The 144179-nt window shown below is 41.3% G+C and overlaps 2 protein-coding genes across 7 annotated transcripts; one reads left to right on the top strand and one right to left on the bottom strand.

Moving 5' to 3' along the window:
- Nucleotides 1-93629: 93629 nt before the first annotated feature.
- Nucleotides 93630-120066, bottom strand: LOC122687293. The gene is made up of 6 exons (XM_043892652.1): nucleotides 119714-120066; nucleotides 118134-118178; nucleotides 112816-112899; nucleotides 109765-109971; nucleotides 97503-97553; nucleotides 93630-94013 (listed from the first exon to the last, which is right to left on the bottom strand). The coding sequence occupies exons 1-6, from the start codon at nucleotides 120064-120066 to the stop codon at nucleotides 93941-93943; spliced, it is 813 nt and encodes a 270-aa protein (XP_043748587.1). The 3' UTR covers nucleotides 93630-93940.
- N6AMT1 (N-6 adenine-specific DNA methyltransferase 1) lies at nucleotides 119737-143445 on the top strand. Of its 6 annotated transcripts, none has more exons than XM_043893021.1 (7): nucleotides 119737-119892; nucleotides 122442-122528; nucleotides 123495-123585; nucleotides 127209-127292; nucleotides 130932-131073; nucleotides 132158-132270; nucleotides 142817-143445. In XM_043893021.1, exons 1-6 carry the CDS (start codon nucleotides 119759-119761, stop codon nucleotides 132262-132264), a joined length of 645 nt encoding a protein of 214 aa, XP_043748956.1. In that variant the 5' UTR covers nucleotides 119737-119758; the 3' UTR covers nucleotides 132265-132270; nucleotides 142817-143445. The 6 variants fall into 6 exon arrangements, with proteins under 6 accessions (XP_043748956.1, XP_043748955.1, XP_043748954.1 ...); XM_043893020.1 differs by lacking the exon at nucleotides 142817-143445 and adding an exon at nucleotides 142206-142354; XM_043893019.1 differs by lacking the exon at nucleotides 142817-143445 and adding an exon at nucleotides 139405-139969.
- Nucleotides 143446-144179: the final 734 nt, after the last annotated feature.

The following is a 144179-nucleotide window of genomic DNA, read 5'->3' as shown; positions in this document are numbered from 1 at the left end:
CTGAGTTTTTACTTTTGATGCTTCCCGGGTGGCACAGTGGTAAAGAATCCTCCTGCCAATGCAGGAGATGCAAGAGATGTGGGTTTGATCCCTGGGTTAGGATGATCCCCTGGAGTAGGAAGTGGTAACCCACTCCAGTATTCTTGCCTGGAAAATTCCACGGACAGAGGAGCCTGGTGGGCTACAGTCCGTGGGGTCTCATGGAGTCAGTCGCAAAGAGTTGGACACTACTGAGCATGCATGCAACCCAATCTACAACATCAACCCTCACCTGAAATTTATTTCCCATTCCCTGTCTTTGTTTGTGTGCAGGTTCTATCTAGTTCACTATACAAAGCAAGTCCTCTGTCACCTGCCTCTCTTCGTTGGGGTTCAAAGCATCCCTGAAACTCACTGAGTGAGAAAAATAAGCTCTCACAAAGATATGCACTTGTTCTAAGGTTTCAGGACTAATTAGAATGAATAGCATGGCAAAGATTCAGGAGAATGATTAAGCCATCTGTGCAATTAGGGAGAGATCTAGGGGACCAGTACCAGCTTAGGGGAGATAGGAAGTTCAGAAACAGGAAGCCCAGAGAGAAATGCCACAGAGGATGTGACCCCTGTTCTCTTAGATTAGGTCATTGACTTTCTCAGAGTCAGAGCTTCTGCAGGCAAAGCTGTTTCAGCCCCTTTGTAGACCCCCTGCTTTGAAGAATAGTGGAAGGGTCCATCACCAACCAGTGACCTTAGGCAAGTCGCTTGAATGTTCTGAGCCTTAGCGCCCTCAAGGAAATGTGAAGATAATCCCGTCAACTCAAGCCTCAGTGACCAAGGCATAGTGATGCTTGACAGACAGAGGCATTCAGAGGGGGAGCTATGCTAGGATTTCCCTGGAAGTCCAGTGGGTTAAGACTCAGCACTCCCAATGCAAGGGACCCAAGTTCAATCCCTGGTCAGAGAACTAGATTCCATATACCTCAACGTAAGAGTTCTCATTTCATAACGAAGATGGAAGATCCCATGTGCTGCAACCAAGACCCAGCACAGCCAAAGAAATAAATATAAATATATATATTTTTTGAACAAAGAGGGGGAACTGTGTTGACATAGAAAGAAAAGAGGTGATGAGAATGACCGTGTTCTTCTCAGGGGACAAATTGAGAAACAGACAAGCTTCCAAACCAATGACTTTCAACACAAGCTCCAACCTCCCTTTCCCTGAGATAATCACTGACCATTGTAGCCCCTTTATTTAGACCACTGAATTTTGGAACATGCCAAAAATGAGAGGGAGTCGACACACCTCAAAGGCAGCCCCCAACCAATGATGAAGAGCCCCAGCTCTCTCGCCCTGGGAGTGAGAGCAAGGGCAACAACTCTGGAAGCAAGTTCTAGAGCATCTCCCAGCAGGACTGAAGCGCTGCTACACACAGAGTAACCTGCTTGATGTCACACCCTTTGATACTGACAGCTTCCCCTCCTTTTCTGTCTCACCTCCCCCACTCCCTGCTGCTGTTGCCTTGAACCGGCTCCCAAATAAACTATTTACACTCAAATCCTTGTCTTAGAATCTGCTACCGAAAGGTGCCCAAGACAACCTTTCAGATACACCCGGCACGTGGTGCAAGATGCAAGCCTGGGAGATGTGTCAGAAGAACACGCTGTATTTGCAAGTTGTCATGTATGCATGCGTACCATGTGGAAAGAGCGCTTAGAGTGAGCTGTAGTTTATTTTTTTGTCTCTCAAATGTGGTCTATTAGTTAATTTTATTGCAGTATAGTTGTTCTACAATATTGGGCTAGCTTCTACTGTACACCAAAATGAATCAGCCACACATATACATACATCCCCTCCCTTTTGGATCTCTCTCCCATCAGGTCATGCACTCGCTGCGTGGTGCATTAAGCAGAGTGCCCTGCACTGCACACTGTGTCCCCTCAGTGATCTATTTTATACACAGAAGCAGTAGTGCACAGATGTCCACCCCAATCTACCAATTCCTCGAATTCCACTTGCTTCCCCATTGGTATTTACACATTTGGTTTACTATGTCTATGTCTCTATTTCTGTTTTTCAAATAAGGCCACCTAAACCACTTTTCCTAAATTTCACATATATGCACTAATAGATCTGTTTTTCTCTTTCCGACTTATTGCACTCTGTACAACCATCTTCAGGTCCATTCATGTCTCTACAAATAATTCAATTTTGTTCCTTTCTATGGCTGGAATTAATATTCCATTGTAAATATGTTCTATATCATCTTTATCCATTCATCTGTTGATGGACATTTTATAGTGAGTTAACTTTAAATGAGTTGGCTTAAAACTCAACATTCAGAAAACTAATCATGGCATATGGTTCCATCACTTCATGGCAAATAGATGGGGGAAACAGTGGAAACAGTGACAGACTTTAATTTGGGGGGCTCCAAAATCACTGCAGATGGTGAGTATAGCCATGAAATTAAAAGATGTTTGCTGCACATGGAAGCAACCTAGATGCCCATCAGCAGACAAATGGATAAGGAAGCTATGGTACATATACACTATGGAATATTACTCAGCCATTAAAAAGAATTCATTTGAATCATTTCTAATGAGATGGATGAAACTGGAGCCCAGAGTGAAGTAAGCCAGAAAGATAAAAACCAATACAATATACTAATGCATATATATGGAATTTAAAAAGATGGTAATGATAACCTTATATGCAAAACAGAAAAAGAGAGACAGATGTACAGAACAGACTTTTGGACTCTGTGGGAGAAGGCAAGGGTGGGATGTTCTGAGAGAATAGCATTGAAACAAGTATACTATCAAGGGTAAAACAGATCACCAGCCCAGGTTGGATGCATGAGACAAGTGCTCAGGGCTGGTGCACTGGGAAGACCCAGAGGGATGGGATGGGGAGGGAGGCGGGAGGGGGGATCGGGATGGGGAACACATGTAAATCCATGGCTGATTCATGTCAGTGTATGGCAAAAACCACTACAATATTGTAAAGTAATTAGCCTCCAACTAATAAAAATAAATGAAAATAAAATAAAATAAAAATAAATAAAATTAAATAAATAAATAAAAGATGTTTGCTCCTTGGAAGAAAAGCTATGATCAACCTAGACAGCTTATTAAAAAGCAAAGACATTACTTTGCCAACAAAGTTCCGTCTAGTCAAAGCTATGGTTTTTCCAGTAGTCATATATGCATGTAAGAGTTGGACTATAAAGAAAGCTGAGTGCCAAATAATTGATGCTTTTGAACTGTGGTGTTGGAGAAGACTCTTGAGAGTCCCTTGGACTGCAAGGAGATCCAATCAGTCAATCCTAAAGAAAATCAGTCCTGAATATTCATTGGAAGGACTGATGCTGAAGCTAAAACTCCAATACTTTGGCCACCTGATGCAAAGAACTGACTTATTTGAAAAGATCCTGATGCTGGGAAAGTTTGAAGGCAGGAGGAGAAGGGGACGACAGAGGATGAGATGGCTGGATGGCATCACCGACTCAATGGACATGAGTTTGAGTAAACTCCAGGAGTTGGTGATGGACAGGGAGGCCTGGCATGCTGCAGTCCATGGGGTCGCAAAGAGTTGGACATGACTGAGTGACTGAACTGACTGAACTTTAAATAGAAAACTTTTAAAATGAGGCTGAAGCTGCTAAGAGCAAAAGATAATCTGAACAGGAAATATTTCTGCAGAGACCTAATAGGCAGCAAAAGAAGATCGTAATGGAAAGCCTCTTGTAGTAAATAAGGAATGTAGGGGACAGAAGGAAAAGTTACAACGGAACCTATTTTAACCTTTAACACTCCTTTTGTCTATGAGGACATGCACAAATAACACACAAGAACTTGAAAAGATAAAGAAATGTGTCCCATTGGCAGTCTGCCAGTTGCGCTCTGTATTTATCTGCTTGACTTCCTGTGTTGGGCAGTGGTGAAGAACCTGCCTGCCAACGCAGGAGACTCAAGAGATGTGGGCTCACTCTCTGGGTCAGCAAGCTTCCCTGGAGGAGGGAATGGCAACACATTCCAGGATTCTTGCCTGGAAAATTCCGTGGACAGAGGAGCCTGGTGGGCTACAGTCCCCGGGGTTGCAAAGAGTCAGACAGGTCTGAGCAACTGAGCATGCACGCACACACACAACACATTTACCTGCTGGGAAATAATAGCTCCCCTGCTCCATATTGCCCTTCCTAGAAGGACTTGCAGATGAAAATAGATAGAAGCCGCCTCTTGTAGGCTGTGGCCATCAGAGAATGGAGGAGACAGGCCCACCATTCCAAGTGGGCCATTCCTGAGTAGCTGGGGTTCAGGTGACATGATCATTCCCCTTGTCTCCACCATGTGCTTCAGCCAAGTGGGAGTGTGCAACAAGCACTACACTTGCTTTTCCTTCTGGCCACGAGTACTCGTCATGTTCACCGGCAGAGAGCCTCTAAGTTGGTCTCCATGGGCCAGTTGACAATCACAGCATCCTCGTGGGATTCAATGCATAGTGCAGTCACCTCCCTTTGAGTGTGGGTGGGACCCGAACCTTGTCTGTCTAACATGATAAAGATGGTGGGATGTATCTGATCACATTACAGAAGATTATAACACCTGTCTTTCAGGGAAACTCTTTCCCCAGGCTGCTTTTGGGGAAGTAAGTGTTTATGTTGGGGAGATCCATGTAGCAAAGAACTGGAGGGAGCCTCCAGCCAACAGCCAGCAAGAAACTGAGAGCCTCAATACAACATGTCACACAGAACTGAGCTCTATCAACAACCACGTGAGTTTGGAAGTGCATCCTTGCCCAAACAAGCCTCAGATGAGACTGCAGCCCCAGTTGACATTTTTATGGCAGCCTTGAAGCAGAGGACTAGTGTGTGCGTTCGTGCTAAGTCGCTCAGGCATGTCCAACTCTGTGCGACCCTATGGACCGGACCCGCCAGGTTCCTCTGTCCATGGGATTCTCCAGGCAAGAATACTGGAGTGGGTGGCCATACCCTCCTCCAGGGGGTCTTGACGACTCAGGGATTGAACCCGGGTCTCTGTGTCTCCTGCGTTGGCAGGCAGGCTCTTTACCACTTGGTAAGCTTACGAAGGACTGGAGGACCCAGCTAAGCCATGCCATCCCCCGATCCATGGAAACTGTAAAACAATAAGTCTATGCTGTTTTAAGTTCTTAAGTTCATGGTAATATTATAAGCCAGTAATAGATAATGTGCTAACTATAATCTTGTGTTGACTTATTATTGGTTCTTAGTCTTAAGAACTGTGCTGTTTATCTTTAATAAGTTCTAATCAATAAACCTTGAGCATTGAAAATTGTTGAATTTGTCATTGCCATTCAGAAACCTGTTACAGTGAATAAGGGGGTTACCAAATTGGGCAAAAAGATTTCCACCATAATTGCTTGGGTGAGCGATAAAAAGAATCCTGACACTGGTCAGATCTGAAGAACTAGAAAAGTCTCCCTGTGCCCAATGAGGGTCTGAAACAAACTCCAAACAGAAAAAATATCAGTGCTTTGGGTTTTATTTTTCTCACACTTGAGGAATTTTTTCAGGAATTTTTTTTCAGGAAAAATTGGAGAAAGTCAGAAATGTGAATGATGACTAGCTAAAGAGCCATGATTTGAAACAAAGGCTGTGTGTATGTGCTCAGTCAAGTCTGACTCTTTGTGACCCCTTGCTCTGGAGACTGCCATGGAATTTTCTAGGCAAGAATATAGGAGTGAATTGCCGTCTCCTCCTCTAGGGATCTTCCCAACCCAGGGATCGAACCTGTGTCTCTTGAATCTCCTGCATAGGCAGGTGGATTCTTCACCACTAGTGCTACTTGGGAAGCCCTGAAACAAAGGCATTAGATTAAAAAAGAACCATGTGGGACTTCTCTGATGGTCCAGTGGTTAAGACCACATTGCAATGAAGGAAGTCAGGGTTCAATCCCTGGTGAGGAAGCTAAAATCCCACATGCCTTTTGGGCAAAAAGACAAAACATAAAGCAGAAGCAATATTATAACAAATTCAATAAAGACATTAAAAATTTTCCTCATCAAAAAAAATTAAAAACATTATGTCCTTGAAAAGTTGGTAAGATTAGCATGCAGTAAGCATAACTCAGGAGGATGCAGGACTTCAGCCCACAGGTAAATCTATCTGATCAAGGGCAGTTGTCAAAGAATAGGGGCTTTCCTGGTGGTTCAGATGGTAAAGAATCTGCCTGCAATATGCGAGACTTGGGTTAGATCCTTGAATTGGGAAGATCCCCTGAGAAGACAATGGCAACCCACTCCAGTATTCTTGACAAAGGTGACAATATATAGGGCTAATTGTTGTCATGCTTTCAATAATGAAAGAGCTGTAAAACTCATCATAAAGGGACTTTACTGTAATGTGTGATTAACACAGAGAGAGCCTAGAAAAGCAAATACAACAGGCATTGCTGTGTATTCAGGTTTTATCTTCAGTTGCACAAATGCCAGTATATTTGTGGATGGGCAATAGTTTGGGGGCTCCTCCTCTTTCTTGAATTTATCCTTCCCAGCTCCTTGACACATGCGGGTCTTATTATTAGTTCACGAGACTTCCCCTCATGGTCACCCGTCTCAGAGCTGGTGGAGATGCTCTCGCTCAGGATTCCTGTCCCTTCTGCTCCTCTGTGTCCTGCCCAGAGTCCTCCCCCTGATCCTCCCCCTGATCCTCCCTCTGATCCTCCCTGTGATCCACCCCAGCCTCCAAAACGCTTGTCTGGTATCTGTTCTGTAAGCTTCCTCTGTGCATAAGGAGTAAGCAGTCAGGGCGTCCGCAAGGCATGGAAAGAGGGAAGAAGAGACTCTGTCTTTCATCGTATCTCCAAGCGACAGAGTCCTTTCACAGCTAGAGGTGACCTCCCCTTAGATGACATTTCCCATGTGGCTTTCCCCTGCTGAGATAGCAGGCACTTTTCTTACCCTGGGTTTATTTCTGTTACCCATGCACCGAGCTTTGATGGGTGTGTGGGGAGCTTTGGAGACTGATGGAAGCCAAAGGCCATCCAACCTCACCCACTTCCTAGCTCAAAGGACTTGGGTTTTCTCTCCCTTGTTCCATTCAAGAAGTACCCTTCTCATATGACATCCCTTATATGTGACATTACAGACTCAATGGACATGAATTTGAGCAAACTCTGGGATATAGTGAAGGACAGGGAAGCCTGGCATGCTATAGTCCATGAGGTCACAAAGAGTTTGACAAGACTTAGCAATGGAGCATAACACATAAGTGGAATCTAAAAAGAAATGATACAAATCAACTTAGTTACAAAACAGAAGGAGAGTCACAGAATTAGAGAACAAACTTATGGTTGCCGGGGGGAAGGATGGGGAGAAGGGATAGTTAGGGAGTTTGGGATGGACATGTGCACACTACTATACCTAAATGGATAACCAACAAGGTCTACTGTACAGCACATGGAACTCTGCTCAGGGTTATGTGGCAGCCTGGATGGGAGGGGAGTTTGCTGGAGAATGGAACATGTATACATATGGCTGAGTCCCTTTGCTGTTCATCTGAAACTATTACAACATTGCTTGTTAAGTGACTATGTCCTTGTTCATTGTTCAGTCGCCAAGTCATATCCAACTCTTTGCAACCCTGTGGACTGCAGCACACCGGGTTTCCCTGCCCCTCACCACCTCCTGGAATTTGCTCAAGTTCAGGTTCATTGAATTGGTGAAGCTATCCAACCATCTCATCCTCTGCCACCCTCTTCTCCTTTTGCCTAATTGACTATGCGTGCATGTGTGCTAAGTCAAGTCAGTTGTGACTAACTCTGTGCAATCCTAGATTTGTAGCCAGCTAGGCTCCTCTGTCCATGGGATTCTCCAGACAAGAATCCTGGAGTGGATTGCCATGCCCTTCTCCAGGAGATCTTCCCAACCCAGGGCTAACTGACCATATCCCAATATAAAATTTTAAATTTTATATATAAAAAAGTACCCTTCTCATGTTCAGTCCACCATCCACTCCTAGATGGGGGTTGGGGGGAAGGGAAGATGCAGGCCCTCTTCAGCCTCATCTAGAGCACAACTGATGTACATCGGTGCATCTCACGGGTACGGAGGCCGGTGGACCAGTTTCCTTCCCCTCCTAATTTCTTGATGGATTGAGCACCATTGCTGTAGGATCCAGTTGCATTTTATTCACTGGCAATGATCCTGACCGGTTCACTAGCAGATAAGAGATGCCTCCAGAGGTCAATTATCTAAAGCCCATCTGGGGTTCCCAAGTTCCAAAACAAGATCCAATCCCTGAAGTGAATCTTCTGGCATTGCCCCCTGGGTGATGGGAAAGTATTTAGGAAAAATTGAAGAGTTGCAAATGTTTTATTCTGGGCTGTGAGTTAGCTAATATGATATTTGGATTTATATTTTACCTCAGTAACAAATCAAAGTTCTCCTGGTTGTCTTCTACAAAATGAACGTAGGATCTACTAGAATGTTTAACAAAGCAGAACGAAGAGAGATTTGGCTCCAAATAGCACCATATGTGGCCACTAGGACATCCATATTTGGTCTCCATTGTGTTTTCTTTTGCAGATGGAAATTTCCTAGCATATCATTAAAGTGAGGTTGTGAATTCACTTGGAGATGATACAAAATAAGTGTAGATATTTTTAATCCCTTCCTAATTGAAATATTTCCCATTGGAACAAATTTTCATTCTCTCCTATTTGTTTCTAATGATTCAAACAAGCGATCAAGTGAACTGAAGCTTTCTCCACAAAACCCATGAAGTAAAGGCCCCTTGTCCTACATGGAAAAATTCTGTAAGTTCTAAAATTATCCTGCTCAAGTTTTAGCTGCCCAGTACCAAGGGCAAAAATTCGGAGCTTTATGGCTGTAAAGGTTTCCGATTGTGAATCATTTCTAAATAGACTTCCTGTGTGAGCAATGGTTGTCACTGAATGAATTGCAAACAAGGGTCACATTTGGACTAAACATCCTCTGCCTTTGAGCTAATGGGTTGAATCATAATTAAATTGGGATGAAGTGAAGTCATCAGCCAGCCTGCTGGGCTCCATGGAGCAGTACTTCTAAGGCAAGAGTCATTACTGTCTGAGCACTGAATTTGTCTTTAGAGTATACTCTAAATGATTGATTTTTTCTTTTTTTTTGGGGCCAGGCCTGCAATAAGGCTTTCTGTTATTGAAGACGATTTGTCCAGAGACTTCCCTGGTGACCCAGTGGTTAAGACTCCAAGCTCCCAATGCAGGGGGCCTGGGTTCAATCCCTGGTCCGGAAACTAGAAACCACATGTCCAACCAAGAGTCTGCACGCTGCAACTAAAGATCCCACATGCTGTAATGAAGACTGAAGATCCCATGTGCTGTAACTGAGACTGTGCTGTGCGGTGCTTAGTCGCTCGGTCATGCCCGACTCTTTGCAACCCCATGGACTGTAGCCCACCAAGCTCCTCTGTCCATGGGATTCTCCAGGCAGGAATACTGGAGTGGGTTGCCATGCCCTTCTCCAGGGGATCTTCTCAACCCAGGGATTGAACCCAGGTCTCCCACATTGTAGGTGGATTCTTTACCATCTGGGCCACCAGGGAAGCCCGCAACTAAGGCAAGGTGCAGCCAAAAAAATAAATAAATATTTTTAAAAAGAAAAAGAAGGCTTGTGCATCTCACAAAAGATTCTACGAGAAGCAGAGTCTGGGGATGGTTCCTCCACTCTTGTGCGTTCCACAAACCTCCTCCATGTCCTACTCCTCAGCGGGCCCCTGGGCTCACAGCTGATAGGAAGCAAAGCCTTTGAGACTTCCCCTTTCCCTCCATCCTACGGTCACTCAGGCTCCTTAAGTGCTGTATGCAGTCACTTCAGCTCTTCTTCAGTTTTCCTTACCTGCTCTGTTTTCCTGTTCCTAGGTGATGGGAAGAGGATAGGGGATGAAGAGTCCCAAGAATGAGACCCTGAGGTGTGCAGGACACTGAGACCTTCCCAAACCCTTTTCTTGGAATATCTCCTGAGTATCATTATGCACTCTGAGTCAGTGCCAAACGCTGTGTCTCTTTTATAACCCTAGCCATGATACAAGGAGAATGATGGTTTAAAAAAAAAAAAAAGACCCAACCCTAATCTAAAAAAGGATACAAAAGAATGTATTTACAAAGTAGAAACAGACTCTTAGAGAACAAGTTAATGGTTACCAAAGGGGAAGGTGAGGAGGGATAAATTAGAAGTTTGAGATTAACAGATACACACTACTTTACACAGAATAGCCAACCAAGGTCCTACTGAATAGCACAGGGAACTGAATTCAGTATCTTGTAATAACCTATCATGGAAAAGAATCTGAGAAATTCTTTTCAGATTTGTACATGCATATAAAACTGAATCACTTTGCTATACCTGAGTCTAACACAACATCGTAAACCAATGATGCTTCACTTTAAAGAGACCCACACTCTACTCACTAGAATTTATAGAGCACGTACCACGTGCCAGACCCTGCGGTAAGCACTTTAGAAATAGTTCAATTCATGCTTACGGCTTTCCCTGTGTTTCCCCCTTCATAGGTAGGGTTCTGAGACACAGTGAGCATATGACTAGTGAGCCAAGTTTCAGACCTCGGCCTGTGGTCACCACTCTGCCCCATGAACAAGTATCCTAACAGCCAAATGCCATCTTACAACACTGGACGTGTGTTGACTGGAGCTATAATTCGGAGGTAGGTGAATCGCAAGCATAAAGTCAGATGTTGTCCTGCTAGTCTTGGCTGGATGTTCTCAATCAGAGCCGATCTGCACCCTGATTTGGCAATGTCTGGAGTCACTTTTGGTTTTCACAGCTGGCTGCTACTGCTGGCTTCTAGCGGGTAGAGGCCAGCGCTGTTGCTGCTGTTGGTTATCACTGAGCTATGTCTGACTTTTTGTGACCCCTTGGACTGTAGCCTGCCAGGGTCTTTTGTCCATGGAATTGCCCAAGCAAGAATCCTGGAGTGAGCTGCCATTTCCTACACCGGAGGGTCTTCCTGACTCAGGGATCAAACCCACGTCTCCTGCATTACAGGCAGATTCTTTACCCCTGACCACCAGGGGTTTGGTCTAATTGTCTTCTGTCCCACGCCCCACTCCATTCTTGGCCCTGGATGTTTATTCTCTATGTCCATTTTAATAATGTTCTATTAATCTTTTACTGTGAGGCACCCCAAAGTCCTTTAGGAAGCAGGAAGAGTGTGAATAAAGACAGACAAACTGACTTTCAAAGAAATCTCCAAGCAAGGGCACAGCCCCTTACTTGGAACAAAACCCTCTGAGGGCACTATTTTGGGAAAGGTGATCCAGTGGCCCAGCTCTTTATCTCCCGTCACTTCCAGGACTGGTACTTCCGGGCAGGTAATCCCAGGAAAGTGTTTGAGGGCGGGGAGAGAGGTTGCCCTAGAACATGCTGTTGCAATGAGAAATGTTGAAAGAGGGAAAAACCTGTAACCTGATGCCAGTCATAAATAGTCTCCGCTAACCGAAAATCAAGAGGAAAAGAATTTCCATCACAGTCAGACATGTTCTCTGGGATTTGCAAGAACAGAAAAGACAATATGGAGAAAATGCATTGCTCTGGGTGGTTCTGAAGTCAAAGCCCAATTAGTCAGGCAAATTCAAGAAAGTTCAGTAATAAAATATTTGTCTCAACCATGACTATTTTAAGCAAGCCTCAAACATCAAAAAAACTTCCCTGGCGGCTCCGAGGTAAAGAATCCACTTGCCAATACAGGAGATGCAGGTTTGATCAGTGGGTCAGGAAAATCCCCTGGAGAAGGAAATGGCAACCAGTTCCAGTATTCTTGTCTGGAAAATTCCATCAGCAGGGGAGCCTGGCAGCTACAGTCTATGGGATCACAAAGTTGGACACGACTGAGCAACTGAGCACCCCAACATCAAAAATGGATAGATCATAAGGCTACTTTGAGCTTCCCTGCTGGCTCAGTGGTAAAGAATCTACCTGCCAAGTGGGAGACATGAGTTCAAACCCTGGGTCAGGAAGATCCCCTGGAAGAGGAAATGGCAATCCACTCTACTATTCTTGCCTTGAGAATCCCATGGACAGAGGAGCCTGGTGTGCTACAGTCTACAGGGTCACAAAGAGTCAGATACGACTGAGCCACTGAACAATAACAACATGAGGCTGCTTTAGTCTTTGTTTATGATACAGGATTTACAGGCAAACTTTGAAAGGATTCTGTTGACTGTACAAAATATTTTAATTGGTCTTTAAAATATTCTTATGAGGTAAATTCAACTTGATTAAAATGTTTCCTGACTGGTCTCTGCTTATGAAAGCTCGTTACTCTGTCTTAACGCCATAAGAACTATTGATCATAATGTCAGTTTTTTAAAAATCCTTCCAGATTTTATCCAATTCTGAGTAGAGGTTATTTATACCTTAGAATGTTCTTAACAGCTTCATGTCAAAGGAAAAAGTCTGGAATGAGTTATAATTATGACCTCATTCAATATCATTTTAAATTATAATGTCTTGGGAAGTTTTGCTCACAGAATTCTTTAAGCCTCTAGGATATCCTTTTATTCTTTTCCCAAAATTCTCCTTATCATTCAAGACCTAATTCAGATACATTCTCCTCCATGAAACTGTTCCTAATTCTTCATCAGCCTTAACCAAACGTTCTTCTTTGCTTCCAAGACACTGCAGTGTTTTTATTTAGCATTTGTAATGGTCACTTTGCTTTGTATGTTACAGTCACTTGCCTGCATCTGTCTTCCTGAGTTAAAATGCCTTCAGTGGAACAGACAGGATCTTATACATTTTGCATCCCAGGGAACTGATCAGGTACGTGGAATCAGTAAGCATCCAACAGAATTAAGTTACATGAAACTGTACAGGTTTGATCTGATAGGCATTGCTTTTCAGCTTGTTCTCTGGGTTTGTTTGCAGTGGTTTGCTCATTTCAGTAATTATGAAATGCAAACCTCAATCAGTTAGGACAAATAGTTCTAGAGCCTTCTCTTCCATAGTCTTAATTTCAAGTTCCGGTAAATGCCAGGAGATAAGCAAAGCATTTTCTGATGCACACTGTCTCAGATTGGGCTCACACCCGACACAAGAGTCCAAGTGGGTGAATAATGCCCTGCATATTTGGCCTGACTTGAGGTGCTTCCAGACAAGCTGGCTAATAATTAATTAAGGAAGACGGTTCTATAAACGCTTTGTTCCCAACTCCCCCACTTGTTCCCTCACTCAGTTACTCCCTCTTTATTATCAACAAATGACGCTTGAACCCATAGTACATACTGGGCATCTCTAGCAACTTGAAATACAGAGCTCAATAAGGACCTAGAACGGAACTCCTGTCAAGAAATGTAGGAGCATATCAACAGAAGAGTCTAACTTTTAATATTCAAAAATCTAAAAGATTGTTTTAACAGAAAATATTCACCCAGAACAAGCCCTGGGTGAGCAAGAAGAGTTTGTTTTTCAGCAAAGATGGAGACTATTTTAGTACTTGCATTTCAGATGTACACAACATGCCTTTGAGATCCTGTGAACAATTCAGACTAAGGTGTCCAGCCACGAAAGACAAGAGTAATTGCAGAGGCAGGGACCATCTCTGGGGAATCCCAGCTGCGATGCTATACTGTGTCCCACACCAGCTTCTGCACTGATTCCACAAGAGCCAAGGCCTCACCAATCTGGTTAGATGTTGTTTTGCCGTGACCTGAAACCTGATGTTCTAGAGAAAGAACACAACTCCCAGGCTGCAATTTGTGGCTGAGATTCTGCTCACAAGTATCAAGAGTGCCACAAATCTTTCAGATGCAATGAGATTATTTTGATAGAAAAAGAAATCAGAGTAAATTTACAAATGTTCCTTGTTGTTTAGTCACCAAGTCATGTCCAACTCTCTGCCACCCCATGAACTACAGCTCACCAGGCTTCCCTGTCCTTCACCATCTCCCAGAGCTTGCTCAAACTCATGTCCATTGAGTCAGTGATGCCATCCAACCTTCTCATCCTCTGTCACCCCTTCTCTTGCCCTCAGTCTTTCCCATCATCAGGGTCTTTTCCAACAAGTTGACTTTTCACATCAGGTGGCCAAGTATTGGTACTTCAACTTCAGCATCAGTCCTTCCAATCAATATTCAGGGTTGATTTCCTTTAGGATGGACTGGTTTGATTCCTTGCTGTCCAGAAAATGAGTCTTCTCCAGCATTTTCATTTTTAATTTTGCTACATTGTATTTATATGTTTCTTATTGAAGTATAGTTGATGTGGGCTTCTCACGTGGATCAGTGGGTAAAGAATCCGCCTGCAAAGCAGGAGACACAGGAGACCTAGGTTCCACCCCTGGGTTGGGAAGATCCCCAGGAGCAGGGCATGGCCACCGACTCCAGTAATTCTGCCTGGAGTATCTATGGACAGAGGACCCTGGCGGGCTACAGTCCATAAGGTTGTTGTCTGACTGTTGTCTGACGCCAACAGTCAGACGTGACTGAAGCGACTGAGCACATAGTTATGTACAATATTAGCATAACGCCCTCCAAGTCCAAACGTTGCTGCAAATGGCAAAATTTCATGCTTCTTATGGCCTCAGAGTATTCCCTTGTACATATATACCACATCTTCTTTATACATTTGCATTCTCAACCCTGCACCTCTGGCCAGAGCCAGGGGCTTATCTGCCAAGACAATGTTCAGCTGTATCAGCCCTCTTCACAGCAGGGACAGAAAGAATTATTCAAAGAATCATTGCCCTGTTATACACAAGGCTGCTCTGTATAATCCTCTTCCAGGAGAAACTCACAGAAGTGTGGGAAGAATATGAGATACCTAGAATAGTCAAATTCATAGAGTAGGAAAGTACACTGGCAGAGGCTAGGAGCCTGCGGTAGGAGCTGGGAAGGCGGGATCTGGTGTTTAATGAGGACAGAGTCTCAACTCAGGAAAGTGAAAAATTCAGGATATGGATGATGGTGAGAGTTACAAGGCAATGTGAATGTACTTATGCCACTGAAATGTACAGTTAAATATAGTTAAAATAGTATGTCTTTTATTAAGAGACTTTTACCACTCTAAAAAAAAATTTTAAAAGATAGTAAAAAAAAAAGTGTGAGAAGTGTAGGTGAAGGACTCTGGACTGTGGTTATTCTACTCATTATTGAACATGTGTTTCGCTAAAATGTACTTTTTTGGTTTTCTGTAAGCGTTAGGTGTGTCTGTGAGAATGTTTCTGAGGCAAGTTATAGACTATTCAATGTGAAACAGCTCAAACAATAGGAAACCTTAGGATAGGGCAAGGCAGGTTCTTTAACTCAGTGGATAAACAATATCACAACACCTGGTGCCTTCTATATTTCAGTTTTGTCATCTTCAGGATGTCACATGACTGCTTTTATAGTCAAAATATGGCTGCAGCAGCCTCAGATGGTAATTCTAAACAGGCAATATTTATTGAGAGGACAGGGACTTCCCCCTGCCTTCCCTTGTGGCTCAGCTGGTAAAGAATCCGCCTGCAATTCGGGAGACCTGGGTTCCATCCCTGGGTTGGGAAGATCTCCTGGAGAAGGGGAAGGCTACCCATTCCAGCATTATGGCCTGGAGTATTCCATGGACAGTCCATGGGGTCACAAAGAGTCAGACACGATTGAGCGACTTTCACTTTCAGTTAATTATTTTAACAAGGAAATTTCCAGAAGCTCCCCAATTGACTTCTCATCAGTCTCTATTGGCTAGATTTAGCCACACACCCATCCCTAAATCAACACCTGTAAAAGGAATGAATTAATTATGATTGTTTTAAACCAGTCACACTTTGGTCCTTGGGGTCCGTAGAGAGGACACCTATCCTGCACTCATGGGAAGAGGGCACCAGGACAAAATCAGGCCTCCAGGGAAAGGGAACAGGATGCTTATGGTAGGCAAACAACTGTCACCACTGGATTAAAGAACATATTTGCCGGGGGAGGGAGGCTGGACACAAACAAAGGACTTTTGCTTTTACAGTATAAACCAGTCTTGACCTCCCAGTGATAAAAGCTAAGGTCACCAAACAGTCTTCGATTTCAAAGAGGTTTTCCAAAGCCTTGCTAGTCAGTTCATTTATTTACTCACCAAAGATAAAGAGGATTTTTCATTTTAAAAAACACCTATTAAAAATTCCAAAGCAAATTTTCAAATTCTAAATAGCATCTTTACTTGTGGACAAGAGAAGCAGAAAAGGGTCCCATAGGATGAGACAGATTGTGGGAGATATTTTATGAAATAATCTCCTTCAGACAATGATGTGATAAGTGAATCTTCAAATCTTCTATGTATAGATAAGCCATCTTTCAGAAACAGCACGTTCAAAATCATCATGTTGTCTAGACATAAAATCAATTAGTAGAATAAAATAGAATACCTAGGAACAGGCACACATGCATAGGAAAACCAATGCATTAAAAAATTGGAATCTCAAATTAGTGGGAATAAAGAACTTTTTTAATTGAAAATTTTATTGAGATAATTGTAAATGTACATGGTTATAAAAAATAATAGAGAGATCCTTTGTACACTTTGCCCATTTTTCCTCAATGATAACATTTTGCAAAATTACAATAAAATATCACAACCAGGTATTCACCGAGCAAGCGTACCTCGTTTTACACACCTCCCTTTGTTTCACTTCCTTGATACTGCATTTTTTACAAAATTAAAGTTTGTGGCAACTCTGTGTCAAGTAAATCTATCAGAACCATTTTTCCAACATTTCTCACTTCATGTCTCTGTGTCACATTTTAGTAATTCTCACAGCATGTCAAACCTTCTCATTATTGTTGTTGTTCAGCCACTCAGTCGTGTCCGACTCTTTGCGACCCCATGGACTGCAGCACCCCAGGCCTCCCTGTCCCTCACTGTCTCCCGGAGCTTGCTCAGACTCGTGTCCATTGAGTTGGTGATGCCATCCAGCCATCTGGTCCTCTGCCGTCCCCTTCTCCTCCCAAATTCAATCTTTTCCAGCCTCAGGGTCTTTTCCAATGAGTCAGTTTTTTGCATCAGGTGGACAAAATATTGGAGCTTCAGCTTCAGCATCAGTCCTTCCAAAGTATATTCAGGGTTGATTTCCTTTAGGATTGACTGGTTTGATCTCCTTGCAGTCCAAGGGACTCTCAAGAGTCCTCCAACACCACAGTTCAAAAGCATCAATTCTCATATTTATTATCTTTGATGTTATTACCATGAACTGAGAGTTTAGATGATTATTAACATTTTTTAGTAATAAAGCATTCCCTGCTGGCTCAGTGGTAAAGAATCTGCCTGCCAATGCAGGAGACTCCAATTCATTTGAATTGGGAAGATCTCCTGGAGAAGGAAATGGCAACCCACCCCGGTGTTCTTGCCTGGGAAATTCCATGGACGGAGGAGCCTGGCAGGCTACAGCCGGTGGCATCTCAAAGAGTCAGACAGGACTTGGGGGCTGAAGAACAACAGCAACAAACATAGCTTTTTGAAACTTCATGTGACTCATTTTATTGAGATATTCACTTTGCTGCTGTGGTTCAGAACCAAAGCCACAATATCTCTGAGATCTGCCTGAGTAAGTGGAATCATTCAGTATGTAACTTTTGGGGACTGGCTTTATTTATTTAACTCAGTGCAATTCCCTGAGGATTTGTCCAAATTGTTATGTGTATTGATAGTCTGTTCCTTTTTGTTACTGAATAGTATCCTTCGGTATGAATGGACCACAGTTTGTTTAATCATTTGCCTGTTAAGATTTACTGAATAAATAGGCCTATTCCAGTTTTAGCTTATTACAAACTAAATTTCTATAAACACTTGTGTATAGGCTTTCATGTGAATATAAGGTTTCATTTCTCTGCAGAAAATGCCCAAAAGTGTATCTGCTAAGTCATGTGGTAATTACAGGTTTTCTTTTATAAGAAACTACCAAACTTCTCCGAAGTGGTTGTACAGTTTGACATTCCCACCAGCAACATATGAATGGTTCAGTTTCTCTGCATCCTCACCAGGATTGTTGTTCTGCTGAGTATGTACTGGTGTTTCATTGTGGTTTTACTTTGCACTACGGCTGGCAAATGATGTCAAATCTTTTAATGTGCTTACTTGCCATCGTATGTCTTCTTCACTCATGTTTGTTCATGTCTTTTGCCATTTTCTAACTGGATCTTTTTTTACTTGAATTTAATTGAGTTTTGAGAACTTTTTTCAAAAATAAATATGTTGGAGTTTAGGTGATTGCATTGACAGATGGATTCTTTACCACTGAGCCACCAGGGAATGCTATATTACTAAAGAAAAAATTGCTAATAATCATCTAAACTTTGAGACTTCCCTGATAGCTCAGTTGGTAAAGAATCTGCCTACAGTGCCCTTGAAAATTAAGCAGTTAACATACCCATCAACTCACTTCTTCTTGGGCTGGAAGAAAGTGAAAGTTGCTCAGTTGTGTCAGACTCTTTGCAACTCCATGGACTACAGTCCATGGAATTCTCCAGGCCCGAATACTGGAATGGGTAGCCTTTCCCTTCTCCAGGGGATCTTCCCAACTCAGGTATCTCCTAGGTCTCCTGCATTGCAGGCAGATTCTTTACCAGTTGAGCCACAAGGGAAACCCAAGAAAGTGGGCTTCCTGATAGCTCATTTGGTAAAAGCAGCTTCCCTGATTGCTCAGTTGTTAAAAAAAAGAAAATCCGCCTGCAATGTAGGAGACCCTGGTTCAATTCTTGGGAAGATCTGCTGGAGGAGGGATAGGCTACCCACTCCAGTTTTCTTGGGCTTCCCTTGTGTCTCAGCTGGTAAAGAATCTGCCTGCAAATGCAGAACACCTGAGTTCAATCCCTGGGTTGGGAAAGCGACTTTCACTTTGAGAACTTTTAATATACCCTAGGTACAATCCTTCATTGGATATATGGTTTTAAAATGTTTTCTCCTCGTGGATATCCTCTTTCCATCCTCTTCAGGCGGGCTTGACTGAAACTTGACAAAGTAATATGTGGCTAAACTTTAGTTGACAAGCTCGGGGCCCTCACTGGGTTCTGCTTGGCTAACTTTGGAAGACTGACTAGATAATATTTTTCTAATTAATTTTTATTGGCATTTAGATGCCTTATGGGCTTCCCCCATAGCTCAGTTGGTAAAGAATCTGCCTGCAATGCAGGAGATCCCTGTTGGGATTCCTGGGTCAGGAAGACCCTCTGGAGAAGGGATAGGCTACCCACTCCAGCGTTCTTGGACTTCCCTGGCGGCTCAGCTGGTAAATAATCCACCTGCAATATGAGAGACCTGGGTTCCATCCCTTGGTTGGGAAGATCCACTGGAGAAGGAAAGGCTACCCCCTCCAGTATTCTGGCCTGGAGAATTCCATGGACCGTATATAGTCCGCGAGGTCGCAAAGACTCAGACACCACTGAATGACTTTCATTTTCACTTGCCTTACAATGCTGTGTCCATTTCTACACTACAGCAAAATGAATCAGCTGTACGTATACATAATCCCCCTCCCTTTTGCATTTCTTTCAAAAAATCTACAAACAAGAAATGCTGGAGAAGGTGTGGAGAAAAGGGAACACTTCTATACTGTTGGTGAGTATAAATTGACCAGGCAACTTGTAAAGTTCCTTTCCAACCTTGAGGCTCAAAGAAATAACAGTAATACTTACTGAACTAAGATTTCACTCACTAAAGTAGCAAGTACTGAGTCAAGTTCTCTATGTCTATGCAACAAAGAAGTTAGTTGCTCAGATTCCTAGAAGTCCCAGGGACTTCCTCTAAGTTGCCATTACTGTTCTTCCGTCTGTGTTTGATAGCACTCTCCCCTCTTGGTGGTCTTTATCTGTCCCTGTTGCTCTGGCTCTTAATTCACCCTGGATACTGTCCTGAGCTGTGACTGTGACATCACTGCTTGATGATGTCACTCATCCATCACCGGGGACTCCAAATAAGCTACACTTATCTGCAGTCCAGGCTTTTCACTGAGACTGCAGGAACTTTCTCATCATATTTATGGATCTTCAGAGTTTCCCCAAAGTGTGGTCCTTGCATGCCCTGGCTCCTAAATAACTTCTACTAATGTGTTGCATGTGCTAGTTCACTTCAGTCATGTCCAGCTCTTTGCGACCCTATGGACTGTACTCCTCTAGGCACCTCTGTCCATGGGATTCTCCGGGCAAGAACACTGGAGTGGGTTGCCATGCCCTCTTCCAGGGGATCTTCCCAACCCAGGGATCAAACCCACATCTCTTATGTCTCCTGGATTGGCAGACAGGTTCTTTACCTCTAGCACCATCTGGGAAGCCCCCTTCTACTAATACAGATTTATTATTCTCACTCTTTAGGGTTTTTCCCCAAGATCTTACCTCAAGGAACATGGCCTATATTCACTTAGGGCCAGTCCAGCGGATATTAAAGAAGCGTATCATGATGTCTAATTTAAAGCCACCTTGCACTGCCTGACCCCTTTCTAGAGGTGAATTCCCTATCAATTCCAGAAACTTCTGGTAGATCAGAATGCAGTTTTGTATGCCTCTTGTTCTAATTTTTTTAACTTTAACTTGCAACCTATTTATCCATCTCTAAGATTAATGTCATCTTTTAAATGGGACGTGTAGCCACTTGTGAAGCCAACCTAGAGTTTTCAAGGTTTGTTCTTCTGTTCAGAGGTCCTCAACAATGTCCTCAGTCATTCCTCACTAGAATGACTCAACTCAGAAAAACTGTTATTCTCACAATTATGGTTTATTATATAGCAAGAAAATTCAGATTAAAGTCAGGAATAAAGAAAGGGAACTCCAGGAGAAACTAGGTGTAGCATCCTGTGGTCCTCTAGTAGGTTCATGTGGACAGTTTAATTCTCCCAGAAGCAAAGTATAACAGCAAGCACAGAGTGTTACCAACCAGAGGAGCTCACCTGACCCTTGGCGTCCAGTCTGCCCACTGGGCTGAACTTCAGTCTCTAGTCCCTCTAGAGGCTGAGCTGATACTGCATCCTGGGGAGCAAGGATGCTCTTAAGAAGTAAGATACTCCAAGGGCTTAGAGATTACCTCCGAGAAGCAAAAAGGTCAACCTTTCTTTGGAATGTTCAGAGTGTGGACAGCCTCCTAAGTTAAAGTTGGTCCTTTACTGTACATTTCCATGAGGGCCACCGAAGACTTTTGGTACAAAAACTACTTCACTCAACATGCAAAGAGTGCTCAGACATCTATATCAGTGTTGGTTGTTGTTATTGTTTAGTCGCTAAGTCGTGTCCAACTCTTTATGACCCCATGGACTGCAGCACACCAGGCTCCTCTATCCTTCACCATCTCCCAGAGTTTACTCAAATTCCTGTCCATTGAATCGATGATACCATCCAACCATCTTGTCCTCTGCCGCCCCTTCATCCTAATCATTCTTCTTTCTCATTTTTCAAAGTTGAATAGTCCTAATCTTTGCAATGTATTCTCAACTGAGAGTGACTTTATTCCTTTGGTGATTTTTCTTCTTTATTTCAATTCTTTATCTGACACATAGAGAACCGAGCTGCATCTAATAATCAAGGAGTATGTGTATCATAATTTATCATATAAACATTAGGAAAATATCTGTTTCCAAAATATTTGTGCTTGATGCTCAACATTTACAGGCATTTTAGGCCAAAGAAATGAACCTTGTGATGGCTAATTTTGTGTATCAACTTGACTAGAGCAAGAAATACATAGATAATTCATTAAACACTTTTTCTAGATGTGTCTATGAAGGTGTTAACCAGAAGAGATTACATTCAAGTTAGCAAATTGAGCAAAGCAAGCGACCCTCCTTGCTCAATGTGGATGGGCATCACCCCTGCGAGGACAGCCTGCAGTGGATCCCACAGGAGGCGCAGAGTCCACTCAAAACTTAGCCCGCTCCCTGCAGGGAGAGCCTGCCCCTGCTGTTACGGGAGACCAGCGCTCTCTCAGGAGTCACCGTCCCTGTAGGCAGAGCCAAATCTGCCGCCACCCTGCTGTCAGCTCCCAGCCATGCTTCCCAGGTGGCGCTATCGTAAATAATCCACCTTCCAATGCAGGAGACATAGGAGATGCAGGTTCAACCCCTGGGTCGGGAAGATTCCCTGGAGGAGGGACAGAGGAGCCTGGCAGGCTACAGTCCACAGAATCGCAGAGCCAGACGTGACTGAGAGACTAACCACAGCACATACTCTTCTAGATTTCACATTTCTGCATTAACATTCACATTGAATCACGAGGCTGTATTCCTGAAACTAATAAAATATTATAAATAATTATACATCAATAAAGAAATAATTAATAAAACAAAAAAGATAAAATCGATCTAATACCCCATTGTGCTGTACATAGTCACTCAGTCATGTCAGACTCTTTGCCACCCCATGGACTGTAGCCCACCAGATTCCTCTGTCCATGGGGATTCTCCAGGCAAGAATACTGGAGTGGGTTGCCATGCCCTCGTCCAGAGGATCTTCCCAAGCCAGGGAGCAAACCCAGGTCTCCCACATTGTAAGTGGATTCTTGACTGTCTGAGCCACCAGAGAAACCCAATACTCTATTATATAACTACAATTTTCCAGAAATACTGATGTTCTTTGTTGCCAGTTACATTTTGCTTCAATGTAAGAAAAACTGATGATATTAAAATCAATTTGCAAAATGTTTTTATGAAGATAATAGTTATTTTCCAAAAAAAAAAAGCAGCATTATTCACAAAAGCTATGGTATAGAAACAAGCTAAGTCTGTCAGTGAATGAATAAATAAAGAAAATCTGGTATAAGTACATCATACATTTATATGTATATATAATGAAACATTATCAGCCTTAAAAAAGAAAGAAATCTTGTCATTTATGACAGCATTATTAGAACTTGAGGGCTTTATGCTAAGTGAAATATGCTAGATAGAGAAAGAAAAATATTTCATGGTATCACATATACATAGAATCTTTAAAAAAAAAAAAAGGAGGGGGGAAAACTCATAGAAACAAAGAGAAGAAAAGTGATTGCTAAAGCAAAACAAAAAAGCAGAAAAGGGGCTGAGGGGTTAAGGAAATACATTGGTAAAAGGGCACAAACTTTCAACTGTAAGATGATAAGTCCTGAAGATCTATTATATAACATGATGACCTGGTTGATAGCACTGTGTTGTATGTTTGAAATTTGCTAAGAGAATAGAACTGAAATGTTATCACCCCCCTCCAAAAAAGAAATTTTTAAGGTAATAAATATGTTAATTAACTCAATGGAGGAAATCTCTTCACACTATATACATGTTAAATTATCACATTGTACACTTTAGCTGTCTTGCAATAATATTTGTCAATTATAACTCAAAAAACTGAAAAAAGGACATCTCCTAAGACTTCCAATTGTTGATAGAGGCTTGAATTACATAAAGAAAAACATATAAAGTGAAAATGCAGATATTTGTTTTGTTTAGACTTCTTTTGATGCTGCATCCATTGATTTTAAGATGGGGAACGATATCATTTTAGAAAGAAAATCTTTCCCAGATGGAATTTGAAAAAAACAGTGACCTAATCTTTTAAAAATTATTGTCATGAGGCAGTTGAGAAGAACAGAACTTGACAAGAGAGCAGGGATGTCTACAGATTTACAAAAGCAAAGAAGAAGAGAAAAACCACTCAGAGAGCTGTCAACTGCAAACTTCCTGCAAGAAGACAAGATTTCTTTCTCTTTGCAGCAGGAAGCTGCTGAGTGAAGGGAGCACAGTGTCAGAATCACAGAATGAATCCATATGGGACCACAGTCAATCTTAGTGGAATTCCTGGAGGCCAGAGTCATGACCCTAAACGTCTTTAGAGAGAGGAATGAACACAACAACAAATGTGGGAGAAGGGAAGGAATGACTATAACTTTCTCTACTTGGTTTTTCAAATTTTTTGCTTGGCCGCATTGCGCAGCATATGGGATCTCAGATCTTAGTTCCCAGACCAGGGACAGAGCCATGCCCCCCGCACAGAGTCCTAACCTTGAGAGCACCAGAGTATTCCTTATAGCTTTCTTTTAGAAAATAAAAACTCAAATCCTATAAAAAGTGAAAACAAATTCTCTCTTGGAAAATACGGTATAAATTGGCAATGGCTTTTGGTAATGAAACCTACTGATGGAAACTGATCAGGAGAAAGAACGTTCAATCAAAATGAATATACCTGAATACATTAAAAAAAAAAAAAAACTTGCAAGTAACATCTTTGCTGTCACATAGATATAGATAATATCAGTGCTAGTCCTATATAAAAAGACCCATGAAAGTAAAAGAAGGTTTATAGTATAAAAGTTCTTCATTTTTCAATTAATGAAACCTAATGAGGTGGTTGACCTGGAATTTCTTTACGGGGCCCAGAATTCAAATTTATTCTATTTCAAATGGGGTCAGATTAACAACCAAATGAATTGCCAGTGTCATTTTTTTATTAAAACAATCAAAGAAATTTCCAAATGTAACATGTTGAAAAACTGAGGCATACCCACCTAACTAGATGATAGAAGAGACAGGCAAGTCTCATAGATGAGACTCACAAATAAAACAACTCAGAATCACTCAAGACCAAAGCCACTGCAGGGAATACCCCAGAGTGGAAAGGATGAAGAAATGGGGTAAAATCATAGGGTATGGGTTACAGGCTGGTCCTTAAAACATCAGTGCAATAATGATCACTTACCAGTTTTGATGGAAGGAAAAGAAGTAATTTTAAAAAGAACAAAATGTGTTGTGTTCTTGGAACTGTCTAATCAAGAAGGAGGCCCATTCTTGTTTCCAGGAAAATGTATCATTGTCTGAGGTGGAAGTGGTCTGAGAAGGAAAGAAAACTTACTTTTATTGGAAGGTACGTGGGCAGACGTGAAGCTTAGCATCTACACGTTCTTTCTTATCTGATCCCCACAACAACCCCCGTAGAAGGCACCACTGATCCCATTTTACAAATATGGGCAACATTTAATGAGTGCTTCCTATGTGAAGGAGCTGTGCTAAAGATTCTGCATAGATTATTTACCTCATCTAAGTCTCACAACTGCTGCTGAGTGTTGGCATTATCCCATTTTACAGAAGTGGAAACTGAGGCTCAGATGTTGAGGTCATTTGTCTGTGGAGCACTAACAGGGGAGCTGGCATTTCAAGAATCCTGGACTCCTTCACAGTGCATGCTCTTCCCTCTATACTAAATGAAAAATTTTAAATGAGAATGAACTGTGGAAAGCAGGTCAAAGAGGAAACTGACCCAGACAAAACAAGGCCATCAGGAACAGAACCCGCCTGGTTTCAAATCCCAGTCCAGAGCTACTTCCAGCTTCCAATGAGGCTAGAATGAAGTCTGTGAGATCAGCTTTGTCATATTCCATCCTCAAACCTTCTGACATTAACCTGATTTAAAAAAAAAACAAAACTCTCATCCTAGAAAGAAGAGTCACTATAAGAAAATTATTTTAAAATGAAGGCATTAAAGGGAAGTCTTTGAAAGCATACCCTAAGAATTATTTTTCCTAATTACACGGCCAGCATCACTAATCATCATGGACTGTAGCCCGCCACAATGCCATGGACTGTAACCACCAGGCTCCTCTGTCCATGGGATTCCCCAAGCAAGAATACTGGAGTGGGTTGCCATTTCCTTCTCCAGGAATCTTCCTGACCCAGGGATCGAATCCAGGTCTTCTGCACTGCAGGCAGATTCTTTACCATCTGAGCCACCAAATGAACTCCCAATCATGAGGAAAATGAAAATCAAAACCACAATGAGATATCACTCCACATCTGTCATAATGTCCATCATCAAAAATGTCTAAAAATAACAAATTGTTGTCAAGGATATGGAGCAAAGAGAGCCGTTGCACACTGCTGGTGGGAATATAAATAGGTACAGCCACTGTGAGAAACTGTATGGAGGTTCCTCAAAAAGCTAAAAATAGAACTACCACATTATCCAGCAACTTCACTCCTGGGTATATAACTAAAAAAACAAATAAACCAAAATGCTAATTTGAAAAGATTTTTGCACCCCAATGTTCAGAGCAGCAGTATTTATAATTGTCAAGATATGGAAGCAAACCAGGTGTCCATCAGCAGATGAATAAATTAAGAAGATGTAGTATGTACAATGGAATATTACTCAGCCATAAAAAAGAATGGAATTTTTGCCATTTGCCAGCAACGTGGATGGACTCAGAAGGCATTCTGCCTAGTGAAAGAAGTCAGATAGAGAAAGACAAATACTGTATGACATCACTTATATGTGGAATATTAAAAATAAAACAAAGCAACTGAATATAGCAGAAAAAGAAGAAGCAGATTCACAGATACAGAGAATAAACTACTGGTTGCCAGTGGGGAGAGGAGACGGAGGAGGTAGGGAAGTAAGGGATTACTTTACTTGCAAACTATTAGATATAAAATAAGCTACAGGGACATATTGTACAAGACTAGGAATACAGCCAATATTTTGTAGTAAATGAAAATAGAGTGTAACCTTTACATTGCATTAAAAAATAAAATTTTAAATGTTTTAAATAAAAACTTTTTTAAAAATTACATGGCCAATTGGTTCACGGTGTAACAATGCCCAGTCACACTAGCTGGCTTCATGTATCATGTACTCAGACCAGAGCCAGCCCAGGACAGGCATTTGCCCCCAGATTCTGTAACTGGGGGTGATAATCACAAACCTAAGTCACAGTGCTACTTCCTCTCTGGACACTGGCAAAAATGTCTGATTGAGCACATATGAAGGACAAGAAACAAAATGTTGACCTCTCTTGAGAATCACTGAGAGAGATGCCCGCTGATGACCAGCACAATCATTTGACAGAAGTGAGATCTGAGCTCCCAAACCCACCGAGGGGCGTGGACTGCACCGCAAGGAATTCCATAGTCACCGTGCCTTCATCGCTGTTAGATCCCGTCTGCCCACGAGGACGTCACAACCCAGCAGGGGAGGTAGACACTGAATAAACAATTATAAGGAGGAGAAACGCCACATATGAGACAGTCATGGAGCTTGAGGACCAGGAGGGTGTGTGTGTGTGTGTGTGTAAGAGAGACACATAGAGAGAGATGGGGGTGTTTAAAGCAAAGATCAACATCCTTGGAAGAGGAAACCACGCACAAAGAAACTGCTAGGAAATAAAGAGCATAGAACATTCGGGAAGCAAAAGAAAACTCCTATCCCTGGAGCAGGAGGAAGAATGTGGGAGAGGACTGGAGATGCAGCTGGAGAGGTAGGCAGAGACATCCTGACTTTATCCCTCTAACTTGTGAGCTTATTTATTAATAACAAGCCTGCTCATGAGAGATGGATCTGCTCCCTCCGTTCTGCCAAAATCCAGTTTAAGAGCCTCTAAGACAGAAGGCCAGACCAAACGTGACACCCACCAAGGCAATAATGCCATCCCACAGCCTTTTGCGAAACAGCCCACCAGCCTTTTACCCAGAGACCAAGTGAAGTTTCTGCCACGTGGCTGTGACAGCATGTTTTGATTTTCTTTTGTGATTAATCGCAGCTTGCGTGCATGAGCTCAGTCACTCAGTTGTGTCCAACTCTCTGGGGCCCCATGGACTGTAGCTCACCTGGCTCCTCTGCCCATGAAATTTCCCAGGCAAGAACACTGGTGTGCATTGCCATTTCCTTCTCCAGGGCATCTTCCCCCCGCCACCTCCCACCCCAGGGATCAAACTCATGTCTCCTGCATTGGCAGGTGGCTTCCTTACCACTAGCACCACATGGGAAGCCCTAAAATATCTGCTGGCTGCTCAGCCAAATATCCACCACCTTTAATTAAAATTCACTTTCTAATTGATCAGCTTAAAATTTTTGCTTCCAAAACCCAATCAGGAAGATCCTTGCAGAAATTCAGAGCATGCATAGATTGCAATTTCTGTGCCTCTTATATCCATATCTTAAAAATAATAACTGAAGAACTTCCCTAGGGGGTCAGTGATTAATAATCCACCTTTTAATGCAGGGGACTCAGATAATAATAATTGATAACATAATTTAACTTAGTAATTCTATATAAGTTTCTGTCAAACCCTTGTAAGAATTTTACAGAGCATCAGTTAATGAGATCTGAACCAAAAGCTCTCTTTTACAAGACAGTTTTATGAAAACTTACACTCATTTCCCTGCTGCCCTGCCAAATGTCTGAACAAAAGTCTGAAAAACAAGTTGTCATGCCCAATGATTACAATTTCCAGTTCCACAGACAATTCTGGAAGAAGATGCCACTCACATCACATTAAAAAATTTTTTCTACATTCAACCAAATACCCAATTCTAAACACCAAAAAAAAAAAAAAGAGTTCAAAATTGATACGTAATATCCAGCTCCTGGATGTCTAGTGATGAAACATTCAGAGTTATCTAACTAAATTCAACAATTTACAGTTTGTTAGCATTGAAAGTATGTGAAAGTGTTAGTCACTCAGTCATGTCTGACTCTTTGCGACTCCATGGACAGTAGCCCACTAGGCTCCTCTGTCCATGGAATTCTCCAGCAAGAATACTAGAGAGGGTTGTCATTTCCTTCCCCAGGGGATCCTCCCAACCCAGGGATCAAACCTAAATCTCGTGCACTGCAAGCAGATTCTTTACCATATGCGCCACCAGGGAAGTCCTTGGGTGTGTTCAAACACATGCAGAAAATAAGAAAGATGTGGTCAAGCAGAGCAGGAAGTTGGGTCCAAATGACAAGAGCGGCTTAGCAGAGACAGGCCTCAGTATGCATCAGCTCAGTTCAGTTCAGTCGCTCAGTCATGTCCAACTCTTTGCAACCCCATGGATTGCAGCATGCCAGGCCTCCCCGTCCATCACCAACTCCTGGAGTTTACTCAAACTCATGTCCATTGAGTCGGTGATGCCATCCAGCCATCTCATCCTCTGTCATCCCCTGCTTCTCCTGCCTTCAATCTTTCCCAACATCAGGGTCTTTTCAAATGAGTCAGTTTTTCCCATCAGGTAGCCAAAGTATTGGAGTTTCAGCTTCAACATCAGTCCTTCCAATGAATATTCAGGACTGATTTCCTTCAGGATGGACAGGTTGGATCTCCTCGCAGTCCAAGGGGCTTTCAACAGTCTTCTCCAACACCACAGTTCAAAAGCATCAATTCTTCAGTGCTCAGCTTTCTTTATAGTCTAATTCTCGCATCCCTACATGACCACTGGAAAAACCATAGCCTTGACTAGACAGCCCTTTGTTGGCAAAGTAGTGTCTTTGCTTTTTAACATGCTGTCTAGGTTGGTCATAACTTTTCTTCCAAGGAGTAAGTGTCTTTTAATTTCATGGCTGCAGTATGAATACAGGGGAATATTCTTTGCTGCAAGTTCTCATTTTTAAAAAGAACCAGGTCAGGGACTTTCCTGGTAGTCCAGTGGTTAAGAATCTGCCTTGAAATGCGGGGAACATGGGTTCAACCCCTTCCTGGTTGAGGAACTAAGATCCCACAGGCCGTGGGACACCTAAGCCCACACACTGCAACTGCAGAGCCCACACGCCACAGCTAGAGAGTGTGTGCCCTGCCATGGAAACTCCCCCATGATGCAATGAAGATCCTGCATGGGCAACTAAGACCCAATGCAGCCAAATAAATGAAAAGTGAAAGGATTAGTTGCTCAGTCGTGTCCAATTTTTTGTGACTCCATGGACTGTAGTCCACCAGGCTCCTCTGTCCACAGAAGTCTCCAGGCAAGCCTACTGGAATGGGCTGCCATTTCCTACTTGAGGGGACCTTCCCAACCCAGGGATCAAACCTAGGCCTCCCACATTGTGGTCAGACTCTTTACAGTCTAAGCCACCAGGGAAGCTAAATAAATAATGAAATTTTAAAAAAGAAGAAGCAGCAGCAGAAGATGAACCAGGTCAGGATGGACACTGACGATTTTCACCAGAGTTTGACAAGGGGCAAAAAACATATAAAGTTTCAACTCCTTTATACTAAACTTGAAATTATCAAAAGAGAAAAACTGTAGTTCTGGGCAAATTTTTATGACAATCATTGTTGTTTTTTTTTTAAATTTTATTCTAGTAGAGTTTATTTACAATGTTCCATTAGTTTCAGATGTACAGCATACTGATTCTGTGATACATATACACACATTCATTATTTTTCAGGTCCTTTTCCCATATATTTTACAGAATACTGAACAGAGTTCTCTGTGCTATATAGGAGGTCTTTGCTGGTTATCTATCTTATATTCAGTAGTGTGTATGTTAATCCCAATCTTCCAATTTCATCAGCTTTCAACTCCAGAAGAATATTCAGTGGTGGCAGATCAGAAAGGCTTCTGAAGGTGATGGGCAGGTCAGGTAAAACAAAACATCCAGTTGAACCTGAACTTCAGACAAGTATCAAATAGGTTTTTTGGTGTATGTCCCATGCAGCATTGACAGTATTTTTTATTTGCTAAGCCTGGCAAGTCTGGTAACTGCTGCTGTTGTTTGGCCACTGAGTCGTGTCTGACTCTTTGCAACTCTGTGGACTTCAGCACGCCAGGCCTCCCTGTCCTTGCCTATCTCCTGGAGTTTGCTAAAACTCACATCCAAGTCAACAATGCCATCCAACCATCTCATCCTCAGTCACCCCCTTCTCCTGCCCTCAATCCTTCTCAGCATAAAGTCCTTTCTAATGAGATTGCTCTTCGCATCGTGCGGCCAAAGTATTGGAGCTTCATCTTCAGTTCAGTCCTTCCAATAAGTATTCAGAGTTCATTTCCTTTAGAATTGACCGGTTTGATCTCCTTGCAGTCCAAGGGACTCTGAAGAGTCTTCTTTGCAATTTGAAGACATAAATTCTTTGGCGCTCAGTCTTCTTCATGGTTCAACTCTCACATCCATCCATGACTACTGGAAAAACCAAAGGACTCTACGGACATTAGTCAGCAAAGTAATGTCTCCATTTTTTCATATGCTGTCTACGTTGGTCGTAACTTTTCTTCCAAGGAGCAAGCGTGTTTTAATTTCATGGCTGCAGTCACCATCTGCGTGATTTTGGAGCCCAAGAAAATAAAGTGTGTCACTGTTTCCATTGTTTCCCCATCTATTTGCCATGAAGTGATGGGTCCAGATGTCATGATGCTGGAAAGGATAAGCACCAACCCAGCTAGTGCAACGCCTTGTGAGTTCAGTTTGACTTAGCTAACCAAGGTTTTAACTTGGTGTTTCCTTTTTCAATGGCTTAATGAGCTTGGACATTTTACAAACACTTTGTGGCTTATCACTTTATCACATAATATGTTTACAGAAATGAAATGAATTTTGGTAACATGAAGCAATGAACAACACCAGAAAACATCTCTGAAATCTTGCTGAATACCAGCTTTCAAAACAAAAACTTGGAAATGTGATTCTGTTTTGATGATAAACACCTGCAATAAACTTAGGACATTTTTCCTAACCACACTCCCAGTGCCATGGAACAGCAAAGTGCTATTTGGTTAGGTTTGGGGGTGTTCATTGTTGTTTAAAATGTGTTTTATTTTTCAGAGAGAACTTAACTCAGTGAATCCACACTTGTCAAGCAGCCTGAGGACCACCACAGGTGTTTTACTGATTCTTTGTTTTGGACTTTGTGTAATAGTTCTGAGTCCAGCAGCTTCCATCTGTCATTAACCATGGAAAACATGAGATTACGCCATGGGTGGTATGAAAACATGCAGCATGCGCAGCTGATACAACAGTGCTGGGCACAAAGTGGGTGATAGACAAATACTCATTAAATCAATCAATATTTCTCCATCTTCCCTCTAACTTTAGGAAGAAATATTAATGGAGGAAAAAATAAACTCTAAGTATATTTTAGAAATAATCTAAGGGATACTATGTATGTGTACATTCTAAATGCATCTTCGTCTTTTCTAAAGGATATTTTGGAAACAAGGTAAAAGAAATATTTCTATCTAAATAGCGTTCCTATCTGTGAACATTAGTTGGACACAGAAAATGATAGCTGTACTGTTACAACAGCCAAGTCGTGGAGGCAACTTCAGTGTCCAAAGAGAGAGGAATGCACAAAGATGAGATACACGTATACAATGGAATATTACTCAGCCATAAAAAAGAATGGAATAACGTCATTTACAGCAACACGGATGGACCTGGAAAAAGAACGCTGAGCACCAAAGAGTTGATGCTTTTGAACTGTGGTGTTGGAGAAGACTCTTGAGAGTCCCTTGGACTGCAAGGAGATCCAACCAGTCAATCCAAAAGGAAATGAGTCCTGAATATTATTGGAAGGACAGATGCTGAAGCTGAAGCTCCAATACTTTGGCCACCTGATCGGAAGAACTGACTCATTGGGAAAGACCCTGATGCTGGGAAAGATTGAAGGTGGGAGGAGAAGGGGACGACAGAGGATGAGATGGTTGGATGGCCTCATTGACTCAATGGACGTGAGTTTGAGTAAACTCCGGGGGTTGATGATGGACAGGGAGGCATGGTGTGCTGCAGTCCATGGGATCACAAAGAGTCGGACACGACTGAGAGCCCAAACCGAACTGGAGGGACCTGGAGATAATCACACTAAGTGAAGTAAATCCGACAGAGAAAGACAAATATTATATAATATCATTTATATGTGGGATCTAAAATATGATACAAATGAATGTATTCACAAAGTAGTAACAGTCTCACAGACATTAAAAATAAACTTACAGTTATCAAAGGAGAAAGGCGGCAGGGAGGAATAAATTAGGAATTTGGGATTAGCAGATGCAAACTATTGAATATAAAATAGATAAACTACAAGGTCCTACTGTACAGCGCAGGGAACCATATTCAGTATTTTTGTTGTTCAGCCGTCCAGTCATGTCCTACTCTTTGTGACCCCATGGACTGCAGCACACCAGGCCTCCCTGTCCCTCACCATTTCCAGAAGTTTGCCCAAGTTCATGTCCATTGCATTGGTTACTATATTCAATATCTAGTAACCATAATGGAGAAGAATATGAGAAAGAATATATATATTAATATATATGTGTAACTGAATCACTTGGCTGTATACCATAAACCAACACAGCATTATAATTCAACTATACTTCAATTTAAAATTTTTTTAAAGAAACTGATAGCTACAATTGTGTGGATTACAAGGAATGTGTATGCCAAACGTTCTCCGTCCTAGCTGCACATTAGCATAACCTCAGGTGCTTTTTAAAAAAATTCCCAGGCCACACCCCACACCCATTAAGTCAAAATTTGTGTCACTAGAGTCAGGCGTCAGTACATTTAAAATGGGATCTCATTAGGTACTTAAGGCTGAGAATGACTGGCATAACTCTGATTCTTTTCTTCTCATATATTAACTTGTTCTAGATGAAGAATTGCTAAAATCCCAGACTCGTCCCTTCTTGGCTGAAAACCATTCATCTCCTTCTGCACAGTGTTCCCAACTGGTGGTCCCAAAAATAATTCCTCAAAAAGGGTGGGGGCAGTAAGGGAAGCTGAGTGATCCATGCTTCGTCTTCCCATGAGATTCCTCTTATGACGCACCATTTGACATAAGTTTATAAAACTTAATGTTTAAAAGAAACAAACAGGTACTTTCAGGAAACCTCAGTTTGGGATCGGGCAGGGTCAGAGTTGCGAACCACTGGCCTAGCGGTTCTGGGTCTCCTGATGTCTGAGTTCACCATGAATCGGTCACCTTGCAGCTTTAAGCAACAGGAGGAAGATGAGTTGAATCCACTGTGCTGAAGTCCCCTGAGCCCTCACAGGCCCAAGGGAAGGGATAAAACTGGGAGAAGCTCAAGGTGTCCACATCGTATCCAGTGGAAGGTGCTCTGTGCTGCTTTTGTGGTCACAAGAAACAAAGGCTCACAGGCTGTCTCAAGTCATGAAGACTCACTAGACGGACACCTGGGACAATACGAGAAATGTGACTTCCAAGTCAGGAAATGGTCCCACTCAACAACAGCTGGACCTCGGTCACTAGGGTGACATGGTCACTCCTCCTGTGTCGGCTTCTACCTTCTCAGCCCTCTTCCCCTCATCGCTGCCTCTTTTCTGTACCTCACTATGTCTGTTTATTCCAAAGCAGTTTCCTATGCCTTCCTAAGCACCTTGCTACTTTTCATCTCTCTCTAGACCTTCAGTCTTTGCTCCCCAAGCCCTGAGAAATCAGCATCTCTCATGTAGCACCCAGGCTTGCGTACCTTTTCAAACTCCCCAGAGGATTCCAGTGTGCGGCCAAGGTGGAGAATCAAGGCACCAAAGAAAAGAGGATATAGATAAGGCAAAATAGATTTCTTTTTTATTATAGCTTGAGCCCAAAATAAAGAAAACTTGAAGATTTCTCAAAATGCCTGAGTCTCTCAAAAAGTTTTTCTCAAAAATGCCTTGCATTTTTGTTTTAATTCAGTGTCTCACTTCTCTTCCTATGGAGTATCAATTTATTCACATGTATGTTAGTATTTTAACCGTGCTGTATCTAAAGGGAAGCAAAAGGAAGTGGAGTCTCAGTGTAATCACTTCCTGGAGAAACTACATTAGACAAGATTGATGCTCTCTAATGAGCCAAGCCTGCCATCTAGTGGTGACTTCCGCTGAATTGCAGATAAAAGGTTTCTCAACTTTTAACAAAGCTCTTGGGAAAGGGACTTGTCTATTCCAGCAACTCATCTGCCTGAAAAAAAAAAAAAAAACGCACCTATTGGAAAAAAGTAGCTTTGCCATTTTCTAGATGTGTGTGCAATTATTGTTATTGAACTGAACCAGCTTCTTGATTCTGTTGAGTAAGAGCTTTCTTAAGTGAATTGAGAGGTTATGTGACTGATAGGATAGATACCCTGGTGGCTCAAATGGTAAAGAATCCACCTGCAATGCAGGAGACTCAGCTTTGATCCCTGAGCCAGGAAGATCCCCTGGAGAAGGGAATGGCTACCTGCTCCAATATTCTTGCCTGGAGAATTCCACAAACAGAGAAGCCTGGTGGGCTGCAGTCCGTGGGGGTTGCCAAGAGTCAGACAGAGCTGGGCGACCAACACCACCAGGACGAACGAAATGGGTTGTATACATCCAAAGTGAGATGACAAGCCATACCTTGGCTTAGAGTGTGGGTTAAACGGTGGGCCCTGGAAAGACAATGCTTACCTCCTAGCCTCCAGAACCTGTGGATGTGATCTTATTTTGAAAACAGGTCCCTGTAGATATAGTTAAGTCAGGACCCTCAGATGAGATCTGAATTATCCAGATGGGTCCACAATACAGTGACCTTATAAGATGCATAAGGAAAAGAGACAATACAGGAAGAAGGAGGCAGCGACAGTCATGTGACAACAGAGGCAGAGACCGGAGTTAACACAACAACAACCCTGGGAACACTTGAAGCCACCAGAAGCTGGAAGAGACAAGGACGGAGTCTCCACCAGAGCCTTTTTGTTTTTGGTTGCATCTGTTTTGGTATGATTTGGTTTGGTTTTTTCACCACCAAACAGTATGCAAGATCTTAGTCCTCTGACCAGGGATCGAACCTGTGCCCCTTGGAGTAAAAGCATGGAGCCTCTGCACTGCCAGCGACGTCCCCACTAAAGCCTTTAGAGGGGGTATGGCTGACGCTGTGACCAGACGTCTAGCCTCCAGAACTGCGAGAGAGAACAATTTTCTGCTCTGTTAAGACACCCAGTTTGCAGTCATTTGTTCCAGCAACTGGAAACTAATGCAGCTCCTTTTCCCCCCACTTCAGTATACTTTTTCAGGAAACAAAACTAGCAAAAAGAACTGTCTGTAAATGGCCTAGGTACCTAAAGCTCTTTTTGTTATTTGTTTGCTTGCTGTTTACAAAGGGACAGTGTGGGTGTGACCTGGAGATGCCACTCCAAGTAAAGCACTTACTCTTTGTTCTTGTTCTTGTTGTTTAGCTGCTAAGTCATGTCCAACTCTCTGTGACTCCATCCATGGACCATAACTTGCCAGGCTCCTCTGTCCAAGGGATTCTCCTGGCAAGAACACTGGAGTGGGTTGCCATTTCCTCCTCCAGGGGATCTTCTTGACCCAGGGATCAAACTCATGTCTCCTGCATTGACAGGCAGATTCTTTACCACTGAGCCACCTGAAATTGCTGGTCAGGGAACTAAATCTCACTTACCTTCTGGCCAACGACAAATAGAATTAGGAGGGTCTTAATGATATGCCCCAGTAGAAGTCAAAAGGCAGCAGAAGGCAGAAAGGGTAAAACAGAGAATAACCTTTTTGTGAACATTTGCCCAATTGGATTGGGGAGCGCTCACCTAAACCTGAGACTGGCAGCCAGAAAGGGCATTCTGAAGCTTTTTTTTTTTTTAATACAATACATGTAAATTCATTAGCCTACCATATTATAGGATGCTATCCAATCAATAGCAGAAATACTTCACTGCCTAGTTATTATTTCCAAAACTATTTTGGATATCGAAATTTCCATTTCAGAAGTTTTCCGCTAAAAATACTGAAGCTGAAAGATTCGTCAACTAAAATTCTCTTTTCTAAGACAGAAAGTGAAGCAACAAGACTTTTGCCTAAATATGGAGATGTGTAATCAGAATAACTCACGTGTCAGATCCAGTTGGGACAAAGTTGTAAATCCAACAAGAATGTTCTTGAGCTGCCCATCCTGTGAGGTATTTGGAAGATAAGTGAACACAGAAGACAACAATGTCAACACAATTGGATGGGGACATTAATAAAACTGTCATTTAGATCAGCGGATAATCTTGTAACTGGATATTTGAGAATCTGGGGGAAGGAAATGTACAAGTAATCAAAGGCAGCGAATTCCCCTCAGGAAATGTGGTATCCACACATTGTATTCCAGGTTTGGTTTTACTGAATAATGCATGAAGATGTCTGTTTTAAATTAGGCGCTGACTACAGAGTTGACAAGTAACCATTGAAGAACCGTAGGATTAGTCACTAAGAGCCTCTGTTTGATGCCTGACTCCATGAAGGCTGTTTTTACTCTTGGGCAATGAGAGGTTCTATGTAATATAAGACTCAAATAAGAAGCGCAGTCTGTGATCGGCTCACAGGATGGGTCTGTGAAAATGTACTGATAGAACTCTGGAGCCCAAGAGTCACGATAACTGCCACAGCGCACCACACCTGCTTCTGGAGCACTTTGATGTGTTACAGTTCTGCCACTTTTCTTAATAAGCATATCCAAACCTCACACTACATAAAATACGGAATCATCCTATGGGGTCCTTTGAGCATTTTGGCAAAGAACAAACACTGCCCCAAGGAGACAACAGTTCTTTGTTTAATTCATTCCATTATTCTTCAACTATTTTGTTTTTAAAAATTTTAGACACACTAAGATAGACTGATGGACATCCCTTGTAGCTTAGTCAGTAAAGAATCTGCCTGCAGTGCAGGAGACCCGGGTTTGATCCCTAGGATGGGAAGATCCCCTGGAGAAGGGAATGGCAACCCACTCCAGTATCCTTGCCTGGAAAATCTCATGGACAGAGGAGCCTGGAGGGCTGCAGTCTATGGGGTCGCAAAGAGTAGGGCATGATTGAGTGACTAACACTTACTTACTTACTTAAGATAGACTGAAGAGGATGGGGAATACATGTAAATCCATGGCTGATTCATGTCAATGTATGACAAAAACCACTACAATATTGTAAAGTAATTAGCCTCCAACTAATAAAAATAAATGAAAAAAATTAAAAAATTTTTAAAAAGATAGACTGAAGAGAGCAAGAGGGTTATTGAGATAACTATGGCTCTCATTTATAAATCCATGATAATTATTAATGCAATCGATGAGAAATCTAAAACTCAGAGCAGCTGAGGGGCACCCCTGCCCCGTGCCATATAATAAGTAATAGTAAGTAAGGTCTTTCTCTCCCAGAGCCTGGTTCATGGCGAAACACTGCCTAATATAAGCCTCAAATAAAAGTTTTTCTTGTCAACTGACCTTTGGCCTTCAGCCAGTTCCCAGTGAGTCTTCTAGATGTTTGTAAAAGAAAGGGAACACGTCTCTTCATCTTTACATCTGCAGCACCTAGCACAAGGATCATGCCCTGATAAAGCACTCAGTAAGTGTCCAGTAGTCATGTATGGATGTGAGAGTTGGACTATAAAGAAGGCTGAGCGCCAAAGAACTGATGCTTTTGAACTGTGGTGTTGGAGAAGACTCTTGAGAGTCCTTTGGACTGCAAGAAGATCCAACCAGTCAATCCTAAAGGAGATCAGTCCTGAATATTCAATGGAAGGACTGATTTGAAGCTGAAACTTCAATACTTTGGCCACCTGATGCAAAGAACAGGGCCATTTGAAAAGACCCTGATGCTGGGAAAGATTGAAGGTGGGAGGAGAAGGGGATGATAGAGGATGAGATGGTTGGATGGCATCACCGACTCGATGGACATGAGTTTGAGTAAACTCTGGGAGTTGGTGATGGACAGGGAGGCCTGGTGTGCTGCGATTCATGGGGTCGCAAAGAGTCGGACATGACTGAGCAACTGAACGGAACTGAACTGACTTGTTCACTGAATAAACAGGCAAAAGGTACAGAAAAAAGAGAAGGATTTGGGGGAAAACAATACAGAGCATTTCAGGTGTATTTGCCATTTTCTTATGGAACTAACAATCACTTATAAATATCCTTTGATTCGTAAAATATATTAAAAATAGCCCAATGTTCAGTAAATACAAATTGAATTTAGAACTTACTTTTGGGAACTTAGAGTCTGATCAAGAAGGAAATTTGATTCAGGATTTTTTAATGTTCAGGTATGTGACCAAAATAAATTACCCTCTAGTGATGCTGAAAGTTTGATTGAAATGTGATTTTTAAAAATATAACAAACTTGAATGAGGAAATGATCAGTGGTTTGTTTAAAGGTTTGTCAGTGGTTCCCTTTATGTGAAAGCTAATATTAAGGGCTCTTCCACAACTGTTGACAAAGCTTTGGGGTTTTTTAACCAATTTTTCTTTTATTAACGTCTAGTTAATTTACAATGTGGTGTCAGTCTCAGGTGTGCAGCAAAGTGATTCAGCTGCACATACACACACACACACACACACACACACATCACAAATCTTTTTCAAATTCTTTTCCATTATGGGTTATTAGACAAAGCTTAGGCTTCCCTAGTAGCTCAGCTGGTAAAGAATCTACCTGCAAGGAAGGAGACCCTGGTTTGATTCCTGGGTCAGGAAGAACCCCTGGAGAAAAGGTAGGCTACCCACACCAGAATTCTTTGGATTACCTGATCGCTCAGATGATAAAGAATCCATCTGCAATAAGGGAGACCTGGGTTTGATCCCTGGGTTGGGAAGATCCCCTGGAGGAGGGCACGGCAATCCACTCCAGTATTCTTGCCTGGAGAAGACCCATGGAAAGAGGAGCCTGGTGGGCTACTATCCATGGGATAGCAAAGAGTCAGACGTGACTGAGCAAGTAAACACAGCACAGCAGGCAAAGCTTTGTTTTAAATGATTTAAGTTTATTCCTCAGTTCAGTTCAGTCGCTCAGTCGTGTCCGACTCTTTGCAACCCCTTGGACTGCAACACGCCAGGCTTCCCTGTCCATCACCAACTCCCAGAGCTTACTGAAATTCATGCCCATCAAGTTGGTGACGCCATCGAACCATCTCATCCTCTGTCATCCCCTTCTCCTCCTGCCTTCAATCTTTCCCAATATCAGGATCTTTTCAAATGAGTCAGTTCTTTGCATCAGGTGGCCAAAGTATTAGAGTTTCAGCTTCAGCATCAGTCCTTCCAATGAATATTCAGGACTGATTTACCTTAGGATGGACTGGTTGGATCTCCTTGCAGTCCAAAGGACTCTCAAGAGTCTTCTCCAACACCACAGTTCAAAAGCATCAATTATTTGGCACTCAGCTTTCTTTATAGTCCAACTCTCACATCCATAAATGACTACTGGAAAAACCATGATTTTGACTAGACAGACCTTGGTTGGCAAAGTAATGTCTCTGCGTTTTAGTATGCTCTCTAGATTGGTCTTCCTACTTTTACATTCCAGTCCCCTATAATGAAAAGGACATCTTTTTTTGGATGTTAATTCTAGAAGGTCTTGTAGGTCTTCATAGAACCATTCAACTTCAGCTTCTTCAGCATTACTGGTTGGGGCAGAGACTTGGATTACTGTGATATTGAATGGTTTGCTTTGGAAATGAACAAAGGTCATTTGGTCATTTTTGAGATTGCATCCAAGTACTGCATTTCATACTCTTTTGTTGACTATGGTGGCTACTCCATTTCTTCTAAGGGATTTTGGCCCACAGTAGTAGATATAATGGTCATTTGAGTTACATTCACCCATTCCGGTCCACTTTAGTTCACTGATTCCTAAAATGTCGATGTTCACTCTTGCCATGTCCGGTTTGGCCACTTCCAATTTGCCTTGATTCATGGATATAACATTCCAGGTTCCTATGCAATACTGCTCCTTACAGCATCGGACTTTAATCCCATCACCAGTCACATCCACAACTGGGCATTGTTTTTGCTTTGGCTACATCTCTTCATTCTTTCTGGAGTTATTGCTCCACTGATCTCCAGGAACATTTTTGGCACACACCGACCTGGGGAGTTCATCTTTCAGTGTCCTATCTTTTTGTCTTTGCATACTGTTCATGGGGTTTTCAAGGCAAGAATACTGAAGTGGTTTGCCGCTGTTTTCCAGTGGACCACGTTTTGTCAGAAATCTTGTCTTGGTAAAGGGGCTTGTGTAAATCAATGAAGCTAAGAACCATGCCATGCAGGGCCACTGAAGATGGACAGGTCATAGTGGAGAGTTCTGACAAAACATGGCCCACTGGAGGAGGGAACGGCCCAGTACTCTTGCTGTGGTGGCCCTACACAGCATGGCTCATAGTTCCTTTGAGTTAGACAAGGCTGTGGTCCATGTGATCAGTTTGACTAGTTTTCTGTGATTGTGGTTTTCTTTCTGTCTGCCCTTTGATGGATAAGGATAAGAGGCTTATGGAAGCTTCCTGAGGGGAGAGACTGACTGAGGGGGAAACTGGGTCTTGTTCTGATGGGCGGGGCCATGCTCAGTAAACCTTTAATCCAATTTTCTGTTGATGGGCAGGGCTGTGTTCCCTCCCTGTTGTTTGACCTGAAACCAAACTATGGTGAAGGTAGTGAAGATAATGGCGACCTCCTTCAAAATGTCCCATGTACGCCCTGCTGCATTCAGTGCCCCCGACCCTGCAGCAGGCCACCAACGACCCATGCCTCCACCAGAGACTCCTGGACTCTCATGGGCGAGTCTGGGTCAGTGTCTTGTGAGGTCACTGCTCCTTTCTCCTGGGTCCTGTTCCACACAAGGTTTTGTCTGTGCCCCGCAAGTGCCTGTTTCCCCAGTCCTGTGTAAGTTCTGGTGTCTCTATGGTGAGGTTAATAACGACCTCCTCCAAGAGGGCTTATGCCACACCCAGGCCTGCTGCACCCAGATCCCCTGCCCTTAAGGCAGGCCACTCCTGACCTGTACCTCCATAGGTGACGCTCAAACACTCAAAGGCAAGTCTGGCTCAGTCTGTGGGGTCTCCTGGTGCACACAAGGTTTTGTTTGAGCGCCCCGAGTATCTCTGGCAGGTATGGGGTTTGATCATAAATGCGACTTTGCCCCTCATACCATCTTGCACTGGTCATAGCAAACACCCTCTTCCAACAACACAACAGAAGACTCTACACATGGACTTCACCTAATGGTCAACACCGAAATCAGATTGATTACATTCTTTGCAGCCAAAGATGGAGAAGCTCTATACAGACAGCAAAAACAAGACCGGGAGCTGACTGTGGCTCAGATCATGAACTCTTTATTGCCTGATTCAGACTTAAATTGAAGAAAGTAGGGGAAACCACTAGACCATTCAGATATGACCCAAATCAAATCCCTTATGATTATACAGTGGAAGTGAGAAATAGATTTAAGGGACTAGATCTGATAGACAGAATGCCTGATGAATTATGGACAGAGGTTAGTGACACTGTACAGGAGACAAGGATCAAGACCCTGAAAAAGAAATGCAAAAAAGCAAAATGGCTGCCTGACAAATAGCTGTGAAAAGAAGAGAAGCAAAAAGCAAAGGAGAAAAGGAAAGATATTCCCATTTGAATGCAGAGTTCCAAGGAATAGCAAAGAGAAATAAGAAAGCCTTCCTCAATGATAAGTGCAAAGAAATAAAGTAAAACAATAGAATGAGAAAGACTAGAGATCTCTTCAAGAAAATTAGATATACCAAGGGAACATTTCATGCAAAGATGGGCTCAATAAAGGACAGAAATGGTAGGGACCTAACAGAAGCAGAAGATATTACAAAGAGGTGGCAAGAATACACGGAACAACTATACAGAAGAACTATACAAAAAAGATCTTCACGACCCAGATAACCATGATGGTGTGATCATTCACCTAGAGCCAGACATCCTGGAATGTGAAGTCAAGTGGGCCTTAGGAAGCACCACTATGAACAAAGCTCATGGAGGTGATGGAATTCCAGCTGAGGTATTTCAAATCCTAAAAGATGATGCTGTGAAAGTGCTGCACTCAATATGTCAAGAAACTTGGAAAACTCAGCAGTGGCCACAGGACTGGAAAAGGTCAGTTTTCATTCCAATCCCAAATAAAGGCAATGCCAAAGAATGCTCAAACTACCACAAATATTGCATTCATCTCACATGCTAGGAAAGTAATGCTCAAAATTCTCCAAGCCAGGCTTCAACAGAACATGAACCGTGAACTTCCAGATGTTCAAGCTGAATTTCGAAAAGGCAGAGAGCCAGGGATCAAATTGTCAACATCCACTGGATCATCAGGAAAGCAAGAGAGTTCCAGAAAAACATCTAATTCTGCTTTATTGACTATGCCAAAGCCTTTGACTGTGTGGATCCGAACAAACTGTGGAAAATTCTTCAAGAGATGGGAATAGCAGACCACCTTACCTGCCTCCTGAGAAATCTGCATGCTAGTTAAGAAGCAACAGTTAGAACTGGGCATGGAACAACAGAATGGTTCCAAATAGGAAAAGGAGTATGTCAAGGCTATATAGTGTCACCCTGCTTATTTAACTTATATGCAGAGTGTGAGTGAAGTGAAGTCACTCAGTCGTGTTTGACTTTTTGCGACCCCATGGACTGTAGCCTACCAGGTTCCACCCTCCATGGGATTCTCCAGGCAAGAATACTAGAGTGGATTGCCATTTCCTTCTCCAGGGGATCTTCCTGACCCAGGGATCGAACCCGGGTCTCCCACATTGGGGGCAAACGCTTTAACCTCTGAGCCACCAGAGTACATGATGTGAAATGCTGGGCTGGATGAAGCACAAACTGGAATCAACACTGCCAGGAGAAATATCAATAACCTCCGATACACAGATGACACCACCCTTATGGCAGAAAGCAAAGAGGAACTAAACAGCCTCTTGATGGAAGTGAAAGAGGAGAGTGAAAAAGCTGGCTAAAACTCAACACTCAGAAAACTAAGATCATGGCATCTGGTCCCATCACTTCATGGAAAATAGGTGGGGAAACAATGGAAACAATGAGAGAATTTTGGGGGGCAGCAGGAGATCCAAAATCACAGCAGATGGTGACTGCAGCCATGAAATCAAAGAAAAACTATGACCAAACTAGTTCAGTACAGTTCAGTCACTAAGTCATGTCCGACTCTTTGTGACCCCATAGACTGCAGCATACCAGGCTTCCCTGTCCATCACCAACTACTGGAGCTTACTCAAACTCATGTCCATCAAATCGGTAATGCCATCCAAGCAACTCATTCTCTGACATCCCCTTCTCCTCCCTCCTTTAATCTTTCCCAGCATCAGGGTCTTTTCAAACAAGTAAATTCTTCACATCAGGTGGCCAAAGTATTGGCACTTCAGCTTCAGCATCCATCCTTCCAATGAATATTCAAGACTGATTTCCTTTAGGATTGACTGGTTGGATCTCTTTGCAGTCCAAGGGACTCTAAAAAGTCTTCTCCAACACCACAGTTCAAAAGCGTCAATTCTTGTGCACACCAGGACCCAGGAGAAAGGAGCAATAACCCCACAAAAGACTGACCCAGACTTGCCCATGAGAGTCCAGGAATCTTTGGCAGAGGCATGGGTCGTTGGTGGCCTGCTGCAGGGTCGGGGGCACTGAATGCAGCAGGGCGTACATGGGACATTTTGAAGGAGGTCGCCATTATCTTCACTACCTTCACCATAGTTTGGTTTCAGGTCAAACAACAGGGAGGGAACACAGCCCTGCCCATCAACAGAAAATTGGATTAAAGGTTTACTGAGCATGGCCCCGCCCATCAGAACAAGACCCAGTTTCCCCCTCAGTCAGTCTCTCCCCTCAGGAAGCTTCCATAAGCCTCTTATCCTTATCCATCAAAGGGCAGACAGAAAGAAAACCACAATCACAGAAAACTAGTCAAACTGATCACATGGACCACAGCCTTGTCTAACTCAAAGGAACTATGAGCCATGCTGTGTAGGGCCACCACAGCAAGAGTACTGGGCCGTTCCCTCCTCCAGTGGGCCATGTTTTGTCAGAACTCTCCACTATGACCTGTCCATCTTCAGTGGCCCTGCATGGCATGGTTCTTAGCTTCATTGATTTACACAAGCCCCTTTACCAAGACAAGATTTCTGACAAAACGTGGTCCACTGGAAAACAGCGGCAAACCACTTCAGTATTCTTGCCTTGAAAACCCCATGAACAGTATGCAAAGACAAAAAGATAGGACACTGAAAGATGAACTCCCCAGGTCGGTGTGTGCCAAAAATGTTCCTGGAGATCAGTGGAGCAATAACTCCAGAAAGAATGAAGAGATGTAGCCAAAGCAAAAACAATGCCCAGTTGTGGATGTGACTGGTGATGGGATTAAAGTCCGATGCTGTAAGGAGCAGTATTGCATAGGAACCTGGAATGTTATATCCATGAATCAAGGCAAATTGGAAGTGGCCAAACCGGACATGGCAAGAGTGAACATCGACATTTTAGGAATCAGTGAACTAAAGTGGACCGGAATGGGTGAATGTAACTCAAATGACCATTATATCTACTACTGTGGGCCAAAATCCCTTAGAAGAAATGGAGTAGCCACCATAGTCAACAAAAGAGTATGAAATGCAGTACTTGGATGCAATCTCAAAAATGACCAAATGACCTTTGTTCATTTCCAAAGCAAACCATTCAATATCACAGTAATCCAAGTCTCTGCCCCAACCAGTAATGCTGAAGAAGCTGAAGTTGAATGGTTCTATGAAGACCTACAAGACCTTCTAGAATTAACATCCAAAAAAGATGTCTTTTTCATTATAGAGGACTGGTATGCAAAAGTAGGAAGTCAAGAAACACTTGGAGTAACAGGCAAATTTGGCCTTGGAGTACAGAATGAAGCAGGGCAAAGGCTAATAGAGTTTTGCCAAGAGAATGCACTGGTCATAGCAAACACCCTCTTCCAACAACACAAGAGAAGGCTCTACACATGGACATCACCTAATGGTCAACACCGAAATCAGATTGATTACATTCTTTGCAGCCAAAGATGGAGAAGCTCTATACAGTCAGCAAAAGCAAGACTGGGAGCTAACTGTGGCTCAGATCATGAACTCTTTATTGCCAGATTCAGACTTAAATTGAAGAAAGTAGGGAAAACCACTAGACCATTCAGGTATGACCTAAATCTAATCCCTTATGACTATACAGTAGAAGTGACAAGTAGATTTAAGGGATTAGATCTGATAGACACAGTGCCTGAAGAACTATGGATGTAGGTTCATAACACTGTACAGGAGGCAGTGAAAAAGACCATCCCCAGGAAAAAGAAATGCAAAAAGGCAGAATGGTTGTTTGAGGAGGCCTAACAAATGGCTGAGAAAAGAAGAGAAGCTAAAGGCAAAGGAGAAAAGGAAAGATATACCCATTTGAATGCAGAGTTCCGAAGAATAGCAAGGAGAGATAAGAAAGCCTTCCTCAGTGATCAATGCAAAGAAATAGAGGAAAACAATAGAATGGGAAAGACTAGAGATCTCTTCAAGAAAATTAGAGATACCAAGGGAACATTTCATGGAAAGATGGGCTCAATAAAAGACAGAAATGGTATGAACCTAACAAGTTTATTCCTGGGTCACTATTTATTTATTTATATTTTTTGGCTTACCATGAGTTTTGTGGGTGGCCTGTAAGAACTCCCTAGGCCATTGGTTGGTCCCTCTGAAATTTCTAGGATGATAAAAAGTATCTTTTTCCTATTAGAACTGAGGATTTGTGAACTGCTTTCGAAGTCAAGATAGTCTTGTTTTTATGCACTCCTTGCAAAAATCATCAACAATCTGTCGGCGCTAACTTTCCACCAAGGCCAAGGCCATCCCCATTGTTGCATGCACGTGGTGCCGCCGTCCTGAAGGGACACAGGAAGGACAGGAGGTGAGCGATGGTGTTAGGCAAGGGAGTCATGTAAGAAGAGGCTTTCATGATAAGTTTTAAAAAGAAAAAGAGGGGGGCTTCCCTGTGGATCCAGTGGTTAAGAATCTGCCTTGCAGAGAAGGAGTTGCAGGTTCCATTTCTGGTCAGGGAACTAAGATCCCACGTGCTGCAGGGCAACTAAGCCCATGCTCCACACCTAGAGAATCCCTTGTTGTTCACTAAGTTGTGTCTGACTCTTTGTGACTGCATAGACTGCAGCATGCCAGCACGCCTTCACTATTTCCCAGAGTTTGTTCGGATTCATGTCTATTGAGTTGGTGATGCTGTCTACCCATCTCATCTCCTTCATGGATCATGACCTTGTCTTGGCAAAAGGGCTTGCGTAAATCAATGAAGCTAAGAACCATGCCGTGCAGGGCCACTGAAGATGGACGGGTCATAGTAGAGAGTTCTGACAAAACATGGCCCACTGGAGGAGGGAACGGCCCAGTATTCTTGCCCTGAGAACCCCATGAACAGTATAAGGCAAAAAAGAGAATCCCTGAACTGAAACAGAAGGTCTGCATGACGAAACAAGATCCCCAGTGCTGCAACTATTAGTCAGACCCAACACAGCCGAAAACAAAAACAAACAAAAAACAAACACAGTCTCAATGCTTCTTGACCCTTTCTGAATGGAGTCCCAGAAGAGTCATATTAATAGTCTAAACAGAATACTTAGACCTACTTTTTTAACTTGGTATCTCTGTTACCATGGGCAATCTGATTGACCCCTCTGGGACTCTGTTTCTTCATTCTTAAAATGGGGATAATGAAAGCACTTGCCTCCGAGAGATGCTGTGAGAATAAAGTGACATGCTCAGTTACTTTATAAATAGACATGATGCCAATAACTGGATAGATACAACCATCCCTATTCATTGATTTTTATTACTCCATCAGCAATAAATGTTGGAAATTTGGAGTGTAAATGGAAGCTGAAACAAGGGGTCTGTGCTCATTTTTCCTTTCGATCACCACACTTTGCTTTTGGGGGGTCTGGGCAGGAAAACAATGGCAGTGGCCATGCTCACATGCTAAGTCACTTCAGTCGTGTCCGACTCTTTCCCACCCAGTGGACTGTAGCCCACCAGGCTCCTCTGTCCATGGGATTCTCCAGGCAAGGATACTGGAGTGGATTACCATTTCCTGTTCCAGGGGATCTTCCCAACCCAGGGATCAAGCCCTCGTCTCTGATGTCTCCTTGATTGGCGTTGGCAGGCAGGTTCCTTACCACTAGCGCCACCTGGACAGTGGCGGAGCAGCAGAGACTAGTAGCAGTGGTAGTGGCGGTTATAGCGGGGACCATGCCCAGAGCAGCAGGAGCTGTCGTCATAGTAATAACTGTGAGTGGCTTTTTGCCAGGGACTGTGCTAAGGACAAAAATCTCCATTTCATCTCTCATTGCCCCTACTCTTGTAGCTAGAGGTGCAACTGGTCCTGAATCTATCATCCTTTCCAGCAAAAAAACTACCTTGTCTCTCACCCAATGAGTTGAGATGCCTGTCCTTTTCTCCAGAGCATCTTGTAAGATGCTCTTCCTAACTGCTGGATCCCTGGCTTGAGTGCTGCCCTAAAGACTGTAAACAAACACTGAACTGGTGCTTTGCAGACTACATTATGCACAGCCCTCAGGGTTCCAAATTCCATGGCACCTCCCGAGAAATGGAAGAGCAGGCGGCATGGTCAAGAACCTGGGTTCCAAGACCCAGATCCCTTCATTCAGAGTAAGTCTGTTTTGATCTGATTTCTACATTGACCTCCCCCACCGCTGACCTCTTTCATAAAACTTAGACAAAAGGCTCACAGTTCTCAGAAAAACTGTGAAAGCCATGGCACTAAATTTGGTCTCCTTATGTAAAACAACATTTCTAAACTCTCCACAGGATTTTGATAACCAACGCACTGTTAAATTCTTGAAAATTTGAAGAGCCTTATGAGGTTTCCAAAGATGTTTTTAATGTGAGTGGAAGGCATCACTTTTTAAATTTATCTTCTCATTTCTAGGTGAGTAACTTTATTTATACAGCTTTATTTTAATCAGATATAAAGTTGAACCTGAAATATTCTTTTCAAATATTCTATTTTGAGTCTCCTTTGTTTTTTTTGTTTTTTTTTTTTTTTTGGTTCAATGATGAGAAGACACAGTTTCAATCAAATAACCAGGCACTCATTTCTCATTTCTCCAAGTTTTAGTATTTTCCAAGAACACTTGAGTTTTAGCAGTATACATCATAGTCACACCATAGCTTTGTCCATATGGTTTAATGTATAAGATGCTGTGGTTATGTAGAAGGAAATGGCAACCCACTCGAGTATTCTTCCCTGGATAAAGGAGCCTGGTGGGCTGCTGTCCATAGGGTCACACAGAGTCGGACACAACTGAAGCGACTTAGCATGCATGCATGCTTTGGAGAAGGAAATGGCAACCCACTCCAGTGTTCTTGCCTTGAGAATCCCAGGGACAGAGGAGCCTGGTGGGCTGCCGTCTATGGGGTCGCACAGATCCGGACACGACTGAAGCGACTTAGCAGCAGCAGCAGCAGCTGTGGTTATCTACACTAGTATTATCATCCAGGACAGGGAAGCCCTTCATTGTTATATTCACTGGTCTAGACCTAGAAGTGTCTGGGAAATCAAAACACTGTCACTGTGTATGAGTTATCTGCCTCTTGCTTTCAAGCAGGCCCCTTTGTTTTAAAGCAGTGGCACTTACATATACACCAAACTTACTCATGAAGTTTCCGTACATGTTAAATTCTCAAACCACTATCTCGGATCGCTCAGTGTTGTGACAGACAAAGCAATCCAACTACTAGGAGGTCCAGGTGAAACAAAGCCGTAGCGGGATGAGCTGAGACAGCAGCATTGACGTGCACACACTCCCATGTGCAGAATCGATGACTAGTGGGGAGCTGCCGCACAGCCCAGGGAGCTCAGCTCAGGGCTCCGTGACGATGGAGGGGTGGGGTGAGGGGGGTTGGGGGAGACTCGAGAGGGAGGGGACATGTGTTTACTTATGGCTGATTCACACTGCTACACAGCAGAAACCAACACAACGTCGTAAAGCCGTTATCCTCCACTTAAAAACAAATGTGTGTGCTGTCACTTCAGCCGTGTCCAACTCTTGGCCACCCCATGGACTGTAGCCCTCAGGCTCCTCTGCCCATGGGATTCTCCAGGCAAGAATACTGGAGGGGGTTGCCTTGCTCTCCTCCAGGGGATCTTTCTGACCCAAGGATTGAATCCAAGTCTATTAAGTCTCCTGCAGTAGCAGCAGGTTCTTTACCACCACCTGGGAAGCCCAAAAATAAATTAGAAAAATTAAAAATAACAAAACCATAATAGAATCCTTTTCTTTGAAATTTGGTAGAGGCTGGGAGAAGATATGGAAGCTCTGGGTTCGGGACCCAGACAGACCTCACCTTATGTGTCTCTTCAATTGGCTGTACCTTTCATAGGAAAACAGTAATCACATAGTAAGACTGACCACAGTGTTCTGAGTACACAGGTTACCTTCTAAACATACATTAACCAACTATACAGATGGGACATGGTACTAGTAGAAAATATTAGGTTTCTTCAAAGAAATCTGATCACAGTTTTCACTTACCCTCCATGTAGCAGTCAGAAACTTCCAGAGAAGCCAAATAAATAAGATATAGCAAGAGACAGATTTATTTTCAGAAATTGACTCATGCAATTATGGGAGTTGGAAAGTCTGAAATATATAAGGCAAGCCAGCAGCCTGGAAATTCAGGTAAGAGCTGATATTGTAGTCTTGGGTCCAAAATAGGGCAGGCCAGAAAGTCTGGAAACGTAGATAGAATTTCTATGTTGCAATCTTGGGTTAAAATTTCTTCTTCTCAGGAACTGCCTGGCGGTCCAGTGTTTAGGACTCCATACTTTCACTGCAGGAGACATGGGTTTGATCCCTGGTTGGGGAACTAATATCCTGCATGCCACATGGTGAGGCCAAAATAAATAAAATAAAAGTCCTTCTTCTCCAGCAAACTTCAGTCTTTGTTCTTAAGGCCTTCAACTGATTGAAGATCCATCCACATTATGCAGAGTAATCTCTTTACTCAAAGTCTACTGACTATATATGTTAATCATATCTCAAAACTACTTTCACAGCAATGTCTAGACTGGTGTTTGACCAGACAACTGGGGACCAGAGCCCAACCAAGTTGACACATAGGATTAACAGTCACACTCATTTTTCTCTGTTCTACTTGCTACTGCTATGAGTCAGCTTCTAGTAGAAAAAAGTTTTTTACACAAAACTGCTCACACAGTACTTTTTATGTCCTTAACAGAAGCTATGAGAACACTGACCAGAAAAACTTGTCCTTATTGGTATGGATTTTTCTTTCTTGCTAGCTGTAGCTCTGGGTCATGGGGCTGATCTTAATAATTGAAGTAGTAAGGTATGAGAGTTCAGTTCAGATCAGTTCAGTCACTCAGTCATGTCCGACTCTTTGCGACCCCATGAACCGCAGCACACCAGGCCTCCCTGTCCATCACCAACTCCTGGAGTCCACCCAAACCCATGTCCACTGTGTCGGTGATGCCATCCAACCATCTCATCCTCTGTTGTCCCCTTCTCCTCCTGCCTTCTATCCTTCCCAGCAGCAGGGTCTTTTCCAATGAGTCAGCTCTTCCCATCAGGTGGCCAAAGGATTTGAGATTCAGCTTCAACATCAGTCCTTCCAATGAACACCCAGGACTCATCTCCTTTAGGATGGACTGGTTGGATCTCCTTGAAGTCCAAGGGACTCTCAAGAGTCTTCTCCAACACCCCAGTCCAAAAGTGTCAATTCTTCGGCACTCAGCTTTCTTTATAGTCCAACTCTCACATCCATACATGACCACTGAAAACACCAGAGCCTTGACTAGATGAACCTTTGTTGACAAAGTAATGTCTCTGCTTTTTAATATGCTGTCTAGGTTGGTCATAAATTTCTTTCCAAGGAGTAAGCGTCTTTTAATTTCATGGCTGCAATCACCACCTGCAGTGATTTTGGAGCCCAGAAAAATAAAGTCAGCCACTGTTTCCACAGTTTCCCCATCTATTTCCCATGAAGTGATGGGACCTGATGCCATGATCTTAGTTTTCTGAATGTTAAGCTTTAAGCCAACTTTTCCACTCTCCTCTTTCATTTTCACCAAGAGGCTTTTTAGTTCCTCTTCACTCTGTGCCATAAGGGTGGTGTCATCTGCATATCTGAGGTTACTGATATTTCTCCTGGCAATCTTGATTCCAGCTTGTGCTTCGTTCAACCCAGTGTTTCTCACGATGTACTCTGCATATAAGTTAAACAAGCAGGGTGACAATATATAGCTTTGACATACTCCTTTTTCTATTGGAACCAGTCTGTTGTTCCATGTCCAGTTCTAACTGTTGCTTCCTGACCTGCATAGAGGTTTCTCAAGAAGCAGGTCAGGCTGTCTGGTATTCTCATCTCTTCCAGAATTTTCCACAGTTTATTGTGATCCACACAGTCAAAGGCTTTGGCATACTCAATAAAGTGTAAATAGATGTTTCTCTGGAACTCTCTTGCTTTTTAGATGATCCAGCAGATGTTGGCAATTTGATCTCTGGTTCCTCTGCCTTTTCTAAAACCAGCTTGAACATTTGGAAGTTCATGGTTCACCTATTGCTGAAGCCTGGCTTGGAGAATTTTGAGCATTACTTTCCTAGCATGTGAGATGAGTGCAATTGTGTGGTAGTTCGAGCATTCTTTGGGATTGCCTTTCTTTGGGATTGGAATGAAAACTGACCATTTCCAGGCCTGTGGCCACTGCTGAATTTTCCAAATTTGCTGGCATATTGAGTGCAGCACTTTCACAGTATCATCTTTCAGGATTTGAAATAGTTCAACTGGAATTCCATCACCTCCACTAGCTTTGTTCATAGTGATGCTTCCTAAGGCCCACTTGACTTCACATTCCAGGATGTCTGGCTCTAGGTGAGTGATCACTCCATTGTGATTATCTGGGTTGTGAAGTTCTTTTTTGTACAGTTCTTCTGTGTATTCTTGCCACCTCTTCTTAATATCTTCTGCTTCTGTTAGGTCCATACCATTTCTGTCCTTTATTGTGCCCATCTTTGCATGAAATGTTCCCTTGATATCTCTAATTTTCTTGAAGAGATCTCTAGTCTTTCCCATTCTGTTGTTTTCCTCTATTTCTTTGCATTGATCGCTGAGGAAGGCTTTCTTATCTCTCCTTACTATTCTTTGGAACTCTGCATTCAAATGGGTATGTTTTTCCTTTTCTCCTTTGCTTTTCACTTCTCTTCTTTTCACAGCTATTTGTAAGGCCTCCTCAGACAGCCATTTTGCTTTTTTGCATTTCTTTTTCTTGGGGATGGTCTTGATCCCTGTCTCCTGCACAATGTCACGAACATCCATCCATAGTTCTTCAGGCTCTCTGTCTATCAGATCTAGTCCCTTAAATCTATTTCTCACTTTCACTGTATAGTCATAAGGGATTTCATTTAGGTCATATCTGAATGGTCTAGTGGTTTTCCGCACTTTCTTCAATTTAAGTCTGAATTTGGCAATAAGTCCATGATCTGAGCCACAGTCAGCTCCCAGTCTTGTTTTTGCTGACTGTATAGAGCTTCTCCATCTTTCACTGCAAAGAATATAATCAATCTGATTTCAGTGTTGATCATCTGGTGATGTCCACGTGTAGAGTCTTCTCTTGTGTTGTTGGAAGAGGGTGTTTGCTATGACCAGTGCATTCTCTTGGCAGAACTCTATTAGCCTTTGCCCTGCTTCATTTTGTACCCCAAGGCCAAATTTGCCTATTACTCCAGGTATGAGAACAAGGAGACCCCCGATTTAAGAGATGAGAAAAATAAACTTCAGTTAACCTCCAAAAATATTTTAATTTTAGTCTGTGCTGAGGGCTTCCCTGGTGGCTCAGTGGTAAAGAACCTGCCTGCCAATGTAGGAGATGAGAGTTCGGTTCTCTGGGTCAGGAAAATCCCCTAGAGAAGGAAATGGCAATCCACTCCAGTGTCCTTGCCTGGGAAATCCCATAGACAGAGGAGCCTCGCAGGCTACAGTCCATCAGGTGGTAAAGAGTCAGACACAGCTTAGCAACTGAGGACACATGCACTCTGTGCTGAAGAGGTCATAGCACTTGACTGACTGATAGGTGATAAATCAATAATCCCATCCAAAGATGTTATCACCCAGAGCACTTGATAATCAAGAGTTAGAGAGATGCTGAAAGAATGATTCCATTAATCTTGCTCAACCGTGACCACATTTCTTTCTCCAGGGCTTCTTCCCGAACCAGGGATCGAACCCGTGTCTCCTGCGGCTCCTGCATTGGCAGGTGGATTTTTTACTGCACTGCACCACCTGGGAAGCCCATTTCCTTCATCTCTACATACTCAATAAGGGAAGAGGTGAAAAAATAACCAACGTTCACTGAATGCCTGTTAGTCACATGCCCTGTTCTAAGTACTTTACATACTGTATGTAATTCATATTTCTCAAAGTACTCTTTGTGTTTAATGACAACCATGGTTGGGGCCCAGGAATCTGTTTTTAGTTAAATTTATCCTTGGTTCCAGTGCTGTAAAATGTTTGTCATTGTTCTCATCTTGCAAAAACAAGGACATTTAAGCACCAAGAAATTAAGCAATTTGGCAGGACACCCAGCAGACTCAAGGTAGAGCTATGTGTTCAGTCTCCAGGAATTTAGCTTCTATGCCAATTTCATCACTGGGCGATGCCAGGGGCCACTGAAGCTCCACTTGCACTCTGTGCCTGCAGCGGCAGTTTCATTGGCACATCCATAGCAGCACCAGCTCCCCAATGCCCTTCTTCCTTTCCATCTCCTGTCTCTAGGACCCAGCATCACAGAGCCTCTTGAGTTATAATATTCGTTATATGATAAAATCTTGTTCAGTAGCTTGAGCAAAAAAAACCAAAGGAGTATGTTCCACATCATATTTCCTAATTATATCCGCCCATACTTCTATAAAGGAAAAAAAAAAAAAGTTGGGGAATTGCAACTAGCCATTTCTAATCAACAAAACTTCTCAGGAATCTGGAGGTTTCCATCGACTGAGTTGTTTCTCAGATAAAGCCTGGAATCTTTCTGCTGGGTAATGCTTCCATGGACACGTCTACGTGACTTGACATTGTTTTATTTAAAAGTTCTGCGTCCTTACCTCTAAACAGTGTATTCAGAGGTGTGACATGCTTTAAAAGTGTACAGCTGTGGAAAATGACATGAGCCTGAAGGAAGCCAAACTTTTGACAGAAACTTGAACTTGAGGTTATCTAAGAATTCAGCCAGTACATAGTGTTTCTGGCTACTCTAAATCTTCCTCAGTTCTGCAAGCTCTTTTTCTTTTTCTTTTTTTTTTTTTTTTTTTTTTTTGAGTACACACATCAGTATGTACTGTGGCATAGTGTTTGTTTTCCAAAAATCCAGAAACATGAGTCAGCTGTTTGACTATTATCTACAAATTTGGTCAAGTACTGTATTCATGGAATTTGAGAGTATTTTCCAGGAATTGCATCTCTGTGCCTCCACGCTGATCAGTGTGTGATGTTCTGAAGTGTTCTGCATTTACTTTCTAAGGGCAATGTTGTTGGGATAGATTATTGGTCAGAAGGTGTATAACACAATGGTTTAATACATTTAATATTCTGGTTAATGTAAAAGGTCACATATCATCAGATATAATATAGTCTCAACTTAAGTATATCCTTTTAATTCTGCAACGTCGGTAGATGTCCTTGTAGAAGCCTGTTATGAGTTCAATTGAGTACTCTCAAGAAAAACAGGTTGATGTCCTAACTCCCAGAAATTCAGAATAAACATGACTTTATTTAGAAATAGAGTCAGGGAATTCCCTGGTGGCCCAGTGGTTAGGATTCTGCTCTTCCACTGCAGGAGGCACAGGTGTGATGACTGGTCAGGGAACTAAGATCCTGCATGCCGTGTGACACAGCCAAAATATATATATATATATACACACACACAGTCACTGAAGAACTGAAGAAGTAATTAGTTAAGATCACACCGGAGAATGGTGAAACTCTTCTCCAATATGAATGGTGTCCTTACGAAAAGGAGAAACTGCACATAGATGCAGACATACACAGAGATTATATGAACAGACACATGGGGAGAAGACAGCCATGTGAAAGTGGAAGCGAAAATTCAAATTACACTGCCACCAGCCAAAGAATTATGCTGCCACCTCAAAGAAGCCTGAGGGCATGGGAGGTAGGAAGGGACAAGGAGGGATCTTTCCCCAGATACTACAGAAGGGACACAGCCCTGTCATCACCTGGATTTGGGGTTTCTAACCTCCAGAATTGTGACACAATAAACTTCTGTTGTTCTAAACCACCAAGGTTGTGGTACTCCATTACGGAAGCCCTAGGAAACTAATACAAAGCCCTTATTGGTATTTGCAGTTGTCACTGCTAGAAAATGTGAGAGGAAGCCAGAACCAAACCAAAGACCCTGCTTAAGTAAACTTATCCAGCTCAGGGTTCCAGAGGTCATTTGTATCAGAAGACTTCCAAAGGTAATAGCTATATCTATGACCTCTCTCTGAGCTCCAGAATCAAATCTCCAGCTGCTCTCTGGAGAGATGTCTAATGGCATCTCAAAACTAGCATGACCAAAGCAGGACATTGAATTCAATGCCTACCTGAACTTCCCCTAGTCTAAGTGAATGACATCACCATCTACTAAGTTAGAGCTTAGTAGAGCATCTTCAAGCTCAAACCAACCAAGAGTCTTCTTTTTTCTTCCCTACCACCATACAAAATCTATCTGGAAGTCTTCTAAGTTCTACCTGTAGAATAAGGTCCAGATCAGCACCCCAAGAGAGTTTCTTTAAGACATAAACTTAGAATAAAAGAATAAAAATATTTTTTTTTAAAAAGAGTGCCATTGGGAATTTGATAGGGATTGCATTGAAAGTAGACTGCTTTGGAAAGTATGGACATCTTAACAACATTAGATCTTCCAATCAATGAACACAGAATGTCTTTTCATTATTTGTGGCTTTTTAAATTTCTTTCAGCAACATTTTGTAGTTTTCAGTGTACAAGTTTTTACCTCTTTAGTTAAATTTATTTCTTCATATTTTATTATTGCAATGCTGTTATAAGTGGTATTGTTTTGCTAATTTCCTTTTGGGATTGTTCATTGTTAGTGTATAAAAATACAACCAATTTTTTTATGTTGATTTTGTATCCAATTAAGTTCAGTTCAGTTCAGTTCAGTCGCTCAGTCATGTCCAACTCTTTGCAACCCCATGGACCGCAGCATGCCAGGACTCCCTGTCCATCACCAACTCCCGGAGCCTATCCAAATGCATGTCCATCGAGTCGGTCATGCCATCCAACCACCTCATCCTCTGTTGTCCCCTTCTCCTCCTGCTCTCAATCATTCCCAGCATCAGGGTCTTTTCCAATGAGTCAGCTCTCTGCATCAGGTGACCGAAGTATTGGAGTTTCAGCTTCAACATCAGTCCTTCCAATGAACACCCAGGACTGATCTCCTTTAGGATGGACTGGTTGGATCTCCTTGAAGTCCAAGGGACTCTCAAGAGTCTTCTCCAACACCACAGTTCAAAGGCATCAATTCTTCGGTGCTCAGCTTTCTTTATAGTCCAACTCTCACATCCATACATGACCACTGGAAAAACCATAGCCTTGACTAGATGGACCTTTGTTGACAAAGTAATGTCTCTGCTTTTTAATATGCTATCTGCTGCTACTGCTAAGTCACTTTCAGTCGTGTCCAACTCTGTGCGAATATGCTATCTAGGTTGGTCATAACTTTACTTCCAAGGAGTAAGCGTCTTTTAATTTCATGGCTGCAATCACCATCTGCAGTGATTTTGGAGCCCAAAAAAATAAAGTCTGACACTGTTTCCACTGTTTCCCCATCTATTTGCCATGCAGTGATGGGACTGGATGCCATGATCTTAGTTTTCTGAATGTTGAGTTTTAAACTAACTTCTTCACTCTCCTCTTTCAGTTTCATCAAGAGGCTCTTTAGTTCTTCTTCACTTTCTGCCATAAGAGTGGTGTTTTATTATGTAAAAACAAAATAATAAGACCCAATGAAGCCAAAAATAAATAAATTTTTTAAATAAAAAATTTTTAATTTTTTATAATGCCTCAGCAATGTCAATATGGTTTTCCATTTTTTCTAAGTGATATGAATTCAGGGATAGAATATGCAAAGTTAGGCTAAGAGTAGGCTTACCACACACAGGAGAGGGCACATTGATACTTGTCAAAATTCACAAAAAATTTGTGTTAGCAACTTAGAACCTTTTCATAACAAGTTGTGTACAAAATTTACAGATTTCATCATAATGTCTAAATTCTATAAAGCATTTAGCTTCATTTAACGTCTCTGGTACTAACTTTTTCATTGTTTACAATAGTGGGGCACCTAAAATGCAAGGAATCCAAAAGCAGTCCTGTATACTTTTGTTTGCCCTCTACACAAATTACCCAAATAAAGTGGCTTCTCTTCAGACACCTATGTGCTAGGTCGCTTCAGCTGCATCCGACTCTGTGCAACCTATGGACTGTAGCCCTCCAGGCTCCTCTGTCCATGGCATTCTCCAGCAAGAATACTGGAGTGCATTGCCATGCCCTCCTCCAGGGTATCTTTCGGACCCAGGGATTGAACCCGCGTCTTTTACGTCTCTTACATCTCCTGTGTTGGCAGGCAAGTTCTTTACCACTAATGTCACCTAGGAAGCCGGACACCTATATTAGAGGCTAAATTTCACGTGTAGCCCAGTTGTGTCAACACTCCCAACTCCCAACAAGTTTGTTCCCTCTTTGCAGGTTTCCACAAGTCAAATGCTTTCATTCCTTACATGTATTTTTTTAATTAGAGTATAATTGTTTTATAATGTTGTGTTGGTTTCCTCTGTACAACAAAGTGAATCAGCTCTCTGTATACACATATCCCTGGGGCTGCAAGGAGATCCAACTAGTCATCCCTAAAGGAAGTCAGTCCTGAATATTCATTGGAAGGACTGATGCTGAAGCTGAAACTCCAATACTTTGGCCACGTCATGCGAAGAACTAACTCATTGGAAAAGATCCTGATGCTGGGAAAGATTGAAGGTGGGAGGAGAAGGGGACAACAGAGGATGAGATGGTGGGATGGCATCACCAACATGATGGACATGAGTTTGAGTAGGCTCCGGGAGTTGGTGAGGGACAGGGAAGCCCGGCATGCTGCAATCCATGGGGTCACAAAGAGTCAGACACGACTGAGTGACTGAACTGAACTGAACTGTATCTCCTCCCTTTTGAGCCTCCCTCTCACCCAGAAACCCCATACCACCCCTGCAGGTCATCACAGATCGCCAGGCTGGACCCCTGTGTTACACAGCAGCTTTCCACTAACTGTTTCACACATGTAGTGCAGACATGTCAGTGTTATTTCCCAATTCGATCCACCCTCCCTCCCCGACCTGTGCCCACACGTCCATTCTCTACATCTGTGTCTATTTCTGCCCTGGAAATAGGTTCATCGGTACCATGTTTCTAGATTTCACATATATGCATTAATAAATGATAGGTGTTTTTCTCTTTCTGACTTCACTCTGTGTGACAGACTCCAGGTTCCTCTACATCTCTGCCAATGACCCAATTTCATTCCTTTCAGAGCAAAAGATCTTCTTTGGCCCAACTTCTAGAGGAATGAAAATGAAAACAAAAATAAACAAATGGGACCTAATTAAAAGCTCCTGCACAGCAAAGAAAACCATAAACAAGATGAAAAGACAACCCTCAGGATAGGAGAAAGTATTTGCAAACGAAGCAGCTGACAAAGGATTAATCTCCAAAATATACAAACAGTTCATGCAGCTCAATATCAAAACAACAAAAAACTCAGTAAAAAAAAATGGGCAAATGACCTAAATAGACATTTCTCCAAAGAAGACATACAGATGGCCAGGAGGCACATGAAAAGAGGCTCAATATTACTAATCGGAGAAAAGAAAATGTTGGTTGCTCAGTCATGTCTGACCCTTTGTGACCCCATGAACTGTAGCTTACCAGATTCCTCTCTCCATGCGATCTCCCCACAGGAATACTGGAGTGGGTTGCCATTTCCTTTTCCAGGAGATCTTCCTTACCCAGGGATTGAACTGGGGTCTCCTGCATTGCAGGCAGATTCTTGACCGTCTGAGCCACCAAGGAATGCAAATCAAAATCACAATGAGATATCACCTCACACCAGTCAGAATGGTCATCATGCAAAAAAAACATACAAACAATAAACGCTAGAGAGGGTGTGGAGAAAAGGGAACCCTCTAGCACTGTTGGTGGGAATGTGAATTGACACAGCCACTATAGAGAACAATATGGAGATTACTTAAAAAACTAAAAGTTATTCCTTATATTTAAAAGGCTATAATTCTTAAAGAAAATATGGGCAGGGTAAAGTATAGACAATGAAATGCCTGAGAAGTAACTTTGATATGACTTGGGACTTGTTCCATTGTTCCCTTTTCCTTGAGGTTCCCCACATCATCTCCATCCATTTGTTCCACTGCTGCTGCTGCTGCTAAGTCGCTTCAGTCGTGTCCAACTCTGTGTGACTCCATAGACGGCAGCCCACCAGGCTCCCCCGTCCCTGGGATTCTCCAGGCAAGAATACTGGAGTGGGTTGCCATTTCCTTCTCCAATGCATGAAAGTGAAAAGTGAAAGTGAAGTCACTCAGTTGAGTCTGACTCTTAGCGACCCCATGGACCACAGCCTACCAGGCTCCTCCATCCATGGGATTTTCTAGGCAAGAGTACTGGAGTTGGGTGCCATTGCCTTCTCCTATTTGGTTCACTGACACCACCCAAAACCTATTCTAACAACTCAGGACACTACAGAGGAAGGAAGGAAGGGTTCTAGAATCAGCAACCTCAGCTGGGATCTCCCTGCCCCACTAAGTAATACTGTGATATTATGCAAGAGTCTTACATTCTCTGAGCCTCCGTTTTCTCATCTGTGGAAGTGAAGATAATAGCACAAAGTGAGTAATCTTGAAATGATTCAATGAGTTGACTTATATGAAAGAAACTGGTCTATACTAGACGCTTGGTATTAGTTTCTCTTCTTTGGTTGAAGGAATTTGGAAGGAAAAACAATGTTTGTGGACCACCACAGGCCTTTATCTTAACAATCTAAATGAAAATTCAAAGGCAGAGTACAAAAGAAAAGAGGCTAAAATGTTTGTCAGAGAAAAATCACTAACATCTTCTGCCAACTTTCCAGCCTTAGAAGACCCAGAAAACGCTTACCACTGCCCCTCTTCCAATTGATGATAAGAACCGACCTGACATTTATTTGCTGTTAAAATATAGTATATAGCTCAATCATCAATAAAAATTGAGTGTAATCAAGGGTATAAATTAGAACATAATTTAGTGTTTTGTTTACAAGTCAGAAGGTATTTTAAGACCTTGTCCTGTCTCCTTTTGCAAATGGGAACTTCCATTAGCAATTTATTCTGATTATTTTCACTATCTCTTTGGAGGTAAATTTTGGGAGTTGCCTCTAAAGGGACATAAACACAAACACTGGGTGACTGCATAAGGGAATTTGGACAAACAACTGCAAAGAGGAGGGTTACTCTACCTTGTAGAATATCACATTCTCAGAGAGGGTGAGAAGAATTGAGAGAGGAGCATTGACATATATACACTACCACGTGTAAGTAGCTAGCTCGTGGGAATCTGCTATATAACACAGGGAGCCCAGCTCAGTGCTCTGTGATGACCAAGAGAGATCGGGTCGGGGGCGGGGGTGGGAGGAAGGTCAAGCGGGAGGGGATATATGTAGACTCATAGCTTATCCATGTTGTTGTACAATGGAAGCTAACACACTGTAAAGCAATATCCTCCAGTTAAATTTTTTTTTTTAAATACCACATTCTCTGTTCCCTTTTTATGGGCATTTTACTCCAGTCACTCTAAGAAGTTATTATTTCCTGCTTGACATTACAGAGGAGCCAATGAGTGGAGAAGAACTTGGGGAAATATCTTAGATATCCTTTAGGATAAAGAAAATAGGATCTTTTTTCTCTTCCTTGGCAGTTATTAATACACATTTACCTAATAGTATCAGTCCAAAGAAAGCAGAAAGTAAGATAAAGTTATTTTAAACTTTTAGCAATTTGTGTTTCAAATCCGACTGACCAGATTAAGATACTCGCAATTTAAATCACAAATCACATCATTTTCTTTTAAATGATGGATTTCTTGCCTTATAAAAAAGCTATTATAAGGGATCGTTTGTGACAGGAATTTTAGAAAACATTTGTGGAGTAAAATATGTGAAGAATTTCTCTAGTTTATTTCCTTCAAATAAGCCACATCAGAAAAGAGGTTAGCACACACTTTTATATATATTTAACTGTCCCTGAGCCCTCTTAATTGTTGGATTGTTAGACTCATTTTGCTATGAAAGAACTGAAGAACTCCAGCTGGAGTCATTCCTCGGTCATTACTGAAGGTTTGATTGAATTATCCGGCTGGGCTGCTGTAATTACCATCAGCAGAGCTTTGTTCTGTAATGTCTTGACCCAGAGTTTAGGCGAGATGGTTAGCATTCGGATGCGACCTCTGAAATACAGCATTCCACCTGGGCAGCTAACCCCAGAAAATGATGTCCTTTCAGTTTCCATTCCCTCCTCCTGTTTGCCTACTGCTCAGTGACAAGTGTAACGTGTTTGAAGTACAAGCAGTACTTTGAACGCGGGGTTAAATCTCTTCGGGCTTTCTCATGTGACTGGAATGTTGGCCTGGCTCAGAAAACAAAAGTCAGCTTAAAAAAAAAAAAAGAACTTAGTCCCTCCAGGAAGAGAGAGATGGCTATCAAGCTTGACAAACGCAGTGTAACGTGAACGGGGCGGCGGGCCTAATTCTCTTAAGTGATCGCCACAGGTCTTGGCTTCTCTTGGACTTTCAGCCTTTCGCTGTGTACAGGGTGGGCCTTGTTAAACTGCCAAGTCGACAATTTTATATCCAAAGGCTTCTGACCATTTTATATCTGAAGGCTCTGCTTCTCTGTTGTGATTTTTCAACAGCGAAGTTCAAAGGGCTCTGGGGCCTTTCATTTCGGAGGACGTGATCACACTTAGCAAACTCATTGGTTGGTTGCTCAGTCAATGCAGGCTTAGAAACTGGGTTCTAAGAGGAAAAGGTAATGGAATAAAATCCTTGATTTGGATGTGACAGTGAAGTGAAGTGTGAGTCGCTCAGTTGTGCCCTTATCTTTATGATCTCCTGGTCTATGCATAGAATTCTCCAGGGAAGAATACTGGACAGGTTACCCTTCTCCAGGGGATCTTCCCGGCCCAGGAATTGAACCTGGGTCTCCCGCATTGCAGGCAGAATCTTTACCATCTGAGCTGCCAGGGAAGCGTGGATTTAACAGTGGGCTTTGCTAATTTCTGTTGGCTGGTACTTTTTAAAGTCTGCATCAGATCTGCTCCCACTGAACCATTTCAAAAGCCAGAACACAAGCTTGAGTTACAAACTGATGAGCAGTGTGGAGTTATCTTTCCAGTGTCAGGACATTCTTCAACTCGGCAAGCTTCTCAACACTGTGGAGATGTGTGCTGAGTGCTTACATTACCTTATCTGTGTCTAGCTTAACTGAAGCACAGATCATTTAAAAAATAGCCCCGAGTCCTGAGGCCTGGTGCCCTATAATCTAAGAACTCAATTCACTGCCATTTGATGGACACAAATTGGCAAACCTCATTCAGCACATGTTTATGAAATACCTGCAATATATTAGACAGCCTACTAACCATTTGCTACTTACCTTGCAGAAAAATAAACATCCAATTGAAGTTTTCTAAAAGTGACCAAATCTCCAACCAGCTCCATCAGAACCCTCAGGCAAGCTTATATCCTAAGCAGATTCCTGGATCCTATCCTAGGTCTACTTAACCAGACTGAAGGCGAAGCTAATTTCATATTTCTAACATGTTCCCCAGTGATTCTTATGACTAATGTTTGAACCTATCCCAGGCCCATGACTCATCTCATATTTGAATCACCTGGTGAATTTAAAACCACCAAAGACTATGAACAGAGGAGTCTGATGGGCTACAGTCCATGGGGTCACAAAGAGTCGGACCTGACTGAGCAACAAAGCGCAATGCAGTGCAAGGACCTAGTCCCACACCAGGCTGCCTGTCAGGCCCTCTGGAGGGAGGGCTGTCCCTGGCATTGGCTTGTTTCTGTTTTCATCTTTTAAGAGATCCCTGGGTGGGAGAAAACTATAATTCTAAAAGATACATGCACCCCAATATTCACTGCAGCACTATTTACAATAGCCAGAACATGGAAGCAACCTTAACGTCCATCAACAGAGGAATGGATAAAGAAGATGTGGTATGGATATGCAATGAAATATTACTCAGCCATAAAAAAGGAATGAAAATGTAATTTGCAGCAACACGGATATGCCTAGAAACTGCCATACTGCATGAAGCAAGTCAGATGCAGAAAGTTAAATATATCTCTTATATGTGGAACTAAGGGGGGGAAAGGGTACAAATGCACTTATTTACAAAGCAGACAGATATAGAAAGCAAACTAATGGTTACCAGGCAATGGGGGGGACATAAACTGGGAGACAGGACTGACATGTACACACCGCTATATATAAAATAGATAACTAAAAACGACCTACTTATAGCACAGGGGACTCAACTCAGTACTCAGTAATAACCTGTGTGCTAAAAAAATGGATATATGTACATGTATCGTTGATTCACTTTTCTCTACACCTGAAACCAACACAACATTGTAAGTCAACCATACTCCAATAAAAAGGGGGAAAAAAGAGAGAGAGAGAGAGATCCCTGGGTGATTCCCGTAGGCAGTCAAGGCTAAGAACCCAGCTAGACAGTAAGTTCCACAGGAATTCACAAGAAAGAGAGATGACTCCCATCTGGGGAGGACAAATGCTACCTTTCGTTTCTCCTCATATTGTGGAAAAGACATTATGTTCTCTTTAGAAAGTGACTCTGTATGGGTTTATTATTGTTAACAAAATGACATATTTATACAGCATCCATCCAAGAAATAGAGCATTTTTATAGACACCACTTAATCTCGTTTATCCTCAATCCAACCCATGTAATGTAATTAGAAGAAAAATTTATTACAAATACAGATAAAGCAGATCGGTACGTTGCCTGAATTTACACAGAAAGTTTATTCTGAAAATCTGACTCCACTGAATTTGCTTCCCAGAAAAGTTTAAAAAAGAAAAATCTTTAAACAGTCCTGGCTAAAATGACCCTGTTCAATTCTGAAATTTATCCAAATATGCAATTAGCACACGAATACCCCATAATATTCATTGGATATTCATTGGAAGGACTGACTATTCATTGGAAGGACTGATGCTGAAGTTGACACTCCAATGCTTTGTCCACCTGATGTGAAGAACTGACTCATTGGAAAAGACCTTGATACTGGGAAAGATTGAGGGCAGGATGAGAAGTGGGTGACAGAGGATGAGATGGTTGGATGGCGTCACTGACTCAATGGACATGAGTTTGAGAAATGAGGTGATATCCTGAAGTTTCAATAATCTTCCTATTTTCCTCTTTTACTGTTCCCATAAGTCAACAACATTGAATACATTAATGGGTTTACTCAGTTAAGGTTGTCACCTGTCCAATTTGCCCAGAACTTTCCCACTTTTAGTACTAGAAGTCCAGTGCCCAGTAAACATCTGAGTCCTGGGCAAACCTGGACAGTCTCTATTGAAAGTAGAAGTGACCATCCTTGGAGCCTGAGAACCTGCATTCCTAACAAGTCTCCATGTGATACGGATGCCCTTAGATGCAGAATCACACTCTGAGAATCAGTACTGGATGTACAGGGCTTCCCTGAGAGCTCAGTAGGTAAAGAATCCACCTGCAATGCAGGAGACCCCGGTCCAGTTCCTTGGTCAGGAAGATTCCCTGGAGAAGGGATAGGCTACCCACTCCAGTTTTCTTGGGCTTCCCTTGTGGCTCAGCTGGTAAAGAATCCGCCAGCAAAGTGGGAGAACTGGGTTCGATCCCTGGGTTGGGAATATCCCCTGGAGGAGGGCATGGCAACCCACTCCAGGGTTCTTGCCTAGAGAATCCCATGGAGTGAGGAGCCTGGAGGGCTACAGTCCATAGGCTCACAAAGAGTCAGCCAAGACTGAGGCGACTAACATACACTGGAGGTACCAGGTAGACTTCAAGTTGAGCAAAGGTAACAGATGGTACAGCTGGTGTCTTGGCACCAAGGAGCTAGAAGCAGACCATGTTAGGTAGACATATATCCTGGGGACGAAGACTAATGTGGCAGGACTCAGGCTATGAGGAACTGGAGTACTAGTCAGATGATCACAAGAGAATCTCCATCATAAAGAAGCATGACCAACACTTCCCTGGAAGTCCTGCCCTTCAAATGCAGGGGGTGCAGGTTTGATCCCTTGTCAGGGAAAAAAGATTCACATGCCTTGAGATGTGGCCAAAAATTAATTAATAAATAAAATGTAAATTAACAAAAAAGAAAAAATGAGAAAATTCCAAACAGAAAAAATATTTTTTAAAAAAGAAATATGGCCAAGACCTTTCTACTAAATGTAGGTGCAAGGTGGGTTCTCAACCTCAGATGAAGGCAAAATTCAGTTCTAGGGCAACAATGCAAGGCTTAGTAGCTCAGTCGTGTCTGACTCTTTGCGACCCCATGGACTGTAACCTGCCAGGCTCCTCTGTCCATGGAATTCTCCAGGAAAGAATACTGGAGTGGGTTGCCATGCCCTCCTCCAGGAGATCTTCCCAACCCAGGGATCGAATCCAGGTCTCCCACATTGCAGGTGGATTCTTCTCCATCTGAGCTACCAGAGAAGCCCACAACAATGCAAGGTCCCAGACTTAATGTCTAGTCACTGGAGCCCCTGAATTAGGAATTCTTAAAGATCTCCTGACAAGAATAAAAGTGTGAGGACCCACCATCCTTGTTTTCCTAGGACTTTTCCTGATTTTAGCACTGAAATGCCAAGGCCTGGGTAATTCCTCGGTCCTAGGACAGTTGGTCACTCTAAAAGTGGTCTCAGGAGACTGGAACCCAGACCCACCTGCATCTCCTGGTCAGGTGGCTGCAACCATAAAAGATAAAGGCAAAGGAAAGACAAAGATGGGCCAGCTGGAGATGTGGGCAGCGAATCAGGATGGTCATATCCGCCTATGGTCTTCAAGAGGGGGAAAAAGGGCAGTCAGAAAAAGTAGTCCATAAATGTTGAAGTGCACTTGCTTTAAATGGTCAAAAAACGTTCAATGACTCCACAGGCCTGCAGTTTTTCTAAACTCATGAAAGTGGAAAAGTTCAGCACAAACAGAGTAATCCAGACACCCCGTAGATGGAAGTCATCCTCACTGCCTTTTGACAATCATCACACACACTTAAGATCCCATTGTAAGTATAACCTTAAAGAGCCCTGATATGTACACACACATCCCAATAGGGAAAAAAATTTTGTAAACACTGGCAGAGTATGCTGTGTTATTTTGGATCCCCCCTCCCACAAAAAAGAAAAAATCAGCCAAGTAGAGTAAACACAGTTCAAGATGATAGAAATGAGAAAGAATATTTATTTAAATCTAGGAAAACATTCTCTCTGGTTGAAACATAATTTCACCTAAGATCCTTAATGCCATTAGCTAGCATAGTTATCAACATTCCACTAGTAATTAACATTCCACCAGAATGGGAAGCGTGAGGCCACTGTGGACAATAGCACATACTATGAGTAATAATAGATTTTTAAGTTGTTCTTCATGAAGGTCATCCACATACTATATAAAAACGTATTGCAGGGCTTCTCTGTTGGTCCACTGGTTAAAACTTCACTTTCTATTGCAGAGGGTGCAGATCTGATCCATGGTCAGGGAGTTAAGATCCCACATGCCTCCTGGCCAAAAAGCCAAAACATAAAACAGAAGCAATGTTGTAACAAAGACTTTAAAAATGGTCCATATCAAAAAATCTTTTTAAAAACTATATTTAAGAATTGGAAACAAAACATTTTCCTACCATAACAAGGGTCATCTTTAAGGACAGTACCTAAACCAGCATAAAGAATCCACCAGCTAATGCTGAACTAACCCAACTCCCCAGGGACCAAGCATACCTTGCTCAATGCTGATTACATGGAAATAATCTCCTGGGTCACACTTAAATAGTCTCTATGGTGATGAACTTCAGTCTAAGTGGATAAGGAAAAAGAATGTCCCAGCTTGTTGAGTCTTCATGGGTTGAGAAGAAATAGATGCAACCAGCGTCTTCAAAATGCAAGTATAGGGACGTCCCTGGTGGTCCAGAGGTTAAGAATCCACCTTACAATGCAGGACATGCATTCGACCCCTGATTGGGGAACTGAGATCCTGTATGCTGAGGGGCAACTAAATCTGCATTCCACAGCTGCTGAGTCTTTGCAACACAGCTAAAGAGTCCATGCACCTTAATGAAGACCCCAAGTGCTACAGCTAAGACCCAACACAGCCAAAGAAAGAAGGAGAGAAATATACACATATATATATTGGGGCTTCCCTGATGGCTCAGATTGTAAAGAATCTGCCTGCAATGCAGGAGACCCATTGCCTGGAGAATTCCATGGACAGAAGAGCCTGGTGGGCTATAATCCATGGGGTCACAAAAGAGTCGGACAGGACTGAGCAGCTAACACATACATAAGTATTTTAAATGCAAGTATATTTCTCTTGAATGAGCCAATTGTCCAATAAAATGAAACAGAAGGACCCAAGGAGGACCCCCCTCATAGAGCCTGAGTGAGAGTTCAGAAAAGGAAGTGGCAACCGACTCCAGTGTTCCTGCCTAGAGAATCCCGTGGACAGAGGAGCCTGGTGGGCGGCTGTCCATAAGGTCGCACAGAGTTGGACACTACTGAAGCGCCTTAGCATGCATGCACGCCTTGGAGGAGGAAATGGCAACCCACTCCAGTGTTCTTGCCTGGAGAATCCCAGGGACGGAGGAGCCTGGTGGGCTGACGTCTATGGGGTCCCACAGAGTCGGACATGACTGAAGCGACTTAGCAGCAGCAGCAGCAGACAGTTCAGAGTACACTGAAAAAGACTGAAAATCTCCTGGATAATCTTGGAGAGAGTGCCAAAGAAACACGAGAGGACTCACTCATGCAATCACTCATAACAAATAGTTTTTGAGTGACATCTGCATGACGCCAGATTCAAGGTGCTAGGGACATTCGTGTTTGTGTATCCCCCAAATTCCTAAGTGGAATCTTAATACCCTAACATGATGGTATTGGGAGATGAAATCTTTAGGAGGTGGTTAGGTCATGAAGGTGAAGCCCACATGATAGGTTTGGTGCCTTTATAAGAAGAAACACAAGCAAACTTGCTCTTCCTCTCTCTGCCATGTAAGAATACTGTGAGAAGGTGACCATCGATAAACCAGAAAGCGGACCCTCACCAGACACTGAATCTACTGCTTTCCCACTTAATGTGTCACTGAGACGTAATGGGTTTTTAAGGTTTTGTTTTGTTTTCCAAACTGAGAAGCTACTGCACACTGTAGTGAAATGTTCTGCTCATTTGGAATAAATCCCTAGAGAGGTGGCTGGCGGAGGTCCCACCTCCCAATATGGAAAAACCCAAGAGGCAGAAGACCTGCCTGCTCTAAGTCAGAACACGGGTCTTTCCTCCGCCCAGGTCTAAGCCAGGCTTTGCCTCCCTGCATTCTCGCCAGAGCCTGGTCCTCCTTGTATTTCTATTAATTAAAAAAAAAAAAAACTAAGTTAGCCAGAGTCAAATCCTGTATTTGAAACCAAGAATCCTGGGCATGATACATCCACACAATTATAAGAGAAAATACCTTCGAAATATTTTGTTAGTGACTGGGTAGAAGATAGAAAGGGGTAAGAGAAGAAGACAGAAAGGGAAGGGAAAATGAATGTTCCATCCATCAGCAGGAAAAAAGTTTTTAAAATGTGTACTGTCTTCTGATTTCTTTGGGACTCAACTTATGGATCCATGAGCCAGTGACCACTGGTAGTCAGTATATTAGTAGAAATCAATTTGTGGGGCCAGAAGGAATACACATGATGTCATGCCTACACAAATAGCAGCAGGTTGATAATTGAAAGTTACCCCCCCAAAAAAGATCAGTACCCTTCCAAACAGTAATTGGTCCCTGACATCTACAGGCCAAGTATTGTCAGACTCATGTCCATGGCTGTCAGTATTCTATGTCATTTTCACTATCTGTGCACAAGTTAGTGGAAAACAAAACAAAACAAAACACTGTTCAGATTTTTTTTTAAATCTAATCTGCGTTGTATAATTGTTTACTAATTTTTTTTTCTTTGCAGAGGGAACAGGGCTTAATTTATGAGCAAATTGCTAGGGGGAATTTTTATTAACCACACAATTTCTTTTTAAGAGGGTTCATATATTAGAAGAGAACCCCTTCCCTCCTCCTCACCCCTTCTCCCTGGCATGATTGTCTAGAAGCCATTTCTGTCAGCAGGGGGAAGAAAGGGCTTCCTTTGGGAACAGGAGCCACTCTAATTCCTAGGTAACAGAATCCTGACTCTGTTGTGAAAATGTGGAAGAGGTGTCAATAACCTTTCCCTGTTTGGGGATTATTCTTTTAGTCGGGTATTCTTTGAAAGTGAAAAGTGAAAGTCACTCAGTCGTGTCCAACTCTTTGTGACCCCATGGACTATGGCCCACCAGGCTCCTCTGTCCATGGTATTCTCCAGGCAAGCATACTGGAGTGGGTTGCCATTCCCTTCTCCAGGGGATCTTCCCAACCCAGGGATCGAGCCCAGGTCTCCCACCGTCTCAGCCACCAGGAAAGTCCCAGGTATTCTTTAGGGGCAACTAATTTACTGACTTTTTTAGTATGCAATCTATTTATTCAAAATAATTATTAATATTTTCTGTTTTCTGAAGTTCATGGCCATGACTCTTGAAAACGGGCTTCCCTGGGGGGCTCAAGGGTAAAGAACCTGCCTGTCTCTGCAGAAGGCGCGTGTTCAATCCCTGGGTCAGGAAGATCTCCTCAAGAAGGAAATGACAACCCACTCCAGTATTCTCGTTTGGGAAATTCAATGGACAGAGGAACCTGACGGGCTACCGTCCATGGGGTCACAAAAGGGTCAGACATGACTTAATGACTAAGCAACAACAAATATTTCATGTGGCACTTCCAGACCTTAAAAGCAAAAAGGATGGTACTTAAGGCTCCGGATTTTCAGTTCTGCAGCATAAACCCAGCAGAGCAAGGCGCAGACACTGGACATTTCTCCCTGGAGTCACTGTGCCTCATTATCAGGCTGGACTTAAATATCCTTCCCTGGAAGGGGCACAAAACCTCGCATTGTAAGACAAGCGCTCTGGAGCCAGTACAAAGAGGTGCAGTCCTGTTTCAGGATGTGGTTTCAGCCAAAGGTGATAGGATCACAAGACTAGGTTGAGAGAGGAAGAGACAATCAGGAGTTGTCTTGAGTGTGTTCCCTATACCTGGAGTCTTCCTGTTCTTTCCCTCTCACTCTCTAAGAATCTCAGTTACTGCTAATGGGAGTAATTAGTCATAAGAGCCAGAAGCAAAAACTTTGGGACACTTGAGCTCTTTGGAACACAATGTGATAATAGTAGTGAACTCACAAGCTAATCACTGAATCGAGGGTGGATTCTATTACACCTGAGAACCTGTGTTATGATATTAATTGAAAAGATTGTTCTGAACTATATATGAGTTAAAACGCTCTCAAAACATTCTGTTCCACCTAAGAACTATTAACTCTTCAAGAGTCACACCCAGGTGACAAATATTTACACTCTGGATCTTTGGTCTGGTTCACTTTTCCATCATTAGAAGATTCAACATAGGGGTGTCATATTATAAACAGATAACTGTGTTAATGATAATCAGTCATTCATTGATTCATACATTCAAACATGGAAAAAATATAAACATACATATGCATGATACATATTCATTCACAAATACCACAAAACCTATACCTTCCAAAATGATTGATTTGGCATGCTTCAATTGTCTAAGTTTCTCAGTGGGAATTTAATTCATGGTCAGTAATATGCAACTCAGAATAACCTCAACCGCGGCTGGTATTCATCCTTTGTAAATGGAAAAGAGAGTTTTCTTTAGCTACTTTCTCTTCACTTCTCACATTAACCGAACTTTCCATATAAGCCCTGGCCATGTAATTCTATACAGAAATTTACATATAAATATATCTACATATATGAGTATTGTTGGTTATTTCACAGAAGTAGATATGATACAAATGAACCTACCTATGAAACAGAATCAGAGACATGAAGAGTAGACTGGCGGTTGCCAAGGGGAGTGTGGGGAGAAGATTGGACTGGTAGTTTGGGATTAATAGATGCAAACTGGCATTTAAAGAATGAATAAACAGCAAGGTCCTACTGTATAGCACAGGGAACTACATTCAATATCCTGTGGTAAATCAGAATGAAAAAGAATGTATACATATATATGTATATGTCTACATAATTGAGTCACTTCACTCTACAACAGTAATTAACACAACTTTGTAATTCAATTATACTTCAATATAAAATCAATTTTAAAAAGGGAGGGAACCCTACAATTTGTATATCTGGCTCTCCTAACTCAAAAATACCTTGTGGAAGTCACTACAGTTCAAGAGATTAGCACTAATTCATTATTTCTAATAACTTTTTTGCCTCCATAAACACAAAGCCTTATATATTGATGCCCTCTTTTCTATGGAACAGAGTCCATGAACTGAAATTGCTGAGCCAAAAAGTATACATATTTTTAAAATTTAATATATGTTGGCAGATGGATTTCCTAAAACCTGTAACACTTCATTTTTCTACCAGCCATGAGAGTAATCCATTCCCTAAGTCACCACCAGTAATAGTACCATAGTTCTTTTCCAATTTTGTCAGTCTGGTTTAAAATGACATTTTATTTTTACTTTTATTTGAATTTTGCTTGCTAATAATGAATTTGAGAATCTTTCTATTAATTTATTGACCAGTTTGGATTGCCCATTTTTCAGTCATTTCTCTTTTTGTTAAATGTATAGCTGTTTTGACTAATCAATTATATTTTATTCTAAATTGAATGCTTGTCTATTGTTTTTATAGTATCTTTTGTCTTATCAAGGTTCTTAGCTTCTATAACTTTAAACATGCCATCTTTTATAGCTTCTGGATTTCTATAGCTTCTGGGGAAAAAAATGGTCCTCAGTGCATGGATTTTATATACTTAGTTTTTAGATCATCTTATACAACTTCGGTGATTTTATTAATATTTTGACCATGTAAGCTTTTTAGCCATCTGGAATTTATATTTAAATGTAGAATAAGAAGCAGGGCCTTAGACAGCTCACTTGGTAGAGCAGAAGACTATAGTGAGTGAGCTGTGGCAATCCTTAAGTTGCTGGTTCAGTTCCCGCTGGAAGGACTTCCCAAGACCTTTAGGGGTTTCCCTGGTGGCTCAGTTGGTAAAGAATCTGCATGCAATGCAGGGATGCAGGTTCAATCCCGGGGTCAGGAAGATCTGCTGGAGAAGGGAATGGCAACCCACTCCAGTATACTTGCCTGGGAAATCCCATGGATAGAGGAAACTGGTGGGCTATAATCCCTGGGGCCACAAAGAGTCAGACATGACTTAGCGACTAAATGACCACCAAGCTTTTTAGCCATCTGGAATGTATATTTAAATGTAGAATAAGCTAGAGACCTACTTTCTTCCAAATAGGTAGGCTATTTTCCAAACACTATTTATTAAATGATTGATTTGATTTCTCACTAAAATGATCTACCACTTTAGAAATACATATAACTATCATCCACATTGGACTGTTTCTTCACTGTTTATTCTATTCCTTTATCAATACAATATGACTAAGATGCAGTAGCTTAATTAAACGCCCAGGATCTCTCACTATTCTCCCTTTGCATATTTTCTTAGCTATTCTGGGGCATCTGTTCTTCAACATGGATTTTAACCTTCTCTGACCAATCATCTTCCCAGAAAGTACCAATTCTAATTTTAGTGCATTATGCTTACACATTATTAGGTGTATGTACTTAAAGTTTGTGTTATTAACTACTCTTGTCCAACAGGTATGCTTTTCATTTGTTCAAATCTTCCTTAATTTCTTTCAGTAAGATTTTATCATTTCCCTTATAGAGAAAATGTGTCTATCTTACCCAATTAATTCTTAAGCATTTAATATTTTTCAATGATTATAAATAGGAAAATTTTCCCATTTCTCTAAGTATTTTGTTAAAGTATATAAAAACCATTGCCTTTTAAAAAAATTTACCTTGTATCCATGCCATCACCAACTTGTCCTTTTCAAATCTAGTGATATTTAGTACAGCATCTTAAATTTTCTAGGTATACAAAATCATCATCAAAAAGAGATCATTTTATCAATTTTTTTCAAAATAAGTTCATATCCTTTTCTTTTTTTTTTTTTTTTTTTTTTTCACTTGGCTGCACTGGGCAACTTGGAGGATCTTAGTTCCCTGACCAGGGATTGAACCTGGGCCCCGTGCAGTGAAAACACCAGGTCCTCACCACTGAACTACCAGGGAACTCACAATATATCATTTATTTTATTTTCTTACCTTCTATATCCATCAGCACCTCCAAGATAATGTTAAGCATAATGGTGGTAGTGCTATCCCTATCTAGCTGATTTAATTAAAACAGTTTTTGTGTTTTAAAATTTAAAACATTTGCTGAGTGGCTTTATATTTTCTTATTTCATAATCTATCTTCCTTGATAATTTTACAAGCTATAGCTAATGATTTCTATCAAATGCCTTTTAAGCATCTAGTGGTAGAATTACTTTTTTCCTTCAGCGTATTCATAGAATAGATTATGATGATAGATTTCCTGCTACTCAAAAACTCTTAAAAATCTTGAATGGGGTGACTGCTCTGTAAAATGCATTGCAGATACTGTTTCATAAAATTTATTAAGAATTACCCTCTCCTGAGACTTCCCTGGTGGTCCAGTGGCTAAGGCTCCTTGCTCCCAGCACAGGGGGCCAGGTTCCATCCCTGGTCAGGGAACTAGATCCCACATGCTGCAAATAAGAGTTGACATGCCACAGCTAAGACTTCATGAGGCCAAATAAATAAACACTTTTTTAAAAATTACCTTCTACATTCCTTAGCAATCTATGGTTTTATTTATTGGCCATCTTTAGTGGGTTTGTTTGAAAGTTATTTCAGCTTGATAGAATGGATTTGAAAGCTTTCCTTCAACAGTTCAAATAATACTGCAGTAATCTACTTTTTAAAGATTTAATAACTCTTGGGCTCAAGATGTAAAGAACCTTGATGGCTCAAGTGGTAAAGAATCCACCTTCAATGCAGGAGATGTTAGAGATGCAGGTTCGATCCCCGGGTCAGGAAAATCCCCTGGAGGAGGAAATAGCAACCAGTCTAGTATGCTAGCATGGACAGTCCAATCGACAGAGGAACCTGGTGGGCTACAGTCCAAGGGGTCGCAGAGTGAGACACCGCTGAGCACCCACGCATGAGCATGATGAATCTGAAAACACCTGACCATGGCGTCTTTCTTATTACCTCTAAAATTTAATCTAATCTTAGGTCAGCTTTGTTAACTTCTATATTGTTAGGAAATCCTCTATTTTTTTCCAGGTATTTCCAATTTATTACTCTACTAGTGTTACTTACATTTTTATATCATAGTTATTTTATTTTCTATCTGTATTTATTTTTTTTTCTTGTCCTTAATATTTACTCCTTTTCTAACCCTTAGAGCAGGGTTATAAGGGGCTCATTTATTCTATGGGTATTTTAAATTTTTTTCTTTTGGATTTGTTTATTCTTTTTTCTGATTTTTATTTGTTCATTAATTTCAGATTTCATTTCTTATAATACATCTCTTGCTTTATTTTGGTTTTCTCTTTCTAATTACTTAAATGGTTTATTATTTCATCTATTTGGGCTTCTCCTTTAATAACGATGGCATTAAAAGCTAAAAATCTTGCCTAGTACAGATTTTGATAGCTTCCAAAGGTTTAGATATGAAGTGTTCTCCTTAACACTTTTTCAACATAGTTGGTAATTTCATTTTTAATATTATACTTGAGCCAAAGATTATCTAGTATGCTTTTCAATTTCCAAAGAAGCTGACATTTCAGGCCAATTTTTTTCTTATGTTTCTCAATTTTGTTGAATTTGATCAGGAATTTTGAACTACAACATTTCTACTTTAAAATTGTTGAAGTTTAGGGACTTTCCTGGTGACCCCGTGGGTAAGACTCCATGCTGCCACTGCAGGAGGTGCAGGTTCAATTCCTGTTCAGGGAACTAAGATCCCAAATGCTTCGAGGTGTAGCCAAAAAATAAATAAATAAAACTGTTGAAGTTTAAAAAATTCTGAGCACTCCCCACAGCAGATCCTACTGAAATAACAAGAGAAGTCACCCTGAGACCCCTTAATGGGACACATTAAAATCTCCATGACCCCAGCTAGGTAGGGTCTATAAGCTCCATGACAGCCTGAAACAGCTATAAAAGACAGACCTTCACCCTTCATCTTCCCAATGAAGATTTCTTGGGGTCTCCATCTCTCCAGGGGGATTTGAGGCAGGAGATGGAGGGACCCCAGGCTGAGCAGCTGGAGTCTGTCCCCTGTGGACAGATACTCTGAGACAAAGACAGTAGCAGGAAGGAGAAGACCCTGAGCCCTGAGCAGATTAGAGATAATAAGACCCCACAGTCCTCACTCTTGAGGTCAAAGAGACCATCCAGACTGCACACGCACAGAAAGGCTCCTCGGAGGTCAAAAGGGAGGGAGCACCACCCCGCAGTAAGTGATGCCAACCTACCCATAATCCTCTTCGCTAGACTCCATCTTGACTAGGAGATGCACATATGTGAGAGAATCATGTGTGTTAGCGGCTCAGTCGCGTCCAGCTCTAGGCAACCCTGAGATAAACCAAAGATGGACTCAGAACCAGGTAAAGCAAGGTGACTGGGCAGAGGAAACCTGGAAGAAATGCCCCACGAGTGCGCGACTCTCTCTGGGTGTATGACTCGGAGTTCACCAGCATGTGTTTATTCACGTGTACTCTTTTTTTCTCTTAATAAACACTTCACTTGTTTCACAACCCAAAAAATATTTTTAACTAAAAAACTTTGAGTTAAAATAATAATAATAATAATAAAATGATTGAAGTTTTCAGAGACCAAATCCAATATAGGAATAAGATCTATTTTGTAAATGTTCTGTAAATATGTGAAAAATATTTATTCTCCCTTAGAAGGATGTATGGTTTAATACACATCTATTAAATAAAGCTTATTGATGGCACTGTTCTTTTTTGTATGTCCTTCTTTTGTTTTGGGAGGGCTTCCCTGGTAGCTCAGATGGTAAAGCGTCTGCCTACAATGCTGGAGACCCAGGTTTGATCCCTGGGTCGGGAAGATCCCCTGGAGAAGGAAATGGCAACCCACTCCAGTATTCTTGCCTGGAAAATCCCATGGACTGAAGATCCTGGCAGGCTATAGCCCATGGGGTCGCAAAGAGTCGGACACGACTGAGCGACTTCACTTTTCTTTTGTCTTTAACTAGAGTTGTCCAATTGTGGATGATAAATATTTTGTCTCCCACAAAAATGCTATTTTTTCACATTTTTCCTTTATTCAAAAAATATTTTGCTTTGTATAGTTAGCTGTTATTTGGTGCAAACAGATTTATAAATGTAATATACTCTTCATAGACTGTCCTTTTATTATTACATAATGTACTTCTTCAGTGCATTTAACTTTAAATTTGACCTTATCTCTCATTAATAATGCCATTTGTTGCATAAAATAAATTGTACTTGTGTCAGAAACATAGATGTTCTGAGTCTTGTAAAAAATGGCCAAAGAATGTAGTCCTTTTGTCAAAAGGATTCTGTGAACTGCCATCCACATAAGTCTTTATACTGTTTAACTAGCCAGCATTCATGTCACAAAGGCTTCCCTGATAGCTCAGTTGGTAAAGAATCCGCCTGCAACGTAGGAGACCCCGGTTCAATCCCAGGTTTGAGAAGATCCCCTGGAGAAGAGAAAGGCTACCCGCTCCAGTATTCTGGCCTGGAGAATCACAAAGAGTCGGACACAACTGAGTAACTTTCCCTTTCATTCATATAGCAAAGCTATAAAAATTCTAGAATAGTGGTCTTGAGTGGTCAGAGGCTCATTAAAAAGAGTCCAGGTTGCCTCCGGTATTGTGGTTTGTTTTGACTTTTAGACAGTAATAGACTCTTGTTTTGTGGGTCACCCTGACCCAACTCAGCCTGTAATCACACTATTAAGACCTTCTATCCTTGCTCTTATCTTGCTGTGACTAGACCACAAAACAGCTGCAAAGTTCCACCAGACACTCCTTTTTATTTGAATTTGTCTCATATCTCTTTGTTCAGTCTTTAATTTCAGCCATTAACACTGCCTATTTTCTTGTAAATAGCTTGTAGCTACGTGTTGTTTCGATCCCAGTCTACACTCTGTCAACTATGTTCCTTACTATTCTTTTCTTCCACCAAGATGTTCTATCTTATCCTACTTCTTTCTCAACGTGGATAAGATGAAAGATGAGGCCCATAGAATATCTTCATCACCATTACTCCTTGCCTTCTCACCCTCTGCCTCCAGTGAGAACCTTGGAGTGCTTCTACTTCCCACTACTCTCCACAATCATCAGTTCTTAGGTCTTCTGAGTTAGTGTAGTACATATTAGAAATGTCAAACGAAAAACCTTCTACACAGTAAAGGAAATAATCCACAAAGTGAAAAGGCAGTCTATGCTAACTTGCTTCAGTCATGTCGGACTCTTTGCCAGCCCGTGGACAGTAGCCCGCCACGCTCCTCTGTCCATGGTATTCTCCAGGCGAGGATAATGGAGTGGGTTGCCATGACCTCCTCCAGGGGATCTTCTCAAACCATGGACTGATCTCACTTCTCTTACATCTCCTCTATTGGCAGACAATATCTTTATCACCGGTGCCACCAGGGAAGCCCTTAAGAAATAATCCACAAAGGGAAAAGGCAACCTATAGATAGAAGGAAATATTTGCAAACCATATAGATAAAGGTTAATATCCAAAATGTATAACATAAGGAACTCAAAGCACAAAATAGCAAAAAGCAAAACCTTCCCAAAAAATCCAATTTAAATATAAGCAAAGGACCTGAATAGACATTTCCCCAAAGAAGACATACAAATGGCCACTGGGTATATGAAAATGTTCTCGACGTCACTGATCATCAAAAAAATAAAAATCAAGCCACTATGAGATACCACCTCACACCTGTTAGGATGGCTATTATCAATAAAGCAAATGATAACAATTATTGGTGAGGATATAGAGAAAAGGAAATTTTTATATGCTGTTTGTGGGAATTTAAATCAATGTAGCCACTGTGGAAAAATATTATGGCAGTTCCTCGAAAAGTTAAAACTAGAATAGATTTACTCCAGTAATTTCATGTCTGGGCATATATCCAAAGGAACCAAAACCAGATATATCTGTAGTTACATGTTTACTGCAGCATTATTCACAAATGCCAAGACATGGAAAAAACTTGCATGTCCGTCAATAGAGGAATAGATAAAGACAGGTATATACATCCAATGGAATGTTTTTTCACCTAAAAAACGAAGGAAATCCTGTTATATGCAACACTGTGATGAACCTGGAGGATGTTATGCGAGGTGAAATAAGCCAGACAGGGAAGAACAAATATCACATGATCCTGCTAATATGTGGAATTTCAAACAGTCTAACTCACAAAAGCTGAGTGCAGAGGGTAGTTACCGGGTGCTCGGTGAGGGGGCAGGGGGACAAAAAGGTATTGGTCAAAGAATACAAAGTTATGCAAGATTAATAAATCCTAGAAATCTTCTGTACATCATTGTGTCCATAGTTAACAATACTAAATTCTCTACTTGAAACTTTACTCAGAGGCTAAATGTCCTTTTCACAAAAAGGACTGAAGTTTATATATAACTTCAGTTCAGAGTCAATGAACTGAACTTTAGGGGTAAACAAGAAGGAAGAAAGGGAGGGAAGGAGGAGAAAGACATTTACTTCTGCTCACCACTCTTACCTTGCGGATTTATTTTCTCCATCTTCAGATTTCTGTTGTGGTTCATTTGTTGTTCCGTTAGAGTACTGATGATTTTTGCAAGTACTGATGGTGAAGGACAGGCAAGCCTGGTGTGCTGCAGTCTGTGACTGAGCAACTGAACAACAACCACAACTTTTTATAAAGAGGTACATAGTTGATACCTCATGCTCAGCATCTTTCACACTAACAGGCCCTTGATCTCTTACTTGAGAATACTTTGGGTTGCAGCTCTTTTTTGATTGTTGCTACTCCACTATCAGCTTTCAGTGAATCACTTTGAAAAATAAACACATGTCTTTGTCCAATGTTTCTTGGGTATTTGCTTTGGTTGTTTGTTCCTCTTGCCTAGAGCTTTATAACGTTCTCTTCATTATTATAGTTTGAGGACTTGATCAATATATGTGTCTCTGTCAGTATTTGGGCCTTTTCTTATCAGGAAAGCCTATAATCTGGGCAGCCCTTAAAACTTACAATCTTAGGACTTTAATTACTTCAGATAAATGTTTTACTAGTATTTGTGCAGTTATGTTTCTCTTCTGGTTTTTTTTTTTTTTTCTTTAGAAATGCTGATTGTTCCCACAATAGTGATCCTCAAATTATATATTCAAATTGTCTGCATTTTCAATCAGGGTTTCCAGCTGTGTTTTTGTTGTACCCAGATCGCGGAATCCCACCAAACACCACAGGAGCCGCGGATCGATGCAAAAGCAGTGAGGAACTTCATTACAAGCTCGAGCAGGAACTCCCTCCACACAACCTAATGGCCATGCGGAGAGAGCCCCGAGTGATGGCGGCGATCTATTTTTATACCTATAGTGGGGGAAACGGGAAGCTTAAGGGGATTGGTTAATTCTTTAACTAAGGATGTCTTGTTAGCTACTGATTGGTGGGTTAGAGTAAGGGGGTGAGGGACTTCCTGTCCTCCCCTGATTGGCTCGTTGAGTTTTTTTGTCATAAAGTTTTGTTTTCTCTTCTGGGGAAGGGGTTTTACTCAAAATGGTGGTGCTATGTTAAAATGGAGTCGTTTGGGTTTCACATTTCACATTTTGAGATAGTCCTTTCAGCTGATCATCAGCAGACCAATTCAAACATCTACAACAATCATCCTTATCTTCAGTTCATCTACTAAGCTGTTTATTTCAGAAATAATATTGTCAAAGAAGCATTTTATCCACTGCTCTTAAGCACAGTTGTTGTTTTTTTTTTTTTAACTCAATCATTCTTCTGCTCTTCTAACAATTCTTTACCACTGAATTTGTGCTCTAGGTTTTCTGTCTGATATTTTTTTTTCCCTCTCACTCTTGAGGCCCTTGGATTTGTTGTTCTTTATTTTTAGCAGCTCACTGGGACCCCAGTCACCATGTGGAGAATTCTGAACAGTTGGACTCTCATCAGTATTGGAATAAGAAGCATCCTCAGGTCCCCTAGACCTGAGTGGAGAAACCTCAGGCTGTCACCCTCCATAGGGTCCCCCTGTAGAAAGAAAAGGAACCAGATTCATGTCACCATGTCCCCCAAAGCTCTATTGCTATCTAATCTTTTGTTCAATGTTTGTTTTTAATGTATTAATAAATGAACTGTTTGAGCTTTATCTTTTGAAACAAGGCCTACTGACATTCCACTTTATTCTGTTACCAGGTTTTAGGGAAATAATTGGTTCTTAACTTCTGGAGGATAACAGACATTGGTGAGAAATTGAACAAAGCTGAACACTCTTTCTGTAGAAGAATATGCCTCTGGCACATTCAGATGGCCACTGTATCTCAAGAAACCCATGACCCTCAGGTCAAATGACCTTTTATAAGGGACCTCATCTCCTCATGAGGACCCTACCTTAATGAGTTAATTACCTTCCAAAGGCCCTACCTCCTGATACTTTCACCTTGTGAGTCTAAATCTCAGTATATGGATTAAAAACTCAATTCTTAACCATAATTCAGTTCAGTTCAGTCGCTCAGTTGTGTCCGACTCTTTGCAACCCCATGAACTGCAGCACACCAGGCCTCCCTATCCATCACCAACTCCCAGAGTTCACCCAAACCCATGTCCATTGAGTCGGTGATGCCATCCAACCATCTCATCCTCTATCGTCCCTGTTGGTCCTTTAATGGACCAGAACCTGGTGGTCCAGAGTCAACGATAAGAAAGTAAGAGAGAGAAAGAGGCTGATAGTGCTTGTTGGTCCTTTAATGGACGGGAACCTGGTGGTCCAGAGAGTAAGAGAGAGAAAGAGGCTGATATCCCCTGGTTTATGCGGAAAGCCAATAGAGTCCTGTTCTTAGGGCTTGCGCTGCTGCATGTAGGCACCAGGCACCCTCTCGAGTGGGTGAAGGCGCAGTGAGCCTTCTCAAGAGGGTCTTAGAAGCCCGGGCAAGAAAGTGAGCTTAGGGGGGCCTCTGCGCTCCAAGGAATTAGCCAGAAATAGAGAGACAGAAAGAATAGAAAGAAAGAAAAAAAAGAAAGAAAGAAAGACATGGGGACCAAAGCTCTGATGGAGCAAAGGTGTTTTAATCAACATGGCGTGGGCATATATTTTGTCTTACAAAGTGGTTATTCTCAGCAAAGATAAAGATTAAAATTCCAGACTTACAAAAGATGATCCCTATCAAAAAGAGAGATGCAAACAATCACCTTTTACCATTTGGCTCTTAAAAAAGAAGAGGGTACTTACCACTGTAATGAGAAATGCCTGGATTCCTCAGCCCCTAGAAAGGCGTGCCTCTCCTCTTAATTCCTGAATATTCAGGAATCAGTAAGGGCCATAGGGTTCCTGACAGATCCAAAACAGCACACAGGAAGCCTCTTGTTAAATGCTTCCTGACAGTCCCCTTATCCTCCTCCCTTCAATCTATCCCAGCATCAGGGTCTTTTCAAATGAGTCAGCTCTTTGCATCAGGTGGCCAAAGGATTGGAGTTTCAGCTTCAACATCAGTCCTTCCAATGAACACCCAGGATTGATCTCCTTTAGGATGGACTGGTTGGATCTCCTTACAGTTCAAGGGACTCTCAAGAGTCTTCTCCAACACCACAGTTCAAAACCATCAATTCTTCGGCGCTCAGCTTTCTCTATAGTCCAACTCAAATCCATACATGACCACTGGGAAAACCATAGCCTTGACTAGATGAACCTTTGTTGACAAAGTAATGTCTCTGCTTTTTAATATACTGTTTAGGTTGGTCATAACTTTCCTTCCAAGGACTAAGCATCTTTTAATTCCATGGCTGCAATCACCATCTGCAGTGATTTTGGAGCCCAGAAAAATAAAGTCAGTCACTGTTTCCACTGTTTCCCCATCTATTTGCCATGAAGTGATGGGACCAGATGCCATGATCCTAGTTTTCTGAATGTTGAGCTTTAAACCAACTTTTTCACTCTCCTCTTTCAGTTTCATCAAGAGGCTCTTTAGTTCTTCTTCACTTTCTGCCATAAGGGTGGCGTCATCTGCTTATCTGAGGTTATTGATATTTCTCCAAGCAATCTTGAATTTAATAGATGACCATTATATCTACTACTTGGGCAGGAATCCCTTAGAAGAAATGGAGTAGCCATCATAGTCAACAAAAGAGTCCAAAATGCAGTACTTGGGTGCAATCTCAAAAACAACAAGGTAAAAAAAAACAACAACAACAATATGATCTCTGTTTATTTCCAAGGCAAACCATTCAATATCATGGTAATCCAAGTCTATGCTCCGACCAGTAATGCTGAAGAGCTGAAGTTGAACAGTTCTATGAAGACCTACAAGACCTTCTAGAACTAACACCCAAAAAAGATGTCCTTTTCATCATAGGGGACTGGAATGCAAAAGTAGGAAGTCAAGAGATACCTGGAATAACAGGCAAATTTGGCCTTGGAGTACAGAATGAAGCAAGGCAAAGACTAATAGAGTTCTGCCAAGAGAAGGCACTGGTCATAGCAAACACCCTCTTCCAATAACACAACAGAAGACTTTACACATGGACATCACCAGATGGTCGATGCCAAAATCAGATTGATTATATTCTTTGCAGCCAAAAGTAGAGAAGCTCTATATAGTCAGCAAAAACAAGACCGGGAGCTGACTGTGGCTCAGATCATAAACTTCTTATTGTCAAATTCATACTGAAATTGAAGAAAGTGAAGAAAACGACTAGACCATTCAGGTATGACCTAAATGAAATCCCTTATTACTATACAGTGGAAGTGAGAAATAGATTTAAGGGACTAGATCTGATAGACAGACTGCCTGATGAACTATGGATGGAGGTTCGTGACATTGTACAGGAGACAGGAATCAAGACCATCCCCATGAAAAAGAAATGCAAAAAAGCAAAATGGTTGTCTGAGGACACCTTACAAATAGCTGTGAAAAGAAGGGAACTGAAAAGCAAAGGAGAAAAGGAAGGATATACCCATTTGAATGCAGAGTTCCAAAGAATAGCCAGGAGAGATAAGAAAGCCTTCCTCAGTGATCAAGGCAAAGAAATAGAGGAAAACCATAGAATGGGAAAGACTAGAGATCTCTTCAAGAAAATTAGAGATACCAAGGGAAAATTTCATGCAGAGATGGACTCAATAAAGGACAGAAATGGTAAGGACCTGACAGAAGCAGAAGATATTAAGAAGAGGTGGCAAGAATACACAGAAGAACTGTACAAAAAAGATCTTCACAACCCAGATAATCACGATGGAGTGATCACTCACCGAGACCAGACATCTTGGAATATGAAGTCAAGTGGGCCTTGGGAAGCATCACTATGAACAAAGCTAGTGGAGGTGATGGAATTCCAGTTGAACTATTTCAAATCCTGAAAGATGATGCTGTGAAAGTGCTGCATTCAATATGCCAGCAAATTTGGAAAACTCAGCAGTGGCCACAGGACTGGAAAAGGTCAGTTTTCATTCCAATCCCAAAGAAAGGCAATGCCAAAGAATGCTCAAACTACCACACAATCATAAGTCAGTGAGTTATTAACTGAACTTGTAATTCAATTCATATGGTCAACTGACACCACAGCATTCAGCATGAAGGGAGAAAATAAAAAATATAAAATGGGTGAGCCAGTCATGTCAGTTACAATTAGAAGGAGCCAAGTCGTTATAAGGTCTCACTACATTAGTCTCTTAACCATGAAGACGAGGTAGGTGATCTCTGAGATGTCTTTCGTTATAGAACTTGCTATATTTGATTCAAGCTCTAAAGTTCTGTTATTTCTGTGTCAAATATTTCTTTCAAATCAAATTGTGACATCTTTAGAAACAGTTCAGTTCAGTTCAGTTGCTCAATCATGTCTGACTCTTTGTGACCCCATGGACTACAGCATGCCAGGCTTCCCTGTCCATTACCAACTCCTGGAGCTTGCTCAAACTCATGTCTGTCAAGTTGGTGCTGCCATCGATCCATCACATCCCCTGTCATCCCCTTCTCCTCCCACCATCAATCTTTCCCAACATCAGGGTCTTTTCTAATGAGTCAGCTCTTCACAACAGGTGGCCAAACTATTGGAGCTTCAGCTTCAGCATTAGTCCTTCCAATGAATATTCAGGACTGATTTCTTTTAGGATGAACTTGTTGGATCTCCTTCCAGTCCAAGGGACTCTCAAGAGTATTGTCCAACACCACAGCTCAAAAGCATCAATTCTCTGGTGCTCAGCTTTCTTTATGGTCCAGCTCTCACATCCATACATGACTACTAGAAAAACCATAGCTTTGACTAGACAGTCCTTTGTTAGCAAAGTGATGTTCCTGCTTTTTAATATGCTATCTAGGTTGGTCACAGCTTTTCTTCCAAGGAGCAAGCATTTCTTAATTTCATGGCTGCAGTCACCATCTGCCCTGATTTGGAGCCCAAAAAAATAAAGTCTCCTACTTCTTCCATTGTTTCCCCATTATTTGCTAAGAAGTGATGGGACTGGATGTTTTTATTTTAGTTTTTTGAAAGTTTAAAGTGGTACATATACACCATGGAATATTACTCAGCCAGTAAAAAGAATTCATTTGAATCAGTTCTAATGAGATGGATGAAACTGGAGCCCATTATACAGAGTGAAGTAAGCCAGAAAGATAAAGAACATTACAGCATACTAACACATATATATGGAATTTAGAAAGATGGTAATGATAACCCTATATGCAAAACAGAAAAAGAGACACAGATGTACAGAACAGACTTTTGGACTCTGTGGGAGAAGGCGAGGGTGGGATGTTTCGAGAGAACAGCATCGAAACATGTATATTATCTATAGCGAAACAGATCACCAGCCCAGGTGGGATGCATGAGACAAGTGCTCGGGCCTGGTGCACTGGGAAGACGCAGAGGAATCGGGTAGAGGGGGAGGTGGGAGGGGGATCGGGATGGGGAATACATGTAACTCCATGGCTGATTCATGTCAATGTATGACAAAACCCACTACAATATTGTAAAGTAATTAGCCTCCAACTAATACAAATAAATTTTAAAAAAAGGGAAGAGAAAACACCTTAAAAAAAGAAAAAAAAGAAAGTTTAAAGCCAGCTTTTTCACTTTCCTCTTTCACTTTCATCAAGAGGCACTTTAGTTCCTCTACACTTTCTTCCATAAGGGTAGTGTCATCTGCATATCTGAGGTTATTGATATTTCTCCTGGCAATCTTGATTCCAGCTTGTGCTTCATCCAGTCTGGCATTTCACATGACATACTCTTCATATAAGTTAAATAAGCATGGTGACAATATACAGCCTTGACGTACTCCTTCCCAATTTAGAAATAGTAGCTTTGTCTTACACTTGTTTTTATCTGCCACAGAATATATGAAAATGTCACATAAAGAATAGACATTAAGACACTTACTGGTGATTCAATATTTTAATCTCTAGATATTTCCATATTCTCTTAATTATTTCGATAATTGGCATGATCCTAAAACACCAAAGTGATTGTTTCCAACAGATGAAAGTCTGAATATACTATTTGCTATTCATTTATTTTTTTTATGTATAAACCATTCACTTATCATGTTTATCTGTTGAACATTGGCAGCTCCATCTATTTCATATAACTTATTGGAGTTATTATACCTATTCATGGACTTCCCAGGTAGAGACAGTGGTAAAGAACCTGCCTGCTAATGCAGGAGTCATAAGAGACACAAGTTCTATCCCTGGGTCAGGAAGATCCCCTGAACAAGGGCATGGCAACCACTCCAGTGTTCTTGCCTTGAGAATCCCATGGACAGAGGAGCCTGGAGGGCTACAGTCGATAGGGTTGCACAGAGTTGGACACAACTGAAGTGATTTAGCACTGCACACACACATACCTACTCACAACTATTAATTTTGTTAAAGAACTACTTTAAATGCCCAGGGAAGTCCTTGGGGAGTAATAGTTCAGCTTCAAGGAATTGATGTCTTAAAATGAGTTGGTGTTTAATTCTGTTGCAATGTCAAAGCCCGTATCTGAAACTAGTACGTAACATAAGCAGATAGGCAACTTTCAACAGGTTTTCAACACTTTTATGGCTGTTCACAGAGAGACTTTAATGAATTTTCACAATCCAGCCAAAATAACTTATTAGCATTCCATCCAATAGGGCAAAATAATTTTTCATAGTTTCTAAGCAGCTCTCATATCCAGAGACCATTTAAAATGTTTATATTTAACTTAGGACTTATTAGTCTTTTTCATGTCATGTATTTCAATTGGTATAGTAATGGCACAGAATGGAAAGAGAGTTTGTAATAGATGATTCAGATTGTGCTTTTGGCCAAACCAGAGAGTAGGTGCTGACCTTCATGGAGCTACTTGTACTCTTGTAACCCTTTCTCCTCTTTGGCAAAATAGGGATAACAACTTCCCACTCCAGAATAATAGTATAAACTCCGACAGCATGAAGAATTTTTACAGATTTTTCTTCCCTAGAAAACATTTCCTAAAGATATAATGTTATTTCTAGAAAGCTGTGTTTCTAGGGACAGACAACATCTTGTATGTACTTTGTCAATTAAGTCTGTTAAAATAATTAAGTTTATCACAGCTATGCCTGTAGAGACAAAGGTCACTGATATTCTAGTGAAGTCACAGACTCAAGTGAAAAATGGATAGCAAGCTAAGGGTTGGAGAAGGAAACAGCAACCTGGTCCAGTGTTCTTGCCTTGAGAATCCCATGGACAGAGGAGCCTGGAGGGCTACAGTCGATAGGGTTGCACAGAGTTGGACACAACTGAAGTGATTTAGCACTGCACACACACATACCTACTCACAACTATTAATTTTGTTAAAGAACTACTTTAAATGCCCAGGGAAGTCCTTGGGGAGTAATAGTTCAGCTTCAAGGAATTGATGTCTTAAAATGAGTTGGTGTTTAATTCTGTTGCAATGTCAAAGCCCGTATCTGAAACTAGTACGTAACATAAGCAGATAGGCAACTTTCAACAGGTTTTCAACACTTTTATGGCTGTTCACAGAGAGACTTTAATGAATTTTCACAATCCAGCCAAAATAACTTATTAGCATTCCATCCAATAGGGCAAAATAATTTTTCATAGTTTCTAAGCAGCTCTCATATCCAGAGACCATTTAAAATGTTTATATTTAACTTAGGACTTATTAGTCTTTTTCATGTCATGTATTTCAATTGGTATAGTAATGGCACAGAATGGAAAGAGAGTTTGTAATAGATGATTCAGATTGTGCTTTTGGCCAAACCAGAGAGTAGGTGCTGACCTTCATGGAGCTACTTGTACTCTTGTAACCCTTTCTCCTCTTTGGCAAAATAGGGATAACAACTTCCCACTCCAGAATAATAGTATAAACTCCGACAGCATGAAGAATTTTTACAGATTTTTCTTCCCTAGAAAACATTTCCTAAAGATATAATGTTATTTCTAGAAAGCTGTGTTTCTAGGGACAGACAACATCTTGTATGTACTTTGTCAATTAAGTCTGTTAAAATAATTAAGTTTATCACAGCTATGCCTGTAGAGACAAAGGTCACTGATATTCTAGTGAAGTCACAGACTCAAGTGAAAAATGGATAGCAAGCTAAGGGTTGGAGAAGGAAACAGCAACCTGGTCCAGTATTCTTGCCTGGAGAATCCCATGGACAGAGGAGCCTGGCAGGCTGCAGTCCATAGGATCACAAGAGCTGGACACAACTTAGTGACGAAACCACCACCACCACCCATGCTAAAGGTTATCATGCTGGCATGTACAAGGTTTGGTATTAATGTAATCCCTATAACAAATATATTCTAATAAATAAGACTTACTTTAGCAAAACATATAATAAACCAATACAATTTCACATAACAAACTATGATGATAAGGTTACATTTTACAGCCATATTTAAAGTCAGAAGTTCTCAAAGTTAGAAATCATTGGTCATTAAAACAGTTAAAGGAAACTTCTTTCTATTACATTTTCCTTAATCTTAGCAAACAGACTTGAAAAAGAAAATTCAATTTTATTATAAAAAGAAACTAGATACAGGTAGATATAATTTAAATATTACACAACTAGTTCTTCATTAAACTAATTGACACAAAGCTGCTAGTTTGAGTTATAATTTCTATTTTGGACTAAATAAAAATATGAGGCTTAGAATTCTCTATTACCAACCTAAAAGATGCCGATAATAATCTTTATAATGATAATAATAATATTGAAAGTAGGTAACACTTACTGAGTACTTAAGATTTTCCAGAATTTTAGGATGAATGCTTTATTAATCCCCAGAAACCCCATATTAGGTGGCTACAATTAGGACTTCCCAGGTGGCACTAGTGGTAAAGAACCCACCTGCCAATGCAGGAGGTGTGGGTTCGATCCCTGGGTTGGGAAGATACCCCAGAGGAGGGCATGGCAACCCACTCCAGTGTTCTGTCTGGAGAATCCCATGGACAGAGGAGCCCACTGGGCTACAGTCCACAGGGTCACAAAGAGTTGGACACGATTGAGGCAACTTCACACATGCACTATCATGACACTCATTTCACAGCTGAGGAAATGGCAAAGAAGTGTGAAATAAAATTCCTATCTATGGCAAGACAAGAAAAACTTAAAGATAAAAATTCTTCTCTGCCCCTTGGCCTCCCTTCCCCCTCCACTGTGCCTGTGTGCTTGCATTATGCATGGATCAAGCCTCTCTCAGCAGCAGGAATGGCAGCTCAACCATAAACAGCAATGTTCTCCTAGCATCAACAAATGCCTGCGTGCATGCTAAGTCGCTTCAGTCTCGTCCAACTCTTTGCAACGCTGTAGGCTATAGCCCACTAGGCTCCTCTGTCCGTGAAATTCTCTAGGCATGAATACTGGAGTGGGTTGCGTTGCCCTCCTCTGGGGCATCTTCCTGATCCAGGGATCGAACCTGTGCCTCTTACATCTCCTGCACTGGCAGGCAGGTGCTTTACCAGTAGCACCAACTGGGAAGCCCAGCACCAACAAGAAAATTTTTTAAATGCTAACATTCCTCTTGATCTTGTAAAGGGTCATATGACCCACCATGATGGCACTTAAATCTGGATTATGGAAACTGTCAATAATAGGTCACTTAATGTACAGCCCTCTGTATCAAAAACAACCTATATAAACTGTGTCTTGACTTCTAACAGGTGGAACAGGTCTCAGAGCATTCTGAGATGATCTTCCATGTTATCATCTTCAAACTTCATTCAAATAAAATATTCTGATTCTTTTTAGATTGATCGCTTAATTTTTCATTGATGGAAGTTAAGGTCACAGAGCCAGGAAGAGATGGATTCTCATCCAACCTATGCCCTTAAGAGTTAAAACCATTTGTGCCTCTCATAATCCAACAACCTGGAATGTGCCATAAAAGAACTTAATATGACAATGCTGTTTTTAATGAAGTAATCTGCATCCCTGATATAGGGTCTTCACATTCTCCTTTCTGGGCTTCCCTGGTGGCTCAGAGGTAAGGAAATTGCCTGCAAGGCAAGAGACCTGGGTTTGATCCCTGGGTCAGGAAAGTCCCCTGGAGGAGGGCAAGGCAACCCACTCTAATACTCTTGTGTAGAGAATCCCATGGAGAGAGGAGCCTGGCAGGCTGCAGCCCATAAGGTCACATGGACACAACCAAGCAGCAGCTTGCAGATGCTACTTTCCACAAAATACTACTTTTCAGCCTCTTCACCTCACCACACTGCCTTCTTTATTTCCCTTTCTTTTATCTCTTTTATTCATTATTCCTTTCTTTTCAGTTCAGTTCAGTTCAGTCGCTCAGTCGTGTCCAACTCTTTGCAACCCCACAGACTGCGGCATGCCAGGCTTCCCTGTCCATCACCATCTCCCAGAGCTTGCTCAAACCCATGTCCATCGAGTCGGTAATGCCATCCAACCATCTCATTCTCTGTTGTCCCCTTCTCCTCCTGCCTTCAATCTATCCCAGCATCAGGGTCTTTTCAAGTGAGTCAGTTCTTCACATCAGGCAGCCAAAGTATTGGAGTTTCAGCTTCAATATCAGTTCTTCCAATAAATATTCAGGACTGATTTCCTTCAGGATGGACTGGTTGGATCTCCTTGCAGTCCAAGGGACTCTCAAGAAACTTCTCCAACACCACAGTTCAAAAGCATCAATTCTTTGACCCTCAGCTTTCTTTATAGTCTAACTCTCACATCCATACATGACCACTGGAAAAAACATAGCCTTGACTAGATGAACCTTTGTTGGCAAAGTAATGTCTCTGCTTTTTAATATGCTGTCCAGGCTGGTCATAGGTTTTCTTCCAAGGAGCAAGAGTCTTAATTTCATGGCTGCAGTCACCATCTGTAGTTATTTTGGAGCCCAGAAAAGTAAAATGTGTCACTGTTTCCACTGTTTCCCCATCTATTTGCCATGAAGTGATGAGACCAGATGCCATGATCTTAGTTTTCTGAATGTTGAGCTTTAAGCCAACTTTTTCACTCTCCTCTTTTTCTTTCATCAAGAGGCTCCTTAGCTCTTCTTCACATTCTGCCATAAGGGTGGTATCATCTGCATGTCTGAGGTTACTGATAGTTCTCCAGGCAATCTTGATTCCAGCTTGTGTTTCCTCCAGTCAATTATTTCTCATGATGTACTCTGCATGTAAGTTAAATAAGCTGGGTGACAATATACGCCTTGACGTACTCCTTTCCCTATTTGGAACCAGTCTGTTTTTCTATGTCCAGTTCTAACTGTTGCTTCTTGACCTGCATACAGATTTCTCAGGAGGCAGGTCAAGTAGTCTGGTATCCCCATCTCTTGAAGAATTTTCCAGTTTGTTGTGATCCACACAGTCAAAGGCTTTGGTGTAGTCAGTAAAGCAGAAGTAGATGTTTTTCTGGAATTCTTTTGCTTTTTCAGTGATCCAATGGATGTTGGCAATTTGATCTCTGGTTCTCTGCATTTTCTAAATCCAGCTTGAACATCTGGAAGTTCACAGTTCACATATAAGTTGAAGCCTGGCTTGGAGAATTTTGAGCATTACTTTGATAGCGTGTGAGATGCGTGCAGTTGTGCAATAGCTTGAACATTCTTTAGCATTGCCTTTCTTTGGGATTGGAACGAAAACTGACCTTTTCCAGTCCTGTGTGCACTGCTGAGTTTTCCACGTTTGCTGGCATATTGAGTGCAGCACTTTCACAGCATCATCTTTTAGGATTTGAAATAGCTCAACTGGGATTCTATCACCTCCACTAGCTTTTTTTGTAGTGATGTTTCCTAGGCCCACTTGACTTCACATTAAAAAGTTTATGACCAGGAATTCCCTGGTGGTCCAGTGGTTAGGACTCTTCCTTGCCAGGGCCCAAGTTTGATTCCAGGGCAAGGAATTAAGCAGGGCTTCTCTGGTGGATCAGCAATAAAGAATCTGCCTGCAATGCGGGAGACATAGAAGACACAGGTTCAATGTGTGTGTCAGGAAGATCCCCTGCAGGATGGCATATGACAACCCACTCCATATTTCTTGTCAGGAAAATCTCATGGACAGAGGAGCCTGGTAGGCTACTGTCCAAGGAGTCACAAAGAGCCAGACACGACTTAAGTGACAGATGATGCATGCATGCAAGGAGCTAGATCCCACAAGTGGTGCAGTGTAGTCATTAAAAAAAAAAAAAAAAAGGCTAGGATTAAAGCAAAGAAGAAGATAATATGTGCCCTTAGTAACCCAGAATTATTCTAGAAAATATCAGCATAAGATTTGGGTATTGATGGGGGAAAGAGAGCAAAGTGACCTGAGGGCATTACTGATTCAGGGGAAATACGGACATTGAAAAGTTTTAGGACTCAATAGAAAATAAATAAATATGACAGGGAGTTCCCTGGTTGCCCAGTGGTTAGGATTCCAGACTTTAACTGCCATGGACTGCCATGAACTGGGTTCAACCTCTGGTGAGGAATATCCTGCAAGTCACGTGGTGTGTTCATAAAAGGAAAAATAAATAAATATAACAATAAGCTTAAGCAAGGACCAACCAGTAAAAGAACAAAAAGAGAATGTATAGCTTTAAGCACAGAGGAGAAAACTCAATCTATCCAATGGAAAGTGGGAAATTGAAATTATAGTCACAAATTTCCACTCTTATAAACACACCCAGATGGTGGGTTCTAATAAAATTTAAATAAAAATGCATTTCCCAGTAAAAAGATATATATATATAGTCTGGATTTTGTGATATTTGTGGCAATTTTATTTTTTTAATTTTATTTTTTGTTTTATTCACATATAGTTGATGTACAACGTTATATGTTATAGGTGTAGTCGAAGGAAATGGCAACCCACTCCAGTATTCTTGCCTGGAGAATCCCATGGACAGAGGAGCCTGGCAGGCCATGGTCCATGGGGTCACAGATAGTCAGACATGACTGACGTGGCTAAGCAAGCATGCACAATATAGTGATTCATAGTTTTAAAGGTCTTAAAATTTATAGTCTTAAAATATTGGCTATATTCACTGTGTTGTACAATATACCTTGTAGTTTAGGTGATATCTGTCAGGGAACGTTTAATTTTAAGGAATCCTATATGTTGTTTTCTGTTTCTCAAGGGCCCTCTGCTCCTTATCAGTTCCTGGAAAACAGGAACGAGCAGGACTGAGGTCATGAGACAGAACGCATACGTGGATTCCTTTCAGTAACCTTTTACTTTTCTGTAAAACTACTTAGTCATGTTCCTATTTCCAATACATGGATTGTCTTCTGGCCCCATGACGATTGTTATTCCCTTAGTTAATGTTGTTATGCATTTGGTTTCGGTGTTTTTGCTCAACTTTATTTTTCTGCCTAAAGCTTCCTTGTATAACAATATATAAGCACACGCCGCCATGAATAAAGCACCCTTGTTCCACTAGAGACTTGGGTCCCCCGCGTCCTTCTTTTCTTCACCTTCTTTTCGTCGACTCCTGTCCCCAGGTTCCAGTCTGTCAAGAAGACCATAACAATATCAAATATTTTGTACTTCTTAATCCCCTACACTGCCCCTCCCCACTGTCTTCCCATTGGTTAACACTAGTATGTTCTCTGTATCTTTGAGTTGGCTTCTTTTTCATCATAGTCACTAGTTTGTTGTATTTTTAGATTGCACGTGTAAGTGATATCATACAGTAAAAAAAAAAAAGAAAGAAAGAAAGAAAGAAAACGCATTTTCCAGCTCCACCACTGGGACTCTGTGCTTTGGGGGAGGTTATATTGTCTCTCCGAGTTTTGATTTCTTCTTCTGTAAAAGGAAGTTATTATTGTACATAAAGAACTTAGCACAAAGGCTAAGAGTAAACATTAACTAAGGCTTTTACCATTCATACTAGTGTATTGCTATTTTTACTCCTGTTTCTGCTCCCATTACTCATATCTCTTTATAGTCTCCTGAAAGTGTTAGTCCTTCAGTCATGTCTGACTCTTTGTGACCCCATGGACTGTAGCCCACCAGGCTCCTCTGTCTGTGGAAGTCTCCAGGCAAGAATACTGGAGTGGGTAGCAATTCCCTTTTCCGGGGGATCTTCCTGATCCAGGGATCGAACCTTGGTCTGCTGCATTTCAACAGATTCTTTACCAGCTGAGCCACAAGGGAAGTCCTAGTTTCCTGAACCCTGACAGAATGAACAAACTCATGATAAACCTATCAATAATTTTTCTGTTTGACTAATGCAAATAATTAGCTCTTGCAGACATGAGGAGTATTTCTTTGTAAGATGAGATCCAGACAAAGAAAAGTTTGTGTGAACTCCAAAGTAAGCCAGACGTAACATTATAGGGTGGCACCACTATGGAGTAGGGTGCACCAGAAAGTGTGAGTTATAAAGACTGACTTGTTTGGGTGTGGAAGTCCAATTCTTGCCCAGTTGGAGTAAGTTAGAAAAATAAGCTGGGAAGCGCTCATTCTTGCTTGAGACTTGCTGGCAGGGAGTCAGGAAGCACATCATCACGTAGGTCTGTACATCAAACCCCTACATCCTCACCTCTGCTTAATGAATGTTGCTGTTGCTGCTGCTTTAGTTGCTAGGTCATGTCCGACTCTTTTGACTCCATGGACTGTCACCCTCCAAGCTCCTCTGTCCATGGGCTTTCCCAGGCAATAATACTGGATTGGGTTGCTATTTCCTCCTTCAGGGCATCTTCCCCAACCAGGGATCGAACCTGAGTCTCCTACATTGACAGGAGGATTTTTTACCACTGAGCCACCAGGGAAGCCCTGGTTAATGAATAGCAAATCTCAATTTGAAGTTGGCTTTGCAGATAGTCAGTGCTCAAGACACGTCTGTCAATTTATCAACTTTGGTCATTTTGTCAGTTTAGCAATTTCAATCTTTTTATCAGCCCGTCAACTAGATCATACATAGTTTGCCACTCTTTAGATTCCAAGCATTTCCGAAACTGATTTGCTTATTTACATCAGATCTTCAGATTAAGGAGACCCTGCTTAATGGAGTAAAATTCAAACCAGGAGTTTATTTTATTCATGATGGATGAACAAAAGAAAATTTGCTTTTATTATCAACCTCTGCATAGCTATAGTGACCTGTTCTACCTCTCAGGAAATGTGACTTGAAAATTTAATGGCAACCCACTCCAGTATTCTTGCCTGGAAAATCCCATGGATGGAGGATCCTGGCAGGCTACAGTCCATGGGGTCGCAAGAGTCAAACACAACTGAGTGACTTAGCACTTACTGGGGACAAGAAAAATGAACACCTGAAGAGGCTGGAAAACATATTGAGGATAAATGCCTAAGCTCGTAGCAAAATGTTTGGCAAGAAAAAGAATGCCAATGTCAGTGTGAAATACACAGTGGAGTCAGTAATTAATTTTCCCATCAAAATTTCACTTCAAAAAACAAGCAGTGCAGACTAGGCTGTGTTTCATAATGGAAAAAAAAAAAAAAAAAGCATACCTTAGGAACTAGTTCAGGGAGATATTTTAGTTGCCTTGCTTTGTTTTTCAGTTAATTATTTGACTATTTCGTGCACTTCCTTTCCTTGGGGAGATATTCTGAATCTGATCTGATGGTTTTCTTAAACCTATTTCGTGCATGCAAAATACTTTTGGTATTTGCAAATTTATAAAAATGTTCTTAACCTCAAGAGAAAATAAATAAGTTAGAGAAAATTAAAACAAGTTCCAATTATTAAGCACATTTTTTGAAATCCCTCAAGTGTAGGAGGAATGTAGGTAGAAGAGAACAACAGTCAGGCTTGGTCCAGAACCTAGAGAAATCTCTGAAGATGTCAAAACTGATTTCATATGAATATAGTGTTTTGTCTTTTTCTTCCCTGAAGATTCATTTTTTAAAAAAGAAGAAAGGGTTGGATAAAAGTTTGAAAGATATAAGCTTATCAGAAATCAGATTTGGCAAGGCTATTTTAGTGTAGTTAGACTTTCCCAGTCCACCAAACTTACCATCTAGTGATAATTCAGTTCCTTTCAAATCAGTGTGAAGGTGCCCATCCGAGCACTAAGGTTGCATAGGAAGATGAACAAGACTGGACTCTCACCCATGCAAAGTAGTTAAGATGATGAAATTGGTTAAAATTTTAAAATAATATTATAATATTTTATGACTATGACATAATCATATCACAATAATAATTTTCAAGGTCATCTCCCACAAATCAAAAGAGATGAGCACTACTTCCGGTCTGTTTAATCCTTCTTATCCCTTAAGCTTTGGTCCCATGTCTGTTTCATATTCTACAAAACTTTTCAACTTGCTTGCTGTTAATACCGCATACAGGATTCCATTATAAATACCCTTTGTTTTTTTTTAAATTTTATTGGAGTATAGTTGATTTACAATGTTGTGTTAATTTCAAATGTACAGCAAATGATTCAGTTATATATATATATATATATATATATATATATATATATATATTCATTCTTTTTCCGATTCTATTCTCATATAGGTTATCACAGAATACTGAGTAGAATTCCCTGGGCCATACAGTAGATCCTTGTTGGTATTCTATCTTATATATCGTAGTGTGTGTGTGTTAATCCCTAGCTCCTGATTTATCCCTCTCCCCTCCTCACAACACTCCTTGATATTGGTTCTAAAAAAGATCACAGAAGAGTCTTTAGCCCCAAGGAAGCATAACATGCAGGGACAACAGAGCATGATGGCTAAGAACACAGACTTCGGAGGTGGATGATTTTGGTATAAATCTCAGGGTCACTAGTGGGCAACTTTGGGACAGTTAGTTAATCTCTCCAAGATTCAGTTTCCCCATCTTAAAAACGGGTATATTGGACTTCCTTCCTGGCTTAGTGGTTAAGAATCCACCTGTCAATGGAGGGTTCATGGGTTTGATCCCTGGTCCAGGAAGATTCCACTTGCCGGGAGGCAACTAAATCCACACACCACGAATACTCAGCCCGCGCCCCCAGAGCCCACGCTCCACAGCAAGAGAAGTCACCGGAAGGAGAAGCGCTCCATCGCCGCCAGAGAGGAGCCCCCACTCACGCAACTGGAGAAAGCCGCCGCGTAACAATGAAGACAGCGCAGCCAAAAAAAAGATAAAACAAAATGAGTATATTAATAGTTCCTGCCTCATAGAGTTGTGAAAATCATATGAAGCAGCAATTGTAAGAAATACTTAGAAAGCTAGTGGAAGTAAACATTAGCTACATAAGTGTTCACTCTGATTAACTTTTGATATAGGTATATTCATTTATGCATTCCACAAACACTTCCGGATTGTCTACACTGCGCCAGATGCTGGTCTAGGCACTGAACCTGAACAGCGAATAAGACAGACAAGGTCCCATGGAGTTTCTACTCTCACCTCAACAGGGAAATGGGCTCCTTTAGGAAGGAGAGTATCTAACGCCATTTTGTATCTCCCATGGTGCTTTGCACAAGACAGCCGATAGGTGTTTGGGAGGAAATTATAAGTGGAAGAGAAACAGACATACCTCAAAAATCTTGCACTCTTGGGCAAATAAAATATCAACTATGTAGACACATCAATTCTATTCTAAGAAAATCTGAAATCTAGTCACTTAACATTTCTTAAAAGGACTCCTTGGTAATTGAAAATATAAAGGATTATATGACGTTTCCACTGCATCATGCCACGTTTTGCTCATGAGACAGAGGGAAGCATGGCATGGGGCACACTTCAGCCAGGTGAGTCCAAATCACCTTGGGTTTTGTGGTTGTTCACTCTGGATCACCTTCAATTAGCAGGCTTGGCTCAGCTCTCACCCTCAGAGCCACAGGAGGAAATCACATGGCCAGAGTGACTGCAGAGGCCACTGAACACCAGGCATGCTTAGCCAAGGAGTTTTCCTTCTCTAAGACTGGTGTTACTAATAAAACACATGTCCATCCAAGACAGTAATTTATTTAATTTTGATTCACTCTACATAAGTTCAGCTCAGTTCAGTCACTCAGTTGTGTCCAGCTCTTTGCAACCCCATGGACTGCAGCGCCCATGGCCTGCAGCACACCAAGCCCCCCTGTCCATCACCAACTCCCGGAGCTTGCTCAAACCCATGTTCACTGAGTCGATGATGCCATCCAATCATCTCATCCTCTGTCATCCTCATCTCCTCCTGCCTTCAATCTTTCCCAGCATCAGGGTCTGTTCTAATGAGTCTTCATATCAGGTGACCAAACTATTGGAGCTTCAGCTTCAGCATTAGTCCTTCCAATGAATATTCAGGACTGATTTCCTTTAGGATGGACTGGTTGGATCTCCTTGCAGTCCAAGGGACTCTCGAGAGTCTTCTCCAATACCACAGTTCAAAAGTATCAGTTCTCTGGAGCTCAACTCTCTTTATGGTCCAACTCTCACATCCATACATGACTACTGGAAAAATCATATCTTTGACTAGACAGGCCTTTGTCGGCAAAGTAAGGTCTCTGTTTTTAATATGCTGTCTAAGTTTGTCATAGTTTTTTTTCCAAGAGCAAGCATCTTTTAATTTCATGGCTGTAGTCACCATCTGCAGTGATTTTGGAGCCCAAGAAAATTAGGTCTGTCACTGTTTCCATTGTCTCCCCATCTATTAGCTATGAAGTGATGGGACTGGATGCCATGATCTTAGTTTTTTGAATGTTGAGTTTTAAGCCAGCTTTTTCACTCTCCTCTTTCACTTTCAAGAGGCTCTATAGTTCCTCTTCCCTTTCTGCCAAAAGGGTGGTGTCATCTGCATATCTGAGGTTATTAATATTTCTCCTGGCAATCTTGATTCCTTCACTCTACATAGTAAATAAGAATCAGATATTTTCTTTTCTTTAAAAAAAAGAACTTTGGGAATTTCTACTCTAATTACAAGAATATGCTTTGTTCAATGAAAGAAATTGAAAACTATGATGTTGCTCACCTACACAGAGAAAAGAGCAAGTTTTGGGACTTCCCTGCTGCTGCTAAGGCACTTCAGTCGTGTCCGACTCTGTGGGACCCCACAGACGGCAGTCCACCAGGCTCCTCTGTCCCTGGGATTCTCCAGGCAAGAACACTGGAGTGGGTTGCCATTTCCTTCTCCCTGGTCGGTCAGTGGTTAAGGCTCCATACTTCCAATGCAGGGGCGTGGGTTCAATCCCTGATTGGGGAACTAAGATCCCACATGCTGGATGGCACAGCAGGGGGAAAAAAAGAAAGAAACCCAATGGTAAACAGCAAGTTTTGAGAATTTTGGAGAAGCTTAGAGGGCCTGGGAAATCAGGTGCCCTGGGTTCTAACTTTGATTGCACATTAAGTATCTGGTTAAACTTAACATGGAAAACTGGACTGCAGTTCCCATGTCTATAAAGTAAGAGCTCTTACGTGCCCCTTCTACCTCTGATTTCTTAAATTATTTATTAAATAAACATCATGTACCTAATTCTTTCACGCAGTAGTAAAGACAACCTTCTGTGATAGTTGTGCTTTATGATAAGGAATTTAAGGCTTAGAGAAGCTTGTTTATTTACCCAAGGCAAAGGATTCAGGTCAAAGATGTGATTTATGGGTATCTTCTAAGTCATACCCTCTTCTTACCAAACTACAGCTGTCTTTAATTTACTAGCGTGTAAAATGGCTCTGGGTTAGAGAAGAAAGAATGGCCCTGGAAATTTCCTGGCAGTCCAGTGGTTAGGACTCTGCACTTTCCCTGCCAAGAAAGAAAGAGAGAGAGAGACAGATGGAGGAGGAAAGGGAGGGGAGGGAGGGAGGAAGAAAGGCCCTGACAACACAACCTCTTTGTCTACTTGACCCTTTTGCCCAATATTAGTTCTACTCTGTCACTTCCCTGTAGGAAATACTCTAGGTTTTACATTTGTGAAGTGAATAGTTTAAAAAGTTGAGTCTGACCTAGAAACAATCTCTGATTTTCATTAACTGGATATTCAGAAGGTGTGCTCTGAAATAGTCTTTGCCTTCTTTCTACTTGTTCCCAAGTGATGGTAGAGACATGTAATCAGAAAATAAGAGAGCATGTAGATCAAATCCAACCATAACAATCTCCCAGGAACCATTAGACATATCAGTCATTGTGCCAGTTTTACCTACAGCCCCAGCAAAAGCAAGATATCCATCCATTTAACCTGCGAAAGGAATAGTCCCTTAATTACCACTAAAGTTTGGTTTAAGGACGAAGATCTGTCTTATGGCCCGTCCTTGTCATTGGACTACCATATGGCCTGTCCATGATAAATGCTTACCCAAACAGACCAGAATGCCTGTTCTAGGAATCTGGATAATGAAATACAGAAAAAGCAGGTCATTTGGCAGCCAGAGAAGATACTGGATGTATACAGTGTCTTCATATGGACTTCATATGGTGTCTTCATATTAAAGAAGTTTCCCAGGTGACTCAGTGGTAAAGAAATCACCTGCCAATGCAGGAGACACACAGGAGGCGTGAGTTGGATCCCTGGTATGGGAAGATCCCCTGGAGGAGGAAGTGGCAGCCTACTCCAGTCGTCTCGCCTGGAGAACCCAGTGAACAGACGAGACGGGCAGGCTACAGTCCATGGGGTTGCAAAGAGTCGGACGTGATGTAGCAACTGAGCATGCACACACACACACACACACACACACACACACACACACACACTCACTTCATATTAAAGTTGGGCACCCAAAGCAAAATTAACAGATCCCTGTTTTTGAGGATCCCAGACTTGTGCTAGACTCCAAGTCATTTCCCAGTTCCTGTTCCATTTTCTAAAGTACTTCTTCTACTATGACCCCACTACTTGAGTTTCTGAGACACTGATTTTCCAAACAATATATGTATTGTTTGAAACTTTACAGTAAAACTTTTAAAATTATTGGAATAGATGATGCTCTAGTCTTTACAACCAAAAGAGCTGAATAAAACTGCACAGTTATTTTATTACATACTACTAAATTCTATTTAGTAGAATAAATAAATAAAGCCTATTGGGTAGATGAGTAAGCTATTCTGTTATATTATATGCTACTAAATTCTGCTATGTCAAATAAGACTGAAATTAATACGGATTTGGCACCTGGTCTGCTGCTCTCAAGGCCTAATTTATAATTGCTGCATTATACTGCCTGTCATTCTTTTGGCTAGTCAGATGGGCACCATGATAATCATTGAGAATCTTAAGAATTCAGTGGGACATACCAGGAAGAAACATCTAGTACCATGCTTTATCTATCAGCCTAAAGATCACTTTTTCCTAAAGCCAATTCCATATTCTCTCAGAGAAAATTTTGGGCATTTGGTTTCAATCTGTCTATACCTTCTATACTAATAAGAAGCTGGATTTTTTTCAATTACAGAGAAACTATATATAAATGTATGTCTACTGATTGTTTATGGAAGTAATAAATATTCTCATAGTAGGTTCAGCAAGCTTCTCTTTAGAGAAATTTTTTGGCCAATAAAGTTGAGTCTAAGGGTTTCCAACCTCTGCAAGGCATTCAGCCTCGTAAATTTCATTTCCATCAAGAACAATGAGTTCTGCACACCTTAATGAACAAAACACTTGGTTCTCTCCTTGTATTCTGACTCTCCATGCCCCTACTGCATCTAGCTCATCCGACGCTCATCGGAACCTTCTTCACATGTTTTAATTTAATGTTAACATGTCCTTCATTGGCTCATTAACTGCCATCCGTGCAGGTTAACCAATCAACCCTGTAAGAGGTCTCCAGTTGCTTTGCAAGGATGATGAGCAATTCTCACCCTGCACTTCAGCCAACAAAAATGTTGGACCTTTTTACAAGCAGCAGAAGTCCCAGAAGTCCCCATGGTTCCATGGCATAATATATGCAGAAAAGTAATAAAAAGTTTTACAACTCTGCATGAGCCAGCTGATCTCAGTAATGCCCCCAGGCAGGTAAACCTGGTGTGTCCTCACTCAGCCTCATGGCTTGACAATGTTAATCAAGGGCACTTAGACTTAGGCACAAGTGCTATTTCATATAACCGCTTGCGCCAGGCCCTACATAAGTGCATTTATATCTAATTGGTATCTTATCTAAGAAAGCAGGAGAATTCTGTATTTGAAATACGGAAGCTAAGCTATTTTAATGAACGGGATGGTTTCTATACCCTTGGCAAACCCAGAAATATACATCCCACTTCCCACTGGGAAAGAAACAGGACTTTTTGCTTATAGATTTTCAACTGGATATTAGCTTCTGGTAGTTGTCTTCCATCCAATCCAAGTGTTCCTTAAGAAACTTTCCCTATGGGCTTCTCTGGTGGCTCAGTGGTAAAGAATCTGCCTGTCAATGCAGAAGACATGGGTTCGATCCCTGGGCCAGGAAGATCCCACATGTCGCAGAGCAACTAAGCCCATGGCCACAACTACTGAGCCTGTGTCTACAGCGGCAAGTACAGAGCCCATGTGCCACAACTACTAAAGCCCTTGCACCCTAGAGAGCATGCTCTGCAAGAAGAGAAGCCCTCACACCCGTGAGTAGCCCCCACTCACCACAACCAGAGAAAAGCCTGCCCAGCAACGAAGACCCAGCACAGCCACAGATAAACAATTAATTTAAAAGCTTTCTCTACTCCCTGAACATATGATCAGTGTACACAGGACCATTATCAGAAAGTGGGGAAATCTTTTCGAACCATTTCATTATATACCCCTTTAGATGGTCAGTACTTACACTGAGCAGGAGATGCTGGCTGTGGTAACCCCTCCAAAATAAAGTGGAGAACTGGAGGTGGGGAAACATGATCCAGGTAATAGAAGGAGAAATTCATCCACTAAGGATAATTTAGACTTCCCTGGTGGCTCAGACGGTAAAGTGTCTGCTCACAATGAGGGAGACCCTGGTTCAAACCCAGGTCGGGAAGATCTCCTGGAGAAGGAAATGGTAACCCACTCCAGTATTCTTGCCTAGAAAATCCCATGGACAGAGGAGCCTGGTGGCCTCAGTCTATGGGGTCGCAAAGAGTCAGACACGACTGAGCGACTTCACCATTAACTCACTTTTACTGAAATTTTAATGCTTGTATAAATTTCCTTAATATGCAGATTTGCTCAGGATGAGGGTCAAACCATGAACATCTTGTCCTAGATGGTATTTGGCATCCCTAAGATGTCATGAAATGCCCAGAATGGAAAATCTTTGTGTTTTATCAAACATTCATCACTTTGCTTTTGCATTTGTATAACTATATATGCATGTATTGGGAATATATTTGTGTGTGCATATATAATGTATATATACACATAGTATATGTGTATATTACATAATATATTATTTATGTTTTGATATATACATAATATGTGCATATATGACATTTGTTATACATGCATAATTATGTACACATACACATAATATTTATTACTGATATACTATATATATACACATATGTATTTTCTCCTAATACAGTTTTTTCTTCACTGAACTCTGAGGTAATCACCATCCAAAATATAATTGCTCACAGATTCTGTTTAGTTTCCTAAGATTTCTTGATCCTACAAACATTAATCTGGTCCAGGAAATTACACTGCTTAGATGCCTTCATGAAACATTGACAGAATTTCAAAAGAAATTCTGTTTCCTCAGAAAAAGAAGGATGTGATGTCCATGAGGTCTTTGTGAGAAGGTAAAAAGATCCAAGTGATTCAGAACTATCCTTACTGCCTGCAGGTAAAAAGGCATATCTCTCCAAAATATTGAAGCTGTCATTTCCATACTCCTAAACCATATAGAAATTCACTGAGGTCTAGGGAGCTCAGTCATTCATCTGATTACATGTTCTGTTCTCATTCAGACACATTTGTGTTAGTGAGTCTAGAAGTTTTAGATTTTTCCTAGTGGCTTTGATTGAATGATTTCATCCAGGCACACTGCCTCTTCTTTTTAATTCTAAGCCTTCACTGTGAGTATTCCGATACCAAAGGAAAAAAATATGCTCTTTTTATCATACCCTAAAAATTACTTAAAGTTAAGATTTTCATAGTAACAGTGTCTTAGTAGTTATAGACCACCTTTCCTTTCTTGGACATAAAGCAATAAAACACGTGTGAAGATCATGTTCACCCACTGCAGCAAACACCACTTTTCTCCCTGCAAAAATGCCACCATTAAGCTGCCACCAGTATTCCCCACAATTCCTTAGGCTTTTCCTCCAGATCTTTTTTCAAACTTTTACCACAGTTGATCTCTGGTTCCCCTACCTTTTCTAAAACCAGCTGGAACATCTGGAAGTTCTCAGTTCACATACTATTGAAGCCTGACTTGGAGAATTTTGAGCATTACTTTACTAGCATGTGAGACGAGTGCAATAGTGCGGTAGTTTGAGCATTCTTTGGCATTGCCTTTCTTTGGGACTGCAATGAAAACTGACCTTTTCCAGTCCTGTGGCCACTGCTGAGTTTTCCAAATTTGCTGGCATTTTGATTGCAGCACTTTCACAGCATCATCTTTCAGGATTTGAAATAGCTCAACTGAAATTCCATCACATCCAGTAGCTTTGTTCATTGTGATGCTTTCTAAGGCCCATTTGACTTCACATTCCAGGATGTCTGGCTCTAAGTGAGTGATCACACCATTGTGATTATCTGGGTCATGAAGATCTTTTTTGTACAGTTCTTCTGTATATTCTTGCCACCTCTTCTTAATATCTTCTGCTTCTGTTAGGTCCATACCATTTCTGCCCTTTATTGAGCCCATTTTTGCATGAAATGTTCCCTTGGTATCTCTAATTTTCTTGAAGAGATCACTGGTCTTTCCCATTTGTGTGGATCACAATAAACTGCGGAAAATTCTGAAAGAGATGGGAATACCAGACCACCTGACCTGCCTCTTGAGAAACCTGTATGCAACTCAGGAAACAACAGTTAGAACTGGACATGGAACAACAGACTGGTTCCAAATAGGAAAAGGAGTACGTCAAGGCTGTATATTGTCACCCTGCTTATTTAACTTATCTGCAGAGTACATCATGAGAAATGCTGGGCTGGAAGAAGCACAAGCTGAAATCAAGATTGCCAGGAGAAATATCAGTAACCTCAGATATGCAGATGACACCACCCTTATAGCAGAAAGTGAAGAAGAGCTAAAAAGCCTCTTGATGAAAGTGAAAGAGGAGAGTAAAAAACTTGGCTTCAAGCTTAACACTCAGATCATGGCATCTGGTCCCATCACCTCATGGGAAATAGATGGGGAGACAGTGGAAACAGTGTCAGACTTTTTTGGGGGGGGATCCAAAATCACTGCAGATGGTGACTGCAGCCATGAAATTAAAAGATGCTTACTCCTTGGAAGGAAAGTTATAACCAACCTAGATAACATATTAAAAAGCAGAGACATTACTTTGCCAACAAAGGTCCATCTGGTCAAGTCTATGATTTTTCCAGTGGTCATGTATAGATGTGAGAGTAGGACTGTGAAGAAAGCTGAGCGCCGAAAAATTGATGCTTTTGAACTATGGTGTTGGAGAAGACTCTTGAGAATCCCCTGGACTGCAAGCAGATCCAACCAGTCCATCCTAAAGGAGATCAGTCCTGGGTGTTCATTGGAAGAACTGATCTTGAAGCTGAAACTCCAATACTTTGGCTACCTGATGCGAAGAGTTGACTCATTGGAAAAGACCCTGATGCTGGGAGGGACTGGGGGCAGGAGAAGAGGACGACAGAGGATGAGATGGCTGGATGTCATCACCGACTCGATGGGCATAAGTTTGAGTAAGCTCTGGGAGTTGGTGATGGACAGGGAGGCCTGGTATGCTGCGATTCATGGGGTCGCAAAGAATCGGACACGACTGAGCGACTGAACTAACTAACCACAGTTGAACTTGACATTATGGAGATCAGGCTCTAGGAGGATGTGACTATAAAAAATGGAGACATTAATTTTAAAAAGCATTAAATGTATATAGGTAAAACTATTAACTTTCTTGACTGCATTTGCATATTCATTACTCACTAATATATTAATTGGCATGTAAATAATCTATATTTTGTTAATTGCATCATTAATAGCATTATCTGTTTAGAGCAGCTCTATCCAACACAAACATAATATGACCCACTGACATGTGTGATTTAAATGTTTTCATTTCACATTCAAAAAGTGAAAAGAAATTGAAATTTAATACTATTTTGTTTTACCCAGTATGTCCAGAACAGTAATGTTTCAACATGTGATCAATATTTTAAAATTATTAATGAGATATTTTATGGTCTCCTTTACAATTCACAGTATATTTTACACTTGCAGCATATCTCATTTCAGATACTGAATTTTCAGGCCTCAGGAGCCCCAGGTTTGTGGATGGCGCAGGTCTAAAGGATGTTGGATGTTAAAAGAGCTGCACAAGCCCTGTATGCCCACTACCAGCCCCTCAGCTCTCCACTGGGGGCCAGTACACGTTAGCACTTCAAATTAGCCCGCCTTTTACATCCACCATGCTTGCGTCTTTAGAGATTTGAAACTAGTATCCAAAATTTAAATTGCTTTTCATTGGTATTAGTTGTACCATGTTAAGAAAATAAACTCAGTGATGACTGATGTATTATTCCCCTATTGCCACTTTAACAAATTACCACAAACTTAGTGGCTTAAAACAACATAAATCTACTCTCTTACAATCCAGGAGATCAGAAGTCTAAAATGGGTTGGCAGGGCTGCATTCCTTCTGGGGTCTCCACGGGAGAATCCATTTCCATTTCCAGCTTCTAGGGCTCACCTGTGTTCCTTGACTTGTTGACATTCTCCATTTTAGTTTTCCTTTTTTTTTTTTTTTGGCCCCACCACTGGGCATGTAGAATCTTAGTTCCCCAACCAAGGATTGAACCTGCCCCTTCTGCATTGGAAGCATGGAGTCTTAACCACTGGGCCACCAGGGAAGTTCCTGTCCTCCATTTTCAAAACCAGCATCTTCAAATCTTTCTCTCAATCTGCTGCATCAATCACCACACTTCCTATGCCTACTCTGACTCTAACCCCTCCCTCTTAGAAGGAACTTTTTTATTATTTTGAATGCACTTGGATAATGTAAGATAATCTCCTAGTAGGAAGAACACTAATTTAATCACCTATATAAAGAATTTATACTTTTGAACTGTGGCATTGGAGAAGACTCTTGAGAGTCCCTTGGACTGCAAGGAGATCCAACCAGTCCATCCTAAAGAAAATCAGTCCTGAATATTCATTGGAAGGACTGATGCTGAAGCTGAATCTCCAATACTTTGTCCATCTGATGCAAAGAATTGACTCATTGGAAAAGACCCTGATGCTGGGAAAGATTGAAGGCGGGAGAAGGGGACGACAGAGAATGAGATGGTTGGATGGCATTACAGACGCGATGGACATGAGTTTGAGTAGGCTCCAGGAGTTGGTGAGGGACAGGGAAGCCTGGCGTGCTGCAGTCCATCGGGTCACAGGGAGTCAGACATGAGTGAACTGAACTGAAACTCCTGTTTTGCCAGGTAAGGTAAATTTTCACAGATCTGGGAAGTAGAAAGAGAATGGGCTTCCCTTGTAGCTCAGCTGGTAAAGACTCTGCCCGCAATGCAGGAATCCGCCTTCAATGCAGGAGACCTGGATTTGATTCGTGGGTCTGAACAATCCCCTGGAGAAGGGAATGGCAACCCACTCCAGTGTTCTTGCCTGGAAAATCCCATGGACAGAGGAGCCTGGTGGGCTACAGTCCATGAGGTCGCAAGAGTCAGACATGACTTAGAGACTGAACCACCAACCACAGAATGTGAACATCTTTGGGGGACCATTATGCTGTCCACCACGATTAAAGATGTGCAACTTAGGTCTACAGGTAAAATTCTGTCACAACACACTTAGTTAAGACATCCGTGTACATGGGCTTCCCAGGTGGCTCAGCAGTAAAGGATCTTCATGGAATGCAAGAGATGCAGGAGACGCGGGTTCAGTCCCTGGGTCAGGAAGATCCCCTGGAGGAGGAAATAGCAATCCACCCTAGTATTCTTGCTTGGAGAATCCCATAGACCTAGGAGCCTTGTGGGTTATAGTCTGCAGAATTTCAAAGAGTTGGACATGACAGAAGCGACTCATAGATCTACATGTGAGAAAAGCGAGCTAGGTCCTAGATGAATCCTGACTGTGTCAAGCAATATTTCAAAAGCATAAATACATAGTACCATAAATGTTAGAAATGTGCTCAGCATTTGTTTTTAATAAGGATTTGGCAGTCTAGAAGTAATTTAAGCTGGAAGCTTGTACTTTTTGAGCACCTTCACCCAATTTAAAAGGTACAAAAGGTCAAAAGGTGCAAACTTCCACTTTAAATTACCTCTAAAAACTGCCAAATCCTACTTATTAAAAACATATTATACAGAGTGAAGTAAGTCAGAAAGAGAAAGATATGTATCGTATATTAACACATATACATGGAATCTAGAAAGATGGTACCAATGAGTTTATCTACAGGGCAGCAGTGGAGAAAGAGACACAGAGAACAGACTTTTGGACTCGGGGGAGAGGGGAAGAGAGAGTGAGATGTGTGGAGAGAGTAACATGGAAACTTACATTACCATGTGTGAAATAGACAGCCAACAGGAATTTGCTGCATGACTCGGGGAACTGAAACAGGGGCTCTGTATCCACCTAGAGGGGTGGGATGGATGGGAGATGGGAGGGAGCTCAAGAGGGAGGGGACAGATGTATACCTATGGCTGATTCATGCTGATGTTTGACGGAAAACAACAAAATTCTGTAAAGCAATTACCCTTCAATTAAAAAATAAATTAACAGCCACCCACTCCAGTATTCTTGCCTAGGAAATCCTGTGGACAGAGGAGCCTGGTGGGCCACAGTCTATGGGATCGCAGAGTGTCAGACACAACCGAGTGACTAGCACTTTGACTTTTGAATGGCTTTCACAAAACAGCAGGGTCCCAGATTCCTCTAATGACAACAAGGTAGTCACGTCCGAAGAACATTTTCTCTCTTTCTTTCTTTTTATGGCTGCACTGTACGGCTTTTGGAGTCTAGTTTCCTGACCAGGTACCGGACCCAGGCCCTAGGCAATGAAAGCACGGAATCCCAACCACTGGACCATCACGGAACATTTCACGGTGTGGATTCAACTATATGCACACTCAGCAAGAAAAGAACGTTAACAATTTTACTAGGACATGCCATTTTGCTTCCTGTGTTTCGGGTGTTCAGACGTCTGTTCTGTGTGTATCAGGTAAGTGGTCCAGGGAGGTTTGCATTTCTGAAGCTTGGTTTCGGTTCCCATGTGCCCGTCATGGTGTGGGTATCTCACCTTCCTGCGTGTGATTTCAGTGTCTGAAGACAGGTGTTGTCCATACAAGTGGCCCTTCCAAAGCCAGTCACAGAATCCATCTGGTGTTTCACTGGAAGAAAACAAATCAACCCGCAGTCTCTTCCACTGCTTCTGGAAAAACTGCCTCTGTTAGACTTACTGACAGATGATGTCTGGGTCTCGGTCACACCCCATGGCTGATGGAATCTGAAAGGTAATTTTAACATTGGGCTAGTCCATCAATCAGGAAAGCAAACTGCTCTAGATATTTCAGAGGATTTAAAATAGGGATTTGGGTTATGAAACTATTCATAGGATGAAGGGGCACATGAGAGAAGCTGAACTGCCCAGCCATAGGGAACTGAGGGGAAGCAGTTACAGCCTTCCAGAGCGGCTCAGATGCACACGCCCTGGTGCTGACTTTGCAGACTCTGCGTCGTCTGCCCCTGCAGGAGCCTGTGCACGTATGTCTGCTTAGAACACAACGGCTTCGGCCTCCCTCCTACTGCCTTGCCTCCCACAAGTGCCTCCCATGGGTGGCCCCCTAGCAGAACCCTGCTGGCGAGGGAAATCAAGTCCCCAGGCTTCTAGCCTCTTCTGTGCAGGGGGGAGCATAGAGAAGGAGGTGTGGGTGAACAAGATCCCACGCCATGATGTCCCTCTCTGGGCCGAGACGCAACACCCCCTCTCCTGAGTATTCTCTGATGTTTATGTAGCACCATGATGTGCGATGTTGGTTAATTCATCCACAAAGCTAGACATTCTCCCAAACCTGCCATCACGGGAGAAGGAAGAATACAGAGAACAAGTTTGGCAGTCTTCGGTTACCAGTATATCCCCAGACCTATCACGGGGTTGTGCACATAACAGACACTCAATAAATATTCAGGAGACAAATGAGGATTTTCTTTTCAACAAGCATTTTGCCCTAGTCACCTCCTTCTGTCTGTCAGACGTACCAATCTTCATGCTGATGGGAATATGAACTATATGTTCCTTCTGGGGGACAAGGGCTTCCCTTGTGGCTCAGCTGGTAAAGAATCTGCCTGCAACGTGGGAAACCTGGGTTCCATCCCTGGGTTGGGAAGATCCCCTGGAGAAGGAAAAGGCTACCCACTTCAGTATTCTGGCCTGGAGAATTCCATGGACTGTATGGTCCATGGGGTTGCAAAGAGTCAGACACTACTGAGCGACTTTCACTTCTGGAGGACAATCTGGTAAAATACATCAGAGCCTTCAGAATGTACATATTCTGAGGATCTAAACAGGTCCTCTGGGGGCAGGATGCCTTCAGGGAGACCAAGAAAAACCAGGTGGGATGTCCACTGTACAGCAGACAAAGAATGTGAAGTGATGTGGGGGGCCAAGGCCATTTCTGCTTTGTCCTCCAGAAACTGCAACGCCAGGCACGGTGCCTGGCATGGAGTGCCACCCAAGACCACCTTTGCCCCCCAGGTAGTGGTGGGGCTGGAATCTTATACACCAAAGAAGGACAAGGAGGCACCTCTCTGACCCCTTCCTGCTGCAGGCATCTGAAGCAACCCAGGAAGTCACAGGGGGTCAGAGGAAGAGAAACGATGAAGGAAGCAGAGTCGGAGCAACACCAAGTCAGGGTCCACTGTGGCCGTCTTTGCAGATGAAGAGGCCACCAGCCAAGGAATACAGGAGGCCTCTAGGAACCAGGAAAGGTGAGGAAGTGAATTCTTCCCCAGCATGCCTAGGAGGAACAAAGCCTTGATGACACCTTGATTTTAGAGACCCATGTCAGACTGCCGATCTGCAGAACTGTAGCATAATAATTTGCGTCATTTAAAGCCACTGAGCTCGCAGCAATTTGTGATGGCGCCAACAGGAAACTCCTGCCCCGCCAGCTCTCTCCCCTGTCCCGGAAACCCCAGTGGATTCAGAGGTATGGGATCTCCATGCCAGACTTCAGGACCACCAGTGCTCCATGCTGACTCTGCCCCTCTGTGGGTAACTGGGAAGAGATTCCAGTCAGCCCATGGGGAGTTCAGAGTTCTACCCCACGCCCCAGGGGGAACAGGCCTGCCAGCTGCTGCGTATGGAAAAGAGCACTTGTGCTTTGGAGTCTGAAGGGCCTGAATCCAAATCCTGAATTTGCCCTTTACTAAGTGTGTGGCTGTGGACAAGACACTTAACCTCTTGCTGCCTCAGTTTCCTTCTGTGTAAAGTGGGGAGAGTGGTACCTGCCTTAGAAGACTGTTAGAAAAAAACAAGTTCACACAGGTAAAGTGCTTAGAACAGTGCCTGGCACCTAATAAATGCTCCAAAAAACGTGGGGGGGGGGGGGGATAAAATAATTAAAAATAAATACATAAAAACAAATGCCAGACATTTAGGTTCTGGATGTAGTGTACAACACAATGACTATAGACAATCACACTATAGTGAATATTTGAAAGTTGCTAGGAGAGTAGATCTTAAAAGTTCTCAATACAAGGAAAAAGTGTGTGATCGTGAAGTGATCAATGTTAACTAGACTGATGGTGGTGATCATTTCCCAATACACACATACGTCAAATCATTAAGCCATTCGTCTTAAACTTATACAATGTTATGTGGCAATTATGTCTCAATAAAACTGGGAAAAAAGAAATAATTTATATTTATGCTCTGGTAACATAAGGAAAGTCAAGATAATAGGTACCTGGATCAAGGCTAGACAGAAAAATTCTCCACATCTGTATTACCTATTTTTAAGCTGCTTTTCCAAATTTGCCAGGGCAAACCTTCACTCACACTCTCAATTAATTAGTGCCACTTCTAGCATAAGAGAGCCATAAAAGTATATTTTCTCACAAGAATGTAATAAAGTTTCTGACTGGCATCCTGTTCTTTCATAAATTTATGCCACAACGGAGAAAACATTCAAAATCAAATCAACAAATAGCTCATGAGAATAACATGAGGAAGGCATAGAGTCCAGCTGACTATACTCCATAACTTAAGCTAGCAATTCAACTTTCTTAAGAATAACAGCTACTTGAAGAATTTCATTAGCAATTATACAAGCAAAATGACTTTACTTACAAACTGTTAATTGATCTTGCTGGAATGCAGTCTTTTGAAGGCTGTCTTTTCAGCTTAACCATCTTCTGAGATTCTGTTAATACACTAAAAGAGGCAGTGACTGAAATTGTAAAACATGTGCTCCGGAACTGCCTGGAACACCATCTGAATTCCCTACCAGACCCTTTGCATGTGCTCTGATGCCACGCATCTAGTCCTTAGGGGATATATTGGTAAGCTAGGACTACCATAACAAAATACCAGTGACTGAACGGCTTAAACAACACTTATTTCTCATAGTTCCAGAGAATGAAAGCTTGAGATTAGGGTGTCAGCATGGTTAAATTCCCGTGAGAGCTTACTTCCTGACTTACAGATGGCTGGCTTCTCAGGAGGCTTCCAAGTGGCACTAGTGATAAACAACCCGCCTGCCAATGCAGGAGATGGCAAGAGATGTGGTTCAGTCCCTGGGTCGGGAAGATCCCTGGAGGAGGGCATGGCAACCCACTCCAGTGTTCTTGCCTGGAGAATCCCACGGACAGAGGAGACTGGCAGGGCTACAGTCCATAGGGTTGCAGACAGTCGGACACGACTGAAGTGACTTAGCATGCATAACTAAAAACAAATCAAAATAGGGCTATTTCTAAACTATGATTTTACAGTTTGCTTATGCTCCCCTTTCTGGAGGAGGGCATGGCGACCCACTCCAGTGTTCTTGGATGGAGAATCCCATGGACAGAGGAGCCTGGTGGGCTATGGTCCATAGGGTCAATAAGAGTTGGACATGATAGAAGCTACTTGGCAAGCACACACATCTCAGGGTGTACTCACATGACAGGGAGAGAGTGGAAGACTGCAAACTCTCTGATGTCTCTTCTTGCTGTGTTTAGTTGTTAAGTCATGTCTGACTCTTTAATGACCCCATGGACTATAGCCCATCAGGCTCCTCTGTCCGTGGGATTTTCCAGGCAAGAATACTGGAGAGGGTTGCCATTATCTTCTCCAGGGAATCTTCCTGACCCAGGGATCAAACCCACGTCTCCTACATCACCTGCATTGGCAGGTGGGTTCTTTACCACTGAACCACCTGGCAAGGCAGTGTCTTCTTATAACGACATTAATCCCATCATGAAGGCCTGCCCTCTCATGACTTCCTCTGAACCTAATACCTCCCAAAGGCCTCACCTCCAAATACATCGAGGTGTATGGTTTCTACATAAGAACTGTGGGGAGGTGAGGGCACCACACTTTGGTCCACAGTTGGGCATATGCAAGATCCAGGCAAAGAAGAGTCTTGGAGTAACAGTGTATGTTCTGGCAACACTGACCAAAGTCAGCTTTTTAGTCATCCTCCAGCTCACACGGTGACTTCTTCCAGACTGGGATGAAGTAAATGTGATTACTGTCTGAAAGCTCATATGTCTAGATCTCTAAACATGGTTTCAATGCGCTACCTCCAAAGGATGTCTTCTACCCAAAAGTGTAGCTTTGTAGTTAAACAATTACATCTTGAAATAATGTAACAGAGAAGAACAAACCTGACTCCATATTACATCTATTCCTTTAGCTCCAATCTTTGTGCTCTGTTGCCTGTGCTTGGTCATGCTGGTTCTGCACCTTTTCTTTAAAAAAAAAAAATGTTGGTTATAGCCTGAAATGTGCCGCCCAGGCGGCGCTAGTGGTTAAGAACCTGCCTGCCAATCCAGGAGACAGATATGCAAGTTTGATCCCTGGGTCAGGAAAATCCCCTGCAGGAGGGAAAGGCAACCCACTCCAGTATTGCGTGGAGAAGTCCGTGGACAGAGGAGTCTCGTGGGGTACAGTCCATAGAGTTGCAAGGAGTCAGTCACAAATGAAGCAACTTGGCACACACGCTCCCATATCCTGTATTATATAGAACAGTCCATTCTCAAGGCTCTGACCTTAAAGGTGTAACACTTTTCCATTCATATAAAATGTTGCAGAACAGAGAATAACATTTGTCTTGTTTATAGGAACATTGTGACCAGACCTACCTGTGGACAGTGGCAAAAGCAAAGAATTCTATCATCAAGGAGTTTGCAACTTTATAAAAGAAGCCTGAATTCTAACTCAGGTAAGATGGTTTTGGGGTTCTAGTCCACCATCTTCTCAGATGGATGGCTTTCTGAGGAAAGTTGCTATTCCTTGAACTTGTCTCTAGATTTTTTTTGGCTTGTTTTGGAAGCAAAGGAGACGGGATTACCAGACCACCTGACCTGCTTCTTGAGAAATCTGTATGCAGGTCAGGAAGCAACGGTTAGAACTGGACATGGAACAACAGACTGGTTCCAAATAGGAAAAGGAGTATGTCAAGGCTGTATATTGTCACCCTGCTTATTTAACTTATATGCAGAGTACATCATGAGAAACGCTGGGCTGGAAGAAGCACAAGCTGGGATCAAGATTATGGGGAGAAATATCAGTAACCTCAGATACTCAGATGACACCACCCTTATGGCAGAAAGTGAAGAAGAACTAAAGAGCCTCTTGATGAAGAAAGAGGAGAGTGAAAAAGTTGGCTTAAAGCTCAACATTCAGAAAACTAAGATCATGGCATCTAGTCCCATCACTTCATGGCAAATAGATGGGGAAACAGTGGAAACAGTGGCTGATTTTATTTGGGGGGCTCTAAAATCACTGCAGATTGTGACTGCAGACATGAAATTAAAAGATGCTTACTCCTTGGAAGGAAAGCTATGACCAACCTAGACAGCATATTAAAAAGCAGAGACATTACTTTGCCAACAAAGGTCCATCTAATCAAGGCTATGGTTTTCCCAGTGATCATGTATGGATGTGAGAGTTGGACTATAAAGAAAGCTGAGCGCCAAAGAATTGATGCTTTTGAACAGTGGTGTTGGAGAAGACTCTTGAGAGTACCTTGGACTGCAAGGAGATCCAACCAGTCCATCCTAAAGCAGATCAGTTCTGGGTGTTCATTGGAAGAACTGATGTTGAAGCTGAAACTCCAATACTTGGCCACCTGATGTGAAGAGCTGACTCATTGGAAAAGACCTTGATGCTGGGAAAGATTGAGGGCAGGAGGAGAAGGGGACGACAGAGGATGAGATGGCTGGATGGCATCACTGACTCAATGGACATGGGTTTGGGTGGACTCCGTGAGTTGGTGATGGACAGGGAGGCCTGGCGTGCTGCGATTCATGGGGTCTCAAAGAGTCGGACACAACTGAGCGAGCGACTGAACTGAACTGATACAAGCTTGCTGCGTGCTAAGCTGTTTGTGGGATTCTCCAGGCAACAATACTGGAGCGGGTAACCATGCCCTCCTCCAGGGGATCTTCCCGACCCAGGGATGGAACCCGTGCCCATTAGGTCTCCTGCACTCACCGGTAGGTTCTTTACCACTAGAGACACCTGGGAAGCCCCGCGCAAGCTTGGGACTTGGTGAAAATGTCTGTAGAGACTGAGCTTTCTTGAACTGATATCTCTACAGAGAAACCAAAAGCTAGGTAGGAATATGACTTTCTTACCAAACCTCACTTTTTAAAATATTCTTATTTTTCTTGAAATAGAAATGGATAGGATAAAGTTTCATAAGCCAGGGAAAAGATGCAGTTTATGATTCCTAAACTAAAATATCACTGTGCAGAAAAGAGAAGTAAATGATGAATATCCACGATGATCATTTTTATGAAAACTTAGTTCAAGAAGATACTGAATTTTATTCATGATTAGTCTTTTTTTAAAAAAAGGAAAGGGTAGTTATTAACTGCAGAGATTAACAGGAAAGGTTTATTTCTGTGCTTTATTCTGTATAAACACAGTGTGATTATGCTTTCTGTTGTGAATTTCAGTAAAACATGATTTAAGACTACAGCAAGGGTGCCATTAAAATGTGAATATTAACTTTCCAATAATTTCTAGAAATTGAAATGGAATCTGTTTGGCACTAACATGACAGTTTGACACCAACGAAAATATTTTATGTAGTTATGTAAGTGATAAAAATAAATGTTTTATAGAAACTTATCCAGAAGGACTTACAACTAGGAAAAACAATCATAATTAACACGATCTCATAAAGTACGCAGCTGCCAAAGATAACTTTTAGACCAGCTGAAGGTGATGAGGTCATTGCTGGTCCTAAGTTCATAAGATCTGAGCACCTGTAGAGATTCTTTTTAAAAGCACTGAAAAGAATTAATTTTCCAACCATAGACAGGCTGATGGTCGCCCTCTTTTATGTGCCTCTGTATTGTGCCAAAGTAATGGAATTGAATGCATGCTTCAACTTTGCTAGCAGCCGTTCCTATGGTGCAGAAGTAAATGTGTAAACTCTACCCGAACCAGCTGGAAAAAAAGACATGAATCTACTATTTCTGAATTTATTATGGAGCCTAGATTTTGTTTCCAGGATAGAATGTGTCCAAAGCAACCAAATTTAAGAAGAGAGTTGTGAAATCATCCAGTAGATGAGTAACCATGTTGACAATTCAACTGGCTAACGCAAACAGAACTGTATTGGCAGGTAACCCACTGCTTACTGCACTGGCTGGGCAGTACTGAATTCTTTTTAACATTTTTAACCAAGATTGTTATCCCATGAGAATATTAACAACAGCAATGTCAGCAGGGCAAAAACCAGCTTTGTCAAGCATACACGTGCTCATCGTGTCTGACTCTTTGTGACCCTATGGACTGTAGCCCATCAGGCTCTTTTGTCCATGGGATTTTCCAGGCAAGAATACTGGAGTGGGTTGCCAATTCCTAAATTTATAAGGTATACTGAGGATTATTAAATCAATAATAATTATGATAATAGTAATATAACAGAAGGAATTTCATTAACATGCTTATCTTTCAACTGTACATTTAACTGTCATTTTCATTAAGATATTTAAAATTACACTTCTAACCAAATACATACACACACCCTTTATATATATATATATATATATATATATATATATATATATGTATATATATGTATATATAATGTTTCACAGTTTGCTTTTTTTTAAAGCAGTTTTAGATTCACTGAAAATTGAATCGAAAGTACACAGTTTAAATATATTTAATGTATGAAACTGAAGCTGAAGCTCCAATACTTTGGCCACCTACGCCAAGAACTGACTCGGTGGAAAAGACCCTGAGGCTGGGAAAGATCAAAGGCAGGAGGAGAAGGGGACAACAGAGGATGAGATAGTTGTATGGCATCACCAACTCAACGGACATGAGTTTGAGCAAGCTCTGGGAGATGGTGAAGGACAGGGAAACCTGGCGTGCTGCTGTTGGTGAGGTCCCAAAGAGTCAGACACGACCGAGCTACTGAACAAAAACCAAATGTATGTGTATACCTTACAACCCTGCTGATCCATTCTCGGTTGAATCCCAGGAAATTTCTGTAAAAGATCAGAAAAAGCTATGTTTAAGAAAATTAATTACAGTGATGTTCATAACTAACCCTAAATGTTTACCAATTGATATTTATCCATTCCGGATAGAAATTGTTTTATATTTTCAAAGAATAAGAAAACTATATGGCAATTAAGAGGAATAAACTAGCTTTATATATCAAAATTAAAATCTTAATGTTGAATGAGAAGGAAATTTGAAGAAAAATATGTTCAACCTGTTACCAGTTATACAAATATGAAAACACATACACGAGATGTTGTCTATGAATGCATGAATAAAAGCTTAAAAACATAGGTTAGATGAATACCGAATTCATGAAAAGAAGTTACTTTGGATTGAGGATTACAAAATGGAACCGAAGGTGAGTACAGAAAGAACACCCAATTCACTTGTAATATTTTAGTTCTCATATTTTAAAACTATTTTAAGGAAACTTAAGAAAACACTATTATTTGTCAAATCTGGGTGGCGGATATTCAAGGTTTTTAAAAACATTATCCAAGTACTTCGTATTTTTATTTGTCAAATTTAAAACACTAGATGTCAATGTTTTATTGAGAAAGAAATTTCAAAAGTTGACTCAAAAAGACTGCAAATACCTGAATAGTTTAAAATCTATAGAAGATCCCCCCAAACACCAGAGAATATCCACTGAAAAAGGCACCAAGCCCAACTGGTTCTATGGGTAAGTTTTATATATTTCAGAAATAATGTCCTACGGAACCCTAACCCTGATACAAAACAGAACTAGTTCATTAGCACTCCAAATTCAGCAGTGCATTTTTAAAATACTTTTATTTATTTACTTCTAACTGCACTAGGTCTTCATCGCAGTGCCTTGGCTTTCTGTGTAGTTGCAAGCAGTGGCTACTTTCTAGCTGTGGTGCAAGGGGCTTCTCATGCCCCTGGCCTCTCTTGTTGCAGATCAACAGCTCTAGAGCTCGGGCTCAGTAGTGGTGGTGCTTGGGGGGAGGGTGGGTTGTAGTCGTCACACATGTGGAATTGTCCCAGAGCAGGGATCCAATCCAAGGAAGTCCCAGCAGTGTATTAAACGACAGAAAAACGCATCCTTTTGCACGAGTGAGGTTTATAAAAAGAGAACATTCATGATACACCATCAAGAAGGCAATTTTTGTAATATTACTAAAAAGTGAAATAAGGAAAAAAAAATCTTAATCTAAAGGCTCAAGGCTGAACGTTCAACTGATGGAAAAGAAAAAATATCGTTAAATTTGGTAACCATTCTATTATGGATTTTTTCGAATCCTTGCAAACTAGGAATAGAAGAGAACTTCTAAATATAAAGAAAGATTAGTCAAAAACAACAGAGGCTGCCTCTACCCAGCGCTAGGCCATAAAATAAAATACAATTTAACATTCGAAAGAAGCAAACAAACGTGAGTAGTTGCAGATTATACAACTGTCTAATTAGCAATGGAAAGACACCCGCCGACCAGCCCTATGGGAGGCTCCTCGCCGCCCCTGGTGCCCCGCCCCCGCGGCCAGGCCTTGCACTTACGCATGCGCAACTTTGGCGCACGCGCGCCGGCCGGAAGAGGAAAAGATGGCGGCGCCCAGCTTCCCCACGCCGCTGTACGGGCATGTGGGCCACGGCGCCTTCAGCGACGTGTACGAGCCCGCGGAGGACACTTTTCTGCTGCTGGACGCACTCGAAGCGGCGGCGGGCGAGCTCACGGGGTGCGAGGAGGGCGAGGGTCCCCGCGGGAGAGGGCTCGGGAGTCCTGGAGAGGCGGCGGCGCAGGACCAAGGCAAGGACTGTCGCCGCCCTCCCCGCGAGGAGGCGGTGTCGGCCCACTTGGGGACAGCTGACACCAAAATACTGTAACTGAGGATTTTCCCGTGGATACACATAATCAGTGCGGCAGGGAGCTATCCGCTTTCTTCCCAAGGTGGTGTTTTGGTTTCGGGGGCTCTGTGTTTCCTCACCTTTTCAGGATGTAACATTTCCTATCAGCTGTTAATCTGAAGAGCCTAAAGAGTGGCGGTGTTATAACACGTTCAAAAACGAAACATCCTGAGAACGCTGCGTCTCAATATTACCGTTTTTAGTAAATATCAGTGCCCCATGGCATTATTGAATCTACGCAGTACATAAAAGCATCCTCCAGCAATGGAAGGGCACAAAAAAGAAATGAGGTTGTAAAATATCGGAGTAGGAGAGTGTGTTTAAACCCCCTGGATAGCATACTCAGCTACCCAGCAAAAGCCTGGCCACGTGTGGCTACTGAGCACTTGAAATGTGAATAGCACTGAGTTTTTAATTAAATCATAAAAAATTTAAAGTTACATGCAGCTAGCTGCCTATAGAATATACCCTAGCTCATAATAAGTATTAAAATTGATTTGTTGAAGCGCTCATATAGGTTTTAATTTAATATAAAAAGTGAATACTTTGTCATTTTTTAGATGAAAGCAATTTGGGTAGTTAGATTTAATTAATTTGGGCTTCCCGGGTAGCTCAGCTGGTAAAGAATCCACCTGCAGTGCAAGATACCCCCTGCTTCCTGGGTTGGGAAGCCCCCATGGAGAAGGGATTGGTTACCCACTGCAGTATTCTTGGGCTTCCCTGGTGGTTCAAATGGTAAAGAATCCCCCTGTAAAGCGGGAGACCTGTATTCCATCCCTGGGTTGAGAAGATTCCCTAGAGAAGGGCATGGTAACCCACTCCAGTATTCTTGCCTGGAGAATTGCCATGGACAGAACAGCCTGGTGGGCTACAGTCCGTGGGGTCCCAAAGAGTCCACACAACTAAGCATACAGCACACACAGATTTAGTTAGAGATCAAAAGTTGAAATGGGGTTTTTTTCAGGATGAAACAGGCTGTCAGGCTTAGAAGGTCCAAATTGTGTTTCTCTCTCTTGGTCAGATTTTTCCGTATATAAATTGTCCCAACTCTTATTAAACTAGTTTTTCATTGTAAGCATTGAAACTTTTGGATCTACTGGAATACAGAATGGAACAGTACTGTGTTGTTTTTTTTTTAACAGTACTGTTTTATAACATGTCTTTTATTATCAAGATATCCCAGAAAGATTTTAAAGCACAAATTGCCTTGCTGTAAAAGGAACTGTTTTTATTTTAAAGTCTTGGGTATTTCTGGTCATGGAATTCTAATTATTTATGAGGCCATGATAGTTAAAGTTTCAAATAGAAGCCTCCTGGTAAGATTCAACAGACATTCCTACTGCACAGTAAAGTCTTGTCAGATGTACAGAGCAGTTCCAGAAGTTAGAAACCCCTAGAGTCTGTTGGTTTTTAATAGTTCATTTGGGAAGTTAGGTGCTAAGAGTGCCCCTTAAATACCATCAAACCTATTTCTGGAATGGGGATAATTTGTACTTTTACTGTAAATACAAGATTATGTTGTTGTTGTTTAGTCACTAAGTCATATCCAACTCTTTGCAACCCCCTGGTCTGTAGCCCGCCAGACTCCTCTGTCCATGGGATTTTCCAGGCAAGAATCCTGGAGTGGATTGCCATTTTCTTCTCTAGGGGATCTTCCCAACCCAGGGATCAAACCCTCATCTCCTGCATTGGCAGGTGGATTCTTTACCACTGGGTCACCAGGGACGCCCATATACAAGATGATAGGGAAGGATAAGTATGGTAGAATCAAGAATTTATGTATTTAATTGCATTCTTAAGAGTGTTATTAATATTCTAAGGTCAGATTACTTGGGTGTTTTCCCAATTCAGTGTAGTGATGTACAAATACGGAATTTCTCCGCTGCTCTCAGTCTATTATTAGTAGAAGAGGGTGGCGGGGGGAGCTTCTTGTCTTCCCCTGGGATATGCTGATGGATTCATGAGTTACTTCAAAATGAGAGAAAACATCTTTTATAAATAAATATTGTAATAATACCTTTTTGTTTTTAGGAAACACCAAACTAGGAGCTCCTTCTGGGAAAAGCTGATGTCTTCCATATTAATATTTCCAATCCTAAATTAACATTCCATTGTTTATGTAATGTTTTGTGAAAATCAAAAACTATGTATTATTTTGCAAACTTCAATCACACACCCAGAATTTCAACAGTTTTGAACAATAAGTGAGCACTAAGTGATTGTTGGAAATTAGCTTATTTATAAATTTCTTTTATATTTCCATGTATTTGCAGGTGAGGGATGATTCTGGGAAATAGACATTAAAAGTAGCATGAGTTATTTTCCATGATGTATATTTTAATACCACTGTGCTAGTATTTATTTTATTTTGTTTTTTTAGAGTGGAAATATGCCTCGAGGTTGGCTCAGGGTCTGGAGTGGTGTCTGCATTCCTAGCCTCTGTGATCGGGCCTCAGGCTTTGTATATGTAAGTGTAAGCAGACACATTCATCCACACCTTGGTCTGAGAGAGTCACTGTGACTATGACTGCTTGAATGAAACCATTTTTGTAAGTGGATAATATGTATCTGATAGTGTCTATTTTAAGTGTACTCAGGACTCTGATTACAAATTATGCCTCCCTAAAAGTGACAAATGCATGTTCAGAATTGTCCTATTATACTGCATAATTGTAGAAGCCACATAATAATTTTAAGTCATCTCTAAATTTGAATCATTTTTAGATAAATAATTTATCAGAAGAAAATTGGAACATAATGTCTTTATAGAAGATTTGAGGATATAGAAAATATAAACAAGAAAATAAAAATCACCCATAAATTTTACCACATGTGGCCCAACTGTTTCCTCTTTTTCTTTCTTCACTTCCTGTATTTTTCATTTAATACTGTATGATGAGCATTTTCCCTTTAAATTTCATTTTTGGTAGCTGCATAGTATTTCTCCATTGGATTCAAATTTTTTTTTTTTTACCATTTATTTTTATTAGTTGGAGGCTAATTACTTTACAATATTGTAGTGGTTTTTGCCATACATTGACATGAATCAGCCATGATTTACATGTGTTCCCCATCCTGATCCCCCCTCCAGCCTCCCTCCCCATCCCATCCCTCTGGGTCTTCCCAGTGCACCAGCCCCGAGCACTTGTCTCATGCATCCAACCTGGGCTGCTGATCTGTTTCACCCTTGAGATTGGATTCATAATTTAATAAATTCCTTCAGATATGTTTGCATGTAGCTATATTCTACTCTTGGACTTTACATCAATATAACAAATTTTTTCATCAGCATGACAAATCTGAATTGTTTTTTTATTCACCATTATAAAGTATTTCAACTTTTTTCTAAATCTACTTTATATAAAAGGAGTGAAACATTCTTTGAATTTTTATCAATAGACATAGGGTATAGTTTTTTCTTTTCGGTTTATAGGTGCACCGATGTCAACCCTGAGGCAGCAGCATGTACCCTGGAGACGGCACGTTGTAACCAAGTCCACATTCAGCCAATAATTACAGATTTGGTAAGCTGTTACTCCTTGTCCAGAAGTGTAATAATTAATTTTCTTTTCAATTAGGTTAAGGTCAAGATGATTTATGTCAAGATGTGATTATTTCATTAACTTTTAATGAAATAAAAGTGATTAGTTCATTAACTTTTAACTTTTAACCCAGTACAGTACAGTGCAGTTCAGTCATTCAGTGGTGCCGACTCTTTTTTAACCCACTACAGAAAGTAAATTCTTAACTGATCAATTCAGCTCAGTTCAGTTGCTCAGTCGTGTCTGACCTTTGTGACCCCATGGACTGCAGCACGCCAGGCCTCCCTGTCCATCACCAACTCCTGGAGTTTACTCAAACCCATGTCCATTGAGTCGGTGATGCCATCCAACCATCTTATCCTCTGTCGTCCCCTTCTCCTCCCCCCTTCAGTCTTTCCCAGCATCAGGGTTTTTTCAGATGAGTCAGTTCTTCCCATCAGGTGGCCAAAGTATTGGAGTTTCAGCTTCAACATCAGTCCTTCCAATGAATATTCAGGACTGACCTCCTTTAGGATGGACTGGTTGGATCTCCTTGCAGTCCAAGAGACTCTCAGGAGTCTCACAGTCCAAAAGCATCAATTCTTCAGCTCTCAGCTTGCTTTATAGTCCAACTCTCACTTCCATACATGACCACTGGAAAAACCATAACCTTGACTAGATGGACTTTTGTTGACAAAGTAATGTCTTTGCTTTTCAATATGCTGTCTAGGTTGGTCATAACTTTCCTTCCAAGGAGTAAGCGTCTTTTAATTTCATGATTGCAATCACCATCTGCAGTAATTTTGGAGCCCAAAAGTGATTTGGGGCTCTTAACTGATACAATCCACAATCCAAAGGAAACTTCTGTTGGCTTGTGCAGATCAGGTATCTTTCAGTCAGAAGTGAAGAGAATCCATCAAACTGGCTTTAATAAAAAAGAGTGGATGGCTTCAGGCACAGCTGGTTTCAGGAACTCAAATGATGTTACAGGCATCTTTTTCTTAGCTCTAAACTTCTTTCTAGTAGCTCTGTTCCTCTGCAGTCTTTGGCTGCATGGTAGCAAGATGCTTGCATGTCCATATCTTATTTCTCAGCAATGCTGCAGGGAAAGAAACACTTTTGTTTCTTCAGTTTCTCTAGCAGAAACCCCAGACTGAGTACCATTTGTATCAACTTTGGTCATATAACCATCTCTTGGTCTGTTACTGTGATCCACGGGGATTGGATATGCATGAGATTGACTTGAGCCTGAGTGGTAGTCCCACTCCCGCAGCTGGGTTGAAATAAACCCTACCCGTACCACTCTGATTGAGGAGGAGCAGAGGTAGAGTTTCCTCAACGAAAGTCAAGGAGACGTCATCAGAAGAAAGGCAGAATGGGTCCAAGGCAGGTAAAAACAACAGGTGACAACTCCAGAACCATTACTTTAAGTTACGCATCATACATTTTTCAATTCCAGTTTTTAGAATATTTTTGATTATATAAGTAAGATTTGGATAATTTTGAACCCTTTTTTTACTTATAAATGTTAATGACTTTTTTAAAGCAAAAATCATAATAGTATGTACAAGGTGGGCCTAAGACGTATAAAATGCTTTTGTGCTGTTTGGCCTGTATTACTCTTACACTGATAAGGTTTTGAGGTTTTTCTTTTTTTTAAACTCACAAATGATTTAAGGAATCAAGCCAAAGATCTAAGAAATTTTGTATCACTAGAAGTCATCAGTGCCATTATTAAAAATTAGACTATCAAGAAAGATACTCAGTTGATTTACATGAAATCGGTATGGTGATTTTGCTCTTGAAATTTTTTAATATGTCCATAATTAGTATTAAATATATGTTTTTTTGGTATAACAATAAAACTTTAGAAATAGAAGAAATTCAGAATGTCTATTTTTGTTAACAGGTAAGGGACATTTTTGAAAGTCGCTAAACTAATACAGTGATAAATCCAGAGTTTATGCCCAGATTGTCTGAATCAAAACCTAGAGGTCTCACAGCTTTTTGGAGGTGGAAGTCAGTTCTAAAGCTGTCAGAATCCATTCTGTCAATAGTGAAAGTTGGCCATGATACTCAGTGCTGACTTGTGGCAAAGAAAATAGGAAGAGGTAGGTATAAAGTGAAGTGAAAGTTGCTCAGTCATGTCTGACTCTTTAGTCCATGGAATTCTCTAGGCCAGAGTACTGGAGTGGGTTGCCCTTCTCTTCTCCAGGGGATCTTCCCAACCCAGGGATCGAACCCAGGTCTCCCGCTTTGTAGGCGGATTCTTTACCAGCTGAGCCACAAGGGAAGCCCACTTTCAAAACTACATTTGCTTGTATTCAGAACACTAGACATAGATTATCAAAACTATCAAAAACTATTGTTTTGGATAATTGAGTTTGTTTACAAAGTTTACAAAATTTGTATTTCCTTTTTAGTTTTAGAAGGAAGTCTTTTTCAAATGTGTCTTATGCACTTCCTTACATTCTTAAACTGAACATAATTTTACCTTTTAGTGATTCAAGGTCATTAATATGAATATCAGTCATCATTCTATACTGTATGTGATGATGACAAGGCTTATTAGATTCTAAGTTTTTATTTTCTGCAGTGATTCTGAGTTTTTATTTTCTCTCCTCTTTGTCTTTTCACTTGATTTATGTGTCATATTTCACTGCTACCCATGGATTGCACTTCTCTCTTTTCACATGCTTTGTGCTAGAAATGTGTGGATGTGTGCTAAGTCAATTCAGTCATGTCCAACCCTGCGACCCTGCGGACTGTAGCCTGCTGGGCTCCTCTGTCCATGGGATTCTCCAGACAAGAATACTGGAATGGGTGGCCATGCCCTCCTCCAGGAGATCTTCCCAACCCTGGGATCGAACCCATGTCTCCTACATTGCAGGCGGATTCTTTTACTGCTGAGCCACCAGGGAAGCCCTTGTGCTAGAATATCAGGCAATTAATTTAGTTAGATTTGTATTTAAACTAAGAGTTTAACAGTCCTGAATAAAAGACATTTTTCGTTTTGTTCTATAGAAAGTTGTATCAGTTCAAAGACTTAAAAGACGCCAAACAACTTATGTTTTTAATGTCTCTTCCCACTATTTTTAGTTCTTTTTTCTTTGATATATAATTGTTTCAGCCAGTACATTTACAAGTTACTAAAGAAGTAGAAAAGTACAGCCCCATCATCTGGTATTTTTGTCATTAATATATGTTTTCTGTCATCTTACAAAACATTTCCTTTAGTTGTAGAAAATAAGTATTTAAGTTAGCAGCTATAAATTTAAAGTTGTGTACAAATCTATGTAGAATATATGAGAGCTTGTCTCCTTATTTTATCTTCTAAAAGTGAGCGCAGAGTGTAGCTATTGAAGCTATTGAAGAGCAGAGTGTTCATTTTGATAAATAGCTTATTTTCCTTATTTTTAGGTGGAAGCATGTTTTTTTAATCTGAATCAAAATATAAAAATATTTATCTCCATTTCTGTCTTAAGTTTGGCCTCTAACACACTTTTGTCTAAAAATGTGGGAGAATATATTTAAAGATTGATTGATTGATCCATCTATCCAACCATCTACTTATTTATTTATTTCTGGGTCCAGCTTAAAATTCTGACTCTCTGGAACATTTTTAGGTCAAAGGCTTGCTACCAAGATTGAAGGAAAAGGTCGATCTTCTTGTATTTAATCCTCCTTATGTAGTGACTCCACCTGAAGAGGTAAGACATACAACAAAATTGAATTACTTATATTTTCATCTGTTTTCTATCTCAGATCAAATGTACTTCATTATATGACATCAGTCAGCTGCTAATAACAGACTGCTCTGATTTTACTCATGTGTGAAAGTGAAAGTCACTCAGTCCTGTCTGACTGTTTGTGAGCCCATGGACTATACAGTCCATGGAATTCTCCAGGCCAGAATACTGGAGTGCGTTGCCATTCCCTTTTCCAGGGGATCTTCCCAACCCAGGGATTGAACCCAGGTCTCCCACATTGCAGGCGGATTCTTTACCAGCTGAGCCACAAGGGAAGCCCAAGAATACTGGAGTGGATAGCCTATCCCTTTTCCAGTGGATCTTCCCGACCCAGGAATCGAACCAGGATCTCCTGCATTGCAAGTGGATTCTTTACCAACTGAGCTACCAGGAAATCCTGATTTTACTCATAATTGTCAATTATTGAATACTGTTGGTAGACATAGGAAAGGAGTCTGAAATTAATGGAAATTCAAACTGTGATCTGTATCTAGTCTTTAAAATCCCATCCACATCAGGCCATGGTATTTAAATAGTATTTGTATGTATACCTTTATCATGAATAACAAGTTTGCAAAACAATATTTTAATCAGCCTTAAATTCACATAGGAATTATCTCTGAAAGTCTCAGGTTTGCTCCTTTCACAAGTATTTGGAAGTAGGAGAGGAGGAGAACCAATTGTCACTTCGGGTAGGAAAAGATACAACTTTGTAATACATGATTATAAAGTTTTCAGTAATGAAGAGTTAAACCATATTAGAAGTGTTAGGCAGTCATGTCTGACTCTTTGTGACCCCGCGGACTGTAGCCCCGCCAGACTCCTCTCTCCATGGAATTTCCCAGGCAAGAATACTGGAGTGGGTTGCTATTTTCTTCTCCAGGGGATCTTCCTGATCCAGGGATCAAACCCCTGTCTCCTGTGCATCTTGCACTGCAAGTAGATTCTTTACCCTCTGTGCCACCAAGGAAGCCAACCATATTAACTACTTCCCAATTTAAAGAAAGAATGTCTAAACCAGACAAAAGTTTAATACTGGACTAAGGCCTGCTTTCCTTTGAATAATTATACCTATTCTTTGGTTATCAGCAAGGCTGATAAATACTACATTCCTCTGAGGTCTGCATTGGTGCTGCCGCTCCTACTGGGACGCTGTTGCTCCCCTGACATGAAACCATTTGAGAAGGAAAGTCATTGTCGTAAGGTGAGCAGCAGTTGAGGGAAATGCAGCTAAATAAAATACATGCAGCTCCAGAAAGCACTATGGAAATAAATATCAAGAGTAACAAAAACGGTTTAGTCCAGTAATCTCAGTCTTTGAGATGTAATTTAGGAAAATCATTAACAACAGAATAAAAGTTGTAATTTACAAAAATATGTTTATTGCACCTTTATACATGATGGCAAATAATATGAGCCTAAATATGTAACAGAAAAGAAACAAGTAAATCATGGTTTATCAGGCCCACAAACTACTGGGAGGCCTAGTGAATGAAGAGAAGAGTCTGGGAACTGGCTGACACATTGGGCTTCCTTCCTGCCACACTCCTCCTACTAAGCTATGTGTGTAATTACACGATGCTGAGTGTGGGCAGTGTCTTGGGCTTTGTCACCGTTCCAACAGAGAGAGCTAGTGTCATCCATTAGCAGAGCAGTTAGCAGGGTTAAAAGGCAGCGTAACAAAGATTTCATGGAGCTTAAAAACATGTTTCACAGTGTAAAACATTAGGAGACGAAGTGAGAGACTGTAGTCTCTGTCATGACCTGAATCAGTGGTCTGGAAACCAAATGAAAATATTTTAGTTTATGAAGATGAATAAAATCATGAAGGTAAAAGTTAGGAAACTTAGAGATTAGATCCAGGAGATGTAACATACAAATACCAGGAGTTTGCACATATAAAAAGTGTGTCTGTACTTTCTATTCCATCCCTAAACGTGAGGTTAGATATTGTGGTTTGAACCGGTGACCTGTCAAGGATCAGGAGCAGGCAGTCAGCAGGCCACCAAAGGTGACCCTCCTCCCGAAGATGGGAACTCCTTTCTGTGGCCTGTGAGACTGTGGTTGGTGCCAGGCCGTCCTCCTGAAGGGCCGTCTCCAGCGCAAGCAGGCAGAGCTGGCTGAGCATCCCCGGGAGGCAGGTAGACAGGGTCCAGCGCCGAGGGCTCCCAGGCCACGCTAAACAAGGCCATCGCCATGCACGCTTTCCACGGAGCACTGCACCCTGTGAGACATTCAGAGAGAGGGCGCCACGAGGCAAGGGAGGGAGCAAGGAGGAGGGAGACGTGAGCCCCACAGAAAGGGGGTGCTGGGAGTGCCAGGAAAGGAGTCTCCAGGGGGACGTCCGATTAAAACAGAGGAGCTGATCAATGGCCTTAACTTTGTGGGAAATTACACGGAGAAGCTTATGATATGTATAAGGATAATTTTAATTAAATACAAAAAAAATTAAGCAAATGGACATACTGAATGCCCAGCAATAGCTAAATAAGAAATGATACTTTTACACTGTAAAATATTATGTAGCCATTAAAAAGGAGATTGAACTATATCCGATCACATGAAGAGATTTCTGTACAGTATTGTTGAGTGAGAAAAGCAAGATATAAGTAAGAATGTAGATACAATCCTATCTTTGTAGAACATGGGCAAAAAAGAGAAATGTGTGTGTGTTTGTAGAAGATGGGAGGGGAGCAGACGAATAAAACTGTAAAAGGGGAAAAGTACAGTTTTTTAAAGGTGTATGAACATACTTCTCTTAATTATACATGAACATGGTTATAAAGAAATTATTTATGCCTTGACGAATGAATAAAACTAGAGTATGCAACTGTACATAGATAATTTAAACTGAAATATGGACAAAGACCATTAAAGGGATTAGGAAGAAAATAATTATATTAGAGTTTAAGTAGTTTTTGAGTGATTTCTTCAATATATTCTTTAGTTTTAGAAACGATATACAGTGGTAAGGCTCTAAAGATTTTTAATGCTATATAAACTCTCAAGGTTTTGTTTCTATAATAAGATTGTTATAGGAAAAAGTGCTTCCTTATACCTTTATATAATAAATGGCTTCCCAAGAAAGGACTGTGATACTCAGTAATCTAGAAGAGAGCCAGCTGCAGTGGGACATTGTGAAACTTTGTTTCTGTGAAGTAGATCTTTTATAATACAAGTTCTCCCATCTAGTTTCTTCCTGATTGTTCTGTATCAAATAGAATAATTTAAATGTGTTGATGGTAACAGCTGTTATTAAGCCACATTATTACATGCAGGGCACTGTTCTCAAACTTTAAATATACTTCCTCATTTATTCCTAGTGGACAAAAAGACTTTTTTTAAATCATTTTCCTAACTGTACAGATAAAAGTGTTACTTTCCTAATTTTACAGATAAGAAAGGAAACTAATTCATCAAGATTAGAGACGAGGTCACACATGCTAGGAAACGGTGGGGCTCAGATTCAACTTTACCACCACCTCCTCATCAGCCGTAAAATACGAAATACATACCTGTTTGGTCAGCGTAGCCTTTCAAAAAGATTCTGTTGTCTTTTGTGTGTGTGTAACTTAGAGCAGTCTTTCTCATTGGGTGCAGGTTGGGAGTCGCGGGATACAGGCGGCTTGGGCTGGTGGGAGAAGCGGTCGTGAAGTCATCGACAGATTCTTACCACTGGCTCCAGATCTCCTTTCACCGAGAGGATTATTCTATTTAGTCACCATTAAAGAAAACAATCCAGGTAATACAGACCATTTTATCCTTTAACCATTACCTTAGCTGAAATCAAGGTTAATTGTGTCAAAGACTGTAATTAAGGGAGCCAGAATGTTAATGAATGTAGTCGTTGACAACTGCTAATACAGACATAGCATTCATGTTGAAAGAGAAGAGAGGTTTTTAAGAGGTAGATTTTTCCGATTTTAAAGAATATTGTCTTTTTGAGGGGGTTTCCCCTGATTTTTTTAAATTAATACTCAAATACAGAGTCTGTAATTTCTTCTAACACCTCACCTTCAGCACTGTGAATTTTGTTTTCTAGTCTTTATGTCGTTGGCAGTTCTGCTGTATATTCTTTAGTTCACCTGAAGTTTTATCATGAAAGCTATCCCCTGATATTGATTTTTATATCCTGGCTTTAAGATTAGTTGGTAACTAAATTGACTGTAATCTTTCTTCTTTTCTGTACATCTCAGGTTTGATTTTTATGTGATACGTTATGTTCTCAGACCCTCAGATCACATCATAATTTCTAGTGTTGTTGGTTTGGTTGGGGAGGGTGTTGTGTGTGTGTGGTTTTGTTAGGTTTTTTTTTTTTGGCAACTGCAGTTTCCTGGTTTTGTCTTTGAGGTATTAAATATTAACAAAGGGAAGGTTTTACTTTTTTCAATACTCATGAAACAAATAAGCTACTTCGTTTACTGCCACTTTTCAGCGTCACCGTATGATTTGCCCATACCCTTGTTGGCATTTTTCATCCAGAAGGAGGAATATGGGGCAGAGATTAGAGCCAGGCGACTAAAAAATGAATCATTTTCTGTAATGCCAAGTAGAACTCATGTTTCTGTTGAGTCCAGAGCAGGTTACCACTGCAATGCAGTCCTTCACTCTTGACTAGAATTCTCAGCAACACCCTGAAAATATAGAGTGTGCTCATCTGTCTGAAGTCCAAATTCACTTTAATAGAAATTACGTGGTGTACACTGTTTTCTCAGATGAGTAGAATTTGTAGTCTGTTTATCATCTTATTAAACTGTTTAGTGATCATGCACACTTCACCAAATGATTTAATTGGATTTTTTCTTTTGTTTTAATTTTCATTTTAGAAGAAATTTTGAAAATAATGAAGACCAAAGGTCTACAAGGGACCACTGCCCTTTCCAGGCGAGCAGGCCAGGAAATCCTGTCGGTCTTGAAGTTCACCAGGCCCTGATCTACGGTGTGTGCTACTTAGAGCAGAATGCTTCTGGCATATTTGAAACTGAAAGTTGTTTCTTTGGTAACAAGTAAAATTGTCAGAAATTTGTTATCTAGAAAAAGGCAGGCAAGTAGGGCATTTCCTTTTACCCAGCAGTCAGGCCTACAGGAATATTTGCACAAATGCAAGTAAATATATATATATATATATTGAATTTCACATATGTATTATATGTAGAGAATATATAACGAAGAATTATACTTAATTATATGTGAAGAGGATGTTCACTGCAGCGTTACTCGTAGTGGCAGAACAATGAAGTTAAATGTCCATCAGCAAAGGGATTGGTAAAATAGAGTACAGTATTTTCATGTTACTAAACATCTCCAGCCATTAAACATGACTCACGTCTGTATATACTCAACCAGAAGGGTTCGTCATAGGCTACTGATCAGTGAAAAAAAGCAAGTTGTAAAATAGTGTTAACCTATGTGTATATTTTTAAAAAACTAATAACCAGGAAGGTTTGTGTTTTATGTGCATATGAGAAATTCTCCGAAGGTGCAGGTGGGAATAGAGGAACCTTCCTTCTTCTGTGCTGCCGTTTGTACAGTGATAGTCTGTTCTGTAATGAAGCAGCTTTTTATATAAAAGTTTCTCAAGTCCACCTTCCCATGCTTACTGTCTCCATTCTCTTCTGTCGTTTAGAGTGGCTTCTGCCTCCGTCCTTCTCCCTGCTCACATTTCTCCTGTTTATCCTCTATCATATATTTCTATTTTCTTCTTAGATATTGCGAACTGCTCTTATTTTTTTTTCTTAGATCAGGGAGAGTTGTATGTAAATAAACTCAACACTCAGATTAATCAAGTATTTAAGAGCCTAGGGCAACCCACTCCAGTGTTCTTGCCTGGAGAATCCCAGGGACGGCGGAGCCTGGCGGGCTGCCGTCTAAGGGGTCTCACAGAGTCGGACACGACTGAAGCGACTTAGCAGCAGCAGCAGCAAGAACCTAGGGGTCCTTGGTGGACCAATGGTTCAGAATCTGCCTTCCAGCGCAGGGGACGCAGGTTGGATCTCTGGTCAGGAAATTAAAGGTCCCACATGTCGTGGGGCAGCTAAGCCCGCGCACTGCAGCAAAAGAAGCCCGCGCGCCGCAAGGAGCAGCGGCGTGCTTGCCCACGAGCTGCGCCAGAGACCCAGTGCAGCCAACATGTAAATAATAGATAAAGAGGTTTTTTTTTTTTTTTTAAAGAGTCCTCATGTATCTTTCAAGAAATGTCAAATTACCTTAACTAAGTTTAGGAACCTCTTCTGTAACGTCCCCCCCACCCCCATTTAAAATATGCAGTTGCCCCTTGAACAGCATGGGTTTGAACTGTTCAGGTCCATGTACTCTTGCACGATCTGTTTCAGTAAAGACACCGCAGTGCTTCACACTCCGTGGTTGGTTGAATCTGTGGAGGCCATGGAGGGGCTGGCTGTAAAGTTACACGTGGATCTTTGATGTGCAGAGGGTATCAGTGCCCTAACCCCTGGGTTGTTCAAGGGTCAACGGTATTTATGAAAGTCAATTAGCAGGACTATAGACCAAAGTGAGAGGAATCCAGAATTTATTTTTAATTTGGTTACATTCAGAATCACCTGAGGAAGTTTAAGATTATATAATCTTAAACCCCACCATCAACCCATGGAATACTCTGCTTACCAGACCGTAAAACTTTTTTTTTTAAAACTGTACTACTTGAGACTTCCCTGGCATTCCAGGGGCTAAGACTCCGTGCTGCCATTGCATGGGGTCCGGGTTCAGTCCAGTCAGGGAACTGAGATCAGATGTGCTACACGGTGCAGTGGAAAAAAAAAACAGTACTTCTCAACATTCTTTGAGGCAGCCTAACTTTACAACTGTTACTTTAAATAGCATTCTCACTGAATCCTTAGCGTGCATGCTCAGTCGTGTCCGACTCTTTGTGACCCCAGTGACTAGCCAGCCAGGCTCCTCTGTCCATGGGATTTTCCAGAGAAGAATACTGGAGTGGGTTTCCATTTCCTGCTCCACATATGCTTCCTGACCCAGGGGTCAAACCCATGTCTCCTACGTCTCCTGTGTTGGCAGGTGGATCCTTTACCACTGAGCCACCTGGGAAACACCTTAGTCCTTAGGACAATCCACAGAAGAAGAATCATCCTCCTCTGATGTTCAAAAAGGTTAAATAGCTTGCTCAAAGAGACACAGCCATAATGGGTGAAAACAGTATGGCAACATTTCAGACACAGGTCTGACTCCAAAAGCTGGCATTTCCTCTGCTTATGCTACTTTCAGCAGCAAAAATATAATTAGTATTTACTTAAATCTGATAACCGTAAGTAAATTTCCATTCCCAGAAATAGTGTCATCTGAATAATATCTTATCATAAATGACCTATTGTATCCCAGGAGGGAAAAAAAAAGATAAGTAACCTTAGAAATTTATTGTGGGCTTTCAATCATAGTTTTAGGGAATAAAGTCTTGAATTTTTTTTTTTTCAAATAATGTTTGAAACACTTTTAAAAATTTATTTATTTTTTAATTGAAGGATAATTGCTTTACAGAATTTCGTTGTTTTCTGTCAAAACATCAACATGAATCAGCCATAGGTATACATATGTCCCCTTCCTCTTGAAACACTTTTAAAGTAATATGGAAGACTTTTATCAACATAGGTGACTAAACATAGAAATACTATGTAAAAGACACCAAAGATTTCACATGTATGGCTGTTACTGACTGTTACTTCCATCCACCCCAACACTCACCCAGCTCCACCACCACCAAATTTATATGTTGAAGCCCTATTCCTTATACCTCAATGTGATTATATTCAGAAATATATAGGGAGGTAGTTATATAGAGAGGTAACCTTTAGAGAGGTAGTTAAATAAAATGAGGCCATTAGGATAGGCCCTGATCCAATCTGACTTGTGTCCTCCCAAGAAAAGGAGAAAAGATACCCAGGATGCTTGCACACAGAGGAAAGGCCATGTAAGGACTCAATGAGAAGGTGGCCACCTACAAGCCAAGGAAAAAAGGCCTGAGCAGAAACCAACCCGCTGATGCCTTGATCTTGGATTTCCAGAACAGTGAGGAAATAAATAAATGCTCTCAAAGCACTTCAGCCTGTGTTGTTTTGTCATGTCAACCCTAGCAAGCTAATAGCTAAAGACAGAATTGCCCACATTCTGCAAACAGTTAAAGTGGAAAAACAAAAAATAGAATTGGTCACCCAAGGAACACAGATACTGGAATTGTAATATAGAATGTTTGAAATGTTTAAAGAATTAACATAATCAAAAAGAAAACCACACAAACAGATCTGTTTGGAATGAACAAATTTATGGCAGCTTTTAAAAATGAGGAATAGAATTCCTGAAATCAGAACCACTATGGAGAGTGTAAAAAAGTAGCTGAACAAGAGAATTAATGAAATTCACAAAATGCAGCTCAGAGGGACAAAAGAGAAAGTATGAAGGAAAAAAGAATAATTTTGGAGGATAAAATGAAAAGGTCTAACAAAACAATTCCAAAAAGAATGTAAGAGACACGACTATCTGGAAAGGTAATGGCTAATGTTTTTCCAGAACTGATATTTTAGAAGATGAAAAAAGCAGATAAAAGGAAATCCACACCTATTAATAGATATATAATAATGATATGCAAAATATCAAAGGCAAAGAGATCTTAAGAGGCAATCAGCAGAGGTTGGCAAACTGTAAATGAAATTATAGGGTACATCCTCACCCGTTCATTTCTGCATTGCCTGTGATTGCTTTGGCCTTCAGTGCAGTGTTGAGTAACTGCAACAGAGATTGTAGAAGCCATATGGCCCACAGACCACAAAATATTTATTATGTTTCTTTAATATGTTTGCCAAAACCGCTGCCATAAAGGAACTCTAATTAGAACAACAACAGAGTTCTCGAACATGAACATGTAAGCCAGAAGCCAATGGAGTAAGATCTTCAAAATGTGGAGAGTAATGGTCCACCTACTGTGTTCCCAGCAAAACTCTTGACAAGTGAGGTTTTAAAAAGTAATGTTTACAGGTAAAAATGAAGGAGTTTACTAAAATGCGATCTACAGTAAAGGAACTCCTAAACATGTATTTCAGGAAAAAGGAAAAAACTACTAGTTACTATAGTGTGGTTTAAGTGGCTTGAAAGTTGAAATAAATACTGAACAGTTGCTTGTAAATTAGAGCACTTTGATTAGAATGAAAGTGTTCTGAATTCTTTGCAACGTTCAGAAGGTAAGTTCAGTTCAGTTGCTCAGTCGTGTCCGACTCTTTGCGATCCCATGGACTGCAGCAGGCCAGGCCTCCCTGTCCATCACCAACTCCCAGAGTTTACTCAAACTCATGTCCATTGAGTCGGTGATGCCATCCTGCCATCTCGTCCTCTGTCGTCCCCTTCTCCTCCCGCCTTCAATCTTTCCCAGCAGCAGGGTCTTTTCTACTGAGTCAGTTCTTCACATCAGGTGGCCAAAGTATTGGAGTTTCAGCTTCAGTCCTTCCAATGAATATTCAAGACTGATTTCCTTTAGGATGGACTTGTTGGATCTCCTTGCTGTCCAAGGGACTCTCAAGAGTCTTCTCCAACACCACAGTTCAAAAGCATCAATTTTTGTGCACTCAGCTTTCTTTATAGTCCAACTCTCACATCCATACATGACTACTGGAAAAACCATAGCTTTGACTAGACGGACCTTTGTTGGCAAAGTAATATCTCTGCTTTTTAATATGCTGTCTAGTTAGGTCATAACTTTTCTTTCAAGGAGCAAGCATCTTTTAATTTCATGGCTGCAGTCACCATCTGCAGTGATTTTGGAGCCCAAAAAAATAAAGTCTGTCACTGTTTCCATTGTTTCCCCATCTATTTGCCATGAAGTGATGGGACCAGATGCCATGATCTTAGTTTTCTGAATGTTGAGTTTTAAGCCAACTTTTCCACTTTCAGTTTCATCAAGAGGCTCTTTAGTTCTTCTTCGCTTTCTGCCATAAGTGTGATGTCATCTGCATATCTGAGGTTATTGTACTTAATATGTCTGTGTGGTAAGTTGAATAATAGCCCTCAAAGATATCCATGTTCTAATCCCTAGAACTCTGTAAATATTACTTTATATGGCAAAAGGGACTTGGCAGAAGCAACTAAGAATTCTGAGATGGGAAGATGATCCTGGATTTTCCAGGTTAACTCTGAGTGTAATCACAAGTGTATTATAAGAGGCAGAGGGAGATTTTACTACAAAAAAGGGGAAGGTATTATGACGACGCTGCTGTCTTTGAAGATGGAGCAAGGGACTGTCAGCCAAGGAGTGCCAGGGACGAGCCCTGGAATCTAGAAAAGGAAAGGAAATGATTCTCCCCTAGAGCCTTTGAAGAGCTTGAAGCCCTGCTGTCACCTTGATTTTGGTCCAGAAAACCCCATTTGAGACTTGTGGCCAACAGAACTGCAAGCGAATAAGTTCCTGCTGTTCTAAGCCACTAAGACTGTGGTGATTTGTTCCAGCAGCCGTGGGAGACTGATACGTTATGGTCAAAGTTCAAGGGTAAGTACCAAAATAGTAGAAACAGGAGAGGAAACAGCAAATTATAAAACAAAAAGCCTCAATTAATGCTCTAAGACACCACCTTTTGGTCTTTTGAGCTCTTAGTAATACCTTTAACTTCATCTTTAGGCCCTGAATTTGATTTTTGCTTAAGGCAGCAAAGTGAAAACAATTGAGGCTGAGTCTCACTGTCATTCTCACAGATTCTTTAAACTCCAAGTACATTGGCTTAACTCATCGGCATAGGCAACAGAACTGGCAAGAAGGACCTCACGATTTAAGTGAAGAGTGGGAAAGGAGTGTGAAGTACAGGTCACCAGAGAGACTGGTTTCCATCCAATAGTCGTTGGTGGTGGGTCCTACAGAAACACTCCTGCAGATGGGCCCTTACGACGTTTGGGGTGTGGACTATCGCATGAAGACCCACTGGCTCCAGTAAGCCAGACTAATGGAGGTTCCGCAGGGATACTGCAGGACCCAGCACTGCCCAGAAGCGTGGGATTGGAACGTTTACCCTACTTGAAAGCTAACAGGTTAATCTGACACAGTTTCACTGTTGGCAGAGGAAGGCAGGCTTTCTGGATCAGAGACAAAGAACTTCATTACTGAGCATGGCATCATCAACATGTTTTCATCGGCTTCCCCGGGCCCCTGAGCACCATGGAGGCCCAGATGGGTACCTACATACACAGTGGGTTGCATTATAGGAGAGAAAGCCTGGACCCGGGAAACCTCAATTCTTCACCACGGGCATCCAGCATGCCTTCCCGTTGCTATGGAGACATGCTATGTTTATCAGACTGGAGGATAAGAGTACCTATTCTTTAGTTGAAAAATGCCTTCTCTCTGCTTTGAGAGACACTCTCCCTCTTTGTATAGTGACCACAGGATGGTCACTATACAAGTATTCTTTAAGAGGTAATCCAGAACAGAGGGAAGTTAGTGCCTTGATTTTAAGATATGAAGAAACCCAAGAGACCCACGAAGAATTGTCTTCCAACACGAGTCTTCAGTCAAGTAGGGGAGATAAGGGACAAGGAGCAGTGACTATGTGTCCACAGGGCCTTCTGCGGGGACACCGCAGTGACTAACAGCTCGTGTGATAAGAGTCTCAGAGCCTGGGTCTTCTGAGAGGTGGTTTCCCTGCCTGACCGCCCCATCAGGATGATGGTGCAGATTCTGGTGAAAGGTTTGGTCCTCCAGGCCCAATCCTATTCAAGTCACCACAACGTGGGCTATGCTAACCAGCTGGTTTCAAATAGGTGACAACTAGGAAAATGTAACTGTTTATCATTGCCAGAATTCCGAATACATTAGTGAGACACCTGAAGTTTGGTGGTACCACCAGAGGCTTCTGTTACAGCTCTGGAGTGCTATTCATGTTGTGTTGATCTCGTTCAAGGGCTGGCAAAGCACAGCCCACAGGCCACATCTGGCCCACTACGTGTTTTGGTAAATAAAGTATTATTGGACCACAGCTCTTCATTCATTTGATTCTGTGATACACTGGCAGAGTTGAATAGCTGCCCATAAAACATAAAATACTTACTATCTGACCCTTGGGCTTCCCAGGTGGCTCAGATAGAATCTGCCTGCAATGCGGGAGACCTAGGTTCAATCCCTGGGTCGGGAAGATCCTCTGGAGGACCTTACTGTCTCGGATCACTCACTCTGGAGGAAGGCAGATGCTATGTTTGCTGGAGAACTCAACCCCTTGAAGACACCCAGGTGGTGAGGGGCCACAGTCTCTGGCCCATGGCCATGTGAGTGAATCGTTTGGAAGAACATTCTCCTTCAATCAAGCCTTCAGATGATAACTACAGCCACAACCAACAACACAACCTCAATTTCATGACAGACCCAAAATAGAACCACCCAGTTAGACCAGCCTCAAATTCCTGACCCATAAAGAAAGTGTGTCAGGAAATAAACGTTTTTTAAAATGGAAGGCTTGGGATGATTTGCCACATAGTAACAATCAATAAAACCATGAAACAGTTCTACTCAATGATGAGCGTCTTAATTTGTAACATGCACATTGTCATCAGATGTTGGTTGTATCTTCCATGGAATAAATATTCAAGAGGTTCATTCACCGTCATGAATTGAATTTTAAGAATTTTTAATAAATTTTGGCACTGATTTAACTGATTTCTTTTGATGTGTCTAATGACATGGATATAAAAACTGACATTTAACTACAAAGTTCTGCTAATGGGCTTCCCACGTGGCACTAGTGGTAAAGAACCCGCCTGCCAAAGTGAAAGCCGTGGGTTCGATCCCTGGGTTGGGAAGATCCCCTGGAGAAGGAAATGGCAACCCACTCCAGTATTCTCGTCTAGAAAATCCCATGGACAGAGGAACCTGGCGAGCTATAGTCCATAGGGTCACAAAGAGTCAGACACAACTGAAGCAGCTTAACAAACACTCTGCTAAAGAAACACATCAATTATGATAGTTTTGCTTTTCATGTGTGAAGTTAAAATTGGAATAGAAAATAATGAAATTATTTGAGAAAATCACTTGATTTAAAATGAAGTCACGCTTCACAGAGTGATATGTAAATGCACTTTTTGCAGTAGCTTATAGTAAAGTCATTGTCTTTGAGCAATCACCTTGAAATAATTAAATTCAAATTCACTTCTGCTTCATAGCTTTCTTAAGTTAGAAAGAACATTTTTTCTAGCACAAAACTGTGCTCCACCCAAATCTGTCTGTGCACTATCTCCACTGTGCAGATTTTAAAATACGTCCACAAATCCTTCGACACTCCTCCCTTCAAAACATGGAGCCTACTTTTCAACCTCTTGGGTGTAATCTGGACTTAGTGATTCACTTCTGAGGATCAGAGTATGCAAAGAGAAAAACAGTAACCTCAACAAAGTAGAAATAATAACCACAATGAAGTCTATGAAAAAATTTATTTTATTTTCACTATAAAATAAAAGTGAAGGCCAAAATGCTTCCTATATTTTTTAAACAAAGTCAAATTATCAGTCATATTTAAAACTATGAAATGAAAAAGTACCACCTATCAGTACTTGTGGGAAATGGTTCAACTAATAGAGAGAACCACATCTCTCAAACATATCTACTAGAAAATAAAAAAATATAGAAAGTCAAAGAAAAACTTACATTATAAAAATAAATAAACCATTACAAGTATAAAGAAATAATAGAAAAAAGTAATGAAACAAAAGAAATCTGAATCGTTAAACAAAATAAAACCTGAAAAGATGAATTAGATAAATCTTTAGTTAGGTTGAGCAAGAATAATGAGAAATAAGGTGCAAATAAATACTAGGGATGAAAAGATCATACTTACAAATAGTGTATAGATACTAAAATTCATAAGAAAGTATCACAACTTTATACCAGTCCGTTTGAAAACAGATGAAATGAATAAGTTCTTAAGAAAATAACACTAACTTGCGAACAAAAAAAATAACATCTTAAAGAGTCTATGACTGTTAAAGAAAGAGAGTTAGTATAGTATCTGTCCATTCTATTTTACAAAATAAAATCAGGCTTTCCTCGTGGCTCAGATGGTAAAGAACCTGCCTGCAATGCAGGATACCTGAGTCTGATCCCTGGGTCAAGAAAATTCCCTGGAGAAGGGAATGGCTACCTACTCCAGTATTCTTGCCTGGAGAATTCCCATGGGCAGAGGAGCCTGGTGGGCTATACAGTCCATAGGGTCACAAAGAGTCAGACACAACTGAACTGACAAACACACAGGTGATTCTACAAATGAGTTTTACCAAACGTTCAAGAATCCTAACTTAGTTTTTTATATGAATTAGTATATCATTGATATACTAGTCTATCAGTGATACCAAAACCAAACAGAAACAATATAAGAAAATTTTAGGTTAATCTCACTTGTGAATATACAGTACAAGAAAGATCATCATAGGGTGGTTTGTGAACAAAGATTGAAACTTCGAAAAACTATCTTTGAAATCCACAAACATGTTATTAATAATAGTATTGATCATGACCAAGTAGGGTTTATACCAAGCATGCCAGGATAGTTCAACATTAGAAAATCTATTTAGGTAATCACCACAAGGATAATGGGAAGGAAAAAAGAAAACCTTGCCATTTAATTAGATGTAGAAAAAGCATTTGCTTAAACTCACCATCCATTCAGGCCTTAAGAAAACAAGATGGGAGATTCTGTAGAACTTTTCTCAGAACTATTGTCAAGCAGATTATGATAAAACTTGAGTTATGTAGCCATGTAAGGGTTTTAAATTAAGAGAAGTGCTATCAAAAAAAAAAAAAAATCTAACTACTTAATTGTAATCTTGTGACAACTGAAAACTCATTTCTAGTAACACATGTCAAAATGTATATTCTTTTGTTGACAGAAAATGTAACCTCTACATACCTGTGTGGGCCAAGTTTTTTAAAAAACATGCTTCAATCAACAGATGGCAGGTAATTGAAAACAGAAACAAGACATGAGAATCCAGCTGTCTTCCATCAAGTCAGACATTAAAGAAATCTACAAAATTATAAACAATGTTGCTTTCCCCCCCGGAAACATTTTATTTTGGAAAATATAAATGTTTGTCATAAAAAATAAGCCAGTTCTGTACGAACAGGTGATAGATTTCTTACTGTCATTTAAAGTAAATTAATGTTTTAAAGAAAATATAATCTTTTCACTTTGTCAGAGATGTCAGTTCTTATTAAGGAAGAATTCGGGCTTCCCTGGTGGCTCAGCCCTAAAGAATTCGCCTGCAATGCAGGAACCACAGGAGATGGGATTCGATCCCTGGGTTGGGAAGATTCCCTGGAGGAGGGCATGGCAACCCACTCTAGTAACTCTTGCCTGGAGAATCCCATGGACAGAGGAGCCTGGCGGGCTACAGTCCATGGGGTCGCAAAGGACACAACTGAGTGACTTAGCACAGCATACACAGGCTTTGACTACAAATGGTTCTGCTTAAATTCTCTCTTTTCTGGCCATCACTAGGATCCGAGCAACAGGGCCTCTGGAAGACCAGGCCCAAGCAATACAGCAGTTTCTTCCAACATTCCTAGCACCATGACTTGACTGGCTCACCTGGAAGATAAAGTGACCTGCTATTTGTAACAGATGCTCTAACACCAAATCTAAAGTTAAGAAACATTTTTAACTCTCTAAAACTTTCAACAAAAAGTTCTCCATGTGGGTCTGACAAACTTCTTTGGTAACTTGCTGCCAACCTTTCACTTATCATTTGTCAGAAAAGAATTTCCCAAACAAATTTTAGGTAAGTGTGTACCACTTCACATATTTGAATAAAATCAAGTTTAAACAAATGTAAATAAGATAATTTCCAGGGGCATACTATAAACACATTTTTATAAACAGAAATTGCTACATCATTCTTTTGAACATATCTAATAGAACCTAAATACTATAGCAATTTGATTCCCACCATTATCAATAAAATACAAGAAAGTTCAACTGTCAGACATTTAACATCATTCACTGGATCTGTATTTTTACTCCATTTCCCTTACAAAATTACAGTATATGTGGGGTGCTGAAAATAACTTATTTTATTCCCCCTACAATGTATGTGTGTGCGTGTGTGTGTGCACGCCAAGTCAATCAGTTGTGTCCAACTCTTTGTGATCCCATGGACTACAGCCTACCAGGCTCCTCTGTCTCTGGAATCTTCCTCATCCAGGAGATCTTCCTGACCAATGATTGAACCCGTGTCTCTTGCATCTCTTGCACTGCAGGCAGATTCTTTACCACTGAACCACCAGGGAAGCCCTATAATACTGCTGTGTAATAAAAATATGAATATAAATTTTAAAAAATTTTAATTTCCTGTGAATAAGCTGTATTAAAAATATTTTTCTAGATTGTTACTAAATAAAAATTAGAACAAAAATGTTAAAGATAGAAACATTAAAAATATTATTGGTAATTAAGAATAAAATATTTTAAATCATACTGAAAATTCATCTGTTAGAGAGTTGAGAGTAGTTTGTAGTTTTTTTAGTTCATAGTTTCATAAATATATATTACTTATAACTATATACATTACTATTTCTATATTTATATATAACTAAGACAGCAGTTGACATAAATTCTACTCCTACTTTTCCTGTTTATAGATGAAATCACTGAAAAAACTTTTCACGTAAATATGTAGATAATGGAGTTTTATAGTAACTCAATCTTTATTACTTGATGTCAGTACATTCACTAAATTTTTCTGAGTAATATGCTAAACATGAAATAATTTCTAATGATTTATTGACTGAGAGCTCTATTAGGACTTTCCTTTTTTTGGCCATGTGGCACGTGAGATCTTAGTTCCCTGACCAGGGATTGAACC

This window comes from Cervus elaphus, chromosome 31, assembly GCF_910594005.1.
Source record: "Cervus elaphus chromosome 31, mCerEla1.1, whole genome shotgun sequence".
NCBI classification, from domain to species: Eukaryota; Metazoa; Chordata; class Mammalia; order Artiodactyla; family Cervidae; genus Cervus; species Cervus elaphus.
The sequence above is the reverse complement of the archived record's forward strand: the minus strand, read 5'-3'. Positions and strand labels throughout refer to the sequence as shown.

Bases quoted from the DNA above. Each gene is read 5' to 3' on its own strand.
- N6AMT1 (XM_043893021.1), top strand. From the start codon at position 119,759: ATGGCGGCGCCCAGCTTCCCCACGCCGCTGTACGGGCATGTGGGCCAC. The intron at 122,529-123,494 runs GTAAGTGTAAGC...TTCGGTTTATAG, and splicing joins GGGCCTCAGGCTTTGTATAT to GTGCACCGATGTCAACCCTG. The intron at 123,586-127,208 runs GTAAGCTGTTAC...GAACATTTTTAG, and splicing joins AGCCAATAATTACAGATTTG to GTCAAAGGCTTGCTACCAAG.
- LOC122687293 (XM_043892652.1), bottom strand. From the start codon at position 120,066: ATGTGTATCCACGGGAAAATCCTCAGTTACAGTATTTTGGTGTCAGCT. The intron at 118,179-119,713 runs GTAAGTGCAAGG...GATCTTTTACAG, and splicing joins TGCGCCAAAGTTGCGCATGC to AAATTTCCTGGGATTCAACC. The intron at 112,900-118,133 runs GTATACACATAC...TGCCTCTTTTAG, and splicing joins TGGATCAGCAGGGTTGTAAG to TGTATTAACAGAATCTCAGA.